The sequence below is a fragment of the Engystomops pustulosus genome, chromosome 3, assembly GCF_040894005.1.
Source record: "Engystomops pustulosus chromosome 3, aEngPut4.maternal, whole genome shotgun sequence".
In the NCBI taxonomy this organism is placed as follows: Eukaryota; Metazoa; Chordata; class Amphibia; order Anura; family Leptodactylidae; genus Engystomops; species Engystomops pustulosus.
Window position 1 is genome coordinate 138,983,032 of NC_092413.1, and position 133,181 is coordinate 139,116,212.

A 133,181-nucleotide genomic window follows, 5' to 3' on the forward strand; every position below is an offset into this window, starting at 1 on the left:
ATTGTAAAGGATCTGAATTGCACAATGTAAACATAAAACTGTTTATGTGTAAAATATTTACTTTCTCTGTTGTATTTCATATTGTATATTCTAAGGAACATATAGATTATCCTGAAGCCAAACATAAAGTAGCCATTGCTTGCTCTAGCCAAAAGGAGTTATTACTGAATCTACACCATATTCAGTCCTTTCACATTTCTCTCAGTCAAGTATATTATGTATGTTGTTTTAATGTGGAGAGGGAATCGGCAAGTCAGTGGCTAACATCGCATAGGAACAAATTATTGGGTATATTAAGAGATGGCCAATTTCCATTGACGTATGATTCCATTCTAGTTGATATTTCCATAGTTAGGATGTGATGACATTCATATAAAAGCAGTCACTTATTAACCTGTTGTGAACACAGGACGAGTATGCTTGTCCTGGATAGCCAATAGTCTTATAGATCACACTGGTACTATGTATGAGTGGACCCGTGCGACCACCAGCAGAAGACTGGCTGTTATACACAGCATGGCTCCTGCTGTATCTGCACTGAACAGAAAAGGTTTAACTGTCACAATCCATGGTCATTGTGGCAGCTAAGAAGTGAGATTGTGGAAAAGGGGTTTCCTCTGTAATCCTCTGCAAAGTGATCACAGGGTGCGTTGGGTTGCCATGGCTCTCTGAGGTATAAATATGGCCTCTGAAAATGTAGAAGGTCACTATTAGGCCTCATGCACAAATTAGTTATTTGGCCCGGGCTGCCAAATATAGAACAAAGCCTATTCTTGTCTTTTTTTGCAGCCAGGTCAGTTATGCTCATCCTGAACATGTCAAATATATGCACTTACTGCTTCTGAGCATGTGTCCTGTGATTGTTTTCTATAGAGAAAAAGTTTCTATTTAAGAGTTCTAAAATCTGGTCTGTGGGATTAATGGCAATATGGCCATAGCATTAACTACTGTTTTAGTTATTTGAGGGGTCCCAAAGTTGGTTCTAGCATACACAAACTTGTTAGGGTCTAATTATGGTACCCACTCAGGAGTTACGCTAGTTCTCAGTTGGTTCTTGTCGCTATTTTATACTGTATGCAATCACAACTCATTGACCCTATAAGCACATATGAATTAGTTGTACTTTAACTATGAATTTCTATAATGAAATGTCGGCTTTGGAAGCTAATAGGCCTCAAGGGAACTTACTATAGAGTCTTGAAAATATAAATATAGGGATTACATAATGAACTGCAATATAAACTACACATTTCCCTGTACAAAAGGAGTCCTGACACCTTTGTATTGGTGTCAAATTAGTGAATTTTTAACACAGAATGAACAATGAATGTCTTACTTTTTTACATGTAATAAAACTATTGAAAATGTACCTATAAATGTACCTAGAATGAAGGTTATACATTTTGTATGGCATAATGAACACCAAAACAAACCTGTAAGAAATTGGAGCAATAGTGTTTTTCTTTCCAATTTGACATTATTCAGAATTTTTTAAATGTTCAAAGTACATTGTAAAGAACAATTAATTGTTATAATTGATATAATATTACTTTTTATTATACAAACAAGAACCCCGAATAGGCCATTAATCTCTGATCAGTGAGACACAAACGACTGGTCACTGCATTGACCAGCTGTTTTGGGTCAACATATACACAGAACTGAAAGCAGTTGACTCCATAGTCTTCAGTACTCTCAAGATGGTGCAGTAAAATACCATTGCTTAGGTCACAGCCTTAATCACTCACTCCAGCAGTAAGCCAGCCTTCTCATTTTGACCATGACTTTCAAAGATTCCTGCTTCACTATCCCTCCCACTGCCCATCATACTTAGCCCAGTCTAGTCTAGGACCGTACTACCAGGCCACATCTCAGACCACTTTGACTAGTAGATCTCCTGCTGAACACACATTAGAAGCACAGATGTAGGCTGCAGGGCCCCAATGCTAAATTTGAACAAGGCCACCCAGGGGAGAGACACCTTATATGCTCCTTCACACTCCTGGATCCAGGTGAAACTGCACCGCCCAAGTTATGCCCCTGATTAGCTGTATATCTGCCAAACACCTTCGTATTGGTGACACTGACTGGTCATTTAATTTGTGATTGCTTCTCTTTATTGCCCTATTAAGGATCCATTGGTTGGGCAGTTGGATTTAAACATCAGGTTTTCTTATTTCCTATTTATGAAATCACTATTCAGTGTCTTATCTAGTAAATGTCTTGTCTAGTAAAAGGCCATTATTGGCAATGGAAATGTCTTGTTCTATGGTGCTACAGTGAAAACCATCCAGATAAATTATAAGTTTGACTTATCAGAGCAGAAATCATTATGTAAAAGCCTTAGCAACATACCATGTACTGTAAATAAAAATATTGTGCATTCTTTGTATTATTCACCTACACAAAGCCAAGAATTCTCATTAAAGCCATGTCTGGGGTGATAAGGCTGTGCAAAGTCCATTGTATAATTTGTCAGGACAGTTAAAGGTCTCAAAATAGCTTGTTTTCTTCATTTACTATTCCATTATTATATAGAGAGTATACATTTATGTATATTTTTACTTGCTAGCAGTTGATAAAACAAGAATAATGGATCTGCTCATAATAGGATTGCTAGCTTGAATCAAATTTAAAATACTCTAGAGAAGTGGTTAATCTAATTAGTATTGGTCCAAGGGAATTTGTACACATCACACCAGCTGGCTGGTGGGGGCTTCGGTAGGATTGTTTTTTAATCAGCTGTGTTGGAAGGAGCCCCTTAACAAAAGTAGATTGCAAATATTTCCTAATAAAATGAAACGCAAATTCTTAAATTTCCTTTAAACTCTATTAATCATACTTTAAACTATGTTCAGTTCCTCCTTATAGAAATCTGGTGCTGGAAAATATGAACAACCAATATAACCATACTGGGGCACATTTACTTTCAAATCCGGACAGTTCACCAAAAAGTCCATTGTCAGTCTATAATGCTGTGTGCGTTATTAGCGCCAGAAGATGGCGAAATGAACATTTTTTTTCAAAACACAAGGTACACCGGAAAAAATGTAGTATCTCTGTGATCATTCCGAACCAAAGAATAAAGTAGAGGTGTTATTTGAAGCACACTGTGAAAGTCATAAATGTGTTTTTCACCAATTTCACTGCATTAGGAATTTTTTCCTGCTGTCCTGTACAAGGCATGGAATAATAAATACCATCACTGTAAAGTGCAATTTGTTATGCAGAAATAAGCCCTCCTATGGTTGTATGCACGGAAAAATTAAAAAGTGATAGATTTTTGAAGGCGAGCAAAAGGTGAGCGAAAAATTTACGAAAAAAGGTTGCATCCTTTAGGGGTTAAATCACATTTCTTGGCCACTTTTTTTAGTACTCAGCAAGGTAACCATTCAAGTGGTTTACAAGTCAATTAATCTGTACTGTACTTTGAACATGCAATCCAGGCAGTGCCTGAAACAGTCAACTGAAAAAGTAACTCATAAATGGTAAACATAAATCACAAGGTGACAGAATAACCTACAAGTATTAAGTCATAAACGTGTGCAAATGTTTTTGAGGCTTTAAGAACACTTTAGTTTCAAGAACATTCTAAATATTTAAGTCTCATGTTACAGTAAAGCATTAGATTTCTCTTTAGTCTCCTCCTTTTATCAACATTATCAGCTACACAGCACAGATAGGACTAAACCTGTCAGTCTTGACTGCTGACTTTCATAAAAGTGGCCTTACAAGATCTTTGTGCTCATGACAGCTTGAATCAAAATGGTAGAACAAAGATTTATCTTCACTTTAGGTCAGAATGCACTGACTGGTGCAAGAAATGTAGCACACTGACTGACCAAAGTGTCCACACCAACAATTTAACATTAATAACTGAAAATGTGGAGGCTATTGCTCCTTGAATAGCTCTCTGCAGCTAAGTGAAATCATGGTTAATGAATGTGAAGATATTGGGATGTAATAAGTCATTCATAAATGTGCATTTTGAATAAATATGTAACCAAAAGATCTGTTTATTCTTTTTCTCAGGACTTGGAAAAAACAGATTGGTTCCAAGAGTGGCCTGATTCCTATGTGAAGCATATTTATAGCTCTACAGACAAAAATGCGCAGAGGCACCTAAGTGGTTGGGCAATGCGGAATACCAACAATCATAATTCACGCATCTTAAAGAAGTCCTGTCTTGGTGTTCTGGTCTGCAGCAATGACTGTACAACACCAGATGGCAGGAAAATATACCTAAGGCCTGCTATATGTGACAAAGCCAGGCAAAAGCAGCAAAGTAAGTACATAAAGCATTTTATATTTAATCCAATACGGATAATTATGAAGACAAGGAAGTAGTTATGTTAAAATAGTAACATTTGGAAAACAGGACAAATGCTAATTTAACCTTTGAGCTCTAAATCTGTAAATTGGGGCTCATGCAATGCAGGCATGTTGTTGTGGTCCTTAAACTAACAGTAGAGAAAAGCACTATTATAGTATGCCACTTAATTCTTCTGCCTCAGGCTATGCAAAAGGATACTACTGAAGGATATATAAAACCTCAGAGTATGGAATTATTCCTGAGCCTTGAAATATACATTTTGGTAAGATATATTGAACTTACGAGCAGCACAATTTAATATTAAATAAATTGTCCAATCTACAAATACAATTATTTAACCCGCTTAATAACACAATAAGCTGTGTCTGGGGATAAATTACAAAGTTACGGCTTTAAGAAGAAAACAATGCAGAAATTATTTTTAAAAAATGTGTTTTCATTATATAACATTAGCAAAATATATATATCAATTAAGTATTGCTTAAATCACACTGACCCACAAAATATAGGTAATTTTTTAAAAGGTAAAATGTTGTTTAAACCCTGTGGTAATTGGCAAAAGTATTGAATTAAATACAAGTACCAGATTTAGTGTTTTTTCCTATCCTCTCCAGAAAGAGTTAATAAAATTCGGTCAATAACTTATAGGCACCCCAAATGGGCACCACAAAAGAAATACAAGCTGTTTTGGAAAAATCAAGCTCTCAGCCAGCAAAATACACAGAAAAATAAAAAAGTTAAAAGTTTTAGAAATCAACAAATAAAACAGGAAAAAGTGCCAACATGTACTTTTTATTTCAATAATCAATGGAATTGAAGAGCTGCTATTTTTTCCAGTTTCACCACTCTAGTAATTTATTTCTAGCTTAATAAATATTAAATGGTACAGTTAGAAAGTGGCACTCAGGGAGTAAATGAAAAAAGTAAAAAAACAAATGCACGAAAAAAAAAGAAAAATTGGTATTGTATAAAGAGGTTAAATATATATGGGTAGAGATGGCTACATGGGTAGAGAAGACCTGAACTTCCTGTTGGGGTTTGGGTGAGCCCTGAGTGATTGATAGCATGGGCTACTTGTAGGTATTAACAATGCCATCAATAGTCTCAATATTATTGATACACATATAAAAAGCCATACAGTCACTAGGACTTACTGTACACATACTGTATTAAAAACCACTGATGGTGGTGGTCAAAGAATGGTACACATCGGCAAAGCATGTGCACAAAAATCCACTGTCACAGTTGTTAACAACCAGGCTGCGTGTTAAAAAAAGGACCACACAACCTGGTCCTTTTCTAAAATGATGACCTGCCTAGTGGGAACATGATTTAAAGTTACAAAACTTAGTAAAAGAAATGGGTCCCAATGGTAAATGGCAGACAAGTACATCCCAATAACCAAATTTTAAGAACTAAATACAAGAAGGATGTTCAAAAGCAAAAGATCTATGAAATATCGATTTTATTAAATCAAGCAAAACATACCGGTATGTTAAAAACAATTTAAAGCACAAAATCTTGTGCACAAAACAATACAATAAATCCCTTATATCAAGAAAATAATACATTGGAGAGTAAAAAACATTAGGATGTATGAAGGTCCTACAAAGTATGATGTGGACTAGGACAATATGAAAAATCAAGATATGTAGACTAGGTAGGGCTGGAGGACAGCAATCCAGTCAATAAATAATATACATAGGTGATTCTGTGTGTAACCCTGTCCAAGATACATAATTACCTGGTCCACAAGACTATATCACATGGGATATAAAGGTGAGGGAATTAAGGACCTTCAGGGACCGATTTGGAAAGCTCTGTGCAGCACAGCGTAATCTGTGTGCGTTATATAAATAAAGGAATTATTATTTTCACTGCTCAGTAAACTCAGTGAAAAAAAATTAAAAACTTGCCAAAAAGGTTAATTTTTCATCAAATCCCTTCACTAAAAAGCGATCAAAAAAGTTATGTGCGCCAAAATGGTGTCACAGAAAAGAACAACATCACGCAAAAATATAAGCCCTCAACCACCTCTGTTGACCAAAAAATACTAAAGTTATGCCTCTGAAAAGATGGCAATACTAAAACAAATTCTATTTTCTTGGTATTAGTTTTTCTTTAGTAAAATTGTGAAAATATATTAAAAAATAAAGAAATTATGTATTGCTGTAATCGTAGTGATCCACAGAATAAAGATAACATCTTATTTTTATGTTACAGTGAACACCCCCCCCATCCCAAAAAGGCCAAAACAGAATTAATTATTATCTTTTGCTCCATACATAAAAGAGTTAATAAAATATCATCGATAAGATAAAGACCCACTAAAATTAAGTATTTTTAAAGAGAATCTAATCTCACAGAAAATCAGCCCTTACATGTCCAAATTGGCAAAGATTGTCACTTTTTAAAGGTTATACAATTTTAATCTGAGCGGCTCTGAATGCCACTCTTTCCCTTTAATGCCATGTTGTGTACAACTTTTTACCACCACATATTCTCCACTGAGAAAGTGTACATTTTTTGAAAAATATATACATTTAGCCAAAATAATAAAAATTTCAAAATTGCATCTGGTTTTGTTTTAATTGCTGTTAAATTTTAATTGGTTAACCTACTTCATAAAAGTTCTTTTCACATTCTTTGAGGGGTACAGTTTCTAAAATGAGGTAATGAGAGGGTTTTTTTTTTATCATATAGGCCTCTCAAAGTCACATCAAACTTATCTAGTCTCTTAAAAAAACATACATTTTGGCGATTTTCACAAAAAATCACTTGTATATTTATAAGCCTCTTATCTTACTAAAAAGAGCAGACAATGCTTAAAAAATCATACAAACATGAAGAACATTTAGGTAAAATGTTAGTTATTAAGTTATTTGGGGGGTATGACTATCTGCCTCAAAAGCAGAAATTTTCAAAGTTTGAAAATAGCCCTTTCTTTAAAATTTTCACCAGATTTCAATTATTTTTCATAACTAAATGCAAAACATATCACCCAAATTTTTCAGCTAACACAAAGTACAATGTGTCTTGAAAAAAGTGATCTCAAAATCAGCAGGTTATGCTAAAGCGTTCCAAAGTTATCTTGATATGAAGTGATACATGTCAGATTTGAAAAATAGGGCTGTGTCAGGAAGGTGAAAAGTGGCTTCGGCTGCAAAGGGTTAAGGCAGTTCCAGTAAAATGGTTAGATTAGAAACCAGATGGTAAGTGACTGAAAATTAATTAGTATAGAGGATGAGTCAAGGTGAACAAGTTGTTCAAGGAATTTTGAAGCAAATGATGAGTTAGATAACTGTACAGTGCTGTGATTTGAAGAGTAGGGTGGAAACATTTTCATCAGTAATGGTGGAAGAGCACTAAGGTAGATGTGTTGAGGGGTTGCAAGATCTGCATATTGAATTTTTCATAACGTTGTCAATCTCGTCTTTGAAATCCTTTAACCCTTTAGGACACAACCATTTTGTATCTTAAGGCTCAGTCGCATTCTTTATAATCTGTCATGCATCGCTTTTTATAGTTATAACCATTATAACACTTTGTACTTTGTGTCAGTGGTAAATTTTGGTTGATATGTTTTGCATTTATTTATAATTTAAAAAAATGATTTAGCCAAAATTTTTTTTACCATCCAAATTAGTTACTAACATTTCCCATATGTCTGCTTTATGTTTTTGTCATTTTTAAAATGTTTTTATATTTTTATATACATCATACAGCTTCCAAATGAACAGTGAGTCTCTAGATTTCCAAGGAGTTTTCAGAATTGACTTATTTGGAATTCATTTTTGTTTTTAACCCCTTAAGGACGCAGCCATTTTGTAGCTTAAGGCTCAGCCCGATTTTTTGGATTCGGACTTGCTTCGCTTTATATGGTTATAACTTTTGAACACTGTTACTTATCAAAACGATTCTGAGATTGTTTTTTCCCCACATGTTGTACTTCATTTTAGTGGTAAATTTTGGCAGATAAGTTTTGCGTTTATTTACAAAAAAAAGAAAATATGATAAATTTTTTGAAAAATTTGCCATTTTCGAAATTCTAAATCATTGCGTTTTCAGGCAGATCGATTTACCACCTAAATAAGTTGCTGAATAACATTTCCCATTTATCTACTTTACATTTTCATAATTTCTGAAATGTCTGGATAATTTATTTTGATGTCACGCGGCTTACAAATAGAATATCGCTTTTCCGGATTTTCAGAATTGACTATTTTGGGGATAAATACAGTTTTGAATGAAATTTTACATATTTAGCATCAAAACCCCCTATATAACCAACCCATTTTCAAATCTGCACCCCTCAAGCTATCAGAAACAGCTTTTACGAAGATTGTTAACCCCTTGAGATCTTCATAGTAATTGAATCAAAATGTAGGTGAAATTTAGAATGGTCAAATTGTTCCCTTATACGTTCATTTAGCACTAAAATTTACACATTTCCAAAATATAAAAAGAGAAAACCCACCATACAATTTGTTCTGCAATTTCTCCTGAGTACAAAGACCCCCCACATGTGGCCGTTACTTGTTTTATGGGGGCACAGCGAGGTGCAGAAGGGAAGGAGGGCGCTGCAGCTGCCAGGATTTTAGTTTCCTCATTGGCCCCTTTTGAAGGCTATAAAATTTTCGCTTTTTCGTTATTGGGGCCATGTGACGGCATTTTTTTTTTGCGGGATGAGATGCTTTTTCCATTGTTACCATTTTGGGGTTGGTATCACCTATTGTTGAAAATTTAGGAACTTTTTTTGAGGGCAGGAGTAGAAAAGCATCAATTCTGTACTGGATTTTTTACTTTTTTTTTTTTGGTGTTCACCGTATAGACTAATAATCCTGTTATCTTTATTCTATGGGTTGATACGATTACGGGGATACCAGACATGAATATATTTTCTTACGTTTTACTAAATTTGTCAAACAAAACCCTAATGTGGGGAAAAATCTATCATTTATGTATTGCCGTCTTCCAAGTGGCATAACATTGTTACTTTTTTGGCTACGGAGCTGGTTGATGGCTTGTTTTTTGCGGGACATGTTGTACTTTGCACCAGTATCATGTCTGAGTACATATGGTTTTTTGATCGCATTTTATAGCATTTTTTGTGGGATTGAAAAGGTAAAAATCATAATTTTTGGAGGGTTTATAACAGTTTTTTTTTACAGCGTTTATCGTGGGGGTTCAATAATGATTTACTTTTATTCTACGGGTTGTTACGGACGCGGTGATACTATATATGTGGGGTTTGTGTTATGATTTAGACTTTTTTTGAGTTATATGTCTCTTTATATGTTTTGGGAGTTTGGGGCATTTTTAGTGATTTATGACTTTATTTTTTTATTGAATAACTTTTTTTTTTTTACTTTTTCACTTTTATACCATGGGACATGAAGAAGCAATCTTCTGATTGCTTCTTCATGATAATATTCTGCAATACTGATGTATTGCAGAGTATTATCAGTGTCAGCCTATACACTTGCATAGGCTGGCACTGTGCCAGTAAGATGACGTCACAGACGCCATCTTACCGGCAATTCTTGCAAGTAACTCTGGGGTCCAGATCGGACCCCAGAGTTGCTATAGCAACGATCGGCGCCCCCCGAAAACGGTTCGGGGGGGCCGATCGTGGGGGAAAGACCCCCCAGATGCAGGTTAGATGCCGCGGTCGCGCTGACCGCGGCATTTAACGGGTTAAGCACCCGCGATCGGAGACAACTCCGATCGCGGGTGTTACACTGGGGTGCCGGCTATTAGTTACAGCCGGCACCCCGTGTTTCCCGATGCCGGTTCGGCTCTGATCCAGAGCCGAGCCGGCATAGGCGCCATGGCGGATATATCCGCCACTGAGCGCTAAGTCACTGCGCTCCGTGGCGGATATATCCGCCACGGAGCGTGAAGGGGTTAATGAGCTTTGAAATATATAATATTAGAAATCCCCCTATATAAATCACTCTATTTTCAAATTTGGAGGTAAAATTTTGAATGCTCTAATTTTGTCAGTAAAACGTTCATTTAGCCTTAAAGCAAAACGTAAAGTATATTGGGAAAATTGTATAATTTAGGCTGGATTCACATCACCATTTTTGCCTGGGGGGAATTCCAACATGTCCTTACAACTTATGGTACAGAGATATCCCACTGTATACTGATACAGTGGCATACATTGCCTAGCGAACCCCCTCCCCCCTGAATGCACTGGAAGGAGTGTACAGGTAACATCACCTGCTGAGTGACGTATGCGCTCAGCACACCTTGAGAAGGGATGCAATATGCTGCATCTGCTTCTCATAGCCTTCTTTTGTCTCCATTGAGTGCATGTGTCACTCAGCAGGAGGCAGCGCTATGAAAAAACACAGCTTGCTGCATCTTTCCATCCTGCCTTTTTCGCCAGATATAACATATAGTGGTCAGGCAGAGGCAAAACCTATGCCTCCGGCTACCACTATATGTTAATGCATATATATGCTCAGTGTACACGTTGAGCTTTCCCGACGAATACACTAAGCGTACACAAAAATGCGTTGTGAACCCAGCCTTTTATTCTACCATTATAAACTTATCATTATAAAAACAATAATATTTATTTTCTAAAATGGGAGCACCCCAATACTTTTACACAGATAGCAAAAGTTAGACAAAAAAGCTGATTTTGACGAAATTTGAAACATATGTTTTTTTGGCTCTTTTTTTAATTACATATATTCACCTTTTCCCTCCCTCACAAGCAGCAGCATACGTCTCTCCTTTCTGTGGCAGCTGTAAACTAGGGTTCAGCCCAGCGTACAGCCACTGCAGAGAGGAGAGAAGACTGCTTCTGCTTTGGGAGAGCGATAAAAGGTGAATATATGCAATTATAATTTTTTAAAGAGAATAGGGGAGGGGTTTATAATGAGACTAGAGAAAAAGTATTATAGTGCCCTTTTTATGTTGCCCACTGCTCAAAAGAAAAGCCACAGAAAAGGGGGTATTCTAAGGAGGGGCTACAGAAAATGGACATTATATGAAAGGGGGCATTATAAAGAAGGGGCGGAAAAGGGAGCTGTATAAGGAGGGACGGGCATTATAAGGGCTGCAATAAAGGTGGATTTATAATATAGGGCAGTGGTGGCAAACCTTTTAGCAGCCGAGTGCTCAAAAAGCAACCCAAAACCCCCCTTATTTATTGCGAGGTGCCAAGCAAAAATTAAAGCAGTAACTTATTGCTCCCTATTCTTCAACAACTTTCAATCATATTGGCCTCCTGAGGACAGCAACACAGTAGAAAGATGGAAAATGTTAGCTTCTTTCTGTAAGCAGCATCTTTTAAGTTGCTTGGAGCTGCAGGAAGATTCTTTGAGTCTTTCTGTCTGGTGTGCTGGGCTTATGGCCCGGGTGCCCACAGAAAGGGCTCTGAGTGCCGCCTCTGGCACCAATGCCATAGGTTCACCACCACTGATATAGGGGCTGCAGGATGTGAGAAAAGCGGCATTATAAGATGGTGGCTGAGGGTAAGGTCCAAGTCGGTCACTGGTTACAAAAAGTTACTATTTTAGTTGACTGTAACCATTAGTGCCATCAGCCGTTAATTATATTCCATTTATTTTCTGTCCAAACTTACAACTGAAAGAAACTATTAACCAGATAAATTAAAAATACTCATTTTATATAGGTTGAAAGTTTGATCTGGTAGGCTCTCCCCTCATTTGACAAAGTGTAGAACTCAAAAAGAGAGCCAAATTCAAAACTTGCACAAGATATTAGCACCATTGTTTTCCAATTCAAATGAAATTCCTATAAAATATGTTTTACATAAAGCTAGGTTTATGAATATGGGTCTTTTTCTGATAACATATTCCCTTTAAGGAATGTTGGCCTTGTGGACTACCAACAACACTGGCCAAAAGCTGCATCTAGTTACAGGAACATACTGATGGCACCACCCTACTCCATCAGCTTGTTAAGATTAATAAGGAACCAAGTTATTTCTCTTTATCTATAGGCAATTTAATTGTATTCCAGAGTTTGTCTTTTGCTCATTATGAATAAACGTCATTTACAGTATATTTGTTTATTAGCAGTCTAATATAGCGCACTGGAAAAGATGTTAAATAATTGTAGAAACAAATATTTGTTTATTTGGTCAACCAATGTAAAGTTGAAAATAGTTTAATTCTCTCATTGCTTGAATCTGCACTTTTTGCTGCAACTTATTTGTAATATATATATTTAAATATAAGTGTTTTCATTTTTGAAGTAGTAGTGATAATAAAGAACTTACTTCAGCTGTACACATAAATGTGAATACGAGTTAACATCCAATGCAAAAGTATGAGATTTCATGGATTTCCCCAATATGCTCCTAAAAATCATTGCATTAATAGTCAACACAATATCAATATTTTGGTATTAAGTAATAATACAATGAATAAATCTTCTAGGTAAATTATGCCCAAATTGTAAAGGCTCATTAAAACTAGTGTCATGTCGTGGTCATGGTGGATTTCCAGTTACCAACTTTTGGAGACACGAAGGGACATTCATATACTTTCAGGTGAGTGACAAACCAAATTATGGGATGTGGCATTCAAATTGGGTCATGCTCCATCTATATGTACTCTGAACTTCAGGAGTCAATTCTGCAAACATTGGAGCAGATTTAAATTTGTTTTCAGAAAGTTTTGGAAAACCCCATTGAAACAGGGCTTAAATCAAACAAACTGTGCTAACCTTTGTCATCTATGTTGATTTCCCATCACTGCCAGCTGGATTGGAAGTGCGACAGAACCTGATGCGGTAATGTGGCCACTACAGGCCCCAGAGGATGTTCTATTTCACCAGGCCTGCTGAGGTCACTGATCGGCTGCAGCAGGTCATGAAAACTGCACCACTTCCAGCCCAACCTGTGTTGGGGAATTGATGACCATCACAAAACAGTACAATTTCAAAGAACAAGCCAGTGTGTATAGGCTAAAGAATACACAATTTTATTTCATACAATACACACAGATAGATGCCATGCAGCAGATACAGTAAAACCATTTTAAAAATGTGAAGAAAACACATCCAAGATGCATATGAACCAGAGCCAGTCACCAAGGTCCACATACAGCCACAAGTGAAAAGAAATAGGGACAATCTTCTCAAACAAGATAAATGATAATCAGTATATGCAATAGTACAAAACGGTCCTGAGATACAATGCACAGTAAGTTAGGTACAAAAACTCCAAAAAAGTCCCTATGCGGTGTAACAGGGGACCCTTTGCATAAAAGCATGTCAGGTACAAAGATATAATTGGTAAGCAATGGGGCTCCCTGGTGCTAGAACCAGGACCTGATCCCTATGGTCAGAATTGACCAATACAGCGTGTGGAATGGGAGAGAAACATCATCCCACACTTGTGGCTGGAGGCACCCAGTTTCACAAAGTTTCTCCCATAGGTCAATTCTGACCGCAACCAGGTTCTGATTCTAGCACTATGGAGCCCCATTGCTTATCACTTATATCTTTGTACCTGACATGCTTTTATGCAAGAGGTCCACTGTTACACCGCACAGGGGCTTTTTTTTTTGGAGTTTTTGCACCTAACTTCTCATCCCATTTTTGGGGTTTTGAATTGGTTTTATTTGCTGTTTTTTCAATAAAGATTGTTATTTTCCAATAATCACATCTGCTTTTGTGTATATTTGGTTGAAGTAAGTACCTACTTATTTACTTTTTGGAACTTGGAGGGTGGTTAATTAACACCTTGCCGCCGATGGACTCTTTATCAATTTTACTTTACTGTTTTCTGCTCCCCACCAGTAAAAATTGGTAACTTTTTTATTTTTTCACGTACAGAGCTATACAAGGGTATGGTTTCTGCACTTCCTACTGAGGGTATTTTATTTTTCATGTTGTGTACTGGGAAGCTGGAAAGAAACATAAATTAATTGTCATGGGTGCCCCTGCAACCCATGTCTTGGGTCGCAGGCGCACCTGTGCTCTTTGTGTGCCCCTCCATGCCAGCAGCGGCCTCATTCACCTCTCCACAATCCAGTGGCGGCTCCTGCGGTGCCAGAGGTGGCACTCAGAGCCTTTTCTATGGGCACCCGGGCCATTGCCCCAGGACACCAGACAGGACTCAAAGAATCTTCCTGCAGTTCCAAACTTAAAAGATGCTGCTTTCAGAAAGAAGCTAACATTTTCCATCTTTCTACTGTGTTGCTGTCCTCAGGAAACCAATATGATTGAAAGTTGTTGAAGAACAGGGAGCAATAAGTTACTGCTTTAATTTTTGGTTGGCACCCCGCAATAATTAAGGGGGGTTTTGGGTTGCTTTTTGGGCACTCGGCTGCTAAAAGGTTTGCCACCACTGGCTTAGGTCATCGCTCGCAGTGGTCCAATGGGTCCACTACCCCTGATCCTGACAAATCCTTAATTAATGAGTAAAGGCCTTTGCTACATATGCCTGTGGGTTTTGTTTTTATGGCTTTCATACAGTCCCCAAAGTAGCAATGAAGACGTCATCATGTTGCACAAAAAAATTACACCTTATACAGCTCCATACCCCAAAGTAATTTTTATACAATTTTTTAAAACATCTTAAAACCAAATAAAACCTATAAAAATTTGGTATCCCCATAATCATCCAACCCAAATAACAAAGGTGAGGTGTCAGAGTTCACTGCACTTGGAATTTTTTTTCCGCTTCCCAGTACACAACATGGAAAATGAAACACTGTCATTAGGAAGTACAATTGGTTCCACAAAAAACAATAATTTATAAAGCTGTGTACAAGGGAAAATAAAAAAAAGTTATGGATTTTTAAATAAGGAGAACAAAAAACGAAAATGCAAAATTGAAAAAGGGCATTGGCGGGAAGGGGTTACTTGAACCCTAGGGTGTCTGAGCTCTTCAATATACTGCAATGCAACTGCCACTGGTAAGCTCCTTTACAGATCCTGCTGCAACAGCCATAAACCCTTGGTAAGTCAGGCTGTCATAGCAACTGGCTACTGCCATCCAATGACGTCATCGGGGGCACCGACAGGATCCAAGGCCTCGGCGCCCATGCAGTCATTTAAGTGCCGCTATCGCGTCTGATGGCAGTACTTATGGTGTTAGCAACCTTGATCAATGCCAGCAACAATCACGGTTGCCAGCTACTAATGCAGCTAACACTGACTACTTATGTAGCAGGCTCAGACCATGCTCCAAACATCCTAAAAAAATGTGATGTCAGATAGATCCCATTTCATTAAGGTGTTAAAGGGAGGAGGTAGCAGCCATGAAGATCTGTGTTACCTTTGTGTGTTCATAGCAGCTGAACTGTAAAAATTTATATTCCAGGATTGTAGTTGGAATTAAAAACACTAACACTATGCTGTAATATCTAACCAGAAGGATACAGTTCTTACTCCAGATACAAGTCCAGATACAATCCTGGAATATAAATTAAATTAAATCTTGCTGTTATGAATACCACACACAAATGTATGATTTATCAACTTTGTATGTTCAAAATATGCTGGTAGACTTCCTTTCTGGGGTAATTGCACCAAAAAAATTATGTATATTACATTTTAAACACTAAAGAAAAATCACTCAGTGGAAAGTGGACCATATGCAAACATTATGGCACATTTTCTGATATAAAATAAGCCAACTAAAAGTGTAAAGTTGGACCACACAGTCTTAACCTATGGCAGATTTATCACCCAGCATGTATTCTAAAGTTCCATTGAGTAATCTATAGGTAGTATTCATAAATCTGCCCCATGTCTGCTTCTATGTCCCTCTGCCACATGTTTTATATGCAACCAGCTCAAAAGTACCACAATATTATAAAATTTCTTTATATGACAGAATGAATATGTACTGTAAGTGAAAACGGATGACTGTGAATTCAGTGGTATCTGTTTTCATGATTTGCATCTGATACAATTTGCATCTGGTAGAAGATGGCTATACAAATGAGTGTCTGTCTTGTCTCACACTTTACCCATTGCTTTCTTTCAAAGGACAATCAGCCAAGTAAACCCAGGGCCAAAAGAGGCGTAAATGCAGCAGGTTAGCCTCAATTTACAGTTGCACAAGTCCACAGCATATCAATTTACACTATGGATTTTTAGTGCAAGTATCTGTGAGCCCTCTTCATGTCAGGTTTTCACAACAATCCTAATGACATGTTATCACAGCACTATTCTAACTGGTGCCCACACAGTTTTTATCTTTAAAATTCATAGTGGTTATCCATATAAAATGATCTTTTTAAAATAACCGGGCACCCTGTCAAAAGTCTAATTGAGTCACAAGGGGCATGTCTTGTTCAACTGAGTTATTGTCTGAAGGGAGAGGGGAATGAGGGAGCTGCTTGAGACCTTGGCAGAGTCACTCAGTAACTTTTTTTTCGTATTAAATTTTTATTCAATTTTTAAATCAAACACAAAAACTTTACAAACCAGGCACTTTATGAGCAACGAAAAGGCAAAAACAAACCAAAATGTATATGTATGACCTAGCTCAGCTGAGCTAAGTCCCAGTATTAAACATTTATCAATTAGAAATGATTAGTCACTCAGTAACTTGGCCGAATAAGATTTCCCCCTTCTGACTCGATTAGACTTTTGGCAGGGTGGCAGGTAATTATAAAAAGATGATTTTATATGGATGACCACTATGGATTTTGAAGATAATTGTGTTGGCACCACTTACAATGGTAGGAACCTGACTTTGGGTTTAATGGTGAAAACCTGATGACAGGTTTTGTTTAATGGCACCATGATGTATAATTACGTAATGTGCCATTAAAGGGGTTAAACGTCATTCAGCATACAATACTTGGGAACTGGAAAATTGTGTATCCAATTCGATGTTAAAGATTATCAATAAAATAATCTGTGTAACAACCAAAATAGTTTAAGAGGGTGGATAACAGTAGCTGCCTACAGGCACGTGCTGTATGTGAGAAATCAGAAAAGACTATTACTCAATGACAACCATATTATGCTTTAGATTGATTTGATTAAGATTCAATGGGGAGACACATCATTGCAGTTATGTCATTTTACTGTATTCACAATGTCTAAAAACTGTAATATTTGCCACTTTGCACCAAACTCATGACTTTTTATGTGAGTGAGCCAATTCTTTAACTTCAGACAATTTACTCCTGATTTAACATACAAATTCAGATTTGGCAGACAGCTTTCTTTAAGTGTGACTTTTTAAGTTGCATGTGAAGGAGAATATCCATACAGGAAAGGCATAAGTTGTGCCAAAATCTCCTTCAGAAATAAAGATCCCATATGCCACATTTTTCAAGCTGCCTAGCCACTATTATAAATCTGATGTGCAAAGGACATCCGTAGGGACCACAACTGGAGTAAGATGCCTGCTTAATAGAAAATCTGCCCCTATGCATTTTTAGGATTATAAAATAAGCTAATATAAAGGGCAATAAAAGAACACCAGCATCTTATCACATCTTTCTTAATTTGAACATGTAATATTTCAGTCATTATCCTCCATTTCTTTATTTTACATGAATATATTGACTAATATTAGCAAACATATGTTTTCATTTTCTTAAGACAAAAGGTGTTCATGACCATCCAAAACCAGAAACCAAACTAGAGTCAGATGGCAGAAAGCCTGCTCACAAGAAGCGCCCATCTATTGTATCAACAGCCTCTGAGCTTAAGAGAAACAGCAATTTAAAGGTACAGTATTTTATGGGAATGGTGATCCTCCACAATCTTTATACAACATTCAGATTCCAATAACAGAAAGTTCAGTGACCGATTTTTAAGTTTATTGATTTCTGTTTCTTGATATCTGTTTACAGTATATAAAGAAATGCATCTGACAAATTTTATCAGAAAATTCTACCTCTAATAATAGTGAAAAAAATAAAAGAAGTCATTCTATAGAAAGCTTAATTGTTTAGTTCCTGTGTATACAGATTAATCCATGTAATGTAACAAAGGTGAAGCTTTCTATAGAAGGACAACAAGCAGAGATCGAAAAAACTGTAAGGAATTGAAACAGAAAGTAAACTGGAAAATTATATAAATTTTCATCATATAAACAATAAAATGTATGAAACTGGACAATCCCCATTCCACCACTTGACATTTTCATTAATACTATTTTGGAAACTGTTCAGCCTTTTGATCACTTTTTGATTTATCCGCAAAAAAACGGCGATTCCGACATTTGGACATGTGTTTTTCTACTGCAGCGCACACCAAATGGTATCATTATTTTTATATCTTGATGGATCATACATTAGGTGATCTGGAGATTCCTAATATGTTTAGAATTTTTAGTTTTTTGGTGTATTTTTATGTGCATTCTGATGAAAGGAGGTGAATAGAAATGTTAGGGTTTTTCATAATTTAACATTTTTTTCTGTTGCTCAGACAAAATTTTACATTACAACTTACAATGTAATCGATTGTGTTGGTTAGTGGTGGGATTCTGCTGTATAATACATGAGACCCTGCCTTGTATAGAGAAGGTTTAATGGCACTTTGGACAAGAAACTAAGTACATTTTTGCATTCTATGTACAGTATATGGTATAGTACAATGGTGCCTCAGGGATACAAACCTTTCCTGGTGTCATTGTGACCCAGGGTGACATACTTCTTAAATGATTTACGTAAGGTTTCTACAACTTTAATGTACTTATACCGTCATTGTTTTAACATGTAATTTAATGGGATGCAAGATTTTTGAAATTCCACTGGTTAAATATGCCTTGGGCTAAAACACACTTTACCTACTTTTCTTGGGGACAATTTCATCACGTTGAAAATGAAGAGACCATGCCTACTTGCTGAACAACATTTTAGAATCCATCTCTTATTTCAGTCATTCTCCTTGCCATTGCAGAAAATGGCGACCTCTCACATTTGAACACAGTACAGTTTCTTGCCCTTAACCATACCACGGTATAGAGGCTGTAAGGTGAAAACCCTACATTCCTTAGATTCTGGAGATATTCCCTGTATGTATCAGTGTAGTGATAAAAGATGTAAGCCTTCATTGATATAACCAGATGTTGAGCTTTGCCCATCAGGAATCGTTTATGTCTAAACAAGTTGACTTATTTTTTAGGTCCCACTATCAGGAGCAATAATCTATGAAAATCAACCAATCACAGCTTTAAGTCAGCCAAGTGGCCCTCCTGTCATACACATCAATGACATGAAGATGGATCTTTTAGCAAATGATCACATGCTGAAAGACAACTACTTTACTGAAAATCTAAATGATTCGGAGTGGAGAAGAAATCCTCGAAGTGGCAGTTTCAATGACAGCGAGGAGTACAATGAAGGAGATTGGCTTGCTTCTGCCATGGACTTTGATTTGCAAAGTGACGAAGACCAACAGGCAGGAAACACAAATCATGATGTAGAAAGCTACCATCCAGAACCACTTGAAAATCTCTCCTGGGTAATGTCACCGTTCCATAACTGCCAGTACCCAAATATAGAGCCTTCATTAGTTTTGGATTCTACCTTTAAGGATGGTTTTGCCAACTTGAATTTTAGTGTAGATGATAAAGACCTTCCCACTTTCTACAATCACAACCAGGAGGAGTCCTACCTGTATAGATACAACAGTTCTCAGCTATCTCCACCATTATAGAACTTAAACAGAAAACAAATCAGGCATTTCTTATAAAGGGGAAAGTGTTTGCTTTCACATGGGAAAGACTGTTATATGGATACCAACAAGAATTTATTTAAACCAATTATGGGTGCTACAAAATGTAACTGCTGGTTCTAGAACACTTGTATGCTGGGCTCTGTATCTGTGAAACACAATAAATACTGCATAAATGTAAGCAAACCTACTACTACTGATCTACATATACTTACCTTATATACTCGAGTATAAGCCTAGTTTTTCAGCACAAAAATATGTGCTGAAAACCCAAACTCGGCTTATACTCGAGTAAACAAAATATAGGTTTTACCAGGTTTTTGTGGTAAAATTAGGGGCCTCGGCTTATACTTGGGTCGGCTTATACTCGAGTATATACGGTATATATTTAGAGTATTTCACCCCTACTGAAAAGATTGATGTCCAATAATATACATGTGAACCCACATTGTCTAAAAGGTTCAGCACCTCTGTGATCAAATGTTTGGACAATAGGCACCCCTAGTTTATGCGGTTGCAATCTGTGCAAGCCAAAAAAAAAAAACAAGGTAATGCATTAACAATAAAATGGGAGAAAAAGTGCTAACTTTCAAACTGCTTAGATATAAATGTATTTTACTGATATTAACATCCCTTATGTTTTATTCTTCAATATCTTAAGAGGGACCTGTCACCATGTAAATAATATATTACAAATGAAAATTTGCCAACCTGGCCTACTTCCTACCGTTCCCTTTATTATGTTGACATCTTTTTAAACTAAAACAATCCATATTTTTTATACTTCCAATAAATATAATTCAATAACTTACAGTCAGTACATATATAGACTGTTATTCAAGTACAGTGTCCTAGATTGCACCGTAACTGGGAGCTTTTAAAACAACAGACAATGTACATTATTATATCTTCCTCCTTTTACATGTAAAACTTTCCTCCATTTTGTTGACCAGTAAAAGGGTAACACCATACCACTGCTTTGCATAATTGTCATTTTCAGGTGTAACTAAATATAATAATTTCATGATTTAGGCGTTTTTTTCCCTTTTTTTTTTAAACTGTAAATAGTTTTTTTTTTTTCATTTCTATCTAAAAAAAATTCCTATGAACATTCTTTTTAGTTGAGTCCTATGATCTCTAGGTGATCCGGCTCTGAATGACATCTTTCTTTTGTTTCAAGGGGGTCACAATTTCAGGGACCTGGTTTCCTGGTTTTGCACCTCTCCATGGAAGAACACAAACTTCTATCACAGTCACGGATAATGACTAGACAGGCTTCTGTCACAAAGTTAAGAAGAAAACGATGACAGTGCAGGGTCTAACTGTATATTTATGGTCTCTAAGATTTTGTAAAATATAGTGAGAAGGGAAAATACACTGTACTGCAATAGACAGAGGTAACAGTCTCTTGCTAGCAATGTGATATAACATTTATAAAACTGTGACATGTTTTACAATTTTGCACAATAAAAACATTTTTTATTTAAAAAAAAACATTGTTTTTTTGTCTCCATGTTCTAAAAGCCATAACTTATTTTTTGAATGGCATATGTAGATGTCTGTTTGATCTCTGTGTACTAACGGCAGTTTTGGTATCTTTTTGAGTTACATTGACCTATTGATGATGTCAGATGACTTATCAGTTTCATGTTCGTCAAGATCAGATATCACAACCAATAAGCTGATCCTAGATAGCTATAATTAAAGAGGTCATTAATCACAAAACGGAGCTTAAATAGTTTAATTTTATGATTGACAAAATTTAATGCCATTTACATGTACTAATCCCATGATCTTGCAATTCTCAGTAACTCCTCCTCCCTCTTATGCTCTGCTCCCAGTGATGATGTAACAGACTGTCCTGCTCTGTTACCATAGTAATGATGTGTAACTGCCATCACTGCACATGACCTCACATTGAAGTGTCTCACCACTACACTGGTCATACTGGATGCACTCCAACCAAACAACTACAGCCAAACATAGTGGTGATCACATAACCTGCCCAGGGAGGTGCAGGACATATGATGTGTACATGTGACCAGCGACCATCTTCTGTTTTGTGGATTTTAATTCTTCATTATGTGTGTCTAGAATTTTTTATTCTACACAGGATAGAAAAACGGCTAATTACATATTAGCTTATATTTTAATGACCCATTTGCAGAAGAATCATGCTTATTCCTGGAATACCCCTCTAATCTGATAAATGGTTTTGGTTCTATTTCTGTACAGTAAAAAGTTTACTCAAAAGTGTAGTAACCCACACGAAAATGCACATTAGGAAATTTATGGTGAGTAATTGAATCTTTTATTGAAAAGGTCTTTTTATAATAACAGGGAAGAGTAATATTGGTGAAGTCATTCTGCAAAAAGGGTGGATTCACACTGGCATTTTTTTTTTCACTGAAGCCAATTCAACTTATGAACACAAACAGATTTGCTTCTTGTATTGATTTGTATAGCAGCGCCCCTATCAGCACTGATGCCTGAGCTACTGTACATGCGCAGAACTCTGGTAGAGCACTGAACATCGGGAGTAGTAGCAGGTGTGCACCGAGGATGTGCTGGCAGGGAGGGATCGTATGGAGCAGCCTTTGCCCCAGTAGCCTCTCTGGAAAATTTACATATTAGCTATACTAAAGTTTAGCATAGAATAGAAAACGTTATAGGGTTAGCTAAAGATACATAGATTAGGGTTTAGTAGGATAATAGTAACCTACCATCAGATTTACCTTATATAGGTAGATTTCTGATGGTAGGCTTCCTTTAAAACGCTAATGCAATTTATTCAGAGAGCACTACTGCAGGACTTCATCTTTAATCTTCTGTGTTGCACTCTCTGTATGAAGCAGGCAGTGCAATTATGTAATCCCCCCACCTACGACATTCACCATAAGTCGTACAGGAGTACTTGAGAATGCTAGTGGCAGAGTGGGAGAGGTATGCAGCAAGTAATTTATTTGAAGGCACTGCATATACAGGCGGTCGCCTACTTAAGGTCACTCGACTTACAGCCGACCCATAGTTAGACGGACCCCTCTGCCCCCTGTGACCCTCCAGTGAAGCTCTCAGAATGCTTTACTATAGTCCCAGACTGCAATGATCAGCTGTGAGGTGTCTGTACTGAAGCCTTGGTCCAATTACAGCAAAAAATTTTGAATGGTCACTGGGGAAACTTTTTTTTTGGTCAGGATCTACAATTATAAAATATACAGTTTCGACTTACATACAAATTCAACTTAAGAACAAACCTATGGACCATATTTTGTATGCAACCCAGGGACTGCCTGTATATCATTTGAAAGTGCTGCATATACAGTGAAGAAAATAATTATTGGATTCCTGGCTTATTTTGTAAGTTTGCCCACTGACAAAGACATAAATAGTCTAATTTTAATGGTAGTTTAATTTTAACATTGAGAGATAGAATATCAAAAACATCCAGAAAATCACATTGTATAAATTACATAATTTTTTTTACATTTTTTCATAGAGAAATAAGTATTTCATCCCCTACCAACATTAATAGTTCTGGCTCCAACAGACGATTTCCTAATCGCCTTGTTACCTATTCACCTGCATTACAGACAGCGTCTTATATAGTCACCTGTATAAAACACTCCTTGTCCACAGACTCAGTCAGTCAGGCTCTAACCTCTAAAAAAAAAATTATCAAGCCCAAAGACCTTTCTAAGAATGTCAGGGACAAGAACAAAGACCCAAACAGGCTGGAATGGGCTACAAAACCATAAGTAATGGGTGAGGAGGAGACATCTGGAGTACCATACAATATCTCACCTCATGAAGTATCCTTGATCATGAGAAAGGTGACAGATCAGCCTAAAACTACAAAGGGGAAAACTTGTTAATGATCTCAAGGCAGCTGGGACCACAGTCCCCAAGAAAACCATTAGTAACACATTACTTTGTAATGGTTTAAAATCTTGCAGTACCCAAAAGGTTCCCTTGTTCAAGAAGGTACATGTGGTGCTGTGGTCAGATGAGACAAAAATTTAGCTTCGGCATAAACTTAACTTGCTGTTTTTGGAAGAACAGAAATGCTGCCTGTCGTCAAAGACAGCCACTCCCATTTTGTCAAACAAAAACCTGCAGACCTGTTCCTAAAACCCCTAACCACGGACAGGACCATAGCAAGTGAGGAAAAGTACTTGAGCTTTCAAGGCTCTTAGGGCACAGGTCTGGGAATCCAGAACGGAATTTACTAACCCTGGCAGTGTTGAGGTATGCACTATGGAGTATGTAAGTCTAGGAAAGACCAGACTGGGCAAAGAGAGGGCAAGACACCACTCCTCATCCGTTAATGGACCTAGCTCATTCTTACACCGCTCCCTCACTGGGGCAGATGCCCGCCTAATGTGATAGGAGCTCACTATACAGACGCAAAAAAGGGTCCTACTTGGAGCCTCCGGGAGAAGGGTAGGAAGGGAAAAGGAGTTATCTACCAGTTGGTCACCAGGGAACTGCGTGTTTATAGTGTTAAGGAGCTGAAGGAATGGTAGGTGGAAGGAATTGGGTAGGTCGAGTCTTTAAGCTGTTAAAAGGAGTGGAGCGCTTCATCTACTCCTTGACTCCATGACTCCGCTGTCCCTCCAACTGGTTCCATTAGGGACCAAGGAAAGCTTAGGGGGTGCAGGATTATACCACAGTTGTGAACTTATCAAATCCAGGAATGTAGTAATGGAAGAAGAAGCAAAAGTAGCTGGCGCAATAGTGGAGAGCTTCTGGTCCTCCCCTCCCCCCCAAACAGAAGATGTTCGGGGTAAGCAAAAATATCGGGGGGGGGGGGGGGGCAATAATGAGTGCCATGGTTTCTCAAGGTGGAACATCCAAGGAAAGTGGGACAACTGGGCCGCCCAATAGTACAGCTAGGTTCCTCTTTCCATTCACAACAAGAAAGGATACAAAGTCACATGCGAGGTCAGCGGGACTTAGCAGTGTGACCCCTGACATCCAGCCACACCAAGACCTCTTCGGGAGTGTCAAAGAAACAGGCTTGATCCCCATCAATAATTCTAGAGGGAGAAAGCATGGCATATTTCAGTTTTTTGACATGCAAATATTGAGCTTGTTTCTTGTGGACATCAATGAAAAAGTCTGGGAATATCCCTGCTCCGTAGACAGGTGAAATATAGCATTGTAGTGTCTGTAGTTCAGGAACTTGGCAGTTTTGGTGCAAATTATGCCGTACGTCTGCAGTTGAACATTAGCAGAAGGTCCCTCAGTACTAGTTCCATGCACAGGGTACTCCCAAGAGTCCCATGTAGCAGTGAGATCTTTCAATCAAGAACACGAAATCAGGCAGTGCAGGGGAACCATGAATATGCAGGACTCACCTTCTGTGATTCTATATCTGTTTGAGGAGAGTCCAAACTGATTTCTTTTTAACAATGCTGCCATGAAGAGGCCTTATCCCATTTAGGGATAAAGCAATGGTTTTTATTCATAGCTTTTAATTAAGTATTCCATTTGGGTGGGTTAATTTGAGTGCCAGACTCCCTTTAAATATTATTTCAGGCCCAACAGAGTACAATATATTGCAATATTACTGTGATTTATGGGCCTGGAACCTTGGCATGGCTCCTGGCTGTCATGTCAAACCATGTCTGCCTCCTGAGGTCGTCACCTTTTGTTTAGGTGTCACATTCTGTTCTAGATAATATTAAGACAAAACAAGATAAGATAATCCTTTATTAGTCCCACAGTGGGGAAATTCACAGCGTTACAGCAGCAGAGAGGGTACAGAGAGTACAGTACAAACTATGACAAGCAATGATCGGCAGTTTGATGTTTAGTCTGTGGATGGGACTTGCAGGGACTGGTTAGGTGGTGGGCGCAGGTTAATTCTGTTTGGGCCTTGTTTGTTGAACAGCCTGATGGCAGCAATGAGGAATGACTTACGATAACGCTCCCTTTCACATTTGGGGTGAAGCAGTCGGTCACTGAATGTGCTCCCCAATGCCACCACAGTCTCATGCAAGGGATGGGAGCTATTCTTCAGAATAGACTTCAACTTACACAGTGTCCTCCTCTCAGCTACCACCTGCACTGTGTCAAGAGGACCCCCCAGGACAGAACTGGCTTTCTGGCTTAAATGGGAAAAGCAAATTAAACCAAAAGTAATATTTATTATGAATAAAAAAAAATATTTATAGACCCAAAGAAATGAGGCAAAATCATGAATAGAATTAAAAACATAGCAAATTAGTGGTACTTGCCACTAATTAGCCTTAAATTTTAGTATTTAATTATTCTCATTATTTTGGATATAAAATGATTTGTTTTATTCCTTAAAGGACATGTATCACCAGGATGAAAGACTGTATGCAAATGAGCCTAAGGGGCTCCATTAACACCTATGGAACCCCTCAGGCTCATTTGCATACAGTCCTTCATCCTGGTGGTAGATTCCCTTTAAGGTTTTGTATTGCACTGTATCTTGGCTTTCATGTAGATTATATGTCATACTATGTTTTACTCCTCCTGTGCAATTGCGGTTGTTGCCCATTAGTATCTTCCTCTTGTGCAATTTTATGTACTTTTAAATCTTATCAATTCTTTTTGATCCTTTTGTGTTGAATATGTTGTAAATTCAAACTGAACATTTGATATATGTGGTCACAAAAGTATTGATTTTCTCTTGTATATTACCATTAAACTAGCATACGGTAAGTTTAATTCATAAGACCACCTGCCCAGCTTGGAGAGGGTTCAGCCAGTACAATCTGTATATGTAATAATAATTCTTTATTTATATAGCGCACAAAGCTTGCCAAATTGGTCCAGGAATGTAACGATTTATAGCCACCAGAAAAGTATCAGGTACAGACAGACTCCTATATTTTCAGAACTCTTTCAGACACTCATTCCTCCCCAATCATAACATTATCAAATGTCCTTTACTAATCATCTGTGTTCTGTGCTTTTTATTGATGTAGCACATAAATGATGCTCCCTCTAGTGGCTAACAATGGTTTATACAAATAACTTTCATTGTAATATTACATGAAGGGTAGTTTTTAGACAGTAACATTTGCATTGTGCATTCAGTTGCTCTATTTTGTCATATGAAGTGAAAAAAGGATTATGTATAACACCTATTGATTTCTTATCAGTTGGTGTGGCACCATACTCCGTAAAAAGATAGGACATGCCCTATCTTTTGTCGACCTACGGCACCGTGTTCGCCATATTCCTCTAAGGAGACGGGTGGGGGTGAGTGGTGCTCACCTCCTCCTCCCTCTGCCGCGTGCCCGCCGTACCGCAGCACGGCAAAGGCAGTGTGAATGTGCCGTAAGTGTCAGATTGGTGGGGATTTTACTACTGGGATCCCCAGCAAATCAGAAAAACATGGATGGATTATGATTATGGAAGGAATATTTTGCATTTTTTTTTAAAGTACTATTTTAGCATTCACATCAAATTCTAAATCCGAAAAAAATTCCCTGCACTATGATTGTTTTAATTGTTAAATGAACTGCTAAAGTCCCTTTAACTCACTTAATTCATTGCATCCAATGTCATTGCAAGGGCACACATCCAGCTGCTATATCTTCTGGCACCTAGAAACACAGATATCCACTAGGGATAGGGAAATCTATCAAATTCAAGCACAGATAAACTAGGGGGGGGGGGGGCACTAGAGGCATAAATCTGCCCTGTGACTAGTAATCTTCTTTAAAATGACACAAATGTCCACCATGCTAGCTAAAGGCAGCATAGAGAAGGAAGAGAGACAGAGGAGGAGCAGTAGACAAAGCTGACAGTTCGCATTAGTACTCTTTGCCAATGTAGCTGAACCTGGGGAAGGGTGCCAGTTTGATGCCATACATATTTTGGTAAAAGTTTGTTATATTTGTCTAATTCTATAAACCTAAAACATTTAACAAAACTATCCTATCAAAGTAAAAGTTTTACAGTGGGCACAGAAAGTATTGTTATTTCAACCAATTGGCAAGATCAAAATAGTAATTTTTTTGCTCATTAATGTACACTCCGCACTCCAGCTTTCCAGAAAAATAAAAAGGAAATGTAGATCTCTTTGCTAATTTATTAAACAAAAAAAACTGAAAAATCAGATGGTCATAAGTATTCAGACCCTTCGCTGTGACACATATTTAACTCGCAGAACATTTCACAGTAGGGACAATGTTCTTTTCAAGATATGCTTCATTTTTCCATCTTTGGCAAGCACATCAGGCTCTATGTTCACAAAGTTCAATTTTAATCTTATCTGTCCATAGGACATTCTACCATAAGCTTTGTGGTTTGTCAACATGTAGTTTTGAAAATTCTGCAGTAATGCAGTGTATTAGTGCAATGGCACAAGCCTCTCAGGTGCGAGCATACCGTGTCTGATTGGTGTGAACTCCAGAGAGAGGTAGTAGATGAGTCAGTTTGACATTCACCACAAGCTGTTTTTGAAGCAATACAGCTAGAGAAAGAACGTAATGTTATTTCTCCAATAAGCATCTTTAAGACGAGGTATTGTGACTTTGGTTGTCAATATTTTTAATGGATTTAAAATAGTGGTTCTCAACCTTTCTAATGCTGTGTCCTTGCAATTAGGTTCCTCATGTTACAGTGACCCCAAACCATGAACAATAATACAACTAGTATAATACTGGCCTCTGTGTACAAGAATATAACTACTATAATACTGCCCCCTATGTACAAGAATATAACTAGTATAATACTGCTCCCTATATACAAGAATATAACTACAATATTGCCCCTATGTACAAGAATATAGCTACTATAATACTGGAATACTGGAAAAAGTGGAAGACGACGTTGATCAGTCTGGGAAGTAAATTGTCTGGCAGAGGGAACGCCACACTGATATACAAGAAGATGGGGAGTAGGAAGGTGCTCAAAAGGCTGACCTTCTCCTGGTATGTCAGCTTTCAGTACCCTCAGCTCTGCAGCTTCTGCTCACACACAGCCAGCTTCTCATCCCAGTTTACTTTCCCTTCATCTAAAGCTCCAAACACAACTCCCAGAATCTTTATCTTCTCCTCTACTGTCCTGAAGGGAAACGGGAAGACCCCATTTTCATCACCCAGCCACAGAGCCTCGCTATTCTCCATGTTCACGGCTGAGTTAGACACCTTGGAGAAAGCTGCTATCTCCTGCTGTAGAGCCACACAGTCATCTCTAGGGGACATGAAAACTGTCACATCATCTGCATAGGCACATAACATCAACTTTACTCTGCAAATTAATGACACCTCAGTCCTGTAAATTCCTCATTGCCTAGCAATTTTCTTAAAAAGGGGTCTAAACTAGAGATGAGCGAACACTAAAATGCTCGGGTACTCGTTATTCGAGACGAACTTTTCCCGATGCTCGAGTGCTCGTCTCGAATAACGAACCCCATTGAAGTCAATGGGAGACTCGAGCATTTTTCAAGGGGACCAAGGCTCTGCACAGGGAAGCTTGGCCAAACACCTGGGAACCTCAGAAAAGGATGGAAACACCACGGAAATGGACAGGAAACAGCAGGGGCAGCATGCATGGATGCCTCTGAGGCTGCCTAATCGCACCATTATGCCAAAATTATGGGCAACAGCATGGCCATGACAGAGTGACAGAATGAAGCTAGATAGCATCTAAAACATCCAATAATTGACCCTGACACTATAGGGGACGGCATGCAGAGGCAGCGGCAGCAGGCTAGAGAGTGTCATGGCGACATACCCTAAATGGACTCAGGCTTCAAACCAATGGGTGGCAGAGAGGAACCAAAGGAGGTGAGCAAGAAGCGCTCAAATAATATCGGTACATGATAAAAGTTTGCCAGTATATTTTGTGGATTACACAGCAGGGTGGCGACAAAGTTAACATGGAAGCCATGAAAACAACCCAAAATTCTGCCTGACACAGCTCGTTTGATAAGGGGACCATGTATGGAGGCAGTGAACTAGTAGTAGATTAAAGGTGCTGCAGTTAAAACTATGTTAGTTGGATCTTGGCATGGAGCTGGCGCTCCGCTGCCAGGCGAGCTTTCGCCAATCCAAGCCCCTGTCTATAGGCTACTCCCCAAACAGCACTTCTAAGAACCTTTTGTATAAGATCAAGTGTAGTAGCGTTCTTATAAGTTTAGGATATGGCGGGTGAGGGGAATGTAAACAGATGCGCAAGAAGCGCTGAAATAATATCCCTAAATGGTAAAAGTTTGCAAGTATATTTTGTGGATTACACAGCAGGGTGGCGACAAAGTTAACAACTTTGATGTGGAATGCCCTGTAATAGCTCTTGGGCGGTGTGCCTTTTATCGCCTAGGCTCAGCAGTTTCAGCACCGCCTGCTGTCGCTTAGCGACGGCACTGCTGCTGTGCCTAGAGCTACCGACTGATGGCGCCATGCCCACGGATGGTAATTCGGAGGAGGAGGAGGTGGAGGAGGGGTGGGAGGAGGTATAGTAGGCCTTTGAGACCTGGACCGAGGTAGGCCCCGCAATTCTCTGCGTCGGCAGTATATGACCAGCCCCAGGGTCAGACTCGGTCCCAGCCTGCACCAAGTTAAGTGTAGTAGCGTTCTTATAAGTTTGGGATATGGCGGGTGAGGGGAATGTAAACAGATGCGCAAGAAGCGCATGATGCGCATGGAGCTGGCGTTCCGCTGCCAGGCGAGCTTTCGCCAATCCAAGCCCCTGTCTCTAGGCTACTCCCCAAACAGCACTTCTAAGAACCTTTTGTATAAGATCAAGTGTAGTAGCGTTCTTATAAGTTTAGGATATGCCGGGTGAGGGGAATGTAAACAGATGCGCAAGAAGCGCTGAAATAATATCCCTAAATGGTAAAAGTTTGCCAGTATATTTTGTGGATAACACAGCAGGGTGGCGACAAAGTTAACAACTTTGATGTGGAATCCATGAAAACAACCCAAATTTCTGCCTGACACACCTCGTTTGATAAAGGGACGATGTATGGAGGCAGCTATATGGACGACTTTTGGAGGTAGCAATGGAGACAACGTGTGGAGGCTGCTATGGAGACAATTTAATTTGGATAGTGCCTGTATGTGGCAGTCCCAAAAATGTTTCAAACCAGAGGAGCAGGTAGGTGGCCCTCCAGTAAAATGGAATAGATTGAGTGCCTGTATGTGGCAGTCCCAAAAATTCTTCAAACCAGAGGAGCAGGTAGGTGGCCCTGCAGTAAAATGGAATAGATTGAGTGCCTGTATGTGGCAGTCCCAAAAATTGTTCAAACCAGAGGAGCAGGTAGGTGGCCCTGCAGTAAAATGGAATAGATTGAGTGCCTGTATGTGGCAGTCCCAAAAATTGTTCAAACCAGAGGAGCAGGTAGGTGGCCCTGCAGTAAAATGGAATAGATTGAGTGCCTGTATGTGGCAGTCCCAAAAATTGTTCAAACCAGAGGAGCAGGTAGGTGGCCCTGCAGTAAAATGGAATAGATTGAGTGCCTGTATGTGGCAGTCCCAAAAATGTTTCAAACCAGAGGAGCAGGTAGGTGGCCCTCCAGTAAAATGGAATAGATTGAGTGCCTGTATGTGGCAGTCCCAAACATTTTTCAAACCAGAGGAGCAGGTAGGTGGCCCTCCAGTAAAATGGGATAGATTGAGTGCCTGTATGTGGCAGTCCCAAAAATGTTTCAAACCAGAGGAGCAGGTAGGTGGCCCTCCAGTAAAATGGAATAGATTGAGTGCCTGTATGTGGCAGTCCCAAAAATTCTTCAAACCAGAGGAGCAGGTAGGTGGCCCTGCAGTAAAATGGAATAGATTGAGTGCCTGTATGTGGCAGTCCCAAAAATTGTTCAAACCAGAGGAGCAGGTAGGTGGCCCTGCAGTAAAATGGAATAGATTGAGTGCCTGTATGTGGCAGTCCCAAAAATTGTTCAAACCAGAGGAGCAGGTAGGTGGCCCTGCAGTAAAATGGAATAGATTGAGTGCCTGTATGTGGCAGTCCCAAAAATGTTTCAAACCAGAGGAGCAGGTAGGTGGCCCTCCAGTAAAATGGAATAGATTGAGTGCCTGTATGTGGCAGTCCCAAAAATTTTTTAAAACAGAGGACCGGGTAGGTGGCCCTCCAGAAAAATGGAATAGATTGAGTGCCTGTATGTGGCACTCACAAAAATTGTTTCAAACAGAGGACCGGGTAGGTGGCCCTCCAGAAAAATTAAATGCATGAAGTACTATAGCAAGAGCCAGTGGGCCCTGTCAAAAAATAGCCATTTTCCTCTGCTTTACTGTACAAAGAGGAGGAGAAGGAGGAAAATGAGGAGGAGGAGGAGGAGTGGATCAATTATTCAGGTTGAGCTTCCTTCACCTGGTGGAGATTGGAAATTCTGAGAAATCCAGCCTTTATTCATTTTAATAAGCGTCAGCCTGTCAGCGCTGTCAGTCGACAGGCGTGTACGCTTATCGGTGATGATGCCACCAGCTGCACTGAAAACCCGCTCGGACAAGACGCTAGCGGCAGGGCAGGCAAGAACCTCCAAGGCGTACAGCGCCAGTTCGTGCCACATGTCCAGCTTTGAAACCCAGTAGTTGTAGGGAGCTGTGTGATCATTTAGGACGATGGTATGGTCAGCTACGTACTCCCTCACCATCTTTCTGTAAAGATCAGCCCTACTCTGCCGAGACTGGGGACAGGTGACAGTGTCTTGCTGGGGTGACATAAAGCTGGCAAAAGCCTTGTAAAGCGTACCCTTGCCAGTGCTGGACAAGCTGCCTGCTCGCCTACTCTCCCTCGCTACTTGTCCCGCAGAACTACGCACTCTGCCGCTAGCGCTGTCAGAAGGGAAATACTGTTTCAGCTTGTGCACCAGGGCCTGCTGGTATTCATGCATTCTCACACTCCTTTCCTCTCCAGGGATGAGAGTGGGAAGATTTTGCTTGTACCGTGGGTCCAGGAGAGTGAACACCCAGTAATCGGTGCTGGAATAAATTCTTTGAACGCGAGGGTCACGGGATAGGCAGCCTAGCATGAAATCTGCCATATGCGCCAGAGTACCAACGCGTAAGAATTCACTCCCCTCACTGGCCTGACTGTCCATTTCCTCCTCCTCCAACTCCTCCAACTCCTCTTCTTCTGCCCATACACGCTGAACAGTGAAGGACTCAACAATGGTCCCCTCTTGTGTCTCGCCAACATTCTCCTCCTCTTCCTCCTCATCCTCCTCCACCTCCACCTCCTCCGATATGCGCTGAGAAACAGACCTCAGGGTGCTTTGGCTATCAACAAGGGAATATTCTTCCCCCGTCTCTTGTGACGAGCGCAAAGCTTCCGACTTCATGCTGACCAGAGAGTTTTTCAACAGGCCAAGCAGCGGGATGGTGAGGCTGATGATGGCGGCATCGCCACTGACCATCTGTGTTGACTCCTCAAAGTTACTCAGCACCTGACAGATATCAGACATCCACGTCCACTCCTCATTGTAGACTTGAGGAAGCTGACTGACCTGACTACCAGTTCTGGTGGAAGTTGACATCTGGCAGTCTACAATCGCTCTGCGCTGCTGGTAAACTCTGGATAACATGGTCAGTGTTGAATTCCACCTCGTGGGCACGTCGCACAACAGTCGGTGAGCGGGCAGTTGGAGGCGCCGCTGCGCTGCCCTGAGAGTGGCAGCATCTGGGCTGGACTTCCTGAAATGCGCACAGATGCGGCGCACCTTCGTGAGCAAATCAGACAGATTGGGGTATGTCTTGAGGAAACGCTGCACTATCAGATTTAACACATGGGCCAGGCATGGCACATGTGTCAGTCTGCCGAGTTGCAGAGCCGCCACCAGGTTACGGCCGTTGTCACACACAACCATTCCCGGCTTGAGGTTCAGCGGTGCCAGCCACAGATCAGTCTGCGCCGTGATGCCCTGTAATAGCTCTTGGGCGGTGTGCCTTTTGTCGCCTAGGCTCAGCAGTTTGAGCACCGCCTGCTGTCGCTTAGCGACGGCACTGCTGCTGTGCCTAGAGCTACCGCCTGATGGCGCCGTGCCCACGGATGGTAGTTCGGAGGAGGAGGTGGAGGAGGGGTGGGAGGAGGAGGAGGCATAGTAGGCCTGAAACACCTGGACCGAGGTAGGCCCCGCAATCCTCGGCGTCGGCAGTATATGAGCAGCCCCAGGGTCAGACTCGGTCCCAGCCTCCACCAAGTTAACCCAATGTGCCGTCAGCGATATATAGTGGCCCTGCCCGGCAGCACTCGTCCACGTGTCCGTGGTCAGGTGGACCTTGTCAGAAACGGCGTTGGTCAGGGCACGGATGATGTTGTCTGACACGTGCTGGTGCAGGGCTGGGACGGCACATCGGGAAAAGTAGTGGCGGCTGGGGACCGAATACCGAGGGGCGGCCGCCGCCATGAGGTTGCGAAAGGCCTCGGTCTCTACTAGCCTATAGGGCAGCATCTCCAGGCTAAGCAATCTGGAGATGTGCACATTAAGGGCTTGGGCGTGCGGGTGGGTTGCACTATATTTGCGTTTCCGCTCCAGCGTCTGGGGTATGGAGAGCTGAACGCTGGTGGATGCTGTGGAGGATCGTGGAGGCGACGATGGGGTTTTTGTGCCAGGGTCCTGGGCAGGGGGCTGACTAGCAGCTGACACAGGGGAAGGAGCAGTGGTGTGCACGGCCGGAGGTGAACGGGCTTGTTGCCACTGAGTGGGGTGCTTAGCATTCATATGCCTGCGCATACTGGTGGTAGTTAAGCTAGTAGTGGTGGAACCCCTGCTGAGCCTGGTTTGGCAAATGTTGCACACCACAGTCCGTCGGTCATCCGGTGTTTCCTTAAAGAACCTCCACACTTCTGAAGATCTAGCCCTCGCCGCAAGAGCCCTCACCACGGGAGCTTCACTAGTTGACAGTGGCGCTGATGCACCAGCTCTGGCCCTGCCTCTCCGTCTGGCCCCACCACTGCCTCTTCCAACCTGTTCAGGTCGAGGACTCTCCTCCGTCTCAGAAGCACTGTGTTCACCCGGCCTCTCAACCCAGCTTGGGTCTGTCACCTCATCATCCTCCGATCCCTCAGTCTGCTCCCCCCTCGGACTTCCTGCCCTGACAACAACTTCCCCACTGTCTGACAACCGTGTCTCCTCATCGTCGGACACCTCTTTACACACTTCCACTACGTCAAGAAGGTCATCATCACCCACAGACTGTGACTGGTGGAAAACCTGGGCATCGGAAAATTGCTCAGCAGCAACCGGACAAGTGGTTTGTGACTGTGGGAAGGGTCCAGAAAACAGTTCCTCAGAGTATGCCGGTTCAAATGCCAAATTTTCCTGGGAGGGGGCAGACTGGGGGGGAGGAGGCTGAGGTGCAGGAGCTGGAGGAGTGGGGATTTCGGTGACATGGGTGGACTGCGTGGAAGACTGACTGGTGGTGGACAAATTGCTCGAAGCATTGTCAGCAATCCACGACATCACCTGTTCGCACTGTTCTGGCCTCAACAGTGCTCTACCACGAGTCCCAGTAACTTCAGACATGAACCTAGGGAGTGTAGCTCTGCGGCGTTCCCCTGCTCCCTCATCAGCAGGTGGTGTCTCACCCCGCCCAGGACCACGGCCTCTGACCCCTGCAGTAGTTGGACGCCCACGTCCCCGCCCTCGTCCTCTACCCCTAGCCCTCGGGTTAAACATTTTTAAAATGAGAGTTATAACTTTTTTTTTTTTTTTTTACTTCTTTTTGTTTTTTTTTGTGTTTTTTTGTGTTTTTTTTTTTTTTTGTGTTTTTTGTTTTTTTTTGAGTTTTTAAAACCAAACAATCCTATCCTATTGCTATGGCTATTTTCTAGCCAAGTATCAAAGGAAGCACACTACTATGCCAGATGAGATGACACCGAGTTATTGCCTAATAGAAATCCAACCCCTACTGAATTTTGCCACTTCGGCCTTTGCTATGGATATGTGCGCCACTAAGCGCAGAACACAGCGGTCGCAAGTCTCACTACAAATTGCTCAGAATTGGCAAGTACATGCACTGCAGAAACTACAGCCACCAGCAGATCAACCAGAAATCAAATATATAGAACGCTACTGTAGGCTTCAAGAAGCTGTTTGTATTCTCCTATGGCTATTTTCTAGCCAAGTATCAAAGGAAGCACACTACTATGCCAGATGAGATGACACTGAGTTATTGCCTAATAGAAATCCAACCCCTACTGAATTTTGCCACTTCGGCCTTTGCTATGGATATGTGCGCCACTAAGCGCAGAACACAGCGGTCGCAAGTCTCACTACAAATTGCTCAGAATTGGCAAGTACATGCACTGCAGAAACTACAGCCACCAGCAGATCAACCAGAAATCAAATATATAGAACGCTACTGTAGGCTTCAAGAAGCTGTTTGTATTCTCCTATGGCTATTTTCTAGCCAAGTATCAAAGGAAGCACACTACTATGCCAGATGAGATGACACTGAGTTATTGCCTAATAGAAATCCAACCCCTACTGAATTTTGCCACTTCGGCCTTTGCTATGGATATGTGCGCCACTAAGCGCAGAACACAGCGGTCGCAAGTCTCACTACAAATTGCTCAGAATTGGCAAGTACATGCACTGCAGAAACTACAGCCACCAGCAGATCAACCAGAAATCAAATATATAGAACGCTACTGTAGGCTTCAAGAAGCTGTTTGTATTCTCCTATGGCTATTTTCTAGCCAAGTATCAAAGGAAGCACACTACTATGCCAGATGAGATGACACTGAGTTATTGCCTAATAGAAATCCAACCCCTACTGAATTTTGCCACTTCGGCCTTTGCTATGGATATGTGCGCCACTAAGCGCAGAACACAGCGGTCGCAAGTCTCACTACAAATTGCTCAGAATTGGCAAGTACATGCACTGCAGAAACTACAGCCACCAGCAGATCAACCAGAAATCAAATATATAGAACGCTACTGTAGGCTTCAAGAAGCTGTTTGTATTCTCCTATGGCTATTTTCTAGCCAAGTATCAAAGGAAGCACACTACTATGCCAGATGAGATGACACTGAGTTATTGCCTAATAGAAATCCAACCCCTACTGAATTTTGCCACTTCGGCCTTTGCTATGGATATGTGCGCCACTAAGCGCAGAACACAGCGGTCGCAAGTCTCACTACAAATTGCTCAGAATTGGCAAGTACATGCACTGCAGAAACTACAGCCACCAGCAGATCAACCAGAAATCAAATATATAGAACGCTACTGTAGGCTTCAAGAAGCTGTTTGTATTCTCCTATGGCTATTTTCTAGCCAAGTATCAAAGGAAGCACACTACTATGCCAGATGAGATGACACTGAGTTATTGCCTAATAGAAATCCAACCCCTACTGAATTTTGCCACTTCGGCCTTTGCTATGGATATGTGCGCCACTAAGCGCAGAACACAGCGGTCGCAAGTCTCACTACAAATTGCTCAGAATTGGCAAGTACATGCACTGCAGAAACTACAGCCACCAGCAGATCAACCAGAAATCAAATATATAGAACGCTACTGTAGGCTTCAAGAAGCTGTTTGTATTCTCCTATGGCTATTTTCTAGCCAAGTATCAAAGGAAGCACACTACTATGCCAGATGAGATGACACTGAGTTATTGCCTAATAGAAATCCAACCCCTACTGAATTTTCCCACTTCGGTCTTTGCTATGGATATGTGTGCCACTAAGAGCTAAACACAACGGTAGCAAGTCCCCCTGCTAATTCCTCACAAAATGGTAAAAGATGCAAATTAAAATAAAAAAAGTAGAACGTTATTGTAGCCCTAAGAAGGGCTGTTGGGTTCTTTGAGAATCACTCCTGCCTAACAGTAAGCTAATAGAACACCCTAACGCTTTCCCTGACCAGCAGCAGCTCTCTCCCTAGCGGCATCCAGAGACAGAATGATCCGAGCAGCGCGGCCAGCGGCTAGTCTATCCCAGGGTCACCTGATCTGGCCAGCCAACCACTGCTATCGACGTGTAAGGGTACCACGTCATGCTGGGTGGAGTGCAGAGTCTCCTGGCTTGTGATTGGCTCTGTTTCTGGCCGCCAAAAAGCAAAACGGCGGGAGCTGCCATTTTCTCGAGCGGGCGAAGTATTCGTCCGAGTAACGAGCAGTTTCGAGTACCCTAATGCTCGACCGAGCATCAAGCTCGGACGAGCATGTTCGCTCATCTCTAGTCTAAACTAAAGACATATAGCAAGGGGCTGAGGCGGTAGCCTTGTGTCACACCCGACATGATCCGGAAAGGGTCTCCAAGGTGACCATTAACTAAAGGCTGGCTCATTGCCTCCTTATAGAGGACTTAGACAAAATGTGGAGGAAGGCCATACTCCAACAGCACTTGGCACAAATACAAGTACTATAATACTGCCCCCTATGTACAAGAATACAGCTACTTTAATACTGCCCCATATTGCTAGTTCCCACTCCCTCCTGCTCTAATTCTAGTGCTCCCTTGCTGCCACCAGTTATAAATTATCCTCACTGTGAGCAGACCAGCCCTGTGCTGCAGGAGCCTGTATAGAGCAGTCGGAGGGTCATGTGATGACAACACAGGTCTTTCAACTTCCCCTGTGTACAGCAGCCGGACAGGTCCTCAAGGAGTGTGAGCTTACCAAATCACGACCCCTGTGTTTTGGCCGTTCGACCCCGCCGGGTCGCGACCCACAGGTTGAGAACCGCTGATTGAAAATAAAAAATTTTGTGAAATTTAATTCATAGGACAATGGCTTCCCATCTTCTGATTTTTGAGTGTCTAAATTCTGGTGATCATCAGGTTGCTTCAAGGAGATGGTGCATTCAGGCATATTTCCAACAGATAATCTGAAACTAGGATAAGGTAGGCGTACACAAAATCCCTTTTTTTCCCTTCATATTTTAGTCTCCCATTCAGTCCACATTGGCTCAAACAACTACGGATGGGGGTAAAATCTGGCACCTATGTTCCTTGAGCTTGAAGTTCACCTTTAAGAGAACCCGTAAGACAAATTAACCCCTAAACTTAATAGATTTTCATAAACTGCAAGAAAGCATTGCCTCTATCCCTGCATTGTCCCTCTATATGCCTGTAAACTTAAGCAATGAGGTCCTAAAGCTTTATGCAAATGATCTGTGAGATGTCCAATGAGTCATTAGCATATTCCAGCTGTCCAGTGGCACAGCCACACACCCCAGTGCTTGACTGACAACCTGTATAATGATAGAAGGAAGCTCCTTCATGTGCTTCATGGTGCCTGTATCTGTGTATAGGAGAGATACAACAGCTACAGGATGCAGCCATGTTATAGCAGAACATGTCAGGTACTTGTGTAGCTGATGTCTGTGTGTCACACATGTGTATTAGTAGGATGCAGCATGTCAGCAGATGCAGCACACACACTAGCAATGTTTTACTATACATTACACAGAGACATGAGCAGGGGGAGGAGAGGGGAGGGGTAACAGGGGTGACATCACTGCCTCTGACCATGTGCCCAGTCTCATTTACATAGTAAAGAAAAGATGATTTTAGAATGATTAATGTATGAATTGATTGACTAGATAAAAGCTGTGATAGGATCCTTGTGAGCTGCTCCAACAGGTAGAGGTGACAGAAATAGTGACAGAGACCCGATGACAGGTGTCCTTTAATCTCTTTCGAAGTTTTTCTAGGCTTTTTTTTACCAATTGTATTATTCGTCTTTGATTTGTCATCAATGTTCCTCCTGCGGCCACGTCCAAGGAGGTTGGCTACAGTCCCATAGATCTTAAATTTCTGATTCTTATGTGCAACTGCAGTTACAGGAACATAAAGCTGCTTGGTGATGGCCCAAAACCTTTAACTTGCGTTTCTAATTTTTTTTCTAAGCTCCTGACTCTTTCCTTTGCTTCCTCTGGTCCATGTTGAGTGTAGTACACACCATGGTACCAAATAGAACTAGCTGTAGCCCTTTATACAGGCCACTAATGGATTACAAGATTGTAGACACATGTGGTACCAATTAGTGGACACATCTTGATTTAACACATCCCGTTGCCCTTTTTTCAGGGGTACCATCATTTTTGTCCACACCTGTTTCATGAGTTTTATTTAAAAAATTTTTTTAATTCTGTTGAAGCATGGTTAAAAAGTAATGTCTGCCTTTCATTTGTTCATTTACATAGAAATGTTATTTATTTCTACTTTTGTCAGTTTCAAGTTATTTATGTGATCATTGTGGGTTTTTCTTTCATTAAAAAAGGGGTACCAACAATTTTGTCCATGCGAGTGTGTGAAATATATATATGGTTACTTACAACAGGTAACAAAGGGCAGTCTTCCATATCATCAGACATGGTAATAAATAGTAGCAGAAACCTCAGATCAGTGCCACAGATTGAACCGCACACTGAAAAATCATTCTTGCTAGCATCTGAGCGGACTTCCGTTTTTGGGTGATGAATAACTTCACTTCAGCGCACACTGCCACCTCCAAGATGGCGACCGCTACAATTCAATCTCTGCTCAGCTTTTTCTTTCTCCTTTCTCTACAATGGGCAAGAGGTCAACCTCCACCTGGCCATCATAGGTTAAAATATGAAAAGGAAAGAAAAGGAAAAGGCTTCTACTGTTACCAGCCATGCCTACTAACTGCTTAGATACATTTTCAGAAAGGAACATAAGAAACTACAGAGGTCTTGAAGCAGATAACAGTACCGCTGTACTGCACAATACTTCTCAAACCTGCTGGAACATATACAGCTGCTAGAAATGCATTGTTCCCTAATCCCTGTGTCTGTCTCCTACTCCACCCATAAGCATATTAACTTAAGGGGGGTACAAGGAGCACCTACATCTGTAAACTAGTCTGATGGCTGTTATAGTGACCCAACAGTCCGCGTAGTACACTGTATGTACAGTGCCCACACTACAATTTCTTCCAATAAAACATTTGGGAGGAAAGCTTCCAGCTTTGAAGAAGAAAACTTATCAGCTCCCCATAGCTCAAGCACACTGAATAAAATGACCACAAAATCTAATATTGGTTAGCAAACATAAAATATTGGTTTTGAAAGGATAACATTTATTGTAGAATTGACAGTCCAAGCACATTTCAATAATAATAATTTGCCTGGTCAGCATGACAAGCTTGCTTGGATTACATGCCAAACAAAAACTGTTGCCCAGCTCTAGTTTGGAGCGTTGCATTATCAAACCTTTAAAGAGCTCATTCACACAATTTTTATTAGAATCTCCGTTCTCATATTATAAAATAATTTCAAAACAAAAGAGACAATTACATGTGTACAACAAGTACAATCATATTTCCTGCAAAATGACACAAGGGTTTCATACATGGATCCACTCCCAAGAAGCAACATCACCACAATGCAATGTATTACATACCTGATATATAAGATCTTGTTACAAAGAAACATGTGTTGACGCCTCGGCTATGAGAAATTTATGTATCTTGTTGCATCACAGATTCTCAAATCATATTTACATACAAAGAATCTGCAAAATGATATAATCACATCTCCTTACATTTGTAGCACTATTTACAGAAGCCAAGCGACCCAGACTTAAAATTAAGGCAGGTCTCTGTGTTTAAGAACCTCTGCTACAGGCAAGTGAAAGCTCCAGCCCTTCAATGTTTGAAAATTATCACTCTACCTCATGTATTTCTTGTTTTTGCTTGATTGGCATCAAATCGAGAATCAAAAAACAACAAGTAGGTGGAAGTATCACGTTTTCTGGATATTCAGAACAGGTTATTCCCAGTTTTAAGCCACAAATATCATGAAAACATGTCTACATTTATAGGAAAAATAAAAGTCCAACATTGCATAAAATGATCCTCTATGTTCCTGCTTACACATCACTTGCTCATAGGACATGTATTTTTTCTGTTTGACATACATAATCACAAGTGGAAATGTAATACAAGATTTCCTAATGAACAGCAGTCGGTGAACTTACCTCAATAAATGCAGCCTAGAGCAGAATGGAGGGCACATGAACTAGACTTTTCACGCCAACTGGACAGTCAAGCACTGTATTACTTGTACTGGTCCATATATACGAGACTGCTTCTGTTCAGACAGCACTTTGGCATGTGCATATTTCATTTCTCTTTCGCAACCAAAGTGTCCGACTGTTGCAGAAAATTGAGCTGTCAAGTACATACAGAACTACATATGGACAGCTTTATACAGCTCAGGCAAGTTCAAAAGGTAGTGGATCTCAGCAGTCTTAAAGTAAAAAAACATGAATCAAGAAAATGTGGACATTAAGTGGATTTTAAATCTGAAAAACAAGGGTGGAATCCACAAAACTGCTGTTTTTCTGCGAGTACTTCCTTTTTCTTTTTTACTATACCAACTATGATGTCATCTCTGTGCAGGTAATACCCCAGCACACATGCTAGAAGATGTCATCTCTGAAGAGCACTGAACTGTTAGTTACAGCTTCAGCTATAATTGCTGCAGTTTATCATTCCAGTTTATTTTTTTGTAGTAAAATTAGAAGACTATGTCAACTCCTAAGAGGATCAGAAATCAATCATTAAAAAGGAGATCCTCTTCTGGCCCACTAATAACATATCCTGTAAATATGACATACATGTCTCAGCTATGGGACCTGCATCTATCTAGAGAACAGGAGACTATCTTGTGGCTACTGTGACTGAAGAGATGTACATGACTACAATTCACTACTGTGTGGCCTAATTCATTCAAGACAGTGAAGCTGTAAGACTGTAAGTGAGAGAACCCCGGTCCTCAAGATAAATGCAGGTCCCAGAAATATCTATTAGGCATTTATGGCATATCTTCTGGAGAAGTCATTGTCCCAGAGGGAAAAAATAGATGTATCATTCCAAAAATTCTATATTCCTGCCAAGAGTCTAAGAAGCATGGAATTAAGATAAATGATATCAATATCTTGTAAAAATGCATCTTTAAATTTAAAATTCAAGCTTACAAAAGCAACACAACCCTTCATTTCCCTAAAACAAGTTCCCAATTTATCTGCATGAGAATTTCCCAGATAACTGGATGCCTAGTGATCCATTACTTTGCACTCAGTAAAATATCATGCATGAAATAAGAAGAAAGACTTTACAGAGGTCTCTCAGATACAGCAGTAAAACTCTTCACACGAGCAAAGAACAGCGGTGCGTACATTTTGTCAATGTCAAATGCTGTGACAGCCGTCTCACCAGTGGACCTGCAAGAGAAGTGTTCAGAGATTTAGTAATCCAAAGTCACTTACTGATCACAACAAGAGAAATCCGTGCTCATCCAAATGCAATACATATTCCCCTAAAACAGTGATGACGAACCTATGACATGCGTGTCAGCACTGACACGCATAGCCATTTTCAGTGACACGGCACCCACCATGCTGTAGTGCAGGGGCGGACTGATCTGGGATGTCTGTGGCCGGTCCGGCTGGTGATGTGCTCTGCAGCGAGCGGCTGTATCTCAGTCAGAGATCGCAGCTGCTGCTCCTGTCTTCCTGTCCTGCTCTGCGGAGGCCGCGCAATGACATCAGAGTGGAGCGTGGAGAAGTGGGAACATCTTCTACACAGGAGCTGAAGCGACCTGAAGAGGAGTAACGTAGGTCCGAGGCATAGTTGGAGCCTGTGCCAGTTAGGTAAGTTAATTTATTGAGTTGAGCTCTGCCGGGCTGGGATGTGATGTACACTGCTATGGGGGGGGGGGGGGGGCACTTCTCAGGACACAAATGTCCTTAAAACTAGTTAAAAGGTACACTGTTTTTTTGTTATTTTTTGGGGGGGATCTTAATTGAGGAATTGAGCACTGCCAGTCCTGTCTCTGTCTAAGGGCGTTAGACAGAGGGGGTTAATGTGCAATGCTTTAGAGAAGGGGGTAAAATTGTGTTGGTTATACGTTCATTTAGCCTAAAATGTACACATTTCCAAATGATAAAAAGAGAAAACCCATCTTACAATTTGTTATGCAATTTCTCCCAAGTACAGAGAACCCCCACATGTGGCCAATACTTGTTTTATAAGGGAACAGCGTGTCGCAGAAGGGAAGGAGCGCCCTGCAGCTGCCAGGAATTTAGTTTTCTCATTGGCCCCTTTTGTAGACTATAAAATTTTTGCTTTTTCATTATTGGGACCATGTGATGGCATAAATAATTATACATATTTGTTATTTAAACTCTAAATATCGCAAAATTAGGGGTTTTTTTTCTAAAGTTATGCTCGGTTTTTTGGTGAATTTTGACACACCAAGCTCAAAAGGTTGCCCATCACTGCCCTAAAAATACCTACTGTAATTAAAAGGGAATGAATGACCAAATATTTAACTTATCTGTAATGTTTATTTTTGGATTGCAGAATTTTAACTATTTTCTGACCATGATTATGAAGCTACCTGAGCTCCAGTAACAGCATTTGGTGATATACTTTACAGCAGGGAGAGTTTTCCTGACATGCTCTTTGCAGAGTATCAATAAGCTGTATCATCAAATATTTTCAGTAGTGGATGAAAGAGTTTTCTATATTCTATTGCAGTGGTGGCGAACCTATGGCACGCGTGCCAGAGAGGGCACGCCGAGCCCTCTCTGTGGGCACGCGGACCATCTCCCCTGCTGTCCATATATAAATCATTAGAACTCCCGGCAGGCAGGAAAAGCTGCCGATCGCCGAGAGCTCCAGTGATCTCTTTCACTGACGGCTGCATCAGACCTGCTCTGTGCTCATTAATGCTGCCTAGAGACACAGCAGCAGGTCTGTGCCCGCCCCTCCACCCCCTCCCCCTCCCCCTTCAGCCCGGGAACATGAGGAGAAGAGAGAGAACTGCCGGAGCACGCAGCCGGTGCACAGTGAGTACAGAAGTGCAGCAGGAGGGCAGGAGCTGCTCTGTGTGTATTACACAGGCAGCAGGCAGGCAGCTTTGGGACACTGAACAACTGTAGGTGCTTATTGTTTAGTGTCCCAAACTGCCCTGTATGACACATGTCTGTGGCCACATGTATACTGCCCCTGGTCCAGTGCTCCTGTCACTGTGCCATGCTGCCAGTGACCCTGGGGTGCGCTATACTGCCCTCACTGACAGCATGGCACAGGTGCCCAGAGCTCCAGACCAAGAGCAGTATATATATGTATATATGTATGTGTGTGTGGCCACAGACATGTGTCATGTGGTGATTTGATGGTAAATTCACCTGCCTGATTCCATGTAGATTTGCTGTTCAGTGCACCCACCCTACAACATACAGATTACCCTACACACACCCTCCCGAATTCAAAAATCCTTCATATTGCCCCTGGATGGGGGTAGTGATCCTCTCTGGATGGGGGTAGTGTTCCTCACTGGATGGGGGTAGTGCTCCTCACTGGATGGGGGTAGTGCTCCTCACTGGATGGGGGTAGTGCTCCTCACTGGATGGGGGTAGTGCTCCTCACTGGATGGGGGTAGTGTTCCTCTCTGGATGGGGGTAGTGTTCCTCTCTGGATGGGGGTAGTGTTCCTCTCTGGATGGGGGTAGTGTTCCTCTCTGGATGGGGGTAGTGTTCCTCTCTGGATGGGGGTAGTGTTCCTCTCTGGATGGGGGTAGTGTTCCTCTCTGGATGGGGGTAGTGTTCCTCTCTGGATGGGGGTAGTGTTCCTCTCTGGATGGGGGTAGTGTTCCTCTCTGGATGGGGGTAGTGTTCCTCTCTGGATGGGGGTAGTGTTCCTCTCTGGATGGGGGTAGTGTTCCTCTCTGGATGGGGGTAGTGTTCCTCTCTGGATGGGGGTAGTGTCCCTCGCTGGATGGGGGTAGTGTCCCTCGCTGGATGGGGGTAGTGTTCCTCGCTGGATGGGGGTAGTGTTCCTCGCTGGATGGGGGTAGTGATCCTCGCTGGATGGGGGTAGTGATCCTCGCTGGATGGGGGTAGTGTTCCTCGCTGGATGGGGGTAGTGTTCCTCGCTGGATGGGGGTAGTGTTCCTCGCTGGATGGGGGTAGTGTTCCCCGCTGTATTTGCTCCTGCTTTGTGATATAATTGCTGATGTTGGTCTTTCTATGGTGGTCTGTTCATTATCAGTATGGTGGTATTTATCTTGTTGTACTGGTAATGGTCATCATGTAGCAGTATTATATGTCCCTTATAGAGTGGTATGGTGTGATTTTAGGCTAAATAGACATGTTGGCACTTTGCGATGATTACATGGACTTTGGTTTGGAGTTTGGGCACTCGGTCTCTAAAAGGTTCGCCATCACTGTTCTATTGTAATCGCCTTATGCACACAAGGTTACTGCTGGTTAGAAACGCAGATAGGGAGTGAGGGAATTTTAACTAGGCTTATCTCTCTCTGAGAAAAAAAAGTTACCAAATCTTTGCAGTCATGTGACCACCAATACAACAGAGGGTAAGGGTACCCATCTGACTCAATTCTCACAAATTAGTGGACATGGCTTGAAAAAGTGAGGCGCACCAACAGGTACCCTCTGTTCAGCCTTTCCAAAGGTTTCAATAAGGTCCCTCACCCCTAAGTTCACAGACTGGGCTGCATTCAATACAAAATGTATGTACATTTGTGCATAATACTTTAAAGGGCGAATTTGCTACACTACTTGTAAAAAATGACGATGATTGCTATAATTGCACAATACTTTAAGACTTTTACATCACTCAGCACCAAAGTTGTAGAAACATAAGTAGTAGTTTAGCAGGTGAGGTTTCCAGTGGTCAGACAGAGTTCTGATCATGTATCTGGTCTATGAGACATCAATTAGTCAAGATTGCCCATAGCTGCAATCGCTTAAACTGATGTGCCACAATTGTGACTACTTACAAGTCATGGATACAGCATCCAAAGTTATTTAGCTGCATATTACTGAAGGATATCATTGTGAACCTTTCCCTGCCTTGGATAAATGGCTGGTGGCAGTTAGTAAAGGGTAGCCACCATAAAGAATTTTTTTAAATTAAACTCACTTGTAGGTAATTTGACAAGAATGGTGAATCCAAACCAGCTTGTTAAACCTGTAACGGCCAGATGAGCATAGCTGAAGTCCAACATGAAAGCTGCGATCCGTCTCCTGCGCTGGGGCTCGGCGGAAATAGCGATACTTTTGGTAATCTGCCGATTTCTTTGCAGAATGCAATGTAAAACATAAGAGTTCATAATTAACATATCAAGACATCTATCAAACATTTCTACAATTGATAGCAACGTACAACCATATATGGCAAAATTACATTTCTACAATAGTCTTATCCAGGTGCTAGTACGGGACATCACCATTTGTGTCTACAAAGATGCAGCCAGTTTAGGCCTTAAAGGGTTTTATTAATTTAAGAAATATTTCCCTTTAAAAGTATGTGATCAATGTCTCATCTCTGCCAGGAACTCCAGAATTTGGTAGAAATTGTGATCATCTTGCATCACTTAAATGGGTATTCCCACAAAGACAAGATTCTTAAATCTACTCAGGATAACAAAGTAAAACATTCTCTAATTCAATGTTATGAACAAAAATACAGAATTTCACAGATATGATTCTGTATAGGTGTATGCATTTTCAGTTGCCTCGGGATCAGACTGTAAATCTTCAGATTTTTATGGTTTGGCAGAACAGATTCTTCTCATGAATAGCTTCTGCTGTCTGCTCCACGCAGTGTGATCTCGACACCCTCTCCATTACAAGACTGGCTCACACAGACACTTCCTGCCAGCAAGCAGCCTGAACAGACTTACTCTACAAGCTAAAGGGCAAGATAAGATATTTATAGCAGGGGAAGGAGGCATATAGCAGAGCTCACTATGTGTGTTATTGCTGAATTTTATTGTGTGTTGTATCCATCTCATGGATATTATCTATCTTTTTTTATGTGTCAGATACTAATAGAATGTTCAGAAGCTAAATGCAAGTGTAGCTAAACCTGTACTCTGATGATCTAACCACATTGTCAGCATACAGGGATCATAAGGTGTCTGCTTAGAGAGTCTCCGCCCACACTGGAATTTTACACTAACCTTCACAGTGATAGGAGTTAAAACAGCAATAAAACTTAGTAAAATGGTAAAGTAAGGGGGTTAAAAATAATCTTTATTGTGTAAACATCACTAGGGGGTTATAATTTGAGAACTTTCTTTCATGGGCAAACCCCTTTAAACCTAAACCAAGAATCATCATTACTTATCATCATTGCTTATTATTTACCATATAGGTAAAATAATGACTTGGCTTCTCTCTATGGACTTTTAAGGATGCAACATTTCTCATTCCATGGTCCTTTTTACCACTTCGAATAGTTTTATTTCTGTATAGCATTTTGTTATATAATAAAAAGGAAGGTTTGAGCAAGTTTATGTTTTTAGTTTAGTTTTTTAGCTCCTTCAATAAATTTCCACTAAATGACTTGAACAACCAACCCGATTTCTTGATCAGTAAAAGAAACTGCAATACAAACGTATTATTGCCAGCTGCCCATTCACATGCATAGCTCCTGCCAGAAGCAAACACTGGGTCCTAGATCAGTGTATGAGCGGTCAAACAGGTACAAATATGTATTGATGCAGCAGTAAAAACACAATTCATAATGGTGGGTGGCCGCTTGATTGGACATCTGCTTTTCATGGAACCGGTGAAACACCTGAGCCATTGCCTTTCATTAACAGCTAGTGCCTTCTTGCATCATCATACATATACGGCCAGATGTTGTTAATAGGAATGTCTGGGCGTGGGAGATTTTTTTTGGACCCGATCATGAAGACAGCTCATCAATCTGGAGCCCCCACTGATCAACTGTTTTTAGCTGCCTCTGGTGCTGAAACTAAACAGTGATATACATTTTACAACAAATAAGTGAGCAATATGTGTAATAATGACAAGAATACACAGTGGAGCAAATAACTTATTCTGAAGAAGTTGACTTTTCAAATGTCTAATGATTCTGTCCTTTCTTTCTGTATTCTAATTTTTAACCCCCTAGTGACCACCCATACAGATTTCTCCGTCGGTCACTAAGGGGTCTTAGGCTAGGCCTACGGTTAATTAATTTTTTGTGGGGTACAAAAAGTTTTAATAAAACCTTTATACATTTGGTATCCCTGTGTTTGTACCGAACCAAAGAATATATAAAGAGATGGTATTTGGAGTGTACAGTGAAAGACTTAAAAACAGAGCCCACAAGAAAATGGTGCAAATGCGGGTTCTTGTCAAAATTACCGGATTTTAAATTATATTTCCACTTCCCAGTACAGGGCATGGAATATGAAATACCATCACTAGGAAGTAAAATTTGTTACACAGAAAACAAACCCTCACACAGCTATGTACACGGAAAATTAAAAAAGAAGTTATTGATTGAAGTGGGGAGCGATAAACAGAGTAAAATGGAAAAGTCCATCAGCACAAAGGGGTAAATATCCCCCCTATAACACATGATTAAAAAGGTTTACAAATTCTCTGGGATAAAGGTTTGTGCTACCTGAGGCCACGCTCACACATGGCATTTTGGTTGCGTTTGGAAACATAATCCAAAGGCTCCACTCGTGATCACATATTTTGGCAACACTGCTTTTCCTTCACGTTTACCTTCGCGTCCTACCTCAGCATTTAGCCCAAACCCCTGATGAAGCCAGTTGTACTGGTGAAACATGTCGGGGGGCTAATGTCTGAGAAATTTTAATTTGCAGTGTGGCATAGTCATTGTCAGGCAGAGACAACAAATATAACATCCTCAGTTGAGATAGGGAAAGATAGCATCAACCCTAGACCTTCCAGTCCATTATTTCTAACTACATTTCTAATTATAGGACTAGGATCCCCATGTAGTATTTATAACAATGCAGCCTGCTACCATAGCGGCCCCTGCTGGGGCAGCACAGCTAAGATCTTTATCCATGGTCTAGATTGATATTCTAGGGCTCTAATCCATATAAATGATTCATATTACCCTAGCAGACAATACTGCATAGGACAGTCCACGCTATTTGGCCAATAGTGGACCTACAGTAATTAATATAGGTGGCTTCAGACCCTGTCTTGTGTCCGCTATCTCGCACTTTGTAGCACTAACTATCTGCAACTGCCCATGACCTAGTTCACACTGTGCTTTTAATCCACTGTTTGTCCTGTGCATCTATTGGTATATGCCATAAATAGTTTGCAACATAGTGCAACCTCTTTTAAGAATCTCTAATAAAAGTGATGTTTTAGTTTTATATATTTCTTTCACTTGTCCGGATATGGGTCAATTTTGACTGCCCAAAGGCAGTTTTATGAAATAATTCCCTGAGTCTAATCCCTGCCGTGACAATTAGGTCCATTGTTTTTGTGCAGTTACCTCAACATGTGATCACAGGTGGAGCCTTTGGATAGGGTTTCCAAACCAAAATGCCACATGTGAATGTGGCCCTGGGGGCTCTACAAACACGTCATGGCACAAGAAAACTATCCTACAAAATCTCAATGGTTCCTTTCCTTCTGCGCTTTTCTATTTGCCCAGACAGCGGGTTACATCCACATATGAGGTGTCCTCTTAGGCTACACTGCCGTTGCCTGCCGTACCGTAGCACGGTGGGCACACGGCAGCACGCAGAGAGAAGAGGAGGAGGCGAGCGCTGCTCACCCTCGCCCCTCTCCATAGGAACCAATGGCGCACCGCGCCGTAACACGGGAAAAGATAGGACATGTCCTATCTTTTCCCGGGCCCCTGTGCCGCAGGTGTGCTTCACCGTATTTGTTGTTAAATGAATGTTTTAATGATAAATATTTGTGAATTCCAAATCAATCCATTTTGTTGAATGTTTTGTTTGAATTTCTGTAAAATACATAAAGGGTTAACAAGCTTCCTACCTGCTTGAAAAGTTTGAGGGGTGAAGTTAATAGAACGGGGTGGCGTGGTGCGATTCCAAAACCTCTATAGAAATGAAATGGTCCCTAAAATAATTGATTCTAAAATTTTCTTAAAATTTCAGAGAATGCTGTTCGATTTTTGATCTTTCTAGATTTGTCATAAAACAAAAGGACACATCTAAAATGACACCAACACAAAGCTGAGGTATGGTAAAAGTTAGTATGGGTAGTAAGACTTTCAGTTTGAAAAACAGAACATTTTGAAGTTTGAAAATAGCTAATTTTTTCAAAAATGTTTACCCAATTCCCCCTTTTTCATAAATAAATGCAAAATATATCAACCAAAATTTCCCACTAACTTGAAGTACAAAATGTGAAGGAAAAACAAACTTAAACACACTTGGGTAAGTTAAAGCCTTCTAAAGTGATTACCGGATAAAGGTGACACATGCTGGTTTTGAAAATTAGGCCTTGGTCATCATGGCGCAAATGAGCTCGGTCACTAAGGAGTTAAACTGCATAAAAATAATTCTAGTAGCCAAAAGATAGTGATACATACCTCCTCCTTGTTGGTTATTACTGCAAAAACTTTGGTTTGGTTATCTGTATCTTGTGACAGGCGGTAATGGCCGAGCAACATTGCATCAGTTCTGTAGAAAAAGGGAAAAAAAAACCTTGAGAAAAGTTACAGCAATAACTTGTTAACACTTTCTGTTTTAAAGGTTTCAAGACATAGGGAAACTGCTATTTGAGGTGATTGAGGATATTGGGGGTCATTTACTAAGGACCCGATTCGCGGTTTCCCGACGTGTTACCCGAATATTTCCGATTTGCACCGTTTTCCCCGAATTGCCTCGGGATTTTGGCGCACGCGATCGGATTGTGGGGGGCGTGGCCGAACGAAAACCCAACAGATTCGGAAAAACCGCCGCGTTTAAAAAAAGAAAAGTGTCACGGAGCTTGCACTTACCTTCACTAGGAATAGGCCAGTGAACTTGAGTGCTTTCCGTTGCTCTTCAGCACAGCAGCGCCAGCGTCGGAGGAACTTCCTTAATGAATCCCGGCCAGACCCGAATCCACCGCAGAGAACGCACCGCTGGATCGCGAATGGACCGGGTAAGTAAATCTGCCCCATTGTGTGCTTTGTGAACACTATTCCAACCTGTATAGTGTGTGTGAACGAACCCTTTCTGCTCTCTCCCTGTCTATAGTGTTCTATTTTCTGCATAGATCAGTTAGATCCTTTCCTTATCAAAGTGAAAGTAAAAGACAAGGAGAGAAATAATTTAAGAGTGAAACTGTGTAAAAGTAATGCTCATAGAAGATTAAAGCCAGGGAGAGAGCAGAAAAACCTCACTGCTCACAGCTGTGTAAACAGAGAGAAGGAGACACTAGTCTGCCTGGAATAGTATCTGCTTTATCAAAAGAGAGATAAAGCCGATACTAAGTTGCAATACTCAGCCTGCTTCTTTACAAACCAAGGGCTTATTCATACGGCCCCTAAGGGGGCCATGATCCGGCCGCATGATTTGAGACCAGATCACGGCCTCCATAGACCTCTATAGCTCCTGGAGACTGTGTGGTGTGCATGCAACGTGTCCCTGCACAGTCTCCGAGTTTGGTGGCCGCTCATCTGCCTATGGAGGGAGGAGGAGTGAAGAGTGTTCACCCCTCCCAACACCTCCTGGCCTTGTGCTCACCTGGGATCCGTTCCGGGCAAGCACATGGCCTAAGCAGAATTTCTCAATAAAGTATATTAGAAAGACATTCACAACACTCGCCCACATAATTAAAAATCCTCTTTTTAATGCTTTAGAGGTAAAACAAGTTCTGTTTGGTAATTAGCAATGATCAATAGTAACAGAATGTTAGTCACATCATAAAGAACTGCATTTAGTTTTGGTGTGGTTTTAGGCGCAGTTCCTTAAACAAACATATAAAATACATTGGGGACAGGGACTGATTTGGCAAGCTCTGTGTAGCCATCTCATCCAGCTCCTTCCCCTGTCATGTGCATTGAGAAGGCAGGGGATGGAAAAAGAATGCATATGGAGACCGCCACTGGCACACAGGCAGCTTTGAAATAAAGTTTTATAAACTACTGAAATGATTTACAATGCTGATAAAGTTATTTTTAAAATCAGGATAGCATAGGCTATTGGAACCGGTCACCAGCTAAAAATGACATTCCTGGTCACAGGTTCGCTTATGTTACAGAAGCCCATTATAGCTGCATTACAAATATGCCTTTCTGCCATCTCTAAGCATTTGCATTATAATATAACTGTTATAACTTGCCCTGCACCCTGAGAGAATCCTTTGTGAAGTCCGAGGACAAAGACTGCACAAAGGATTCTGTCAGGGTGAAAGATAAGTTATAACACAATTATATTGAAATGCATTTGCTTGGAGAAAGCAGAAAGTCATATTTGGAACGCCATTGTCCCTGGTAACAGGTTCCTTTTAAAGTAATTTGTCTGGGGAAAAGTGGTCAAGAATTGTCAAACGAATTTTGAGTCCTAAAAAGAAAATAAAATTCAAATGTTTACTGTGGCAACAAAGGGAGCCTTCTTTTACGCACCTGTAGATCACAGGTAGATAGTAGTCCAATACAGAATAACAGTATGTGTAGATCCCATAAGTCTAGCAGTCTATATATTACTTGGTCACTTACACTTGTTACTTTGTATGGTTGTCATAAATTACATTTTCCCTGCAATGGCAAATTTCTAGTCAGAAAAGTATTTCCTTATTAACGTCTTTTGGTCATGTATATTTCCTCAAATATTTACAAATTTTAAGCATCTTAGATGAAGTCTAAAACGTACCGTGAATTTTTTGTCCTTAAGCGAGGTACAATTGTTTGGGGCTCCTCTGGTGTGGTGAGCATAATAATTTGCCCATCAGGAAAAAATCTCATGTACCTATAAGAAAAATTTTAACAAAACATGGATGGCAGAAATGGGACACAAAAACAAGATAGCGGTTTTATATGTTTATGGAAGAAAACATTAATGAACCTGGAGTAGTAATTGGAAAACTACCTGTAATATTCTACTTGATGCCAAGCCCGATAAAATCCATCCAGAGACTGCTCTCCCTGGCGGATGTATGTGGTCCTGCTAATATACACACCTAGAAAAACATAATAAATAAGACAAAAGGCAAAATAAATAATAAATATTATATATCCATCTAGCTATACACACACAGACACAAAAGGTTAAAAAACACACCATCAAAACGGACACGTGGCCTTTCCAGAAACATCTGCCTCCATGTGATGAAAGGTACCACTTTCACACAGCTTCGCCCCCAGACTTTCAAGCACGCTAAACGCCAAATTTCTGGATCCCTGCATTAAAAAATTTTTTTTTAGCAAGGCGTAGTTTGTAGGAAATGAAATATGTTTGAAAATTATTGAATCAGCTAATATAAGCGAAGTTGGCCAGCCGGACTTAGCGTTCCCAATGAAGCGAGAGCTTGACCTAAAATGCAGCCATTTCACCACAAATGGAGCCGCCTGCATATATGTCTTCTTAACATCTGTTATAACACAAATGCTACTACTTGAGTTGATCTAGACAATGTAAAACAATAGTCATTCTGAACAACTACATCCTCTTCACATGTATGACTAGTTCTCATTTAATTTATTTTAGCATTTTTTATATCTTTATAGGAAGACAAGGCAGTTTTGATGACATTTTTGAAAACAGTCTCAAGGTAAAGGTGTACACCACCAGAGCTCCTGTGCCATAGTAGTAACCTCTCTACCTTCTTTCTATTTTGGTGCTGTTTATTGCCAAGCACCTACATGACAGCTGCTAAGTGGAAAGCTAAAACTAGAGATCTAATGGTGACCACGTATATCAGCCTAAAGTTGGGCAAAAACCCTAATCTCAAAAACAAGTAGGTTGTTTTAATTAATCGAGGACAGACTGTCATGACCCATCAAAGAGGTTGTGTGCCCAGGTATATCCACTATGGATAGCACTGCATGTAGCTAATAATGATCAAATGCTCCCCAAATTATCACCCTCAAAATCCATCATTAAACTACTGTTGCAGGATATGTAATACCCAATTTAGTCAATTCTACTAACAGATTTAGACTGATTCTTGCTTCCCTTCCAATGTCAGTCTGTGGAGATGTCCATCCATATTTATCTGCCATGCCATTATATGTCTAGTCCTACATTGTTATAAGTAATGACAGATCATCAAGTCATTCTGATATTTACTGCTCTTATTCATATAGACAGAGATTGATGTTTTTTTGTTCCGGTAACAATTGACATTGTATTCCAATATGAGGACCAAAAGCAGAGGGACAGCACAGCAATAATTAGATATATTCCTGGGCTAATTGCAGCAAACAATACTATAAACATGCAAGAAAAAGCGGTGCAAACGAATGGCCGTAATGATAGATTTCATTTTAGTCAAACATGGACAGCAAAATAGTGAGACACAAACAATATGAAATCAATTAAAATATGCTACAATCCAGCACAGGGCCCCCATATTGGGTAAAGGGACCGAGGTCCCAAGCCCCGGGGGAGACCCAGGCGACCACACCCTCCCCCCCCCCTACAACCAACCCTACACTGCCAGTACAAAGCAAAAAAATAAAATGTAGAGATGGACAAGAAAAAAAAAAGAGTAAATGCATACAATACCTCAATGTGGAAGAATAAATAAATGGTAAGTAAGACTGTAACGAATAAGTAAAGATACAGGCAGATAGGAGGGAGGATGGGATGGGGGCGAGAAACCCCACACGTTACGTCACGTATCCATGACTTTCTCAGGGGTAATGATTACAGGAGGGTCTGTCCTGCTCATATAGCAACAGATACCAAATTTACCTTTATGGCAGGTGATGAGCACTCGAAGTCTGTGTAGTCATGTAAGCAAAACAACCTCTGAACTGGAAATAAAAGTATGCAAGGGCACAATACAAATTGTGTTGCACAGGAATAGCAGTATGCACAGGCGCAGTAAAAAATTGTGTTGCACGTAATTCCCGATGTAAAATTATGGCGCATGCGGCAAAAGCGGGGACAATCCGCTACACATGAGCAGAGAACTGCGACAGAACATATTCACGTGTCCGCAATAGTATGCACAGGCGCCAAAAATGCCATGTCAATACTGTATTGTTCGATACACATATGTATATGCAGAACGGCTCAGACGGTGAGATAAGTAAAGATCACAAAATAAGAAGAATAATTTACATAATGGTAATGAAAAGTGTATAGCGTGACTAAAGGTGATTAAGTTATAACATATAACTCTCTTTTCTCTTTCTTTCCCCCTTTTTTCTTCTTTTTCTTTTCATTCTTCGTCTCTTTGGACCTTTTTTATGTCTATTCTCCTTATTCAGTCACACTGCATTTATGCTATACATTTTTAGTTGGCTTACTTTTAGTGTACTTACCTGAACACCTGACCTCTTTGGTTTTGATTTTGCTTCTCGGCTGCCCCATCAGCAAATTACATTCTGGGAATTTCTCTGATGATGCTGGAATAATGACTGTTTATGTAGTTCTATGTATACCTTTTCATTGGATATAATAGGGAAAGAGCAAGGATAGTATTTTGACATATAAATGTTGTCTCATTAAGAAGTTACATTTCGTTGACTATGATACTCTTTTTTACTTCTCTCAATAATTATGTCTTTGTGCCCCTTCTGACAATACCAGGAATTACGTGCGGCACAATTTGTTTACTTCGCCTGCGCATACTGCTATTCCCGTGCGACACAATCTGTATTGTGCCTGTGCATAATTTTATTTCCGGTTCAGAGGTTGTTTTGCTTACATGACTACCCTGACTTCGAGTGCTCATCACCTGCCATTAAGGTAAATTTGGTATTCGTTGCTATATAAGCAGGACAGACCCTACTGTGATCATTAACCTTGAGGAAGTCACGGATATGTAACGCGTGGGGTTTCTAAACCCCACCGGACCCACCCTCCCTCTATCTGCCTGCATCTTTACTTTTTCGTTACAGGCTTACTTACCTTTTATTTATTCTTTCACATTGAGGTATTGTATGCATTTACTCTTTTTTGTCCATCTCTACATTCATTTGCTTTGTACTGGCAGTGTAGGGTTGGTTGTGAGGGGGGGGGGGGGGGGGGGGGGAGTATTGCCTGGGTCTCCACCGGGGCTGGGGATCTTGGTTCCTTTACCCAATAGGGTGCACTGTGCTGGATTGTAGCACATTTTTAATTGATTTAATATTGTTTGAGTCTCACTATTTTGTTGTCGTGTTTGAATAAAATTAAATATATATCTTTACGGCCATTTGTTTGCACCACATGAATGTTTATTGTATTCCAATATGAGTAACTTCCAAAGGGTTATAGATGATTACAAAACGTGGCTGTCTTCTTTAAGCTAGAACTAGACACATGTATGGCACAGCCATGTTTTTCTATGCTATAGCCCTGTTAATGTTTAAGCAGTTTGAGACAACACAGATAATTAATGCCAAGAAAGAAACTAACTCTTGTAATATATAAACTTACACAACTGATAACGAATAAGAATATGGCTAATGCTTTTGTTTTCAGTTCCAAATCATTCAAACTAGTAATGCTAAGTGAAGAATGCATATTTTATGATAAATAAGGATTATTTTTATTCAACAAAAATAAATAGTTTTGCAGGCCTGTAATGGTACCTTGCACAAATATAAAAGCCCTTGCAGACCAAGGACAGTTGCTCTAATGAACGGAGATCAAGTTCACTGGAAACCACCCAGCGGAAAATATACATCAGTACCTCCATAGGGAGCACTAAAAACACACAAAAACAAAACATAAGTAATCAGTTACTATCTATATCTATAGGAAAGTATCAAGGAATCTTATGCTATAAATAGAAACCACTGAACTAAAGACAATTGATATGGAGCAGTGCACCTTCAATCTGAAAGCACTTTCCTCTTTATAACCATTACCCTGGATAGGCAGGAGCATACACTCAACCAGTGTTTTGTCTGCTTCTATGGCACTTCGGGGATATAACTGTATACTAGAGGTCCCAAAAAATGAACAGTAGGCAGGTCAAGCATGTGCACCTGCACTTCATACCATGCAGGGGACTTCAAGGGATGTTTGGTCATGTTTTCTTGGAATCCAAACATTTGGACCACCAGCAAACATACAAGTATCTCTATTCTGAGGATAAGTGTCTTGTGTGGCACAATTCCTTTTAGAAAGGTTTGAAAATTCTTTACCAAAAGACAAGTGGCAAATTTGAATATGAAACAGGTGGATTTATTTCCAAGTGTAATTCTACAACAAATTAAGATCCAAAACCTAGATCACAGCCAAAAACCCTATCTGATATTGTAAAACTCTTTGACAAATTACAGATTTTTTTTTTTCTTTTAGAGGACCTTAACCTTCTCTCATGTGAACATACAACGCCCTAATAAAGCTATAAATCTACAGCCATTATTTTAATAGCAAAGGGATGTGGCATCCAAGAGCTTAAATGAAACCTACCATTTGATTTGATGCATTATGAAGCAAACAAAACCCTGAGAATGCTGTAGCTACACCAATGCAGAATCATATCCTAGTTAATCCCTGTGCTGAGTGGTTATTATAACATTCAGGACCTTGGGAAAGCTGGATCAGCATGGCTGCCTCGATAAACACTGAGCTTGTAATTACAAATGGAGGTTAGTCAAGCATGACTAATCAACCTGAGCTGGATCACTCATACACAGCAGCTGGGGGCAAAGAAAAAAACTCACATGCTAGGAGAAGCGCGGAAACAAGCACCGAAGGAGCCATAGAAGGGACAGAGCTTAATTATCATAATGTTATATCTATTTTATCAGCAAAACCACTCAGCACAGGGATTAACCAAGATATGATCCTGTATCAGTGTAGCTACAGCATTCTCAAGGTATGTTTGCTTCATACTGCATCAAATGGTAAGTTTCCTTTAAGGTGTTAAAATACTGCCCCAAGTCTCCTGCAATCTGGGGAACTAAAATTATCAGCGCCTTTGTTTGGCTACAAATTTAAAGCCTCACTCCAGCCGAGGAAAAGGGAAAAATATTTAGCTTATGTATTTAATATGTATTATCAAGCTTACTACTTGTCACTTTTGCTGTAGGCATTCTGGTATCAGAAGCCTTAAAAGGATTAAACATAGTATTCACAATTTAAAACAATCTGTAAACCTGTGTGAAGAAAATTTCTCATAAATGTAGTCATATGGTCCCTTAGAAACAAGACTGTGTCCTTGGATACGGCCACCTCTGCTGGAGTGATTGCACAAGGGAACAAAAAGTTTCTGAATATTAAATGTCCGAGGAGTTACTCCAGTTTCCACAGCCGTCCTATGGTAATGAGCGCTGAATCCATGTGGTCAGGCAGGGCTCAATAGCGCATATCTCGCCACCGCTGCCAAAATGTGAGGTGGTCGTATCCGATGAAGCCAAGGGGCAACATGGCTACATTTATGAGAAATTATCTTTACACAGGAACATTTTTTTTAATAACATCCAATTGAAGAAATGTTTACCTATGACAAATGAATTAAGTTAAATGTGAATGCCCAGATAGGAATACCCCTTTAATAAGAAGCCTAACCCAACAGCCAAGATGCAGAGAAAAATTGTGTTTTCACACACCTGAAATATGGGTCTGGGTGACGTCATATTCTGGCTGGCACAATTTAAGTGAAGACTCCTGAAATGACAGCTGCTGCTGGAAGTATGATAGTAGATCAGACATCTTGCTGTCATCATTAGCGTCATCAATACTGCAAGGAAGAAAAGTAAATTCATCCCATCTATATCAAATCCAAAAGGTTTTTAGCCAAAGTAAAACCAATACAATGTACAGTTCACACAATAAATCCAAACACAAATAACTGCTCTGTCTTGCAATGAATACAATAGTACTGAAGGAAAGCGGCTACAGGAACACTATACAGTCTTATGAAAGCTGGATTAGAAATTTTACCAAGGGCATTTGTCAGTGATAGACCATTTTTTCTTCCTCTAACAATTTTTCTATACTTTAAATTGTTTTGAAAAACAGACCGCAAAATTGTGGCAAACATGTTTTATGTTTTTGACAAACCTATATACTTTATTGGCAGCTATTGATTTGCAAATCAAACCAAAATAGACTAAGTCTACAATGTTTGTTTTATTCGGCGACCCATGGATTGTGGGGGAGGATAATGCCTTAGCAGAATTCTTAAAATTGTTTTGCCTTCCGCTTTTTAGAAGCGGATCACCTTTCCTAAGGATGGGTGCGCAGTTTGGCAGGGGTCTAATACCCAGCATACCTGCCTATTGGCCATAGTAGTCTGGTGAGTACTACTACCACAGCAAAGGCCATTTGTGTTAAAGGGAACCTGTCACCAGGAGACCCATTTTTAGCTCTTCCCCAGTCCCCACAGTGCATAGTACATACACTGCCAAAGTGTTTTTGTATAAAAAATTGGTTTTACAGAAAAAAAGATATGTTATATTGTACCTTTCATTAGTATCTGCTGTGTGACCAGGCAGTTGTCAAAAGGGAGAGTCTGGAAAGGAGCAGTCCCCCCCCCCCCCCACCCTTGGGTAACATGTGACCTTTTCAAATATATGAATAACTCCCCACTCTCAGGATTGGCTGTAGAGGAGCAGGGGGCGTCGCTAAGCCCAGTGATGGGTGTTTTCATATATTTGAAAAGGTCACATGGAGAAGCTGTTCCCCAAGGGTGGGGGGGAAACTGCTCCTTTCCAAATCCTCCCTTTTGGCAACTGCCTAGTGACACAGTACATGCTAATGAAAGGTACAATATAACATATCCTTTTTTCTGTAAAACCAATTTTTTATACAAAAACACTTTGGCAGTGTATGTAGTATGCTCTGTGGGGACTGGAGGAGTGCTAAAAATGGGTCTCCTGGTGACAGGTTCCTTTTAAATACATTGGTAACTTTGTATAGCTCAATCCCTTTCAAGTGAATGGGGCTGAAAAGCAACAACTAGCCTATACATTGTACTACACACTGCAGTGACCAGGGTAGTAAGAGAAAAGACTGCAGCCATCCACTTAGAGCTGTGGTCTGTTCAGTAGTCACATCTCCAACAACTTGTTTAACTTAAATGGATGTGTATGCTCTCCATTATGAATAATAAAAATTCTAGTTATAAATAGGCCTTCAGTTTAAAATAAGTTGTTGTTTACATGTGTACATACAAGTTCTTCCCCACTCCATCAGCATCTGGAGACCAGTTGTAATTAATTTTGAATTCGATGTCAGGAACGAGCTGCATAGCGCGACGGTAAAACTTGATGGCTGTAGAGATCAGAAGGTTCTGGTTAATATGTAGAATACAAAGGTTCAATTTGGTGCTGTAGACTGGTTCTAGTGGAGGCGAGGATAGATCAGCTTCATACATATATGTTGCAATGGAGCAATCTGTACGAAACTGGAGGCACATGACGGATAAAAGAGAGACCTATTCTCATACATAGGAGCCTTACGGTAAACATATGATCTGGAGCCTCAGTCAATTGGACGTCTCAAGCAGTAGAGTCACCACAGAAAACATTTCCATATAACTCAGGCTCCAGAAGTTGACAATTTCAAAATAGCAAAACATGTAATGTAGAAATGTAAACACGTGATGGGTCCTTATCATAGTTGCCATTGTAATGGGCTGCTTTATATGAAGTAATTCTAGTTTAAAAGCTAAGAAAAAGGGTACCTTCATACAGTGCGCCATTTTGTTCTTTTTCTGCAGCTTTAAGAAAAAGTTCTTTTGCCTGTTTATGAAAATAAAGGCAATGCAACATAATCAAATAAATTACTTTCTTGAATTTATATAAAATACCTATATATTAACGCTAAGGCATATACAAGAGGCAGCACAATCCACTACTGTCTGATACAAACATAGTTACTGGATCAGGCAGAAAAAAAAAACGCACACTACCTTCTCTTCCTTAGCCCATTCTTGCTTCGCTTTGGTATCCTGGGCCTTTCCAACAGACCCTCTTATGGCCCCTTTACGAGACTGAACCTCTGCTTCAGAGCTCACTCCTGGAGCTAGTTCAGACATCCAGCGAGCTCGAAACATCTGTAGCTCTTCCTATATACGGAAAAAGGAGGAAAAAGATAAACTTTGTCAATTTAAAGGACATCTACCACCAGGAGGAAAGACTGTATGCAAATGATCCTGAGGGGATCAGGCTTTATTAACACCAATGGAGCCTGGAGACCTTCAGGCTCATTTGCATACAGTCCTTCATCCTGGTGGTACATGCCCTTTATTCTGCTAAAAAGCAAATAAATCTGATACAAAGCAACTTAACTAATCATGCTGTGAGCTTAGCCTATGCCTGTTGTTTAGTAGCAAAAATGACACAGGCTGCAGCACTACTTTTTCTGTTTTAAATGAGGGAAGTGTAATGGAAGGTTAATGGGAACATATGGTAATTGAAAGGCCTTCTTTTTACAACCCAGTTAAGGTGTCCGCTATCCTGTTCACAACAGAATACATTCACAAAAAAAGAAAAACAGTTAGGCCGCTTTCACACTGACGTGCGCTCAACTGAGCATACGGCATCGCGATGGTGAGGAGGAGGGGTGAGTGCAGCACGCCCATATTTACAAGGGAAGATAGAGTACTGTACGGTGAGCAAAACATCAAATTCAAAATGGATGGACGTTTTGCCCATCGAAAGGTATGGGAACGCATGCACAAGGCCGTTCTACAGCTATTACTGCATAAGCAGTCATTCAGTGTAGCTGCAGAAGCAGTCCTACATCAGCTTCACTGAAGCAAGGCAGAAATCCAAAAAGCATCTCATTGACCAAGATGATACAGGGCAATTTGCAACCCTAAAACATAGGGGCACATTTACTTACCCGGTCCAGTCGCGACCCGGCTGCACGTTGTCCGGCGAGGATTCGGGTCTGCCGGGATTCACTAAGGTCGTGCGCCAGATATCCAGCATGTGTCGCTGCTGCGCCGAGGTCCGCCAGAGCTCACCATCTTCTTCCCAGTGCATGTGAGTGCTTGATCTTGCGACACAAATCGTTTTTTAAATTCCGCAGTTTTTCTGAATCCGTTGGGTTGTCCAATGGCCACGCCCACCGATTTATGTCGCGTGAAAGCCGGCGCCAATGAGCCATAATCTGATCGCTTGCGCCAAAATCCCAGGGCAATTTGTCGCAAAACGGAAAGATTCGGGAACCCCGACAAAGTGCGGCGTTCGGACCCTTAGTAAATGAGCCCCATAGTGTTTTGTGTCCCAATTGTCCCATGAGGTTCTCTTTAAGAATGGAAATATAGAGAGCTGAACACATTACCTGAAGATTTGTTTCTCCTGGTCTTCCATTTTCATCAGACTTCAGGATTTCAGAACAACAATCCTCATCACCTTCCGCCTGATAGGGACATTAAAACTTAATGAATGAAGAAACACTGACACTGAACAAACACTAAAAGTGGTCACATAAAAGATAAATAATATGAAGTATGTATAAAACAGATTCGATTTTAAAAGTATATGAAACTGCATGATTGCATTTCACAAATATATGGTTTCACATGGAAAGGGCTAGTGGAGGTGGTGGTCTTTAAATTAAAATATGCAGCTACAGAATACTTAGAATCATCAGTTTTGTTTTGCTGCTACCCAGCTCTTAGATTCCCCCTTTCCTCTACTAACTAGTTCAATGGTGGACAGAGTGTGTGGGAACACTGCAGTCATTCTCCAGTGTATCTGGCCACAGTGGAAAACTACCACTTAAGCAGCAAGTTCACATCTATAAGGAGCAGAGCTGCATTCAAAAAGGTAAAACTGGTTGTTCTGGACCCCCAATCTTAGAAAAGTCAAGCTATTTCTACAGTGGTATGAAAATATTCCTATGAGAATATTTGAGAAACGTTTTTAATCAAGGAGGAGAATTCAAGGGGTGAGTTTGCAGTCCATAGTGGACAACCCATTGCAGAAATACTAGTCTGCAAAATAAAACAGTGGCCGCTATAAAGTTGAATGAAACCTAAAGTTTACTAATCTGAAAAAAAAAAAAAATCATCCCTGTATAGTAATCATAAATTGCCTACAAGGAGGCAACACTGAATCCCTGGAAAAACAGACTGGCAAGTTTTTTTGAAGTTGATTTTAGTCTATTATCAAAGCCACGCTGTTCCAGGAAATGGTGTGCTGTATGAATCATCCAAAAGAAACCATATCAGATCTTCACAAGGTCTCCTAAACAATGTGGAACTGGAAATTATAGAATGGTGCTCAAGAGGACCGTGTGCTGTAAATGAACAAATAGTTATCAGAAAATACTATAACTTAAGAGACAGGGACCACTTTATTATGTATGAAAAATAAGCTACAGTTATTTGTACAAGATCACGTTATATGCAAGTAAACTGTACTTTGGAATAATCAGAGAATAAATACACTAATAAATATTAATCTTTATATACGGTAATTATTATTTTTACACTTTATATCACCTGTCGACAAATGATCCCACTCTGATCAGCCGTTCCTGTCACACAGACAGGACAAGCAGTGGGAACTGCAGTTTAGCTCCTAGTCCCAGCATCACCCACTAAATAGGGAGTGTAGCGGACTTCTGATTCCAATCTCTAGGTACCAGGAGCAGCAGGACCTGGGCATCAGACCCCAACATATTTGATATTGATGACCTAACATATTGAAAGCTCATCTCTATCTTAAAAGTGAAACACCTGTTTAAACCCTCCACTACATCAGAGGTGGCACAACATGGGAATCACAGTCATCTGGAGAACAGAGGTCCTGAGATTATCATATGAATGAAGAAGTAAGATACGTGTCTGGCTTCTAGATATCATTATTCAGTCCCATAAAATGTTATTTCAGTGCTGGCCACACATGTATATTGCTGTTCCTTTTGCCATGGTGATTGGCGACCTCAGTTCTTGTGATCATTGGGGATCTCAGTGGCCAAACCCCAGAAACGTATTCCTTCTCCTGGGAAATAATCCATTTAAAAAGGTATTGCTGATTCAGAAATTTATTGTAAAGCTATGGGACACACATTTAACGTCCACACTTGCTTTTGGCAGCCTGTCTAACATAAATAATGAAGGGAAAGAAAGATGCTGGTTCTGCAAGTCCCATACAAGACAGGCCAACTTGACACTACAGTCAGGATTTCTGTTTATTTAGCTCCATTCCATAAAGATAATGGATGGTAAATAAATAATAATACCACTGAACATAACAGATGACAGTGTCTGTTAACAGTACTACAGCTTCTATATCTATCTATCCCTCCCTCAAATCTGTCTATCCCTCATAAGAATGCCATCTATAGAGATCTTTTCTACCTATCAATCTCGCTTTTCTATCTACTCATCTACATATTGATCTCTCATTTCTATCCGCCTGTCTTTCTCTATACACCTCACATTTATCTATAATCTATCCATCATCTATATTATGAACCATTTCTGTCTTTCTATAATTTTTTCGATCCAAAAAGAAAACTGTAAAAACTGACATTTACTATTCATTCCCATTGACTTCAATATAAAAAATAACTAAAAGTTAACCCATTGAGTGAGTAGCACTACTGCCTTGCATCACTAGAGTCCTGGGTTCGAGTCCCACCCAGGCCAACATCTGCAAAAAGTTTGTATGTTCTCTCCGTGTTTGTGTGGGTTTCCTCCGGGTCCTCCGGTTTCCTCCCACACTTCAAAACATACTGTTAGGTTGTTTAGATTGTAAGCCCCATGGGGACAGGGACCAATTTGGCCAGCTCTGTGCAGTGTTGTGTAATCTGTGTGCGCTATATAAATAAAGAATTATTTATTATGGTCAGACGTTATCGGTTTTAAATTAGTTTTTTTTTTTATAACTTCTAGTACTTCAAAAAAGGGATGACTAACAGTTGAAGACAGATGACATGAAAGTTGCATCGATTTCAATGGGATTTATAACTGATCTATTTAATTTCCGTTTCTTACTTTTGTTAAGGGGAATGTAGAAACAGAAATCATGGACATATCCATCTGATCTCCTGTGGGAATGCCAGGCGGGCCTGCAGCTTATATTACCACTGTACATGACAGGTTCTCAGCTAATCCTATGGCCTAGGTGACAAGTAACGTGTAACTGAACACTTTGCACTCTATGAAATATAACCGCGCAGCAATGTACACAGCACTGGCGCCTCATTGGTCAGCCCCCACCACGTGACACCATATGTATCAGGTACACAAGCGGCACACACCCCTCAACTCTCCTGGCACACACCGAGCCCCAGGGATTACCATGCTGGGCGGCTGCGGGTTCCTCTCAGCAAAGTTAAGCTCAGCACAGTTCTCGGTCGGAGAAACGCAGGACACACCGGGAGTCTGAGCGGGACCTGCGAGCGGCGGCCATGACTAAGCTTAAACACCCGGGATCCGAGCGTGGCGGCAGCACCAGGTACGAGCACTCTGCGCGTCTTACAGGAGAGCAGACACCGGAACTAGCGAGAGGAGAAAGTGACGCTGGTAAGATACGATCGCCGGAACTACAGAGAGGATATGTGGAGTATAGAGAGGCTAGCGGCGGAACCAGAGAGATGACAACACACATACAGAGCGGCCCCAGCGCATGGACCTGCTTGTAGGGCTAGGGGGCGCTGCTGGGCTCGCTGCTGTCCAGTGTGGAGAACCCCGCCGCTGTGCCTGGTGCTGTGCAGCTACCGGAACTGGGGAGTACAGGGAAGAGATTGCCGAACCGGAACCAGAGAGGAGATGACGGGATACAGGGAACTTTACGGATGATAGCAGAGGGTAAGCTAAAGCAGCCAGTCACCAGTTACTGGCCGGTGCTGTATACTCTTTCCTGCGGGTGTCGTTCTCCATGGGATGTCTATGTCTATGACTGTGTGATCCGTTATCTACCACAAATGATGGCTGTGATGTCCTTCCTGCAAGATGTATGTGTTCTTGGAGCGTAGAATCGGGATTTGTTGTCTTGTCATTGTCTGAATGTTAAATAGTTACTGAACACAAAAATTGAAATCAGACTTTACCCCTTTGTTTTGGATTGCTGGTAGTCCGGTCAGCCTCCTAGGAAGGGGAAGTGAAAGTATGCCCAGGCTAATACTACAGGAGAGGAGTATATACTAGAACAGGGGTATGGACTATAAGTCCCAGCATATCTAGGCTGTATTAAGTGACAAAATGAAGGGGGGGGGGGGGGGGCTAGAACTCCCAGCATGTGCTGGATTTTTTTAACGATCTGTAAGAGTAAATATCTGGGAGAATTGCAATTCCCATTTTATGCAGATGGTTGTTATACAGGTACAAGATGGAGGGCATAGTGCAGCACTTGCAGTACACAGCAATCTTCCTTAAAGAGGATCTGTCCCCCTAAAATAAAAACTAAAGTAAGCAGCTCCTAGTGCTACCCCATTATTAGCAGTGTTAAACTGCACTGCCATACCCTGAGAAACCTGGGCTGCCTCTTCACCGGATTGCAGACATAACATTGTTCTTGACCTGTTTGTTTGCTAGATTCTTTTGGCTAAAAGGAAGGGCTCATATTTCTCAAACAGTCGGCAAGCAGCACAATATACTGCTGTCACTATGCCCGGGTACGGTACAATGATCTCTATTGTCCACAAAAGATCTGTGTAGCTGCTGTACATTCACTATGGATTTCCACCAGTGTAATGGAATGTGGTCAGTTGTGTGTGTGATTATGGCTGCATTTACACAGTGCATAGAAACTAGTCTATAGGTTACTTAATTGTCATGGATCTATTGGTTAGCAACAGTGAGGAAAAATGAAAAGACCAAGAAGGTACCTCCTTGTATGAATTCTGCTAAAGATATTGATGACTTCTCATGGGGATAGCAGCAGAACCCTATCAAAGGGAACCTGACATTTAAATGAACCCTCCGAAAATAAATACTTCAGTAGAAACCGTCATTAAAAAGCATTGTCCTTATACCTGAATGGTTCCTTTCCATGGCCACAATGTTAAAAAAAAAATCAGTTTATATAGAAATATGCAACTCACCTGAGGGTACGGCCACAAGTGGTGTTTGTAATGTGAAGCTTGGCCTGACCACATATACGTTTCATTTGAAACCTATGTGATCTATAACCAGCACCCTGTGTCTTTCTTTTAAACAATGTCAAATGCCAGGTGTTGGTTACCAATTGCATGTGTTTCCATGGAATTACATATGTGATTTGGCCATGCCCTGCCCCTGGGCATTTGTATTGTGTTTGTAAATGCAATACAAACTCCACATTTGCCCTCACCCTCAGGTGAGTCCACTCACAGAAAATGAGTCCTGCATATTTAGTGTACCTAGCACCGCCCTGCTTGATAAAAGCTGTTGGCTCAGCCGAACCGTAGCTGCATGGGTGAATAAAGCCACTTTCTTTCACCATATCTATTGGGGTGCGGCCTGCTTTCTGCTATGCTACATAAGATTTCTGGATTACTTCTTGGGATAACACCCAGACCATTACCTGCTGTCCTGCAGGTTTTTTCTTTTCTATTTTCCAACTACAGACATATGCAGCTCCCTTTACTTTCCCCTGCTCACCTCTGTGAGGCTAAAGAAAATTCCTGGGGCTACATGCACACGAAGTTTGCCCACCGTATCGTAGTACGGAGGGCATACATCGCCGCCAGGGAGAGGAGGATTGGGAGAGCGCTGCTCACACCCGCTCCTCTCCATAGAGATGCACAGCGCACCGCACCGCACCATATTCCGTAGAAAGGCAGGACATGTCCTATCTTTCTACGGGCTATAGAATGGTATGGTGCCGCACACGTGTTGCACCGTACTGCTCCCGTATGGCACCTCGAGGCCATTGAAGTGTATGGGGGACGTATATAAGCCCCCCATACATTTGTGTGAATGTAGCCTGAGGATGGGGCAAAGAGCAAGTGACAGAGTGCATTTGTGTGACTGGCTCTGCTACATCATTAACCTCCCTCAGGAAGGTGGGGGTTGAAAGAGTTACTGGTTATGTGAAGAGAAATCGCCACCACTCTTCACCTATTTCTTAGGAATTCTCTCTCGACCGGCAGTGTTGGGCCCCGGTGATGAAGAAGGATAGCTTAACTGTATAATGCAGCTCCCTGCCTCCAGGACTCGAACACAATCGTTTTTTAGAAGAATGCTGGCTCTAATCCCATGGATAGAGGCATCCGTGGAACATGTATAAATACCTCTCACATGTACTGTTTGTGGGGGTGTCGCTGGTGACATATCACCCGGGGCATCACAACTCCTAAAGATTTGATTGGACAGGTGTGGGTAGGGACATAGTATACCCTGTGAAGTAACCATAGGGATATTTCCGATGGGGACACCTGTTGGCTACCTTTTTAAAAGGGTGATACAACAATGCCTTCAGCGTTCCAATAAGATTTGGATATGTTGTCAGGGAAGGGAGCATTAAAGGTTTAGCATAGAAATGATTCCCTGGTCAAAGGGGTCATTCAGATATATATTCTCAAAGGCTGTACTGAGTCAGATGCCTTATCTAATGGAATAGATCTTGCATAATGCATTATCTGACCTAAGCGGAGATGCTCAGAGGCATCTGAGGATATCATATTTGGTAATCATTTCTTGAGGGGAAAAGATTTGTTATTTTTAACATGGAGATATATTACAGCATAAAAGAGGCTTCTATGTAGTGATTAGTCCTACTTTTTTTTTTTTTTGTCAGACTCAAGATAATGTAAATGTTCTTTCCTCCTATTTACAGTAATGCGCTATTGCCTTTGGCTGACATCCACCCCCAGTGCATTGTATTTGCGTGAACGTATGAGTTGCTAAGAGATGCAGGACATAATGTGCAATGTTTTCCTAAGAGATTTCTTATACAGGAAGTGGTAGAGATGCTTAGTACTGGTGCACACCATTGTGTCTTCATGTTGCTGATGCTTTCCTACTTCTAAGGTAATGCTTCATGTCAGTCTATTCCCATACTGGCTTCATATAATAGTTTCTTTGCTTGTTATGTGTTTCTTTGATGGTGGGAAAAAATATGTCATTGATATGGGTGATGTATTGGAATACTGCAAACTGTAGTGTTAAACCAGTGTTTTAAGAATGTGTAGTCTTGCTAAGTGGACTGATTCTTTCTAACCCGTCTTCGTCCATTAAATTCAATTCTTAATATGACCTTTTTTTTTTCTTTCAGTCAGTGATAATCTATGGCTAAGGTTCATCTGTTCTGCACCTTTCCCTGTGATTCCACTCAGAAGTCTCTGTGTCTGACAGGCAGGATAACTTGTTGAAATGTCCCTTTCACCATCGATTTGTAATCATGAATCGTTATACAACGATCAAACAGCTTGGAGATGGCACTTATGGCTCTGTCCTTCTTGCACGAAGCACAGAGTCAGGAGAGCTGGTTGCTATTAAAAAGTAAGTTTATTCTTTTATAGATTACATTTATTTTAATAAAAATGGAGTGGAAATAAAAGTATTACCTACTGTGGTGGGCACTTAAAAATAAGGGAATGGGTTGTCCCAGGTTGGAAAATGTTTAAATATTTAATGAATATAAGATGTGCTGTACTTTTGTTCCCTCCTGTATACATTTATTTTCTATTTTAACGTGCTGTGGTTGTCCAGTCATAAGTTAGCCCCTATCCAAAGTATACAGGCTCACTTGCTGATTGGTGCGGAATGGGTGTCTGTGATCCCGAAAAGAAAGGAGCAGCAGGTTGGACATTCACTCTGCCGCTCCACTCACTGTCTATGGAACCAAGGTCAAATATGGCACTTGGCCATCTCTTTCAGAGCCATTATGATGAATTGAGAAGCAGGGCTCTTATGCAACTGGCTAGTCTGTTCATTATGGGTATTGTGGATAAGGGGCTTACTTGTTGTGACTGGAATGAAAACTGATTCGTATAGACTGTGTAGACCACCTCTATGGCAGCTGTATTACATCTCTGTATAAATCTGTGCCATCAAGTGTGTGCATTATTGCTGATATGAGCTATTGTGATACACAGACCTATACATTTATAATAATTCTCTTTTTCCTAACATTTTGTGATCTAGAATGAAAAGAAAGTTTTACTCCTGGGAAGAATGCATGAATCTCCGAGAGTTAAAGGTAATTGTTGAACATAGAAAATTGACACATTGACATTGTATAGATCCATCATCACAAGGTCTCTGCAGGTCTGTGAAGCCTGGGTAATGCTTCAGCTAATGAATCTCTCTATGGCTAAAAAATGACTTAGTGCATCTTAGTTAGATATTCTTCTTACATGAAATTAAAGTAGAACTAAACTTTTAACAAAATGTACATAATAGTGCAGATGATAAAAGTTTACATGGCAACATATTATATTAAAGAAAAGTATTCCCTTGTCCTTTCTCCATTCTTTTATACCCTCTTTTAGCAGTGGGTATAAATAAATCAGCTTTCTGTCCGATACTTCACCGACGTATCCGAGGATCTAATGATCCAGCAAAATAGAGGAGAACGCCCTCGCCGATGAAGACGACTGTGTCTTTATTCTCTCTGGGAAGATGTTGTGGCACCGATTTTTAAATGAAGACACGGTTTATGTCATCGGTGAGCGCCGTCTCCTCTATTTTGCTGGATTTGTACGTTCTGCCGTTCTACGTGGACCCAGTAAGTCGACTAGATACACCTTTCTCCTCTATTGCTGTCTTGTCCTTGATGGTCCCTTGCTGAGTGATTGCAAAGGGTAGTGCTGGTAGCTTGTAGCCTAATTTTCTATATCTATAAAGGTAGACCAGGTGGTGGGTGCATCTATTGGACGTGAGGATAGCCCTTTTGAGAGCTAATCCTCACGTCCCCGCAATCTTTTATTTCCCTAATACCATATGCAGATTTTCTAAAGAGCGTGGGGCACCAGTAGCCTCTTTGATCCTCCTACCAGTTATCTTCGGCGCGCAGCTATGAGGAATAAGAAAGGAAAACCGGGCGGAGGATCGCTCTCTGTCTCCGGGTCTTCCTGAAGAGATTTGGGAAGAGTGATCATTACACTGTCTAAGTCACCTTTGATCCTGGCTCTTTGCATAATCTTTTCCTTAATAGTATGATGGATTCTACAAATTACGGGGCTAGGGAGCGCTGTATGTGGGTCTGTATTACAGGGGGGAGTCCATCATAGATCTCTTAAAGGGTGGACTGGGGTGAGCACCCCTTGTCTGGCCTCCGGGTCCCTGTCTGTGTGTCTGGCCCGATTTCCCCATATGAGCCGTGCTAAAAGATCCAATATGCTTGGCCTGCTGCAGAGCTCCCACTGTGTATCTGCTCCCTTGAATGGCTAGCCACACCCCCATAAGTTTATTTTTTAAGTGGTCCCGGCGTGTCAAGACTAGCAACAGACAGCACCGGGATCAAGATGAAAGGGGAACAGAGGTGAGTATGTATTTATTTTTTTGTTTTTTTAACTGGTTGATTTCCTTTTAATGATTTGGAGGTAGGGGTAAAAGGATGTTGTAATTTCAGCAAATAAATATTGTTGTTTGTATAATGAGAAAGTTTTATATATATTTTATGTATCAATTCCACATGGTTTTCTAGATTCTGTTATAAGCTTTTTTGTATACTTCCAGTCAGAGGCCGCATTAACGCCTCACCAAGCGTCAGACGCATGCTGAGGGCCATTACCCCCAAAATAATTGCCATGCGTCAAAGTACGCGAGGTGCTGCGTGTAGTGAGTGTGCCCTATATGTAGTGGGTATGCTGTGTGCTGCGCTGTGTGTGTGCCAGGTACTATGTGTAGTGAGTGTGCGAGGTGCTGCGCTGTGTGTGTGTGTGTGCTGCGTGTAGTGAGTGTGCCCTATGTGTAGTGGGTATGCTGTGTGCTGCGCTGTGTGTGTGTGTGTGCCAGGTACTATGTGTAGTGAGTGTGCGAGGTGCTGCGCTGTGTGTGTGTGTGTGCGTGCTGCGTGTAGTGAGTGTGCCCTATGTGTAGTGGATATGCTGTGTGTGTGCCAGGTACTATGTGTAGTGAGTGTGCCAGGTGCTGCGCTGTGTGTGTGTTGCGTGTAGTGAGTGTGCCTTATGTGTAGTGGGTATGCTGTGTGCGTGTGCTGCGCTGTGTGTGTGTGTGCCAGGTACTATGGGTAGTGTGTGTGTGCGCGCTGCGTGTAGTGTGTGCTGTGTGTGTGTGTGTGTGTGCGCGCGCTGTGTGTGTGTGTGTGTGTGTTGCGTGTAGTGGGTATGCTGTGTGTGTGTTGCGTGTAGTGGGTATGCTGTGTGTGTGTGCTGCGTGTGCTGCGTGTAGTGAGTGTGCCCTATGTGTAGTGGGTATGCTGTGTGTGTGTGTGTGCGCGCCAGGTACTATGGGTAGTGTGTGTGTGTGCTGCGTGTAGTGGGTATGCTGTGTGTGTGTGTGTGTGTGCCGCGTGTAGTGAGTGTGCCCTATGTGTAGTGGGTATGGTGTGTGTGTAGTGAGTGTGCCCTATGTGTAGTGGGTATGGTGTGTGTGTAGTGAGTGTGCCCTATGTGTAGTGGGTATGGTGTGTGTGTGTGTGTGCTGCGTGTAGTGAGTGTGCCCTATGTGTAGTGGGTATGGTGTGTGTGTGTGTGCTGCGTGTAGTGAGTGTGCCCTATGTGTAGTGGGTATGCTGTGTGTGCTGCGTGTAGTGAGTGTGCCCTATGTGTAGTGGGTATGCTGTGTGTGTGTGCGCCAGGTACTATGGGTAGTGTGTGTGTGTGTGTGCTGCGTGTAGTGGGTATGCTGTGTGTGTGTGCTGCGTGTAGTGAGTGTGCCCTATGTGTAGTGGGTATGCTGTGTGTGTGTGTGTGTGTGTGTGTGTTGCGTGTAGTGAGTGTGCCCTATGTGTAGTGGGTATGCTGTGTGTGTGTGTGTGTGTGTTGCGTGTAGTGAGTGTGCCCTATGTGTAGTGAGTATGCTGTGTGTGTGTGCGCCAGGTACTATGGGTAGTGTGTGTGTGTGCTGCGTGTAGTGGGTATGCTGTGTGTGTGTGCCGCGTGTAGTGAGTGTGCCCTATGTGTAGTGGGTATGCTGTGTGTGTGTGCGCCAGGTACTATGGGTAGTGTGTGTGTGTGTGTGTGTGTGTGTGTGTGTGTATGCTGTGTGTGTGTGCCGCGTGTAGTGAGTGTGCCCTGTGTGTGGTGTGTGTGTGTGTGTGTGTGTGCTGCGTGTAGTGAGTGTGCCCTATGTGTAGTGGGTAGGCTGTGTGTGTGTGCGCCAGGTACTATGGGTAGTGTGTGTGTGTGTGGGTATGCTGTGTGTGTGTGCTGCGTGTAGTGAGTGTGCCCTATGTGTAGTGGGTATGCTGTGTGTGTGTGTGCTGCGTGTAGTGAGTGTGCCCTATGTGTAGTGGGTATGCTGTGTGTGTGTGCGCCAGGTACTATGGGTAGTGTGTGTGTGTGTGTGTGTGTGTGCTGCGTGTAGTGGGTATGCTGTGTGTGTGTGCTGCGTGTAGTGGGTATGCTGTGTGTGTGTGCTGCGTGTAGTGAGTGTGCCCTATGTGTAGTGGGTATGCTGTGTGTGTGTGTGTGCCAGGTACTATGGGTAGTGTGTGTGTGTGTGTGTGTGCTGCGTGTAGTGGGTATGCTGTGTGTGTGTGTGTGCTGCGTGTAGTGAGTGTGCCCTATGTGTAGTGGGTATGCTGTGTGTGTGTGCGCCAGGTACTATGGGTAGTGTGTGTGTGTGCTGCGTGTAGTGGGTATGCTGTGTGTGTGTGCCGCGTGTAGTGAGTGTGCCCTATGTGTAGTGGGTATGGTGTGTGTGTAGTGTGTGTGTGTGCCGCGTGTAGTGAGTGTGCCCTATGTGTAGTGGGTATGCTGTGTGTGTGTGCGCCAGGTACTATGGGTAGTGTGTGTGTGCTGCGTGTAGTGGGTATGCTGTGTGTGTGTGCTGCGTGTAGTGAGTGTGCCCTATGTGTAGTGGGTATGGTGTGTGTGTGTGTGTGCTGCGTGTAGTGAGTGTGCCCTATGTGTAGTGGGTATGCTGTGTGTGTGTGCCGCGTGTAGTGAGTGTGCCCTATGTGTAGTGGGTATGCTGTGTGTGTGTGCGCCAGGTACTATGGGTAGTGTGTGTGTGTGTTGCGTGTAGTGGGTATGCTGTGTGTGTTGCGTGTAGTGGGTATGCTGTGTGTGTGTGTGAGTGTACTATGTTTAGTGTGTGTTCCTCTCTGCAGGTCTCTGTATATATATCACTGATAACAGTGTAAAAAATTTGTAATTAAAAAAAAGAAACAAAAAATTAAGTAAAAAATAAGCAAACAGTGTTAAAAGAAAAAGTGTAACGCCCTCAAACCCCCAAAAATAAATTTGGAAGCGTCAGCCCCGGCCTGTTCTGTTGGGGGGTCTCCAGCCGGCCCCAGCCCACTCTATAAGGGGGGGGGGTGTCTTCAGGGGCCGGTGTCAACCCTTGTCCGCTCTGTAGGTTAAGACAATGGAAAAGTTGTTGTGCACCACTTGTGGCAAAAAAAAAAAAAACTCGGGCTTTAATGATTTTCTTGTATTAAATGTTTATTAGTTCGTTAATAGACATTAATAGATATATATATACGACTAGGAGTTATATATTTGTATTACTGAATATTTCATACTCCTCCTCGGCTAAAAATACTCCTCAAAAATGGTGAGAGGAGTATTATTACCCTTCCAGAAAAATGTTAGTGCGACCTCTGCTTCCAGTGGATAGTAAACTGCCCATGGTCATGTGATGGACACAGGTGCACGGTTCATTATAATAATACAGCTCTGATTATTCTGTGGTACAAGCGAGCCGTGCACCTATCACAGAATAATCAGAGCTGTGTTATTATAATGAACCGTGCACCTGTGCGACATCACATGATCATGGACATTAGAAGCAAACATAGAAGCTCCTTTTAGAGATCTAGAATTTGGGGGCAATTTTGTGTTTTCTTTCTAGCCCCCATGGTGGCTGAGATATCAGTTGCAGTATTTGACCATTCTAATCCTCTCCACTGCCCAAGAGGAAGTGCTCCAATCCCTGGCTGCTGCTGCATTCAGGAGGGAGTCAAAGGTCCTGGAGACATATCCCACTGTATAGCATACAGTGAGATACTTCAGTGCCATTTTGTAAGGGCAATCCTCCCGCTGTGTTCTGCTCACCCATTACCATAGAGTAGCCAGCGGGCCTATATATTTCCTTGCATGTTTATGGTGGGGGGAGACAGAGCATGCTCACTGTTGATGAAAATAAACTTCTCAGTCTCTCGTAGATCACCAACAAACTGTTTCTTTAAGGACAGTACCGTTTATTAGTAATTCATATGCATGAGCTCTTTACAACAGAACTAAATTTCATTCATGAGACATACAGTTTATATGCAAAATCAAGAATACATTGTCCAATTAGAAATTAACACAATACATCATTACAGCATTAAAACCCAATCAAAAGTATGGGGTTCTGGTGAAACTGAGGTACGTGACCATCCTACATCAGCAGATGTTGGGCGCCGGATTGTATCGTCATCAAATTCAGCAGAAACTGTATTTTTCCTGGACACCAGGTTACCTTGACCTCTTTCAGGGTCAAAGGCAAATAATGAGAGAGACAAAAGTAAATATAGTAAGGGGGTATCACTTTTTTTACTAATTGAGCAAAACTTCAGAAACATAGCAGATATGAGAATTCAGAAGTTTCCCAGCGGGCAACGGTGGCGCGCGTGGTTAGGAGGAGGTGGTGAGCGCAGGTCACCCCCACCCCTCTCCATAGGAACATATGGCGCCTGGCGCCGTACTACGGAGAAAGATGGGACATGTCCCATCTTTTTCCCCAGGTATGGAGCGGTATGGTGCTGCACGTGTGCAGCCAATCCAGATGCCATTTCCTAATTTTTCTATCACACCCCTTAATGTACTAATAACATTAATACGTTTAATTGATGACTGTGTCCATTTTATGAGCAGAAACCTAATTCTGTCTATGACCGATTTGCAGTCTCTGAGGAAGCTGAATCACGCCAATGTTATTAAGCTGAAGGAAGTCATTCGAGAAAATGATCACCTGTACTTTGTATTTGAATACATGAAGGAAAATCTCTATCAGCTTATGAAAGATCGGTACGTATTTAGCTCAATATGCTTAACATGGCAATTTAAGAAGTATCTAATTTTGAAAGTGATAACATATTGCTCCATGCTCTGCGTCAGCTTTTACTGGAGTTGCCCTCCTGAGGGGCTCAAACGCTGTCTGTACCTTTCTGCAGCTCCAGAATGTGTGGCAGATTGCAGCTTATACATGGGAAAAGATGGAGAATGCGTGTCCCCCTGACGGTAGAGAGATAATTAATACCATGCACATAAATTCATGTTACTCCTTCCCTATGGTCAGCTGAAGTTGCAGAGTCTATGTACTGTGCAGTCTATGTACTGTCAGCGTAATAAGTGGAGAGCTTTTTATGTTTTAAATTACATATTTTATTTCTTGGTGCCATAGAAGTGAAAGACCCCCTTTACGTTACAGTTGGCAGTGGCTGCAGTGAATCTTTCTACCAACTGTAAATTAAATGGTGGATAACATGGCACCCAAGGACACCATTTTGGTGTAGTGCCAATTGATAACATGGTTCCGAGTGCCACAGGTAAAAAGTTATGTCTGTTAGTATCCAGGACATATTAAATACGACTTTAGCTGCTGAAGAGCCACCTTTCCAGGACATATGAGAAAAGTTGATGTAGTTATTACACTGTTTGTCTTACTTTAGAAATCTATAGAAAATAATCTCTTCAATGTTTGTTATAATGGGGTATGTGTAAATTATGTTTTATTTTAATTTGCAGGAATAAATTATTTCCCGAATCCACCATCAGAAACATTATGTACCAGATACTACAAGGGCTTGCATTCATACACAAATATGGTAAGGGCTATAAATGTGCACACTGTTTTTCTGATTTTGTGAGTTCATGCTTAATGTCTCATGGATAACGTCTGCTTTTTAAATTATGGTAATGAGCCATAAGGGCTCTGGAGGATGTTACTTGTACTAGTTACTATGTAGTGTAGCTTCACATGCTATTACAATGTGCAGAAGTACTCATCTCTCTCCCACCTATCCGGCTGTGGGATATTACTTTAGGCAGTGGTACGGGAGAGGTGGGGAGAGACCTTGTAATAGCCTGTGCAGCTTCAGCACAGAGAAGCCATAGTAATTTCCCCCCAGGGGCCTTTTGGCTCATTCGTATAATTTTAAAAGTTGGTTTTAGAAGGAAGGAGGCCATAGATAACACATTTCCCTAGTCACAGTGCCTGGATCTATGGTCAAGTGTCGCTGGGTTTTCTACTAGGGTGTCATGCATTTCCATTAAAAAATGTTTGCTGCAAGCGCTATGGCATATTATACATTGAAAACCATTATTTATAAATTTTTATAATTTTTTTTTGAATTTTAAGGGTTTTTCCACAGGGACTTAAAACCAGAAAACCTCCTTTGCATGGGACCAGAGCTTGTGAAAATAGCGGATTTTGGACTAGCAAGAGAAACAAGATCTCGACCACCTTACACAGATTATGTGTCTACCCGATGGTAAGTTGGCATTATTAAGCTCAGAGTCCGTTACTATAATAGATATTGAATGATCACTAACCTCTTCTTATATTGCATTTACGTATTCAGTTAATTTAAAATTCTATTGTTTTTCCTATCCATAGGTACAGAGCACCAGAAGTTCTACTTAGATCAACAAGCTATAACTCCCCGATTGATATCTGGGCTGTTGGCTGCATTATGGCTGAAATATACACTCTTCGGCCTCTCTTTCCAGGTGCCAGTGAAATAGACACCATATTCAAGATTTGCCAGGTTTTGGGCACACCAAAGAAGGTGCAACTGATATATTATCTAGATACTATTACAACATTCTGACCAGATTCTTAGTTGGCTTTTGGTTTGAAATCAAGGGCATCACAGATGCATATTCCTTTTTACAAGTTTTACTTTACTCCAATAGTTGTGGAATGAGAACTGGCACCCCCACTGATCAGCTGATTCCCAGCCTACCACTACATTAGGGTTGATCCTGTACAGCATCCCATGGATGCGCTTTAGACGCAGCTGTCATTGAATTGAATTCAACCACATGGGGTAGACTACAAGCTGAGCTTTCTGCTTCTAAATCCAACAGCAGAATGGCATGTATTGCACCAATCACCTACTTCTATTCTATCCCATGGATAGGTCACTGGTTGTAAAGGAGCCTTGGAAACCTCTTAAAGGGGTTGTCTGGGTTTTTTATAATGCATAAAAATCTTGTACTAACCTCCTCTGTCGCTTTTTTTTTTTTTTTTCCCCACCTGCCGCACCGCCCCCTACTGCAGGTTCTCTGTTTAGAGGCCAGCATTGCCATCCCGGCCACTGCTGAGTGCCTGCTACAGCATCAGTTTCAGGCTACATCGGGTGTTTAACTGTGGTCGGGACAGCACCCCTGACCTCTGTAAACAGTGACATTGCTGTGGTGGGCGATACCCTGGATGTACAAGAGCACAATAGGTGACTATTGTTGGTTTATTTTTTGTGTGTTTGAATCCTGGATAATTCCTTCAAAGTTGCCAGCACATATTCTAGATTACACACAGTATAATACAGTGCCAAAATAATAGATGGGATTTGGGGACTCTACTTCTTGTTTCCATTGCATTTGTCCTTCATTTCTCAATACTTACCTTTGTTCTTTTCCCTCTTTTTCTAGAATGACTGGCCTGAAGGCTACCAACTTGCAAGTGCGATGAATTTTCGCTGGCCACAGTGTGTACCTAATAATCTGAAAACATTAATTCCCAATGCCAGTAGTGATGGGATTCAGATCATGCGAGACATGCTGCAGTGGGACCCTAAAAAGAGACCAACAGCAAGCAAGGTATAGGCTACTGTATTCCTAATCTACTAATAATAATAATTTTATTCCCTGAATATTCTTTTTTTTCTATTTTATTTTGACCTATTTACTTTTTAGACACTTTTTAGATACAGTTCTGCTTTAAGCATTTCGTTTTACCCCTATTATGCTTTCTTTGTTAATGTAGAATGCATTTCCAAGTAAGAATGTGTGCAAGCCAATGGGTAATGAGTATTATTATAGGCTAGATGTAATGACTCAACGGTCACAAGTTGTGACTTGTATTGCTTATTTTGTTATGGTGGAATAAATGCAGCGATTTATGTTCTTGTGTGCTTCAGAAAAGCTGGATTCTGGTGCTCCTGGATACAATTGATACACATTCAAAAATATAACTTTTTTTTTTTTTAATGCTATGTAAAGAGCTGTATGAGGACATGTTTTATGCCCAACAAATTGCACTTCTTAGTGATGGTATTTAATATTCTATGCCATGTACAGGGAAGCAGGAAAAAAACATTGAAAACGTTGAAAATCCAGCACTTGTAAATGGGGGGGGGGGGGGGGGAAGTACCATATATACTCTATTATAAGCCTAGTTTTTCAGCTCAAAATGTGCTGAAAACCCAAACTCTGCTTATACTCAAGTAAAAAAAAATCAACTCTCCTTTCTGGCTTCCCCCGCTGCTATATACTGGGGGATATGGGCTGGCAGGTTGTATACTGGGGGACAGGTGCTGGCAGGGTCAGGCAGGCTAAATAATGGGGAGGCTGTGACCAATGCATTTCCCACCCTCGGCTTATACTCGAGTCAATAGGTTTTTCCATGTTTTTGTGGTAAAATTAAGGGCCTCGGCTTAATCTTGGGTCAGCTTATACTCAAGTATATACGGTATGTACTTTACTCAATCTCGTGAAAAAAAAAATAGAAAATTTACAACAACATGCAAGCCTGCATTAAAAACAGTAGGAGAACATATGTGTTTCTGACATTAATTTTTTCATACAGCTATGATCACTATGCTAAAATTTAATATAAATGCATTGTATGTGAACTGGTATAACCTTTTTGGTAGGTGAGTTTCCAGCCTCTGTACATTTCTCTGTTGCGTAATCCACGTAATTTGTCACCTCCTCTTTGAAGGGCGGTGGTGACTTTCTCAATGGCCGTACCTTGCAACATAGACATAAGCAGAGACAGTATTTTATGAGCTAGCATGTTACTAGCGTTCAGACCTTGATTTAAGGAGTTTCCTGTGAACAAAAGTTAGGCCGTATCCTGTGGATAGAGCTTAACTTGCTGATCAGTGGGGGGTCTTGGTGCTGAGACCCCCACAGATCACGAAAACATGGGGTCCGACTTACCTCCGTTGGACCCCTCGTCGCTCCGTCAGAGTAATGGAGCAGACATGCCACATGTAGGCTTGCTTGTTGTTGTAATTTTTTTTTTTTTTTTAGGAGTTGTAAATAGTAAAAAAAACAGTATTTACCAGTATATCCTTTTTTACCAAGTGCTGGATTTACAATGTAATATTTAAAGTACAACCTGAATCGACACGGGTCAGTTTCATAACGTATAAATGCATCAAGGACAATGTGCTGCGATACTCTATAATTCCCATTTGTCTTTTTATTGCTATTTGCTAAACCAAAATAAGTGCCTACTCTGAACTTATTTTTATGCTGCTCAACACTGAAGGTCTTATAAAACTGTAGCTACACTAGACAATGCTTTGAAGTTGACATTTTTGTACCTCCATCCCATGTTTGTGTTTCAGGCTCTCAGGCACCCTTATTTTCAGGTGGGTCAAGCTCTTGGAACACCGCAAAGAATTCAAGAGTCAACAAAACCACAGAAAGACTTTCAAGAAAAGCAAATTCCATTACACATCAAACCTGTTCCTCCATCTCAACCACCACCCAAATACCAATCCCGGCTTTCATCACGAACCCTTCAGCAAAGCCAGTCAAATGGACAACCCTTCAAACTCCACACATTTATGGTGGATTCTTTGGATAACTCCAGTGAAGGAGGAGGCCACTTAAATGGTTCTGTTCTGCCTGAGCTAAGCAACAAAGCTGCTCCTCCTGTAAGTAAATGCTGCAAAGTCAACAAAACCAATAACATTACCATATATTTCATGTATCTTATCTGGGGATTTCAGAACTTTGTTATTTAACCCCTTCACGACTGCCCAAAGTAAATACCGAGCATTCTTTATGTGCGGCTGGTGTCAGCTGTATTACACAGCTGGGAGCTGCTGTGGTTGTGCTGGCTCTGATCGCAGTAGTTAACGTGTTAAGTGCCACGGTTGAACCAGACTGTGGTACATAATAGGTGTGCTGCTGCATATAAAACCAATTATTTCCCTGTGATGAACCCCATAACGGAAAATGGAACCTTTATCGTCTCAATCACTCACTTTTTCACCATTTTGCTCCAAAAGACATTTTAATCAAGAGATCAAAGGGCAGTTTTCAAAATGTTATCAATTAAAACACCATTCCATCCAGCAAATGTCAGAATATGGTAATGCAAGGCATTTTTATTTTTAAAGGTTCCCTTTTCAATCCCCAAACATTTCTTCAAAGTTTAATATACAGTTGTGCTCAAAAGCTTACATACCTTATGAACAGTGTGTACGGAAAGTACCGTATTTTTCGGACTATAAGGCGCACAAATAAGTCCTTTGATTTTTCTCATAAATCAAAAGTGCGCCTTATAGTCTGGTGCGCCTCATATATGAACCGCACTGTACAGACAACATGTACTGCCTTAAATTGTGCACAGGTCTGCCACCTGCTGGTCATTTTTTGCGCTTTGTAAACTGGAGCTCAGTTAGTTGTCTTTGTATTATTCTTTACCTCTTTCACCAAGGCTCCTCTCCCATGGTTGCTACGTTTGGCTGGACGGCCAGGTTGATGAATTGCGGTTGACCCAAGCTTCTTCCATTAAATGATTATTGAGACCACTGGGCTCTTAGGAACCTTGAGTGTTGCAGAAATTCTTTTGTAACCTTGGCCAGATCTGTGCCTTGTCACAATTCAGTCTCTAAACTCCTTGGACAGCTGCTTAGCCCTCATGATTCTCATGTATTTAATTACATGTCAGTACACACCTGGACGCCAATGAAGGAGCACAATCTTCTCAAGGAGGATCGGAAGGAAATGGATAGCGTGTTAGTTAAATGCGTCACTGCTAAGAATCTGAATACTTATGAATTATATATTTCATTTTTTCAATAAATTATCAAAAATATCTACCGGTACATTTCTTTTGGTTTCTGTCATGATTGGGGTGCAGAATGTACATCAATGATAAAAAAAAAACAAAAAACTTTTTTGATGTTGCTAAAGAATGAAAAATTTAAAGTGGTCTGATTACTTTCTGTACACACAGTATGTGTATGAGAGTATGTACACAAATATTTCTAAATGTGCACGTGTGTTTATATTAGGGTTAGGTGATTTTGGCTAAAATTTATTTGATTTTTTTTTTTTTTTTTTTTTTTAATTTTAATCCTGATTTTCCCATGTATGCACTTGGTTAAAACTGGATATGTAAGTTAACTTTAAGAATTCAAAGTATCAATATCATTGTAGTTGTAAAATGTGCCAGGGATGCAGGAATTATTTTTTAATATGATTTTTCTTAATCTATATGTGCTATGTAGGTGTTAATCTTGAATATATTTATGGTTACAATTTCAGAAAGTTGCCACTAATTTGGAAAACCAGAACACCAAAAATAGACGACGATGGGGACATGTAACAAAAACCGGCAAGAGCTCCGATGAGTGGGATGACTTGCAAGACCTTGACATAGGCTCTTCAAATACTAGAACAGAAGTCAAGAATGAAAAACATAGAGCAATCGGTGATGGACTCTGTAGGTAAATTGAAATATTTTTATATGTATATATTTTACCATATAATGTAATAATTGTATTTGTTATGAATCTCTGTGTTATATATTACTTGCACCAGTATTATGTCCAGTGGTGGCATGTTCCCTTCAGGTCCTGCACTAAACATTAGACCATGAAACAGATTTATCTGGCTTGTCTTTGATCAGAATAGTCTCTGAATAGGCATAGGCCATCCCCTGTAACACCTAACTTAGCAGGTTTCTGCATATTTTAAATCAAATTCATTACCTTGAAGACTAAGGGTATTAGGCATTCCTCATGAACAATCAAATGTTAAAATCAGTATTTTCCTTGGTAGTAGTGCATATACTCGAGTATAAGCCGACCAGAGTATAAGCTGAGGTACCAAATTTTACCACAAAAAAACCTGGGAAAACCTATTGACCCAAGTATAAGCTTAGGGTGGGAATTGCATTGGTCACAGCCTCCCCCCACTATATAGCCTGCTAGCCCATGACTCCAGTGTGTGCAGCATATAAAGATAAAATAAACTCTGTACTCAACCTATATTTTGATTTTAAAGAGAATGATGGCATTGACTCACACCTTAAACGTCTTATGCTTACTGTGCTACAGAGCAATTAGTAGCTTGCACTAAGCTACAAAATTTTATATATATACATATAGATAGATGGATGGACCTGGCACTAGTACGCAGATCTAAACACAATTGTTCATTAGTGTATATTAGCATATAAAATTCATAAAGGAAAGACTATACCTTATTAAAATTCAGCCATCGCATAATGTCTATATTGGACATAAGAGATCAGTATTGTAGAGATCTTCTCAATATATTTGTTTATATACACCACAAAACATATAAAACAATGAAACAGATCTGTGAGGTTTATATTCTAATGTTAATATGTATCTGTATACACACAGAAAGGGATCTTGAGACGCCTGTAGGTTGGTTATAAAGGTTAAATACAGTGACTTGAATATATGCCCATGTAAATCTGGTATGTGAATAAAACTCACTGCGCTGTAGGTAAAGTCCTTGATTCACTCTCCGGCAGGTTGCAATCCATTTGGCGTCTGTTGGCAATCACTAGTGGGTCGTCACTGTCTGGCTGCGCATGCGCGCCGCACTGCCAGGGTGTACTACAGGTCCCAGATGCACAACAGAGCTCCATAGAGCCCACAACGCTTACAGGAATTGTATTTATTTGTTACATTGTATTTAACCTTTTATATAACCAACCTACAGGTGTCTCAAGAGCCCTTTCTGTGTGTATATAGTACAAATACATATTACCATCGGAATATAAACCACACAGATCCCACTGGTTTCATTATTTTATATGTTTTTGTGGTGTATAGAAACAAATATATTGAGCAGATCTCTACAACACTAATCTCTGAACACTAATTATGTCCAATTATGAATTTTAATATGGTATAGTTTTTCCTTTATGAATTTTTTATGCTAATATACACTAAACTATTGTGTTTCATCTGCTTACCAGTGCCAGCTCCTTTTTATATACTGATTTTAATTGTGTCTTTTCTGAAGCAGCTTTGAGAGCATTTTAGATTTGAAGGAAGACTCTAGTACTGCTAGACCTGTGCACTCCTCCTTCTCTCGGCAAGAGACCGCCGCATCAAGGAGAACGTCTGCTAAGCAACATTACCTGAAGCATTCCAGGTATTTACCTGGTTAGTATGATCATTCATAACTACCTCCTATATCATTGATGGCGAACCTTTTAGAGACCAAGTGCCCGCACTACAACCAAAATCCACTTATTTACCATGAAGTGCCAACATGGCATTTCAAGCAGTAACTTATTGCTACCTGTTCTTCAACAACATTCAATTGTATTGGATCTCCTAAGACCACCAATAGAGTTGAAAGAAGGTGGGCAAATTCAGACCATCATTGTAGCTTCTCTCCTTGAAGAATGGTGGGTCCAGCAGGAAGACCTCCAAAGACAATGCAGTTCAGTCAACACCTTCTCACTTTTCCTGCAGTTTCAAACAGCCAGTGAAGTGTCTCTTTAAAATAGCAGTGAGAGCAGCATCCCTTAAGTGGCCTGAGACTGCATGAAGATTTGGTGGATGTGGTCCTGTTTGGTGAAATATGTGGTGGATGACCTGAGTGCCCACATAAAGGGCTCCGAGTGCTACCTCTAGCACCCGTGCCATAGGTTCGCCACCACTGTCCTATATGTTTAGGCATTTACTTAGTTGAAGTTAATGACTTTGCAAACAGCAATTTCCACTTTTATTTTACTTTTTATGTGTACAAATTTCCATTGTTTGTAACAATATTATACGCACTCTTTCCTTAGGTTTATCTATTAAAAATCCTTCTGGAAGTAACTCTTATAAGGATGAAATGAGTTCCTTCAACCAGTGGCCAAATCTTAGTCGGCCACTTAAACCTCTTGCTGTGCCAGCAGGTAAGTTTGATATTATAATCTCCCTTATCACAGGTTTAACTTGACCTAATGCCTAAAATGAATACGGATCAATTACAAGAATATTTCATATATTTTATATTCTCTGTAATAAATAACCCAAAATAGCAGGTATAGAACCTAAATGTGCTTTCTCGAATAGCTCTTCTCTAAGGAAAATGGACACGAAGTGGGAGATTCATCAGAAGTGTCTGAGAGCAGAACTTTCCTAGTTGCTCATAGAAACCAATCGGATGTTTGGCTTTGATTTTATAAATGGCTATGGAAAAATTAAAGCTGAGCTCTGTCTAATTGGTTGCCTTGGGCAACTAGAACAGTTCTGTTTTTCTGATAAATCTCCTGCAAAACCTCTATCTCAATGCATAAATCATTATTTACAATAATTTATACACCCATAATTCATTAAAAGAACCCCATTAAAAGAAATGCACATAAGGCATTTCGAACAGTGTGAAACATTGTGTCCTAATATATGGTGCAGGCCAGATACAACTACTATGCTATTAAATTAGACAATTTTGTGCAGACCAAGATTACCCTAATATCTATCCACTGGATAGCAGACAAGTCTCTGATTGCTGTAATTTCTGGGACCCTCAATCACCCTGATGGCTCATTTATAAATAATAAGGATCACTAGGGGGTAGTTGGCATTTTCAATGTATTACTTAATTTACTTTTCTCTTGAGGATTTTAATAATTAGAAATGGCATTGTCTGAAATGTCCTGTGTTTTTCCTCTGTTTAAGGACCCACTGGAGTTGCTGGTTACATTCCAACTTTTTGGGATCAGGAGTTTAGTTCTTTAGGGCCTAAGACTCGACTGGCACCTCTTACAGATCCAACTCCAAGTAAGTTTTTTTGTTTGTTTGGTTGTTGTTTTTTTTTTATTTTCATTGTTGGTTTTCATTTCTCAAAAAACAAGCTACATAGCTCTGCATTTACCAGCACATTGTTTTACCGATGGAAAGCCATATGAGCTGGCGTATCAATCACTGTCTTCAGCTGAGAAAAAGACAGTGATGGTATAAAGATGCTGCTTTAGTGGAACCTGCGATGAATGAACATGTAACCCAAAACATCCGTCCGAAGCAATGGAGTGATGCCCTGGAATGTGAAATCCCCCATGACCTGATATGGACAATCATGGCAGTTATCATCTGCATTCTATTTAAATTGTGACTGTTGTAATGATTTTTACCAAATTTTCTTATGTGGTCCCCTTTTTAAAACCAACAGAATTATGCTCATATTGTGTTGCCCTTTTCTATGGCATTTTCTGTTCTGAGACTGCTTGACAAAAAATTCTTCCTCTGCAGCAGTGGGCAGAGACTAACCTATTCCATTATCTGACGCTGAGTCAAAACAGTTGCCATGATGCCTTGTGTGATTAAGTGGTAATTACAGTGAGATTCCAGCAAGTAAATCCATTGAACGCTGCATAGGATATGGTGACTAGCCTGGCAACTTTCATCACATGGAGCAGCATGCAATAAGTAGTATAAACAAGCAGTGAAACATGATGCGTGTGCTATGTGAATACTAAGAGTTAATAGCTTCTCTGACCTGCAGAAATTTCTGGGAGAGCAGTAGGCAGGGGGGCAACTGCAGTGGCATGTATGACACAGCATGAGGTGCAGAGAGACGGGCAGAATCACAAAGTGAGATGGAGGGACTGATATCAAAGATTGAGATATTTGACCTAGCTATGCTGTGCAAAGGATGTATGCATCCACAGCACAGAACACACTAGACTCTCAGAGAGCACTGTCACCTGACCTCCCTCCTGTAAGAGCTGGGACCAGCATCCTCTTCTCTTTTTGAAACAGTATCTATAATGAAATCACTGAAGAAATCTGCACAGCCAGGAGACGCAGCTAGTGCAGAGCCAAGATAAACTAAAGAGGATTGCAAAGAAACTGCTGCACATAGGTTAAGTTGTACATCCCAAGAGCTATTGATTTGTTAAGAAAAATCGGATTTGCGCTTAAAAAGAAATAAACGCAGATGACTTCAGACATCCATCACCTAAAAACAGCCTATTTCTAGAGGGTTTATTTTGTTTGTGGCCTACTGCTTACCTACAGCATGTCCATAGAAAATGAGCAGCTGCACCACAAATCTTGGAAGGAATAGGACCTTCCTGCAAGTGATGCCAGATCAGAAAAAGTGTCTAACCCTTCTTCCCCTATTATTTCTTGAAAAGCTTTTTTTAAGCTGGTTTATGTAGAGTAAAAGTTACAAATCCAATACCAATCATTGGTTTTTCCTTTTTAGAGTTTGGTTCCATAAAATCTGTTGGATCGTACCTTGCACAATCTGCTATCAACTCGCCATCCAAGAGTTCGCCTACACTGCCTCCTAGACCACCACTTGCTCTTCAGCCTATTCACGGGAGGACCGATTGGATATCGAAATACGGCGGGCGCAGATAGCCAAGCATAGCACTTTGGCATGTACTATGTCACCCTCTATGGACTTTTGTCATGTGTCATATCTTTGATTTTCCATTTATGTGTAGTATTCTTATACTAATAGGAGTGAAGCGGAAATACTCAATTTATATTGAGCGTAATGATGTCCACAGCTAATATTATTAATTCTGATAAACTAAAGGTTTAGTATCCCTATAACTTGCACTTTTCAGTGGAGCAGGGGTAAGTAGTTCCCTCACCCATCCTAATTTCTTTCATCTGAAACTGGGGTGAAGCTACAAACTCTCATTATATTTTTGTGATCTGTCACAAACTAACAAGAAAAGCAGCTGGAACATTGTTAAACTTACTCAGCTTTTTTAAAACAATTGTTCAAAACCTGTTTTTTTTTCTTCTTTGCAAACTCTAAAAGATGATGGACATCTGCCAAAAAAATTAAAATGTAATGTATATATTTATTTACTGCAAAGCTTTTTTTAATAGAATAGTTTTCCCTTCCATTAAGTGCCAATACTAGTGAGTTATCATATTAAAGAACTGGACTAGACAGTCTTATACTGCACCAGATTTATCACCCAGCACCAGACGCTTTTATAGATCTGGTTCAGTATAAGACTGTCTAGTCGTACTCTGCACCTCCCTATTAGTTTGCTTACTTTACGCCAGAAAGTTAGGACAAAATTCTGGCGGGTCAGGAGTATTTTTGGTGTGAGGCCACACCCCATTTTCACAGGCCACACCCTTTTGTCCAGCTACTTGTAGGAGAGCCAGAAAACTGTCTAAAACCAGACAGATTAAATCTCGTCCATTGTTGTTCTTTATGCAGGAATCTGAAATGGCTTCTGTGTATATCACTTTCTGGTGTGCACAGAGCCACAGCTGCTCCTAATTCTTAACACATTTGGTGGAAATAACACTATTGGTCTCCACTCCATCCTCACTGACTGATTTTAGTGAGTTCCCCTTTTCTTATTTTCTTGCTAGTGACCCAGTAACTTTGTTGTACTAAATGTCCATTTATTTGTTTGCTTCTAGACTCTGCAGAACATTGCTGGTCAATGTACAATGTCTTTTTTCTGATGTGAACACTGCTAGCTTTTTTTTTTTTTTTTTTAAATATAAAATCTTTAAACTTTTACTAAACCCTTGGCACAAACCCTTTGTGCCTGGTTTGCAGTGCACACCCCCTTACACGAGGTATATATTTTTATTATCTTTCTATATGCAGTGTAAGCCCAGCTGTGACCACGGCTTACTATTAGTCTGACAATCCTAGGTTTGTGTTCATGATCATATTAAACTGTATACGTTCTCAGTAATTTAACAATATAGACGTATGACAAAGCTGCTAAGTTTACATTAAGACAACAAGTAGTAGCCAGCAGCATTATATTTACCTGTATATTTATTTTATACGTCTGTCTGTAATGTGCATAATGTCATAGGTGCCATTTAATACATTCATTCTTTTCCAGTGTATTTCTGGGTATACATTCCATGGAAGCTCCAGATTGGGTCTTGCTGATGTTCGTTTCTAGCAGCATTTACCCCTTACTTACTACCTATAACATCGGCTATACAAAGCATACTATGTACCTCACATTCTGCTTTGTGACATGACATTTGTGACACCCTTGTTGGGAATACATTGAGGAACTGGGCTGAGCATGCAGCATTAATATTCTGTACGTTTAGCCTAGCCACTTCATTGCTTTATTGGTAAAAAAAGTTATAGGCCCCATTTACGAGGTATTAAGGCATAATGCTCACCTATGGAAGGGGTCACATATTTGTGACATAAAAAAAATTAAAAATTTTTGTAAAACAATTAAGTCCCCATGTCAATACCCAGATTTTATTGAAAAAATAAAATTTTCTTGCTTTCCACTTGCATACTGACATTTGTTACATAACCCCCCCCCCCCCCAAATTCTGCATGGGTGTGTAGACTTTTGAGCACAAATGTATATCACTAAATTATGTTGCTCAGGCAAGGTGCCAGACCCGGTAGCTCTGATGGGGTCCGTCATATTGGCTGTTGATAGGTGCTCTAGTAGTATGTATTGCAGGACAATATTTGTGGATGTGATGTCCTTTAGAGCATTGTGAGTTGCATGTGTTCTAGTAAAGAAAGTGGATAAATCCTAAACAGATTGCACACTTACATTTTTTTTTTTTTTTTTCAAAATTGTTTTTTAATGTATTAAATTTTATAAGCATAAAAGATATTGTGCCGAACACTATAATGTGCCAAAATGTTGCCTACGATATGCAATTTCAGCGTTTTATTCCTGTAGCCTTTATAAGCAGGTTCTCTTGTCCATTAACATTTTTGCCCTTTTGCAGTTTGCAATGCTGATGTATAATTTGTTGTATCACTTTTCTACAAGTTGTATAATAAAGATCCATTTTTTTTTTCTTAGATACTTGCAATGAGCAGTTTTGTTTTTTTAACGGAGGGAGGGGGGGGGGGGAGATGGCAATTTAAGACTAAAAATTATTTGTATATATTCAAATTCTACACCTTTTTGTTACATGTCCTTTGCAGCTCTGCCATATTTGTACACATCACATGATGGACGTCAGTGCCAAGAGCTAGGTCTAGAGACCTCTGATCTAGAGTATTTGAGAACATTAGGCAGCCTCATGGAAGAAAGCGAAAGTCAGCCGGGGGAAGGTCCTTTTTATAGGGATCTTCCCCAAAATCAAAAATATTTCCTCCCATCAATGACAACACACTCATTGACACTTTCTTAAAAGTGGTTACAGATCACCTGCAGAAACAACACAGTAACCAGGATTATGACCGCAATTTAACTAGAGATGAATGGTGGGCCCTTAAAAATCTTGAGAGGGATGAATCAATCATAATCAAGCCTTCGGACAAAGGCGGCAACTAAGTGATCCTGGATAGGGAGCTATACATTAAGATGTGCAAAAAAATTCTGAATGAATTCTGAAGCCTGTTACCAAACTTTATCCACAAACCCTAAAGCACAGCTTTTACAAAAGCTGGAGAGGATTCTCAACGATGCCTTAAGGGACATCGATTTTTGCTCCCCGCACATCCTGCTACTGCTACCTTTTACAGTATCCCAAAAATACACAAGGGAACCAGCCCCCTAAAAGGGAGGCCAATAGTAAGTGGCATAAACAGTGTCACACAAAATATCAGTATGTATGTGGACTACATCCTACGCCCCTTTGTGGCTACCTTGCCATCGTTCATCAAAGACACCATGGATGTTTTACTACACCTCGAGGGTCTACAGATTGATTCAGATGTACATTTGGCTAGCCTAGATGTGGAAGCCTTGTACAGCTCAATCCCCCATGAAAAAGGATTCCAAGCTGTCAAATAATTCTTGAGCACCAGGGATATCCAGTGTCAGAAACATAACAACTTTACACTGGAACTCCTTCGTTTTATCCTCGAGCATAACACGTTTTGTGTTCGATAGCAGATTCTACCACCAGCTCAGTGGGGTGGCGATGGGGAGCCCCTGTGCTCCCACATACGCCAACCTCTTCCTGGGCTGGTGGGAGAAGGAGATGGTGTTCAGTGATGCTATGGAAAAGTGGCTACAAAATATAACACTTTAGCTACGTGTCATAGACGACATACTGATCTTGTGGAGAGGTACAGCAGATGAATAAAAGTAATGTCTCCTGCTTAAACATCAATAAAATAGGGCTCTATTTCACCTCTGAATTCCACACGAATCAGATCGTCTGACAACTTGGTACATAGTCGCCTCACACCCATCAAAAACGAGACGTGGCTCCCCAAACCCCCGGCGGGCACCTTTTAATGCAAAAGATGCCAGAATTGTAAATATATACAGGAGGGACCAGACTTTCATGGTTTAAATACAGAAAAAAACTTCCCCTATCAAAAAATTCATATCATGCAGAAGCATGGGAGTCATCTATCTGCTCACGTGTAGCTGCTCCATTCAATATGTTGGGAAATCCATTCGTGAACTACGAACACGCATCGGGGAACACATCAGAAGACTTCGCGCCAGAATCAAGCATACAACCATCACCCTCAGACCAACCGTCCTCCACCTGCTTTTGGGCTTTACACTCAGCCTAGTTTTATCATCTCGGCGCATAAGTATCCACTACGGACCTGATGAAGGGGGTAGACCACCCCTGAAACGCGTAGTCCTTTTACCATACAAATAAACTTAACCTTGAACCATACAACCTGTGTCTGACCTATTCGGGCAACCCGGGCAAACCCGGGTTTTTTCTAAACTCTATATCTATGTGATTCCCTATCCGGCACAATCCAGTACCGGACTCCGGGAAGACGCAGCATACCCTACCAACAACCATTTGAAGAATAGACGGAACAACTAATATCTGTTCTAAACGCATAAGACACAAGGTGTCTTCAGGTGAGCAGATATCCTTGTCATCTCATCACACTTTTAAGTTACCTATTGCACTAGGGGCGCCGCCTGTGTCTCTTTCTATTTTTCATGTTACAATGGGAAGCAGCTGTGAAATGAATCTTTCTTATGGACTGTATTGCAAAAATTGTGTGGACTGATATACTGTGTAATTTTTAAATTTGTAAGTGTGCACCTGGACCCTGTAGCCATTTTTTTTACGTTCCAGACCAGAACCTATATTTAGAATCTGAGATGTGCCACCATGATTAGTTATAACTTTATTATAACTTTAACATATCCACGTAATTTTGAGGTGGTTTCTTTTTGTAACAATATATTCCAAAATAGTTAGTGGAATTATTTGGATAATATTTTTTGAGTTTAATTCTGAAAAAAATGATATTTGGCAACAGTTTTAAAAAAATTTTCCATTTTCAAAGGTCTAAATTCTCTGTTTTCCATGCAGATGGGCATACCAACTAAATAAATTGATAACTAACATTTAACGAATGTCTGCTTTATGTTGGCATGGTTTTTTGTGTCCTCCCGGGCTTACAACTTTGGGTGTGATTTGAAGTTAAAGGGATTTTCCCATAAAAGAAAATTCTCCCCTAGTGATGATTACTCAATAAAGATCATTTTTAGCCTCTTATTTTACAATTTCGCTCAGTTTTATTGCCGTTTTTAGCTCCCATGACTCAGTCAATGTAAAATTCCAGAGTTTTGGCAGGGTCTTTCTAAGCAAACGCTTCATGATTCCTCTAGTGCTGTGAGACGCTGTGTGCTGACAATGTGCTTAGATTATCAGGGTACAGGGTTTAACTAGACTTTCATTTGGCTTCTGAACATTTACTAGTAGCCGACACATAGAGAGATGAGACAGATCAGAAATGAGATCAGATCAATGAGATGCATATTACATATGACAACCTCGGCTCTGCTATCACAGCCATAACACACAGTTCTGCTATATAACTCCCTCCCCTGGATAAAGGTGTATGTGTGTGTCCTGGAATGCAAGGGTAGAGGCAGAGAGGAGCTCAGTGCACAGTCAGACAGGAGAACAAGATGTCTGCCAACCATAAAGAAGATCTAGGGGCAATCAAAATTGTGTACACCGGGACTGATAGGTTGGAATTATATCTGAAATGCTGTATTTTTGTTAATAACAGTGAATTACAAAAAGCTCTTTTGTTATCCTGAGTACATTTAAGAAGCTTGCCTTAAAGCCAGATGGAGGTGTGATTTGCAAATTGTAATTTTTTTTGGACAATACATTCATTTTGGCTCAAAAATTACATATTCACAATAGAAAAATGATGAAAAGACATTTTCTACCTGATCTCTCCAGTGTATGCCAATACCCCATATGTGGTAAACTGCTGTAGAGGAATCATGAAGCGTTTGCTTACAGCAGTGATTTTCAACCTGTGTGCCACGACACATGGTTGAGTGTGCCGCGGGGAGCCCCTGTGTAGTGCTGCCGCCGCGCCCCCGTGTTTCTGCCCCCATACTTACCTCCAAGCCCCGCGTCGGCGATCCGCCCATCTTCTGTAGCTCCTGCACCGCGCGGCCCATGTCACGTGACTGACGCGACCTGATGTCAGGTCGCGTAAGTCACGTGACCAGAGGCGCGCGGTGCAGGAGCTACAGAAGATGGGCGGATCGCCATTAGGAGAGAAGTTACGCGGAAGAAGACATCAAGGGTAAGTATATAAGGTTATTATTTGTATAAGGAAGGAAGCTAGGGTATTTTTTTTATTAGTAAAGGGAGGCCTCTAGGGCCTTTTAATTAGTAAAGGGAGGCCTCTAGGGCCTTTTAATTAGTAAAGGGAGGCCTCTAGGGCCTTTTAATTAGTAAAGGGAGGCCTCTAGGGCCTTTTAATTAGTAAAGGGAGGCCTCTAGGGCCTTTTAATTAGTAAAGGGAGGCCTCTAGGGCCTTTTAATTAGTAAAGGGAGGCCTCTAGGGCCTTTTAATTAGTAAAGGGAGGCCTCTAGGGCCTTTAAATTAGTAAAGGGAGGCCTCTAGGGCCTTTTAATTAGTAAAGGGAGGCCTCTAGGGCCTTTTAATTAGTAAAGGGGGGCCTCTAGGGCCTTTTAATTAGTAAAGGGGGGCCTCTAGGGCCTTTTAATTAGTAAAGGGAGGCCGCTAGGGCCTTTTAATTAGTAAAGGGAGGCCGCTAGGGCCTTTTAATTAGTAAAGGGAGGCCGCTAGGGCCTTTTAATTAGTAAAGGGAGGCCGCTAGGGCCTTTTAATTAGTAAAGGGAGGCCGCTAGGGGCTCTTGATTAGTAAAGGGAGGCCGCTAGGGGCTCTTGATTAGTAAAGGGAGGCCGCTAGGGGCTCTTGATTAGTAAAGGGAGGCCGCTAGGGGCTCTTAATTAGTAAAGGGAGGCCGCTAGGGGCTCTTAATTAGTAAAGGGGGGCCGCTAGGGGCTTTTAATTAGTAAAGGGAGGCCGCTAGAGGTTTTTATTAGTAAAGGGAGGCCGCTAGGGGTTTTTTTATTAGTAAAGGGAGGCCTTTTATGACTGTTTTAGTGTCATTTTGTGCTATTTTGGTCGGTGGTGTGCCCCAGGATTTTCTAAGTATAAAAAGTGTGCCGCGGCTCAAAAAAGGTTGAAAATCACTGGCTTAGAGAGTCCCTGCCAAAACTCTGGAATTTTACATTGACTATTACTGAGTCATGGGAGATAAAACGGCAATAAAACTGAGTGAAATTTTAAAATAAGAGGTTAAAAATTATCTTTATTGAGTAATCATCTCTAGGGGAGAATTTGCTTTCATGGGAAAATCCCTTAAACTTCAAATCACACCCAAAGTTGTAAGCCCGGGAGGGCACATGGCAGGGCATAGAAGGGAAGAAAAGCCATTACAGAGCAGATTTGACAAATGGAGGCTTATTTTCTGCAGGATGAGATCCATATTTCAGATATTTCATTTTGGGCATCTTATTGAGATTTTATTAACTCTTTTTTTTTTGGTGGAGGAAAAGAAGAAAAATGAATTCTTGGTTGTGAATTTTTCCTTAATTTTTTTTTTTGGCCATTCACTGTACCTAAAAATGTGATGTGGTATTTATTTTATGGGTCACTACGATTACTGTGATACCTCATTTTATATACCGTATTTTTTGGACTATAAGACGCACTTTTTTTCCCCAGAAAATGGGGAAAAAACAGTGGTGCCTCTTATAGTCCAGATGTAGCTGCAGGAGGGAAGGAGGGCTGGCAGAGCGCAGCCCTTCAGAGTAAAGCGCAGGGGCTGTAGCAAGTGCCGCTGCGCTCCTCTCCTCCTCTCTTGTATGTGTGCAGCCCGCGGCTCCCATGTAGTGGGGCCGTGTACATCGCTCCCTAAGAATGGGACAGTCGGCGGGCAGTGAGATGGCTGGCTGCACAGTGCTGCCCTGAGTCTTGTACAGTCAGCTGTGAGGTGAGTGTCTCTGGCTGGAGCAATGCTCTGCAGAGCAATGCTCCACATCGAAGATGCTCAGCTCACAGCATAAACACAAGAGACACAGACCTCTCACAGATCCTCCGGTGTGTGGAGATCACCTGACCCCGTGATGTCATGGAAAGGGGCGTGGCCTCCCGAAAAAGCAGGAAGTAAGTGAGCTTCCATGTGTGACTGCAAGTGGAGAACACAAACCTCCCAGGAGCAGCGTTATTCATGTGTATGTAGGTGAGAGCCTGACAGGACAGAAGAACATAATGATTGCTTAGTATCAGGGGAGCTCAACTGGAACAAGATATGTATGTTTTGTGCGTCTGCATGGCTGGTGTGGCTGAGGTGTATGCTACATGGGACTGCACGGCTGGTGGGAGACTGAAGTGTATATAGATATATTACTGAGGGGTTGGTAGCTGTATGCGGATGTATTACTGGGGGGTTGGCGGCTGTATGCGGATGTATTACTGGGGGGTTGGCGGCTGTATGCGGATGTATTACTGGGGGGTTGGCGGCTGTATGCGGATGTATTACTGGGGGGTTGGCGGCTGTATGCGGATGTATTACTGGGGGGTTGGCGGCTGTATGCGGATGTATTACTGGGGGGTTAGCGGCTGTATGCGGATGTATTACTGGGGGGGTTGGCGGCTGTATGCGGATGTATTACTGGGGGGTTGGCGGCTGTATGCGGATGTATTACTGGGGGGTTGGCGGCTGTATGCGGATGTATTACTGGGGGGTTGGCGGCTGTATGCGGATGTATTACTGGGGGGTTGGCGGCTGTATGCGGATGTATTACTGGGGGGTTGGCGGCTGTATGCGGATGTATTACTGGGGGGTTGGCGGCTGTATGCGGATGTATTACTGGGGGGTTGGCGGCTGTATGCGGATGTATTACTGGGGGGTTGGCGGCTGTATGCGGATGTATTACTGGGGGGTTGGCGGCTGTATGCGGATGTATTACTGGGGGGTTGGTGGCTGTATGCGGATGTTTTACTGGAGGTTTAGCAGATGTATGCGGATGTATTACTGGTCAGAAAGTAGATGGAGGATGTCTATGTATGCTGCATTCAGTGGGGGCCTCCACGAGATTTTGTGCCCTGTATACTACTAGGGGCTTGCTGTATACTACTAGGGGCTTGCTGTATACTACTAGGGGCTGCTGTATACTACTGGTGGCTAATGTATAGTACTAGGGGTTTGCTGTATACTACTAGGGGCTGCTAAATACTACATGGGGACTGGCAGACTGTATACTACTGGGGGCTGGCAGGCCTCGGCTTCTACTCGAGTCAGTAGTTTTTCCCAGTTTTTGTTGGTAAAATTAGGGGTTTTGGCTTATACTCGGGTCGGCTTATACTCGAATATATACGGTAACTGATGAGCAATAATAAATTATGTTTCGATTGCTAATGACAAAGAATAAGTTAACTGAGATAAATCTAGTAAATTGAATGTGCATATATTTGCATTAAATATGTTAATAAAAATTTATGAAATTTTATTGATTGATCAAGGGCTCTAGAACTTTGCCAGGCAATTACAGGCCTGTAAGCTTAACTTCCATTGTGGGGAAATTATTGAAAGGGTTAGTAAAAGACTACATACAGTAGTGTGTGACATCAAATAGTATAATAAGTGACAGCCAGCATGGGTTTACTAAGAATAGAAGTTGTCAGACTAACCTGATCTGCTTCCATTAAGAGGCGAGCAGATGCCTGGATGGAGGAGCAGCTGTGAATATTGTGTTCTTGGACTTTGCAAAGACATTTGACACTGTCCCTCATAGCCACCTGATGGGTAAAATAAGATCTATTTGTTTGGCAGGAATTAATAGCACTGTGTCTATTTTTGCAGATAACACCAAGCTGTGTAGTGTAATACAGTCTATGGAGGATGTCCATAGGCTGCAGGGTCAGGGCCGATTCTAGCATAGATTGCCTGAGGCAAATATAAAAATGCTGCCCCCACCCCCGCTCCCTGTTAAGTAAATGCTGAAAACGTTACTAACAATTAACATCCCCACAGGCAGCTCCCTGACACTGTGTGACTGACTACAGGTTCTGGGAGTCATTAGTGGCGTCTAGTACCTTATAGATAACAATCTCTTCCATAAGGACGACTTTATTCCGGGTTCTCCAATCCATGACGTATCACTGCTGAGTTCACGGCCGGATATCTTCAGCTCCGTGCAGCATCTCCACCCGGCGTCCCTAAAAATACCACAGTCACTTACAGTATAAAGTCTCCTGGATAACAACACTGTGCTCCTAAATACACACACCGGCCACTTTATTAGGTACACCTGTCCAACTACTCGTTAACACTTAATTTCTAATCAGCCAATCACATGGCGGCAACTCAGTGCATTTAGGCATGTAGACATGGTCAAGACAATCTCCTGCAGTTCAAACCGAGCATCAGTATGGGGAAGAAAGGTGATATGAGTGCCTTTGAACGTGGCATGGTTGTTGGTGCCAGAAGGGCTGGTCTGAGTATTTCAGAAACTGCTGATCTACTGGGATTTTCACGCACAACCATCTCTAGGGTTTACAGGGAATGGTCCGAAAAAGAAAAAACATCCAGTGAGCGGCAGTTCCAGGATGCCCTGGAGCTGGAGAGGGTTCAACGTAGAGCCACAAAAATTATAGGGGGTATGGAGGGTCTTAGTTATCAGGAAAGATTAAAACAACTAAATTTATTTAGTCTGGAAAAGAGACGACTACGAGTGGACATGATTAATTTATATAAATATATGAATGGTCCAAACAAAAAATATGGTGGTAAATTATTTCAGATTAAATCAAATCAAAAGACGAGGGGATACTGTCTCCGTCTGGAGAAATCAAGGTTTAATCACCGGAGGCGACAGCTTTTTTACTATAAGAACTGTCAATCTGTGGAATAGCCTGCCTCAGGCGCTGGTCACAGCAGGGACCTTCAAGAAGGGTCTAGATGCCTTTTTACACCTAAATAACATTGATGGTTATGTTATATAGAATTGTTTCCCCTAAATCCCTTCCTCATGCAATCCCTTCTCTTCCTTGGTTGAACTTGATGGAAGTAAATGAGAAAAAAAAAATTAAAATTAAAACAGCATCTGAAACAACTTAATGTACTCTAACCTGCTAACTATGGGCAGGTAATGGATTTTTAACATATAATATATTTTTGTGTTTTTTTTCACTGTTTTCGGTCAAACACACTGCAGCTGCTGAGGCTCAGATCATTCTCTCTCTGACAGATAAGGATCCGACAGGGAGGAAGAATAAACAAGCTTCAAAGGCAGCAGGAAAGTTAGTTTTTACAAAATGATTTGTTAATCATGGTGTTCACATCTTCAGTACTGCCGCTGATGACTTCTCTCAGTACTTCTGCTGCCAATTGCAGAAAGTACTGAGAGCTGAAGCAGCGGTTTCAGTGCAGAGAGAGCTCCACAATAACTAACGGGGCTTCAGGCACAAGGACCAGCCTTACAGCCTGCTAATTAACATGGAGTGAGCGTCAAGGAGTTAAAGATGGAAGCTGAACCACTCCATAACTTTGCTATTTTGAAAGTTGTTGTTTCCTTTTAATTGGCCACCTGCCAACCTTATTGGCTTAAAAAAACAAGATAGAACCTTATGCTAGAGTGAGATAAACTGTACCCAGGGTGATGGTTGACCTCTCCAGCTATGTAACAACATCTGACACTGTATAGATAAAAGGGGTAAGACCCCCCCTCTCATTTGGAAACTTACTACCGATACCTACACTTGACTATTTCTCAGTCAATACCATTCACCTATGACCACGAGTTTTGATATTTCAGTGACATTAAGTTTCCCAAAAGACTATCTTATTACAACTTGTTGGCTTCCAAGTTTTGGCAATTCTGAGCTGTCCTCTGTTAATCTTTTGTGAACACACCCATTCTCTTCCCTCCTCATATCCAACAGATGTGGAGCTGAAACCATAAGACGAACCAGCGACTGATGACTTTAATAAACAGTAAGTGCTTTGTCACTTTTCAGCAAAAACTATTTTTCTCTATATATTATCCTTCCAACCTCAGAACTGGGTTTTATCCATTTCTGGATTTGATTGGAACAAGTTTGTTAACCATTAGAGGAGGAAACTGGTTTATTGCATTATAACATGGACACTCCTTACATTCAAATAATTCAATGACATGGAGTGATGGAGTTAATTTGTATGATTGCTGTCAAAACTATTTGCTGGAATCTCTTTATTTAGAGTATGCAGTAGAGACTGTCCACCATGGAATCTGTTAGTATAAGTTGATTCTTTTTTAGTTATTTGAAACTTTTTTTTTTTTTTCTAATCAAGTTTGACTTTTTGTTGTCCTGTTCTACATGTCACTGTATGAAGTATTTTTGTGGCATATTAGCATTGCAAACTGAAAGGTAGTAGGACCTGAAATATAATTACCATACCACAGATTAAGACATGCACTGCACGACCCCGACACATGTTTCGCGTAAGGCTTCTTACTGCACGGGGTCGTGCAGTGCATGTCTTAATCTGTGGTATGGTAATTATATTTCAGGTCCTACTACCTTTCTGTTTGCATATGTATATGTGCCGCTCATTGGTGTCCGTATGTTGACCTACCCTGCATTACCTCCTTATTCCACGCCAACTTTTGCCCTTGATGCCTTTTCTTTTTCTACATGCATTGTATTCTAGTTTTTAATTCATTCCATTTTTGTGCCGATACATGCCGTATATATTTGTTCAATAAAGACTATATTTTTCCTTATATATAGTTTAAGTTTTTTTCTCCATGTGCTCTATGCTTTTGCTATAGCTGCAATAGCTGAAAAGTAACATTTTTTAATATACATTCTTTACCTTATTGCTGCTGTCTCTCTTCTAAGTCTCTGTTTCTGCCTCCCTCAGCCTCTATACTTTCTGCCTTGCATTTTGATTGCCAAGGACAGTCTGTACAGTGAAACCTGAGGGTCAGGAAAGGGTGAGTGGGTGGGGTTATGCAGTGTGCTCCACCATCTCTGCTCAGTGATTACAGGAAGCAGCTACATCAGTGATGGCTAACTCAGAGCCCTTTCAGTGGGCACTCAGGCCTTCACCAGAGATGACTCCAGGTATCTTCCTGCAGTCCCAGACAGCCCAGGACTTGCTGTGCACAGAGGTATTTTAAAGTGACAGCTCTACCTGGGACTATTTTCTGCTTTATTGGTGTCCTCAGGTGCTGGTATCAATGAAATATGTGACAGAGAAGGAAGTATAAATCACAAATTAAATTTCTGTGTTGGCACTTTGCGATAAATAACCGGGTCTTTGTTGTAGTTTGGGCACTCGGCCTCTAAAAGGTTCGCCATCACTGAGCTACATCATGTCTGGTCTGTCTGAGTGGCACAAACAGCCAGCTCTTTTCAGGGAGTCTGTTCCCAGCAGTGAGCTGAAGTGACTGTTTCTGCCACTTTATCAAGGTAAAGTAGTGTGGATAGGCTTTAGTGACTAAACTGAGGCTCTCTATAATATAACTAACAGGCAGAAGAGCCAACCCTTTTTAGTGAGCTGAGCCAAATGATCCAGCTCACTAAAAAGAGCCGGACTGCCCATCAGTCCCTCTGCAGCTGCTCAGCTAGTGCCGCACCTTCAGATGTGAAGTAAAACTGACATTGAATTTATCTATCAAGTTTAGGTCACATCTTTGTTGTACAGCAGTAACGCTAAGAGGCTTCAGTCTTAGATTCTATGGGGCATATTTATCACACGCTGGCGCTCGTGTGCCAGCGTATGATAGCCCCACCGCTGCATAATCGCAGCGGGATACATCAAGAGGCTTCCGCAGGGCCTGGCACAGAAAAAAATGCAGCCGGCGACTATTCACATATGGAAAATCGCCCACTCCTGGTCGCCCGCGCCCTCCCACTCCCGGTCGGCCGCGCCCTCCGCTCGCCTGGCTGCGCCCCCCCCCCTTCACGCCCCACTGGCGTGAAGGTGGCGGATTGGGACAAGTGCTAGCAAAAGGCGCAGAGGTCCTGATAAATATGCCCCTATGTCTGATGTCTGGCTTCAGTTTACTTAGCTGATGTCACAATCAGGAAGTGCTTGCCCACTTCAGGGGAAGCTGAGGATCATTTTATAAGTAGGGCTGATCGATTTACCAGACTACCGTATTTTTCGGACTATAAGGCTCACAAAAAATCCTTTGATTTTCTCAGAAATCATAGGTGCGCCTTATAGTCCAGTGCGCCTTACATATGAACCGTACTTACAGACAACAGCTGCCTTGAACTGTGCACATGTCTGCCACCTGCTGGTCATTCATCCTTATAATCAGGTGCGCCTTATAATCCAGTGTGCCTTATATATGAATTTAGACATTTTAGCAGGCATTTATTGATGGTGGGCCTTATAGTCCGAAAAATACGGTAGATATCAGGCTAGGAAAAAGACAGTGGAATGTTAAATGTATTGTTGGCAAAGGCTCTCTCCAGATGCACTAAAACTTTCTTTGGCCTGGTAACTACAGAGTTACGCTTTAATATAGATTAAGAAATGGAATTTAAAATAACATCAAAAAGATAAACATTATTGCCATAAGTAACCTTAGTGCTTAGCAGTCATTAAAGGGGTATTCTCATTTGGGCAAATTAAAGGTATTGTACAATAAAAAAGTTATACAATTTTCCAATATACTTTATGTATCAATGCGTGGTCACCATGGTCACACAGGTGCACGGCTCATTAGTTTCAGAGAGTAATCAAAGCTGATATAACGAGCCGTGCAGCTGTGTATCCATGGTCAGATTTCTGTCCCCCGACATAAACATAAAAGCTTCCTATAGAATGACAGCAAGCAGAGATCTAGAAAACTGTGAGGATTTGATACAGAAGGTGTATTGGAAACTTTAATAACTTTTAATTATACAAACAATAACATTTATTTGCTGAAATGGGAACAACCCTTTAAACCATTTTCAATCATTTAGTTTAGCAATAGCAGACTCCATTATGTAACTATCGTGCCCATTCTGCTTGCCAGAAATTCTTGTTGTTAAGACATGTGACTGCTGAATAAGCACAGTTACTGTTGGAGGCTAGCCTAGAATTCCGCATGATGGCCTTGATTGCTCTTATGAGAATAAAGGGTCTCATGATTCTTATACAAGGATACAATTCACGTGTGTTGGCTGTTCACATATCACACTTGGTGTTGCCAGACGAAGAGCTTAATGCTGTCAGATACATCAACTTACCGACCAACAAACACAGTTTATAGACCTTACCTTTAGTTACTGTTGTTTATACCAGTGCCTGCATATCCCTTCAGTGGATTGGGACTGTACGGGAGGAATATAATCCAAAGGTTTTTTGTAACAAATTTAAAGGGTCTGTTTTGGGTTGCTACAATCACAGGGATACCACATTTACATAAGTTCTAATAGATTTAAAAAAATTTTAATCTTTTGTACATAAAAAATATTAGCCATTGTGTAAAATTCTGAGGCCAATAACTTTTTAACACTTTGGTGTACGGACCTATGCAAGGTGTAATTTTTTGCATTTCATGCTGGCGTATTAATTTAGATCAATTTGGGATCATTTTGTATTCAAATATTCATGGATGGAAAAATGGGGAAATTATATATTTTTTATATTTTTTATTATATTTTGATAAAACGGCCATTTTGGGGTGCTAGCTCCGATTGCGGCAATTAGCCTGTTAAGTGCCGTGGTTAAACCTGACTGCGGTACCTAACTTACCTTTCAATGGGCAACGCCATTTTGGATGGCCGATCGCTGCCCTCCAGCCCCTGTGGCAGATGTCAGGCTATTAGATATCAACTTTAAAATTGCTATATACTGCAATACAGTAGTATGAGCAATCAGACCCTGTAAGGTTAAAGTAAAAGTTTAAATCACCCCCATTCCCCAGATCACATATAAAAATAAATAAACAGTAAAAATCATACACTTGTTAGGTATTGTCACCTCCCAAAATGCCCATTCTATGAAAAATTTTAAAACATTTATTCCTGGCTGTTAACACCGTAACGGAAAATAGCACACAAATGACCCAAGTGCCAATTTTTGGCCAGATGGCAAGAATATTTTTTGTACAAAAGATTTGAATAAAATCTATATAAATTTGGTAACCCTGTGATCGCAGTGACCCAAAGAATAAAGAGGAAGACGTAAAAAAAGAGCCCACATGAAAATGCTGGAAATAACTCTTTTAATTTTTTTCAGCTTTCCAGAACATTGCATGGAATATTAAATGGTGCCACAAAAATGTACAGTCATGGCCAAAAGTTTTGAGAATGACACAAATATTATATTTTCACATGATCTGTTGACCTCTGCAATCCTCCCTGGCATTCTCTCAATCAACTTCTGGACCAAATCCTGACTGATAGCCGTCCATTCCTGCACAATCAATGCTTGCATTTTGTCACAATTTGTTGGTTTTTGTTTGTCCACACGTCTCTTGATGATTGACCACAAGTTCTCAATGGGATTAATATGTGGGGAGTTTCCAGGCCATGGACCCAAAATCTCTATGTATTGTTCCCTGAGCCATTTAGTTATCACCTTTGCTTTATGGCAAGGTGCTCCATCATGCTGGAAAAAGGCATTGTTGATCACCAAACAGCTCTTGGAGGACACATGAATGGTTGCAGGATGCTTTACAGTTGACATGAGACAAGACTGGTGGTATCGCTCACCTTGTCTTCTCCGAACAAGCTGTTTTCAAGATGTTCCAAACAATCACAAAGGGGATTCATCAGAGAAATTGACTTTATCCTAGTCCACAGCAGTCCACTCCCTGTACCTTTTGCAGAATATCAGCCTGATGTTTTTTTCTGGCGGAGACTCTTGCTCCAAGAGTCTCCGACTCACAGTGCATGCAAATGCACTCACACCTGCCTGCTCCTCATTCCTGAGCAAGCTCTTCACTGCTGGTAGCCCGATCCCGAAGCTGAAACAGAGACGGTCCTGGTGCTTGCTGGTCCTTCTTGGGGGCCCTGGAGCCTTTTTGGTAACAATGGAACCTCTCTCCTTGAATTCCTTGATGATGCGATAGATTGTTGACTGAGGTGCAATCTTTGTAGCTGCGATACTCTTCCCTGTTAGGCCAGTTTTGTGCAGTGCAATGATGACTGCACGTATTTCTTTAGAGATAACAGAAGAGAAACAATGATGCCAAGCACCAGCCTCCTTTTAAAGTGTCCAGTGATGTGATTCTTACTTAATCATGACAGATTGATCTCCAGCCCTGTCCTCATCAGCACCCACACCTGTGTTACTGGAGCAATCACTGAAACAATGTTAGCTGCTCCTTTTAAGGCAGGCCTGCAATGAGGTTGAAATGTGTTTTGGGGGAAAAAGATCATTTTCTAGGTAAATATTGACTTTTCAATTAATTGCTGTTAAGCTGATCACTCTTTATAACATTCTGGAGTATATTCAAATTGCCATTATAAAACCTGATGCAGTAGACTTTGTAAAAATTAACATTTGTATCATTCTCAAAACTTTTCGCCATGACTGTACAATTTGTTCACACAACTCTGTAAATGTAAAAATTAAAAAAACTTCTGGAATGAGGGGAGTAAAAAACTAACGCAAAAAACAAAAAGGGCTGAGTCCTGTAAGGGTTAAAGAGAACCTGCCATTCAAATTATCCACCCAAAATAAATACTTAATAAAAAAACTATGATCAAAAAGGATTGCCGATTTTCCTAAATGGTTCCTTTTATTGGCTGCAATGCTAAAAAAAATCAGCTTTTAAACTTATATGCAACTCAAATGAGGTTAGTTCAATGATATTAATGGGATCCTGCATTTCAAATCTTACTTTCATTGTCCTGCCTCCTTGTTCTTGATTGACAGATCTCACTGCTGGGACATGCTGCTGTATGGAACTAGTACTTATGGACCATCTGCCAATATTCAACTACAGACATATACAGCTCTGTTTACTTATTAAAATGGGTATAAAATGCTGTCTAAAATGTTCTACACAGTGCCTTACTGGACCATTAAGAGAGAGTTCTGTTACATAATTGAGCACTTCATGTCATGTGACCAGGGTGATTTCATCTAAGATCCTTTACCCAGTAATATTTGTTTTACCCAGTAACATTAACATCTACCCCATGTATGTATCTGATCACATGAAATCATAGCATGCCGCAATGGGCTTCTAGTTCTCCCTGATGCCAAGTCGGATAACATAAAGTTAAATTTATGGGAGTTTGAGGGAAACAAGCTTTTGCTAAAAGAAGGGTGGCATTTAGTTAATAGGGCTCTATGGGAACATGCTGGACCATAAATGACAACCAAAAAAAAACAACAGCAGTACTGATAGAGACAGGTTATGATTATATATGACAAATTTTGTATTTTTTTGTTAACATTCAATTGGAGAACGTGTTATTCAGCTATCGTGAGTCCATTTAAGAATTTTTATTTCATTGGAGTATTAAAGTTATTCATAAAGTGACCATAAAAACCTGTTCTGCTTTATTCTTATTTAAAAAGTCAGCTAGAACGTGGGAACATGTCTGGAAAACCCAAACTCTACTACTGTTATGGCAGAGGTAGAATGGAATCCATACGCTGGCTACTGGCTGTTGCAGGTGTTGAGGTTTGTGTATTCTCTTATGTATTGTATTAATAGGTATGCTACAGCTATAAATTCTATTATATTCTAACTACTAAAAATTACTTTTATATCTAGTTTGAAGAAGAAATTTTGGAAACAAGGGAACAATTTGAAGCATTACTTCAAGGTACATTACTAATCAGTACAAAAACTTTCAGAAGTCAACTAACTTAATAGCAGTTATTAATAAAGTTATTAAAGGTACTTAAAAGTATATGGTATGAACTAATGTTCAAAGGAGAGTATACCCTTTAAGATGGTTAATAAAAATATGTGCATTAATCAGGTAACTTCAAGTTACAGCTCCAGAGATGCAGTAGATATGGGAGAAAGTACCATAAAGTACCACCAGTCAGGGCTTTATGGCAGAGTGTCCCCACAGAGCACTCTCCTCAGTACAAGACATATGAAAGCTGCATACAGTTTGCGAGAAAAAAAAAAACACATGGAGGACTCCCAGACTATGAGAAATAAGATTCTCTGGTCTGATGAAACAAAGATTGAACTTTTTGGTGTTAATTCTAAGTGGTATGTGTGGAGAAACTATGTACTGCTCACCACCTGCCAAATACAATCCCAGCAGTGACACATGGTGGTGGCAGCATCATGATATGAGGGCAGGGACAGGGCGACTGGTTGCAATTGAAGGAAAGATGTATGCAATCACGTACAGAGGTAGTCTGGATGAAAACCTCTTCCCGAGTGCTCTGAACCTCAGACTGGTAGGAAGGTTCACCTTCCAACAAGACAATGACCCTAAGCACACAGCTAAAATAACAAAGCAATGGCTTCAGAACAACTCCCTGACCATTCATCAGTGGCCCATCCAGAGCCCTGCTTTAAACACAATTCAGCATCAATAAAGATACTTGAAAATGGCTTCCAACAACATTCACCATCCAACCTGAGGGAACTGGAGAGGATCCTTATGCCCCTATAAAGGATTCCATGTATTTACATACAATGTTGCCTCAAGTTCCAGATGCATCTTTCTCTTTCTTAAAGGGAATTTATCATCAGTTTTGAATAGAATAAACTGCAGACAGTGTTGGATATAGGCCCTGGAGAGTTGAGCAACCATACCTGGGTGTAGTATCAGCAGGACTGTGAAAAATGAATATTTAATCAAGGTTTGTCAGTCCAGCAGGTGTTCTGGGCTGGTCTTTGAGATTAAAGTGTGTTCTGCTCGGGGCTAGGAATTGTTCCGCAGTACCTGCCCTGTGTTTTGAGCGACTGCTGTAAGTATCCAACCAAAGGTCTGATACAGCTCCTACTCATACCAGAGCGGAGATCACAGTGCAAAGAGCAGAAAGCTCTTCAGGGTGAAAGACCCACCCAGAGACATTGCAATGCTGCAGAGCTGTATTAAACGTTTTTCACAGTCCTGCTGTTACCTACAACACACATAAAGGGTCAATGACACTAAGCACACAGCTAAAATAACATAGCAGTGGCTTCAAAACAACTCTGGGACTATTCTTGACCGACCCAGCCAGAACCCTTACCTAAACCCTGCATCTCTGGAGAGACTTGAAAATGGCTTCTGCCAACATTCACCATCCAACCTGAGGGAACTGGAGAGGATCTGCAAGGAAGAATGGCAGAGGATCCCCAAATTCAGGTGTGAAAAACTTGTTGCATTGATCACAAGAAGACTCATGACTGTACTAGCTTAACCCCTTCCCGATGGGTGCATGGAGAGGGCTCACGGGCATATTGCAGCAAAGGCTTACTGGTAGCACCGATCGCGGGTGCTGTCACGGCGATCGCCGCTGGCAATGCTGCCGGAGGCTTCAAAAAGATGGCGCCGCCATTTTGCCGCGGATCTTCGCTCCCTGATGACGTCATGGGGAGCGGTGATCCGTTGCCATGACAGCTTCGGGTCTCACGAAGGCCCGAAGCTGTCTCGTTTTAACCCATTCATTACAATATGCTATCAGCACATTGTAATGAATGAGGAATAAAATTCCCATATACTGCCATATTGCAGTATGGAAGTATATGGTAGGATCGATCAGACAACCCAGGGTTAAAGTACTCTAGGGAGTCTGAAAAATAGTAAAAGTAAAAGTAAAAAAAAGTTTAAAAAAAAAAATTATAATAAAAAAACCTAAAAATTCAAATCACCCCCCCTTTCACTAGAACTGATATTAATATTAATAAACAGTAAAAATCATAAACACATTAGGTATCGCCGCGTCCGAAAATGTCCGATCTATCAAAATATAATAACGGATTTTCACTGCGTTTAACCCCATAACGGAAAATAGCGTCCAAAGTAAAAAATGACATTTTTTTGCCATTTTGGAAAATATAAAAAACTTGATCAAAAAGTGATCAAAAGATTGCACAGAAGAATGGCAGAGGATCCCCAAATTCAGGTGTGAAAAACAAAAGGTTGCACAGTCCTTAAAAATGATAGCAATGAAAGCGCCATCAAAAGTCGCAAAAAATGACACCACCCACAGCTCCGTACACCAAAGTATGAAAAAGTTATAGCCGCCAGAAGATGGCAAAATAAAAAAAAAAAATTTTGTACAGGAGGTTTTAATTTTTTTAAATGTATGAAAACATTACAAAACCTATACAAATTTGGTATCCACGTAATCGTAGCAACCCAAAGAATAAAGTAGACATGTCATTTGGGGCACACAGTGAAAGCTGTAAAATCCAAGCCCACAAGAAAACGTCACAAATGTGTTTTTTCACCATTTTCATTGCATTTGGAATTTTTTTCCCGCTTCCCAGTACGCGCCATGGAAAATTAAATACCGTCACTGCGAAGTGCAATTTGTTACGCAGAAAATAAGCGATAACAGAGCTCTTTATGTGGAAAAATAAAAAAGTTATAGATTTTTGAAGGTGGGGAGTGAAAAATGGAAGTGAAAAAACTAAAAAAGGCCAAGTCGTTAAGGGGTTAAAAGATGCTTCTATGATCACAATCTCAAGAAGGTGGAATTCCTGCAAACGATCGGATAGAGTGTGTTATAGGTGCATGGGTTGGACTCAATAGCCGTTCTATCCTCCTACTGTTGATCTGATGGAAGTGCCGGACCAGGAAAGGGGGGGGGGGGGATACAGAAAGTAATATTTTCTTTATTGTTGTTGCGGCTATGCCTGAGTCATGCGTTTTTTTAATTTTATTTTGGTAACTACAGTTTATACCGGAAGTGCATATGTTTGTGTAAACCAATGTATATTACGAAAAAAATGTTTGGATTGTTTTCCAACTATTAAAAATTGTCTGAAAAAAAACATTGGGGGCATACCGTCATGTGTATAGGCCTAGCTGCTAGGAGGCTGACACTAGGTAGAACACTAGGGGGCACACTGTCTGAGTCGCGATCCCCATGGTTCGTTCCCCGACGATGATGCACTGTGCCACAATCCACGTAGATCCTGTGCCCGATATCCTGCATGTGTTGCTTCCCGCTCAGGTGCGCCAGAGTTCACCTTCTTCTTCCCAGTGCATGTAAGTGCTTGGCTTGCGATACAAATTTGAATGTGAAATCCCCCGCTTAGTCCGAATCCGTCGGATTGTCCAATGGCCAGCCCCCCTGCTTTGTGTTGCATGAAAGCCAGCGCGATTGCGACAATCCGATCATGTGCGTCACAATCCCCGGCGCCATCACCAAAAAGTCGGGAAACCCGATGAAAATGCAGTCAAGGGACCCTTAGTAAATAAGCCCTAGGTGTTGGCTCTGCCTCGGTGGGCTATACACTCACCACATGCCCTATGCTGACCAGTTTTTAACCTAGTGTATGTAGGAGGCAGACATGACCTGACATTTCCAGGTGGGCGAAGTCGGCCCTCAGGCAAGCCTACATAGCCCGCAAACATATTCCCGCCTTTCGAGTAACCACTAAATTGCCCCCCGGTTCTGCATCAAATTCATTCCCTGGCCTGGGGTGTAAGGTGCTTCAGGCAGCTGTGCACTAGGTTGTGCGCATAGCATCATGTTCTCCATCCTTAAACGGGTATTCCCATCTGGGCATTTAACCCCTTAAGGACGCAGGTTTTTTTTGCTCATTTCTCGCTCGCCACCTTCAAAAATCCATAACTTTTTCATTTTTCCGTGTACAGACCTGTGTGAGGGCTTATTTTGTGCGTAACAAATCTTACTTTCCCGTAATGTTATTTATTTTAACATGCCGTGTACTGTGAAGCTGAAAAAAAAATTCCAAATGTGGACAAATTGAAAAAAAAACGCACGTTCTTGTGGGCTCAGTTTTTACGACTTTGACGGTGCGCTCAAAATAAAACCTCAGCTTTATTTTGAGCGCATAATTTTTAATAAATTTAGACATGTTGTCCCTCAGAAACGAGATAGTTTCATCTGATACGACCACCTCACATTTAGGGAGCAGTGGCCAGACATGCGCTATTGAGTCATGCCTGACCATCTGGATTCTGCAGTCATTACCACAGGACGGCTGCAGTATATACAGTAACTCTTGGCAGTAACTCTTGGCCGTATCCGAGGAAGATATCTCGTTTCTAAGGGACCATATAACTACATTTATGAGAAATTATCTTCACACAGGAACATTTTTTTTAATAACATCCAATTAAAGAAATGTTTACATATAGCAAATTAATCCAATTAAATGTAAATGCCCAGATGGGAATACCCCTTTAAGGGACTGTTCTAAGATGTCCCATGGTGCTATGTCCTCTAATGTTAGATTAAGAATTTGGGATGCGTGAACTTGCACATATCCTCCTCTCTGCTTTATGTTATGTCCTTTTCTGGGCACTTGCTATGTTTTTTTCTGGGGTTGAGGCATGTTTGTTCCGCTTTTTATTTTTTACCCATGCTGCTGTTGTACAAAATGATCAGCATAGGGCCTGTGGTGAGGATAAGGCCTACCAAGGCAGAGCCAACACCACTTTTCCTGCCTAGAGTCAGCCTCCTAGCAGTTGGGCATATATCCGTGGTGCTGTGTCCGCCAAAGTAGCAACATGAAATGGATTTTATGGCAAGTACAAAAATCCCAATTTTATCTATACTTTATACTTTCAGGTGGAGCTTTGTTGTTTCAGCAAATACCAATGGTGGAAATTGACGGAATGAAACTTGTCCAGACTCCAGCAATTCTTCAATACATTGCTGCAAAATATAACCTTTATGGAAAGGACCTGAAGGAGAGAGCCCTGTATGACCTAGATATATGATAAAGTTGTAAAAATATATGATAGAAACAAAGACTAAATTATTATTAAACATCAGTTGCAATTTAGGATGGCAAATTGACAAAGGGCACAGAGGTTGTAATGTCCCTATAAGCGATTCCAGGTATTTATATACAATGGGGCACATTTACTTACCCGGCAGCTGGAGTTCACCGAAAGTGCATTGTCCGAGTCACAAAGATTGTGTGCCTGATATCCTGCATGTGTCGCTTGCCCTGCTTAGGTCCGACAGAGTTCACCTTCTTCTTCCTGGTGTATGCAAGTGCTTGGGCTTGCGACAAAATTTGAAAGTTAAATCCCGCGCTCAGTCCGAGTCAGTTGGATTGTCCGACGACTTACACCCTAAATTGTGTAGCATGGAAGCCTGAGCACATGCGCCAATAAAAGGATTAAGTGGGCCAAAATCCCAGCGCTGACACTTATTAAATACCTGTAAAAGCTGTAGAACCCCCGAAAAAGGTGAGCAGCGCAGTAAATGAGTAAATGAGCCCCAATGTTTCCTTAAGTTCCAGATGCATGTTGCTCTATTCTTAAAGGGAATCTGTCATCAGACACTGCAGTTTTGTATGGTCAAAAATGCTGACACATTGCCTAGAAGCAATGTTTCAATGGAACTAATATCCAGAGGAGCATGCCACAAATCTCTAATTTATCAAGCTGTCTGAAAGTCAGAATATTTCTAGTTGCCCATGGCAACCAATCACAGCTCAGCTATCATTGGATCAGTGCTCATGAATATTTTAAAGGGGATTGGTTGCCATGGGCAACTAGAAATATTCTGACTTTCAGACAGCTTGATAAATCTGCCCCATAATTTCTATAATTGTGCCTCCATATAAAAGTAGGAGGAGTCACGTGATATTACAACAAATGAATTATCCAAATGATGATATAGAATATGCAATATAAAAATCTTAACCTGCTTTATTTGCTTGTTTTCAGAATTGATATGTATGTTGGAGGCACCACTGATCTTATGAATCCCATTATGCTTTATCCATTTATTGCACCAGAGCTACAGGAGGCACACCTTAATAAAATTCGTCAGTTGGCGCATAATAGATACTTTCCAGTTTACGAAAAGGTAAAGCCTTTGTTACTGCTTTATCCTAAATATGTGAAGTGATCTGTAATATGTAATGTGTGTTATATTTAATATGAGTTCCGTATTTTTCGAACTTTAAGGCGCACAAAAAAACTTTGATTTTCTTAGAAATCAAAGGTGCGCCTTACATATGAACGTACTTACAGACAACAGCTGCCTTGAACTGTGCACAGGTCTGCCACCTGGTGGTCATTCATCCTTATAATCAGGTGCGCCTTATAGTCCAATGAGCCTTACATATGAACCGTACTTACAGACAACAGCTGCCTTGAACTGTGCACAGGTCTGCCACCTGCTGGTCATTCATCCTTATAATCAGGTGCACCTTATAATCCAGTGTGCCTTATATGAACCTAGACGCTTTAGCAGGCATTTATTGATGGTGCGCCTTATAATCCGGTGCGCCTTATGGTCTGAAAAATATGGTAGTATCATAAATGTGCAAAAGAAAATTTAAAGCGGCACTCCTTTTCCTTTACCACTTCTTCCTGAACAGGGTAGTATAACAAACAGTGGTGTGAAACTCTAAAGCAAGCGGTGCTCTCATAAATAGTAAATCCAAAGAACATTTCATCCAAAAAGCTGTAGAAGAAAAGCAGAAAAGTCTCCAGTCGAAATATGTTCTTGTTTTTATTTTATATAATTATACTCATATAGGACTCACAAGGACAACAGGACATATTGGAAAGGAAGGGTGTGCATACTTCCCAAACTGAGGCAAAGGCCGTTCCGTGCTTCTTCCGGCATCTGTGTATAGTAACCTTACAAAAGCACTATTTATGTGCAAGGAGTATATGAGGTATAATTATTTGCAAGCTCTCATAGATGAAAGTAGCCATCAAGCAAGAGCATATTGCCCAATCAGCTGCCCAGACCGATCGCAGACATTGTGGTCACCTTACCTAGCCGCAGGAAGCATTTCACCTGATCCTCCGTCACCCTCACACACACGTGGAGGGAAACTGCAAGCTTGCAGAACACAATCAGATGAGAGCTCTGCCTCTTGCCGTTCCCACCAGTGGTGTAACTAGAAGCTGATGGGCCCCAGTGCAAAGTCTGTGTCAGGCCCCCGACTATAATGTATAGTTTATTGTAACCTCTGCACCCCCTCAAATTACGCCCCTGGTTCCCACCAGTGTGTATATAGCTTATCAAAAACGTATATTCTGTGAAGAAGGCTGTGAAATACAACCAGTCCTCCTACCACATTATTAAAACTTTTATTTTGACAAACTTTACACAGTGTATGAATTGCATACATTGCTATGGTGCGTTTTGATTTTTAATAATTCTTGGGGATTTATTAATTTTAATTTATTGTGCCTTAAAGGGTTCCTCCCTAATAAACCACTTCCAGTGTGTTGTGAAGCAGCTCAACACCATCCACATCATGTTTTTTTCATAGCCCAGGGTGGTGGCATCATTTAAAAAATCAACTTCGAATTGAGTTGTACATTGGTTGAATAAAGGCACAGAGACCTCAGCACTGAAGTCAAGCTCTCGCGCCTCAGAATATCCCCTTCTGTGATTGACATCACACACCATTCTTCTGGAGACGTTTTTATGATGTCCCTGGATACAGGACTTTCAATCATAGTAGTCGGGGCATTCTGAAGCAGGGAGTTCTGACTAAAGCACTAAACTTTAGTTGAAGTCCGCCGGAGTTCACCTTCCTATCTTGGGTGCAGGTAAGCGCGTGTCAAGCGGCACATTTTTTTTTTAAATTCCGCGATTTTTCCGACAGCCATGCCCCCGATTTCCGTTGCATGCATGCCGGCGCCGATGCGCCACAATCCGATCGCGTGCTCCACAATCCCGGGGAAATTCAGGGAAAAACTGCGCAAATCGGGAAAATTTGGGAAACCCGACGAAAAAAAAGCTATTTGGGCCCTTAGTAAAAGACCCCCAATGGCCTGAATATATAAAAACTTGTGCTTTTAGTGCAGTTTGTCTCACTAATGGGCAGTTTTCGGCAGATAATCTATTATTGCCGCACGCTTTTGATAATCGGGTCTATTTTTAGGAGGTGCACGCAATTTTTTTGTAAACTTTTCTTGATGCAGTTGCTACAGAATTGTGGCTCAGAAATAAATGTGTCGCAATCTCCAACTAAGCACTTTCACGCCCCTTTAGGTGCACAATTTTCTAAAGTGCAAATGTGGCACAAACACTTCGTAAACACACGTGCAAGCTACAAAGACATAATTTTTAGTGCAATAATAGACAAATAAACTGGCGCAGATACAAGGAGATATCTGAGCCAATGTGTGGTTTTTATTTCTCACAAAGTTTGTGGGTGAAGACTAGCTGCTCCCACTTAGATCTTGCTCCCTCCCCCACATGTACTGTAGATCTCTATGTAAACTGAAGCACTTTCCTTCATAAAGTACATGAGAAATTTTCTTATATTCACTTGTACTATTGATTTCTGCAGAGTCTACTGAAAAAATACTGGGCATTTAAAGGCAATCTGTCACCAGGAATATCATTTGTAGCTAGTGAAAGGTTCCAATACCCAATGCTATGCTGATCTCAATGCCTTTTTCAGCATTCTGAATCATTTCAGTAGTTTATGTGATTCACATTACCTGGCTCAATGCCAGCAGAATGTGGTGAGTCCTAGATGTGGGGCACCTGCAGCCTTTTCTGCTTGTGTCTCCTCATGAATCTTTCCTCTGCTCCACACCATCCTTCCCCTCCCCAGCTTGATCAATGCACATGACATGAAGGGAGGGAGCTTGATGAGTGTGGAGGAGACTGACACGGGCACACACAGGCTGCCCCCTCCCTGTGTACTCACCACATGCTGCTGACAGGAAGCCAGGTAATGTGAAATAAACTTGTATAAAATACTTAAATTATTCAGAATGCTAACAATGGGAACCTGTCACCAGCTAAATATTACATTCCTGGTGACAAGGTTCCCTTTGATAAAATCTCTGGTCAATGCAAACCTACACCAGTTAAGATTATTGATGTAGTTTTTTGTATAGTTCATCTATAAATTCCATCTCATAAACGTGACAAATTATTAATATTTTTACTTCATCTATTGCTATTCTCAAGCATTTCAATAGTGAGGGTGAAAAACAATGTTGTCAAGCATGGACTACAGACAAAACATCAATGGGACTGCCAGTCAGAGGTTGGGATGTTACATATAGTGGTCTTGCCCAAAGGAGTATGAGCTTTGGGTTTTACATTATACAACACACTTACTTCTATCAATGTTCTCAGGATCTTTTAAAACAATCAAAATGGAAATTCTACAAAACTTTGTAATTGCTGTTAGAAGGGTGAACCCCAGACTGGGTGAAAACAAGAGTTATGTCCAGCATAAAAGTCAAGTACGGTATGCTAATTTGTATATCAGAAACATGGCTGTAATTAAGGCAGATAATTTTAGGTGATATGGGGAGTATTTGTAACCCTTCACTAGAAGGCATTGTTGGTTTTGGGTTATTATTCTGGTGACAGGACTTCTTTAAAGTGCCTTGTAAAGTTGCAATAACTTCAATTATTTTTTTTAATAATGAACATCATTGTGATTGTATTTACATATGTTTTCCCCTTCTACTATTTGTTGATATAAATATTACAGATCCTAAGAGAGCATGGTAATATGTACCTTGTTGGAAAGTGGTTTACCTGGGCTGATGTACACCTCCTGGAAGCTATCCTCATGGTGGAAGAAAAGTTTGCTGATTTAATGGCCGATTTTCCTCTCCTTAGGGTACGTCCATTGGTTGTAAATAAACTGACCATTAAGTAGAATGCATTTTATGCCTACAAGTTTATTTTACTAAAGTGTATCTCTGTTTTCAGTTGCAGATTATTTTAACTGTATTCTTAATATTTTGTACATTTGTATTTGTATATTTTGTATTTTGTACATTATTTTATAATTCAGTCACATGCAAGTTAAATCAGAATACTGCTGGTAGAAGTACAAGGTATTCTGTCAGCTGTTCTCTCTCTCTCTATTTCTAACATCACTACCTTTTAGAACATCTCACAAGGATTCAATCCCAACCTTTATCTTTTAGATCCATAAATCAATAGTTGTAAAATCGCCTTTTCTTTATTATTCAAATGAGCTTTGGCACTGGAGTGAGGAAATTGAGCCAAACTGAGACTTTTCTGTTTCCCTTCCGATCTCCTTCCTATATGTACAGTACAGAGCAGTATAGTAAAACTTTGCATTAGTAGTTACGGTAGTTTGCTTTAGCTGTTGTTTGTGAGAGACACCGATAATGCAGCAGCTACACCAAGTACCTAACTTCCCTTCCCCCGTACACAGGACTGTATCCTGTAATCTTCCCCCAGCACAACCTGCCAGCAGTTGAATCTCTTGTACTCTCTAAATCTCTGCTTCTCTGACACACATAGGGATTTATCAATACTTTCCAATGACAGTTTATGAGAATATATTTAGTTTTGTGGTTGGTTATTTTGTCTGACAGTTTCCCTTAAATCCTACTTGCAGCCATCTAGTCCAGGGTATTGAACTGGTGTATTTACCATCTTTTTAAGCCATGGATTAGCTTTGAACAGGGATACTTGCATATCCTATTGCCAGCTGAATAGATCAAACCATTTTGTCCCGCTCTCCCTTCATTTCTCTTTGTCTCCAATACTTTGCATGTCTTGTGTACTATAAAGAGAAGAAAAGTAGCCTTTTAATTTTTTTGCATTTAAAGCTCAAACATATTAATACCATCTCAATTTTATTTAGGACTTCAAAGCAAAAATAAGTGAAATTCCTACAATCAAGGCATTCTTACAACCTGGGAGTCAGCGGAAACCGGTGCCAGATGAGAAATATGTGGAGACAGTGCGGAGAGTTCTGCAATTGCACCACGTCACCTAAATAACAAGGACCTAAATACCATTACCAGTGATGAAACATTACAAGCTTATTCTGTTCTACTCTTTCCAGCTCCTATTCCCTTGCCCCCTATACACCCCTTCCACTTACCAACAAAATTTAATCTTCTTCCTTTCCTCTCTTTCTTCCCATCTAACCTTTGACAATGTGCTGTTACTAGTTTGTCGTGTACTATTGGCCGGTAAGCCCCTGTGTAGTCCTATATCATGTTTGTAGTTGGCTTTCTGGTTTTAAAGGTGAAGCTGATACATATTGCTAAATGTCCTCATATAAAGGACATCTGTTATCCATATCAAAGACTATATCTGCTACCATTTTATAGCATCTAACTTTATAATACGTCACACTTTTCTTAGGTATTATTGCTGAAATTCTTTATGCCTTTCCAAAGTCATACTGGCAATGTATTCTACTTGTAGTATAATTCTTGATATCTCTGGTATATTATTCACCCAATAAAGTTGAGACATAAAAATGTCTTAGACTCCAGTCACAGCTACTGGAACTTATACTCGTGGTGAACAACAGTGGTAAAACCCATGAGACTTATACTAGCACATTGTGAAGTTTACAATGGAGAGGAGTTGCAGCCATTTTTGCAGATATAAGTTCTCAGTTTGATCAGCACCTTGCCTGTTTTATATTCCGACTAGGTGTGTATTTATTGACCACTGACACTGATATATCCTTTAAAAATTGCCATTAATGTGAGGCAGTTTTTAAAAAAAATGTAATTGGTTTGCCTTTACTCTTATACCAGCTAGTCAAGTGAGATAACTAAAATTCATAACTTTTTATTGGATATGCATTAAAAACCAACATAAAAATAATATCAAATAACAGTAAAATCATCCAGGGCATCCAGCCCGGATGGTCACAGTATCACTGGGCTCAAACAATGTACACACCAAATCCTCAGATAGAAAGTCTCTTGATCTCTTACAGACACATAGACTTAGTAGAAAATATTTGCATCTTACCATACATGCTGGTGTCTGTACAGAGGTACCTGGTGGGTTCCTGGGTCGGGAGTATTAAGTCCTCTCCTGGGGAGGAATGGATGTGAGGAGAAATCAAAGGTGCCCCTACACTATCCCGGTCGTCCCGGAGTTGACTCCCGCCCTTACAAGGGCAGTAACATTAAGACTTGCCCTATGAAATATCAAAAATACCCCCGCATCCCCCCACCCTGACGCGTTTCTTCACACATGGGATTAACCAGAGGGTCTACATCGGAGAAATGTGGACATTAAAAATTAGATACAGTGACCCCTGTTATGGGGTCACTAAGGGGTATCAAATGTGCAGAGTGGCTAATATAGTGATAAGCACTCTGCAGCGGGGCCCAAGTGAAGTGGCCACACTCATGATCCCTAGCTGATCTCTAAAGACCACTCTGCACATTTGGGGAATAATCCTTCATAGTTAATAAGTTACACTACATTTTCACAATTGTTTCTTGCAGCAGCAGTAACCATCTTCATCTGTTTCACCTCAGACTGAGGGCTTTTACACATGTAAAGTGCTGCACAAACAGTGCACAAACGGTGCGGCTGTTTGGCCAGAGGAGAGAAACGTCCTTGCATTGTATTTCTATATAATGCAGGGACTCCCATCCACTGCAATGTGTACAGCCTGTGGTATCGTGCCACCATACCTCAGGTCATTTGCATAATTTTTAAAGCTATTTTTGTACCAAACTATGGCACAAGGAGCTAAAATAAGATTTCATCTTGGAAGAGGGGGCACACTACCAAGTAAGTGTGCTTGGTTTAAAATCCTTTAACATCTTAAATATTAATAAATAAATACAATTTTTATTGGAAAAATCCCTTCGCTACACTATAAAACACACGGGGGGGGGCGTGGCCAAACTATGGAGGAGGCTAGACGTGTCTCAGAGTAGCTCCTGCAGCCGAAACCCCGGTGAAAGCCGTCTCATCCCGCTATCAACTTATTGGACACCCCGATGGGTCCTAAGAAAAGGGGAACTTCCCAGGCACTGAGTGCCACCATGCCCAAGACTGCTGCCTGAGGGATTGGAAGATATTTGTCTCCCCTGACAGCCCCATCACCTGCGCCACGTGGTACCGACATGGCGGCGGGAACCTCCGTGCTGTCCTCCACTTCGGCATCACAGCCTCGTCCACACCACTCACCAGGTACCGGGACTGGAGCTGGAAACTCGGCTCATGGGGTGTATTCCCCGAGAGAAGGTACCCAGGTCTCTGGCAGGCGCTTGGCGGGATCGGGACTCGCCCCACAGCGCGACACCACAGGGAGTCCTGTGCAGGCCGGAACGGGGAGCCCGCGTTCTCTTGCGGATAGCGCACCTACCCAGGCACATCAGAATATAGAGGAGGCCCCGGAGGTGAGCACGGTGCTGGTCGGGCAGGAGCATGGCGACGCAACTCCCTCACGCTCCCTCACACAAGATTATCTTACATGGCCCTGTGGACTCAGGCCCCCAGGCGGCTGACCAACTGCTGGGGTCATCTGTGGCTCCCAGGAACACTGACCACCATCAACATCTACTGCTGAGGCTGGGGGAGGGGGAGGCCACCCAGAGGGGCATAACATGTCCTCCACAGGAGGCCCACCACAGGCCAATCGCGGATCAAAATGTGACCCTGGACTGCTCCCTGCCTCAGGGACTGGATAACCCACAATCCCCAGTTCTCTGGTCTTCCCAAGGTGAGGAATGGCCACCCACACCTGGAAATTGCTCCCCGGCATTCAATGCATCACCTCCCTCACCTTCTATGTCTGCATCACTTTATCCGTGTGGAACTGCACCTACAATGTCACCTTACTCCACACACCCCTCTCTGCTGCCACAACAATCACAGATGATGATGTCTCGATTTCCACCTGTCCTTTTATCACAAGAACTGGGGGCGCTAGTGGAGTTGAGAGCTCACCTTCTCTCTATCCCTACTAGGGAAGACATGGAAAATTACAAGGCACAACTAGAACAGTCATACGGGGCAAAGATAGGGGTAGTCAAAGAAGACGTTCAAAATCTCACCGTTAGAGTTTCTACTGTAGAAGACAGTCAAGCATCCATCTCTAACAGAATGGACAATCTCGAATCTACCCTGTCTCTACATTCCTTCCAAATACAATTTCTAGCTGACCAGTTGGATGATACTGAAAACAGGTGTCGTCGCAACAACATAAGGGTCCGTGGCCTACCGGAAACAGTAGAAGCCTCTCACTTGCATGACAAGTGATATTTAATTCTATACTCGAGATCCCAGGCTGATACGCCTCTAGAACTGGATCGGGCGCACCGATCCCCACAAGCTAAACGCGGTGACCAGCCTCCGCCTAGAGATGTCATCTGCAGGGTTCATAAATACCAAATCAAGGACACCATAATGTCCAAAGCTAGAGATATGGAGAACATCCAGTTTCAAGGCACCAACCTACAACTACTCTCGGACTTGTCCCGTCTCACGCTGCTTAAACGGAGGGCCCTTAAACCTCTACTTGGAGAGCTCCATCACAGGAACATTCCATACTCCTGGGGATGCCCATTTTGTCTTCATGTCCGCTACAAAGGGGGCAGATACACTTTACGACATCCGGCTGAGTTTCCTGATCTGGCGGCTGCTTTGGGCTTTCCGGCACCGATCATCACTGGGTGGCCTAGGTTACCTGTTCCGGAGGGCTTGGGGGGAGCCCCCCCACTCCCGGCTAGACCTCCGAGACGCCGAGACCGCGGAGGCAGAAGAGGGCGTCAGGGTGCACCAGATAATCAGTGACACATCATGTCTTTATGAGTTCTTTGTTAGCGTGTTACAAATTGTCAAGTTGCCAAAAGTTGTGTGTTGACATTCTGTTGTGCTTTAGCTGCAGGTGTGCGATAATTTCAGATATCAGAGATAACCTATGCCTGCAGGGGTGGACCATGTGATCTTCTCTCTTTTTTCCAAAATTTCTTGCAAAAGTTAGATAGCTTTCACTTTTTTTTTTCATGTTTCCTCACTAACGGCAACATGGGGTTGCAGATGCTGTATTCGCGTACTCCTCCTCTAGTTTACCTGTTTCCCATTGGGGCTTACACGTACGGCAGGCCCGTTTGTGTACATATAGTTGACACCCCACCCTGATCTTTAGACCTACATAGATAAGGGCTTATTGGTTTGTTGTTGTGATTTTTGCCTGGTGTGTCTGTCTTATTTCCCTATCTTAACCCTAACCTATACCCTCTCTCCTCTAGCCTTTCTTCTCTCATCTTCATCCCCACAAACTAACACAGCCATGCCTAACTTGTCGCTGTCTTTTTGTTCCTTCAATGTCAAGGGTCTCAATGCCCTGGCAAAAAGGGGGCAAATATTATATAGGCTTGATAAACAGAAGATTCTTATAGCTTTCTTTCAAGAAACTCATTTTGTGGCGAACGCGATACCTAATTGCCCAACCAACTTATAGTCCAAATGGTTCTATTGTCCACACCCATATAAGAAGGCAGGGGGGGGGTCTCCATTGCTTTTCATAAAACTCTGAATCACATTCTGATAGACTCAAAATAAGATCCAGGGGGTAGGTTTTTGTTCCTAAATATCAGTGTTGGAGGTGCTATCTTTACCATTGCTAACGCGTATTTCCCTAACTCTAACCAGGTCTCCTTTGGAGTCTCAACGCTTCACTCTTTGGCGGAATTTGCTAATGGGTCGGACATAGTTCTGGGTGGAAACTTCAATATGGTGATGGACATAGATCTGGACACAACCACAGGTGTCTCCTTTGCGAAACGCCGTTGACTAAAGACTGAACTCAGAGCTCTTCATTTGGTTGATATGTGGCGCACATTACACCCTTCCACCAGGGAGTATAGCTACCACTCCCTAGCTCACAACTCCTACCACAGACTGGATTATATTTTCCTCTCACACAGGTTGCTAGATATGTTACCTAGATGCTCTACAGATACATTCCTGTGGTCGGATCATGCCCCGGTATTTGGCTCCCTAGAGGGTTCCCCCTTTCCCAGGCTGGAAAGGCAGGCTGGCGGCTTAATGATCATCTATTAGATGATCAATTATGCATGAAGGAATTGAAAGCAGCAATCCGCTCCGCCTCAGAGAACCCCATACAGTATGCCTCCACACTTCCTGCTACATGGGAGGCTCTCAAATGTAAATTGCAATCCATCCTCATTTCACATAGGGCCAGGTTGAAATGAGAAAGAGCCCATAAACTTAAAACATTATTACGCTCCTTAGCCGACAAAGAATGCGTTAACAAGTCTACCCCTTCAGAGCTCTTAAAAGCGGAAATCTCCTCCATTCACCAGGAGATCTTTACTATCCTAGACCAAAAAAAATGTTGTGCTAGGGAGCGCATGCAGAAGGGCTTTGAATATGGTGACAAATGCGGAGCATGGCTAGCCAAAGCACTCCACCCCCGCAACCCGACCACTCATATTTTTGGTATAAATTCCCCGGAAAAGGGGCTGGTACATAAAGAGTACCAAATTCTAAACAAATTTTCCAAATTCTATTCCAAGTTGTATAACATTAGAGATAATTAACTCGGATCCTCCAAACCCTCCACCAAGGAGATCAACAGTTATTTAGAGACGAACTCGTTACCCACTATTCCGGATACTGAGGCCTCCTCTCTGGAGGAGGATTTGTCATCAAAAACCTCAAAACGGGTAAAAGTCCAGGCCCTGACAGCTTTACCCCTAGATTTTACAAAAAGTGCAAAATGGAATTGATTCCCTTGCTAACCAAAACCTTTAATACCATTTTCCCAAGCCCTGCAAGCCTACATTACTGTGATCCCCAAATTAGGAAAGGACCAGACTCACTGTGGGAACCTCCGTCCGATATCCCTGTTGAATGTGGACACCAAAATATATTCTAAACTACTAGCACTCTGACTTCAGCCCCTCATTCCCTCTTTGATACACCAAGAACAAGTGGGGTTTGTCCCGGGGCGAGAGGCCAGGGACAACACGATCAACCATCTTTGATAGCGAGGGCTCAGACCGCCGGAACCCCCATGTGTCTATAATCCATCGATGCTGAAAAAGCCTTTGACCGAGTACACTGGGGGTTTCTGGAGGCAACCTTGCGCTCCATTGGCCTTGGCCCTCATATGAGAGAAAGAATCATGGCCTTATATCGGGGCCCATCGGCCAAGGTCAGAGTCAATGGTGCACTTTCATTACCACTGTCTATCTCCAATGAGACAAGGCAGGGTTGCCCCCTATCACCCTATTTATATCTCCTAGTAATGGAATCCCTGGCCGTAGCGCTCCGTGGCAACCCCGATGTTCAGGGAATACTGATAGGACAAACTCATCATAAACTGTCCCTATTTGCGGATGATCTGCTCCTTTATGTCACCAATCTTTGTATCTCTCTCCCAGCAATATTGAAGGAATTCAACACATACGGGAGACTCAGTAATTTCAAAGTTAACCTGCAGAAGTCGGAGATGCTGAATGTGTCACTCCCCCAAAAGGAGGCGTCTCATCTGGCATCGGTGTTCCCTTTCCGCTGGACGGATACGTCCATTAAGTATTTGGGTGCCATATTCCCTCGGATCTCTCTCGCTTATACTTTCTCAACCATGAACCACTGCTGAAAACCATAGCGGCTGACCTGACTAAATGGCAACCACTGACCTTATCCTGGTTTGTGAGAATCAATGTCCTAAAAATGGATATCCTACCCAGACTTCTATATCTTTTCCAGACTGTTCCCTGGGATATACCTCGTGCCTTTTTTATATCCCTCCAAAAAATGGCCCGCCACTTTGTATGGCGGGGCTCCTTACCCCGTATAAGAAGGAATCTTCTTGTATGATCTAAAATAAATGGGGGGGCGGGGATGCCGGATTTCATATCCTATAAAAGATCGGCCATAGGTACATGTGTCTTGGATCTTTTTCACCATAAAACGACGAAACTATGGGTTACATCAGTATTGGAAATTTCCCCCCACAGGTGCTGGGTTTTTTCTGGTTGCCACAATCCGTCACTTAACAACCCTTTTATCTACCACATACTCTGCAGACTTTCCTGAAGGCTTGGAGAAAATTTGCATTTAAACTGCAAATAGTGGCCCTATGACCCCGATCTTGGGCAACCCACAATTTATCCCGGGGATTAGTGCCCGGTCCCTCTTGGGGATGGATAATACGCAACTTAGAATCCGAGATGTGGTGGATGAGAATGGGCTCCATCCCCTTACGGAGCACTGGGAACACACCGGGATCCTGGCTAATGTACCTACAACTCCGACATTTTGTTTCCTCTCTGGCACCCACACCAACAATCACAGCCTCACTACATTTGAAGAGCTATGCCTCACTAACACCCAACTAACTCATACAATATCACTTCTGTATGGCGTATTTTTGGCAAGGGAGACAGGGGACTCAAAACCATACTATACCAGGGTGTGGGAAACCGCATTCGAGAAAGAGCTGACCACGGAACAGTGGTCTAATGTATTCATGTTAACCCATGTCCTCTCTTCTTCCTGCAGACTCCAAGAACTGAACTTTAAAATTCTCTCATAATGGTACCGCACCCCGCTTAAACTGAGGCAAATTGACCCTCAGATCTCAGACCAGTGCTGGTGGTGCGAGGGTGACATTGGCTCCATGTTACATATTTGGTGGGGCTGCCCTCTCATTGCCCCCCTGTAGCAGAATGTTAATCAGTTGTATAACGGATTGACCAGATCCCATGTGACCTTCACCCCAGAACAGGCCCTTCCTTCCGCCCTTCCGAGACCTGTCTCTAAGATCAAAAAGGGATTACTACGACATTTTCTCGTGGCCACACGCTAGATTATTCCCCGCTGTTGGAGATCTTCGGCTCCCCCCTCTAGAGCGGACTGGGTGGCTGTCCTGAATCATATAGTTAGAATGGAGGATTTAAGGGCTATTGACAATGACAGAATCACACAGTTTCATAGTACCTGGTCTCCCTGGGTGACCTTCAGGGAGTCTCCCTCCTTCGCGGCCTTGGTCACATCTGGATCAGTTTCCTGAGGTGGCCTGGTGTTGGTCTCTCTCTCTTGATTCTTACCCTCCTACTCCTCCCCTTTTTTTTAATCTTTCTCTTTAACTTACTCTCTCTACCCCATACCCAATCCTATCCCCCTCATTTGCCCGGTGACCTTTCGTCCTACCCTACCCCTATGTCTCTGTTAGCAAACTGTTTATGGGAAGCAATACGGTCTTGCTCAGAATTTGTTTGTAGATCGAATCTATATCTTTGTACTCTGGCCAGTGGCATAACAACCGCCATAGCAGACGAAGCAGTTGCTACGGGGCCCGAGTGCAGGGGGGACAGGCAAAGAATAATTTATTTACTTGCAGGAAGCTAGAACACTGATTTAAGGAACGGCCCCCGAGCCTGGGACAGACATCTGAATTAGAATTTGTTGGGGACACATCTATAACAAATTATAATTTGGATGTCTGTCCCAGGCTCAGGAGCCGTCCTACTACCTCTGCTGCTAAACAAGCATGGCCTGCTCCGCCCACTTCTAACCTGGCCCCGCACAGCTCACGTCCGGTGTGCACCACCCACCGCACATACGGCCCAGCCTGCCAACCTCAACTGCGGCCCGGCCAGCTCTCCTGCAGCCCGCCCACCTCACTTGCAGCCTGCCGCCCACCTCACCTGCGGCCCGACATGCCCAGCTCTCCGGCGGCCTAGCCCGCCCATCTCACCTGCTACCTGCCCTGCCACCCACCTCACCAGCTAAAGGGCCCGCCCACCTCACCTGCTTCCTGAACCCGCCACCACGTCCCGACCACACGTTCCAGGCAAGATGCAGTGTGACATCCAGCGATGAAGGTGGGTGAGTATAATTAATACATATGTAAACTGTAAATGCATGTAAATATGCTGTATATGTGTGTGTATATGCCGGATGTGTGTGTATGTATTGTGTATGCTGGATGTGTGTATATACTGTATATCTGTGTGTATGTTGTATATACTGGATGGTCCCCTACTTAAGAACACCCAACTTACAGACGACCCCTAGTTACAAACGGACCTCTGGATGTTGGTAATTCAATGTACTTTAGCTGTGGGCTACAATAACTAGCTATAATAGTTATCACAGGTGACTGTATTATTGTTAATTCTGGTTCTTATGACAATCTAACATTTTTAAAATTCAATTGTCACAGAGACCAAAAAAAAATCGGCTTGGATTACAATGATAAAATATACAGTTCTGACTTACATACAAATTCAACTTAAGAACAAACCTACGGAACCTATCTTGTATGTAACCCGGTGACTGCCTGTATGTTGTATATACTGGATGTGTGTGTATACTGTGTATCTGTGTGTATGTTGTATATACTGGATGTGTGTGTATATATACTGTATATCTGTGTGTATGTATTGTATATACTGGATGTGTGTGTATATATACTGTATATATGTCTGTATGTGTTGTATATACTGGATGTGTGTGTATATATGCTGTATATCTGTGTGTATGTTGTAAATTTGATGTGCGTATATGATGTGCATATACTTACGTGTGTATAAATGTATGAATGTGTAGACACGTGTGTAAAAATGATTACGCTTGTGTAAATGTGTATGTAAAAAATATGTACAGGCAGTCCCCGGGTTACATACAAGATAGGGTCTGTAGGTTTGTTCTTAAGTTGAATTTGTATGTAAGTCGGAACTGTATATTTTATCATTGTAAACCCAGCCAGAACTTTTTTAGTCTCTGTGACAATTGGATTTTAAAAATGTTGGGTTGTCATAAGAATCAATATTAACACTAAAGCTTCATTACAGACACATTTGATAACTGTTACAGCTGATCATTGTAGCCTAGGACTAAAGTACAATAAATTACCAATATCCAGTGGTCCGTTTGTAACTAGGGGTCGTATGTAAGTCGAGTGTTTTTAAGTAGGGGACCGCCTGTATTGGGAAGGGAAGGGGGACCCATTGAAGGGTCTGCTATGGGTCCCAGCTTCTGCTTGTTACTCCCCTGACTCTGGCCTATGTGACAAGTGTGTATCCTTCTGGACCATAATTCATCTGTATCATCCATATTGTATTTACTTCAATCTTATGACAAACTACGTTGTGGTTTACTGTATGTTGTATGCTTCAATAACTGTTTATTGACTCTAAAACACACGGCCAGACTATATATGTTATATATCAAAACAACAGTCACCCAATATGGAGTTCATCTATTTTGGTCATTTTGAGTTCATTTGAAAAAATGCTATACAATAGAAAAATATTTTTTTTTCTACAGTTTTTGTAATGCTAACCGCTTAAAAAACTAAAAATGAAAAAAAAAAGTCCTTTAACTTTTTAAATTATTTATAACTATACCTATGTGTCATGAGAAAAACACTGGAAGAAGGTATTGCACAAAAAAAATGTTATGGCCCTTCGATCAATGAAAAAAGTATGAAAATTTGTTAAAAATTTGTCATTGAAGCCTTTTAAGGCCTGGTCAGAAAGTGCTACATAGAGTACACATATCTATGTTTTGTTTCTCATATTTACAGAAACAAAACATTTTATTATTCATTACTGCCAATCTCACACCATTGTCACGTCACAGGGTGAGCCCTCTTCATAGAGAGGTGGGGTTTGCTGCATATTGCAGCAAACACTTGCGGCTTATACCCGCAATCGGTGCTAGCACAGATTGCGGCTATTAACCCTTCCAATGATGCCGGCAGCATTTTAACCCCTTCGCGCTCCGCGGCGGATATATCCGCCACGGAGCGCAGTGACTTAGCGCTCAGTGGCGGATATATCCGCCACGGCTCCTATGCCGGCTCGGCTCTGGATCAGAGCCGAACCGGCATCGGGAAACACGGGGTGCCGGCTGTAACTAATAGCCGGCACCCCAGTGTAACACCCGCGATCGGAGTTGTCTCCGATCGCGGGTGCTTAACCCGTTAGATGCCGCGGTCAGCGCGACCGCGGCATCTAACAAGTATCTGGGGGGTCTTTCCCCCACGATCGGCCCCCTCGAACCGTTTTCGGGGGGCGCCGATCGTTGCTATAGTAACTCTGGGGTCCGATCTGGACCCCAGAGTTACTAGCAAGAATTGCCAGTAAGATGGCGTCTGTGACGTCATCTTACTGGCAAAGTGCCAGCCTATGCAAGTGCATAGGCTGACACTGATAATACTCTGCAATACATGAGTATTGCAGAATATTATCATGAAGAAGCAATCAGAAGATTGCTTCTTCATGTCCCATGGTATAAAAGTGAAAAAGTAAAAAAAAAAGTTATTCAATAAAAAAATAAAGTCATAAATCACTAAAAATGCCCCAAACCCCCAAAACATATAAAGAGACATATAACTCAAAAAAAAAGTCTAAATCATAACACAAACCCCACATATATAGTATCACCGCGTCCGTAACAACCCGTAGAATAAAAGTAAATCATTATTGAACCCCCACGATAAACGCCGTAAAAAAAAACTGTTATAAACCCTCCAAAAATTATGATTTTTACCTTTTCAATCCCACAAAAAATGATATAAAATGCGACCAAAAAACCATATGTACTCAGACATGATACTGGTGCAAAGTACAACATGTCCCGCAAAAAACAAGCCATCAACCAGCTCCGTAGCCAAAAACGTAACAAAGTTATGCCACTTGGAAGATGGCAATACAAAAATTATAGATTTTTCCCCACATTAGGGTTTTGTTTGACAAATTTAGTAAAACGTAAGAAAATATATTCATGTCTGGTATCCCCGTAATCGTATCAACCCATAGAATAAAGATAACATGACTATTAGTCTATACGGTGAACACCAAAAAAAAAAAAAGTCAAAAATCCAGTACAGAATTGATGCTTTTCTACTCCTGCCCTCAAAAAAAGTTCCTAAATTTTCAACAATAGGTGATACCAACCCCAAAATGGTAACAATGGAAAAAGCATCTCATCCCGCAAAAAAAATGCCGTCACATGGCCCCAATAACGAAAAAGCGAAAATTTTATAGCCTTCAAAAGGGGCCAATGAGGAAACTAAATTCCTGGCAGCTGCAGCGCCCTCCTTCCCTTCTGCGCCTCGCTGTGCCCCCATAAAACAAGTAACGGCCACATGTGGGGGGTCTTTGTACTCAGGAGAAATTGCAGAACAAATTGTATGGTGGGTTTTCGCTTTTTATATTTTGGAAATGTGTAAATTTTGGTGCTAAATGAACGTATAAGGGAACAATATGACCATTCTAAATTTCACCTCCATTTTGATTCAATTACTATGAAGATCTCAAGGGGTTAACAATCTTCGTAAAAGCTGTTTCTGATAGCTTGAGGGGTGCAGATTTGAAAATGGGTTGGTTATATAGGGGGTTTTGATGCTAAATATGTAAAATTTCATTCAAAACTGTATTTATCCCCAAAATAGTCAATTCTGAAAATCCGGAAAAGCGATATTCTATTTGCAAGCCGCGTGACGTCAAAATAAATTATCCAGATATTTCAGAAATTATGAAAATGTAAAGTAGACAAATGGGAAATGTTATTCAGCAACTTATTTAGCTGGTAAATCTATCTGCCTGAAAACGTGATGATTTAGAATTTCGAAAATGGCAAATTTTTCAAAAAATTCATCACATTTTCTTTTTTTTGTAAATAAACGCAAAACTTATCTGCCAAAATTTACCACTAAAATGAAGTACAACATGTGGGGAAAAAACAATCTCAGAATCGTTTTGATAAGTAACAGTGTTCAAAAGTTATAACCATATAAAGCGAAGCAAGTCAGAATCCAAAAAATCGGGCTGAGCCTTAAGCTGTAAAATGGCTGCGTCCTTAAGGGGTTAAAGACGGTGGTGAGTGGCCGCTACCATCTTTGTTCCAATCGTCGCTACCCTGGACGTCATCAGGGATCGGTTACCATGCAGAGATCGCACTAACATATTTCCAGAAGGGTATTTTTAGCAGAGGAGTATGAAATTTTGTGTAATACAAATATTTAACTCCTAGCCATATAAAATGTTAACACAATATTACATGAAAATCATCTTCATTACACAACGCACGCTCTCTCCACACCGCACCACACCACACGATCTCTACATACTGCACGCATCGCATGGTCACTACACACAGCACATGCACCGCACGCTCACTACACACAGCACACACACCGCACGCTCACTACACACAGCACACACACCGCACGCTCACTACACACAACACACACACCGCACGCTCACTACACACAGCACACACACCGCACGCTCACTACACACAGCACACACACCGCTCACTACACACAGCACACGCTCACTACACACAGCACACGCTCACTACACACAGCACACACACACCGCTCACTACACACAGCGCACACACACACCGCTCACTACACACACCGCACGCTCACTACACACACCGCACGCTCACTACACACAGCACACACACCGCACGCTCACTACACACAGCACACGCTCACTACACACAGCACACGCTCACTACACACAGCACACGCTCACTACACACAGCACACACACTGCACGCTCACTACACACAGCACACACACACCGCTCACTACACACAGCACACACACACCGCTCACTACACACAACACACCGCTCACTACACACAGCACACGCTCACTACACACAGCACACGCTCACTACACACAGCACACGCTCACTACACACAGCACACACACACCGCTCACTACACACAGCACACACACACACACCGCTCACTACACACACCGCACGCTCACTTCACACAGCACACACACCGCACGCTCACTACACACAGCACACACAACGCACGCTCACTACACACAGCACACACACCGCACGCTCACTACACACAGCACACACACACAGCTCACTACACACAGCACACACACACCGCTCACTACACACAGCACACGCTCACTACACACAGCACACGCTCACTACACACAGCACAGACACACCGCTCACTACACACAGCACACGCTCACTACACACAGCACACACACCGCTCACTACACACAGCGTACACACCGAGAGCTCACTACACACAGCGCACACACACACCGCTCACTACACACACCGCACGCTCACTACACACAGCATACACACCGCACGCTCACTACACACAGCACACACACCGCACGCTCACTACACACAGCACACACACCTCACGCTCACTACACACAGCACACACACCTCACGCTCACTACACACAGCACACACACACCGCTCACTACACACAGCACACGCTCACTACACACAGCACACGCTCACTACACACAGCACACGCTCACTACACACAGCACACGCTCACTACACACAGCACACGCTCACTACACACAGCACACGCTCACTACACACACCGCACGCTCACTTCACACAGCACACACACCGCACGCTCACTACACACAGCACACACACCGCACGCTCACTACACACAGCACACACACCGCACGCTCACTACACACAGCACACACACACTACACACAGCACACGCTCACTACACACACACACACCGCTCACTACACACAGCACACGCTCACTACACACAGCACACACACACCGCTCACTACACACAGCACACACACAGCACACGCTCACTACACACAGCACACGCTCACTACACACACACACCGCTCACTACACACAGCACACGCTCACTACACACAGCACACACACACCGCTCACTACACACAGCACACGCTCACTACACACAGCACACACACACACCGCTCACTACACACAGCACACCGCTCACTACACACAGCGTACACACCGAGAGCTCACTACACACAGCGCACACACCGCGAGCTCACTACACACAGCACACACACCGCACGCTCACTACACACAGCGCACACACCGAGAGCTCACTACACACAGCACACACCGCACGTTCGCTACACACAGCGTACACACCAAGAGCTCACTACACACAGCACATACACTGCACACTCACGCTATACATAGAGTGCAGGGGTACACCCTGCCCGCGGCTCACACTCACCCGGCACTGCTCTCAGGTCCCACCGGGATCATATAGACACTGGCGGGTGCTGCACAGGCCTGCAGTGCGGCAGGGAATGCTGGAGCATGATAAGAAGCAGCATCCGCATGTCTCCCCGGGGCCGGCGCTCTCGTTTCGGGCCTCTACA

General features: G+C 41.6%; 4 protein-coding genes and 1 long non-coding RNA gene across 10 annotated transcripts in view; 3 read left to right on the top strand and 2 right to left on the bottom strand.

Moving 5' to 3' along the window:
* GCM1 (glial cells missing transcription factor 1) overlaps window positions 1–20,183 on the top strand; it is a 20,893-nt gene extending 710 nt beyond the window's left edge. The window contains exons 2-5 of the mRNA XM_072142294.1: window positions 4,033–4,285; window positions 12,757–12,869; window positions 17,894–18,022; window positions 19,424–20,183. Coding sequence (XP_071998395.1) covers window positions 4,033–4,285; window positions 12,757–12,869; window positions 17,894–18,022; window positions 19,424–19,957 — 1,029 coding nt within the window. The 3' untranslated portion in view covers window positions 19,958–20,183. The remainder of the gene's footprint in view (window positions 1–4,032; window positions 4,286–12,756; window positions 12,870–17,893; window positions 18,023–19,423) is intronic.
* Window positions 20,184–40,939: 20,756 nt separating this feature from the next.
* On the bottom strand, window positions 40,940–66,254 carry FBXO9 (F-box protein 9). Its single transcript, XM_072142299.1, has 13 exons — window positions 66,031–66,254; window positions 63,060–63,137; window positions 61,681–61,836; window positions 61,453–61,510; window positions 60,941–61,040; window positions 59,375–59,505; window positions 57,404–57,518; window positions 53,940–54,058; window positions 53,748–53,838; window positions 53,532–53,627; window positions 51,263–51,353; window positions 46,835–46,989; window positions 40,940–43,107 (listed from the first exon to the last, which is right to left on the bottom strand). Exons 1-13 carry the CDS (start codon window positions 66,031–66,033, stop codon window positions 42,999–43,001), a joined length of 1,302 nt encoding a protein of 433 aa, XP_071998400.1. The 5' UTR covers window positions 66,034–66,254; the 3' UTR covers window positions 40,940–42,998.
* Window positions 66,255–66,269: 15 nt separating this feature from the next.
* Window positions 66,270–90,785, top strand: CILK1 (ciliogenesis associated kinase 1). 3 transcript variants are annotated; one of them, XM_072142297.1, is made up of 15 exons: window positions 66,270–66,540; window positions 69,491–69,684; window positions 69,929–70,155; window positions 70,801–70,855; window positions 76,678–76,799; window positions 77,520–77,599; window positions 78,133–78,265; window positions 78,391–78,562; window positions 79,428–79,595; window positions 81,353–81,664; window positions 83,286–83,467; window positions 85,023–85,165; window positions 85,801–85,911; window positions 86,678–86,779; window positions 88,206–90,785. In XM_072142297.1, exons 3-15 carry the CDS (start codon window positions 70,055–70,057, stop codon window positions 88,361–88,363), a joined length of 1,839 nt encoding a protein of 612 aa, XP_071998398.1. In that variant the 5' UTR covers window positions 66,270–66,540; window positions 69,491–69,684; window positions 69,929–70,054; the 3' UTR covers window positions 88,364–90,785. The 3 variants fall into 3 exon arrangements, with proteins under 3 accessions (XP_071998398.1, XP_071998396.1, XP_071998399.1); XM_072142295.1 differs by lacking the exon at window positions 69,491–69,684; XM_072142298.1 differs by lacking the exon at window positions 69,491–69,684 and having other exon boundaries at window positions 85,026–85,165.
* LOC140121996 (uncharacterized) lies at window positions 81,632–101,174 on the bottom strand. The gene is made up of 4 exons (XR_011854235.1): window positions 101,066–101,174; window positions 98,302–98,424; window positions 97,897–98,004; window positions 81,632–82,718 (listed from the first exon to the last, which is right to left on the bottom strand). It is a non-coding gene; the product is annotated as an uncharacterized lncRNA (long non-coding RNA).
* LOC140121995 (glutathione S-transferase 3-like) lies at window positions 96,395–118,699 on the top strand. 4 transcript variants are annotated; one of them, XM_072142301.1, is made up of 8 exons: window positions 96,395–96,445; window positions 100,150–100,201; window positions 106,730–106,835; window positions 106,929–106,980; window positions 111,878–112,010; window positions 112,990–113,131; window positions 116,754–116,885; window positions 117,888–118,697. In XM_072142301.1, exons 3-8 carry the CDS (start codon window positions 106,749–106,751, stop codon window positions 118,020–118,022), a joined length of 681 nt encoding a protein of 226 aa, XP_071998402.1. In that variant the 5' UTR covers window positions 96,395–96,445; window positions 100,150–100,201; window positions 106,730–106,748; the 3' UTR covers window positions 118,023–118,697. The 4 variants fall into 4 exon arrangements, with proteins under 4 accessions (XP_071998402.1, XP_071998403.1, XP_071998401.1 ...); XM_072142302.1 differs by lacking the exon at window positions 96,395–96,445 and having other exon boundaries at window positions 99,898–100,201; window positions 106,734–106,835; window positions 117,888–118,699; XM_072142300.1 differs by lacking the exon at window positions 96,395–96,445 and having other exon boundaries at window positions 99,906–100,201.
* Window positions 118,700–133,181: the final 14,482 nt, after the last annotated feature.

What these genes read in the sequence shown, in the direction of transcription:
- LOC140121995 (XM_072142301.1), top strand. Translation starts at nt 106,749, where the DNA reads ATGTCTGGAAAACCCAAACTCTACTACTGTTATGGCAGAGGTAGAATG. An exon ending in ACTTTCCAGTTTACGAAAAG is followed by an intron (nt 113,132 to 116,753) that starts GTAAAGCCTTTG and finishes TAAATATTACAG; the next exon opens with ATCCTAAGAGAGCATGGTAA. An exon ending in CCGATTTTCCTCTCCTTAGG is followed by an intron (nt 116,886 to 117,887) that starts GTACGTCCATTG and finishes AATTTTATTTAG; the next exon opens with GACTTCAAAGCAAAAATAAG.
- FBXO9 (XM_072142299.1), bottom strand. An exon ending in AAATGGCGCACTGTATGAAG is followed by an intron (nt 61,041 to 61,452) that starts GTACCCTTTTTC and finishes TGATCTCTACAG; the next exon opens with CCATCAAGTTTTACCGTCGC. An exon ending in TCTTGTCAAATTACCTACAA is followed by an intron (nt 43,108 to 46,834) that starts GTGAGTTTAATT and finishes CTTCTCTTGCAG; the next exon opens with GTCCACTGGTGAGACGGCTG.
- CILK1 (XM_072142297.1), top strand. Translation starts at nt 70,055, where the DNA reads ATGAATCGTTATACAACGATCAAACAGCTTGGAGATGGCACTTATGGC. An exon ending in TATCAGCTTATGAAAGATCG is followed by an intron (nt 76,800 to 77,519) that starts GTACGTATTTAG and finishes TTTAATTTGCAG; the next exon opens with GAATAAATTATTTCCCGAAT. An exon ending in TTTTGGGCACACCAAAGAAG is followed by an intron (nt 78,563 to 79,427) that starts GTGCAACTGATA and finishes CTCTTTTTCTAG; the next exon opens with AATGACTGGCCTGAAGGCTA.